Genomic DNA, 113626 nt, shown 5'->3' on the forward strand with positions numbered 1-113626 from the left:
TGAAACAGAAAGTTGTATCTGAAGGGCATAAATAGTGTGTTCAAATACCATGATTGTATTATTCTGTGAAACTACCCATAATCTATAGGAATGATTAATTTAAAATTATTCCCACTCCCTCTTCAATTAGATCCTAAATGAGGATATTGAATTCTTAGAAAAGCACTTGGAATTTTCCCCTTCCTCCTTAAATGAACTGGGAATTCTGATGACTAAAGCTAACAACTCTCTAAATGTCTTTAATATTTAAAAATCATTAACAATTTCTAAGTTGTGTCTGGAATGAATTTGTTCCTACTGTTGAAATGCAATTAAAGACATACTGAGAACAAGTAACAAGATTGTTTTTCCAATGGAGACTCCAATTTTCTTATTCTTATTAATGCTTTATTGAGACATTTCATTTTACAAATCAGTCTATAAGAATAGAATATATTTTAAATATTTACATAAAAGCAATGAAAGTAATTCAGAACTTCCATCTAACTAGTATTAAATATGCCCATGAACCTAGAAGAATAGTTTTTCACAGTACTGCTGATAGAGCTGCCAAGATTTTCAAATAATGCTGAAAGTTGTATCAGCTTTTCAAGAAATAGAGCTGAAATAGAAACCAAGGAACAGAATCCCACTCACATTTTATGTACTGAGCAGGCATAATGAAAAACAAATGATGGAAATATGATTAAGGAGCAGTCCAGGTAATTTTTTTCACACACTTCATTACAGAGAACATTAACATTTCATACTTTTTATATACAAAATAATAACATATATGTATCTAATCCCAGAACATCTGGTGACTACTTATAAGCAGTAAACAAAGATCATCAATTAGTCATAGATTGCTATTAGTGAATTCGTTGTAGGAGATGATCAAACTAAGTTTGAAGGAGAGGTCAAATGTATCATAAGTCATGAGTCCATTCATGCCTGGAGATCTAAATCCAGCCCATTTTGAATTCCCATGATTCTTATTCCTGTGGCCAATTTGCTTTGCCAGTTAGTAGATCAGATTCTTGTAGAGAAGTTAACCTTGCAATACACCTTTATGTCCATTTGAACTGCCTGGATCTCCTGATTTCCTTGGCATTTGACATTAGGCTTCCTTTCATTGCATGTTTTTTTTTTGTCTACAATAATCTGTGTCTGGAGCCAGCAAAAAGAGGTGTTTTTTTTTTTTTAAGGAAAACCACTCTTGGTGCCATTATCATAGAATCATAGGCAATCTTCTAGCATAGTTCCCTGCCCAGGGCAGAAATCTTTGAACTATTCCAAAGAAATGGCTCTCCAACTTTTGCTTGAAAATCTCCAATGATGAACCACTCAAGACTCCAGGAGGCAAGCTGTCCTATTTTTTCACTGCTTGAATCCCAGCTTTGGTTGAATCAACAATGATTTCCTTTGTATCATGACCTCACTGGATAAGTGAGATCATGATGCTTATGATGTCTCCTGTCTCTTATAATCCTCAGCATAAAAATACAAATATAAATGCCTGGGAAAAAGTTGTACCAAGAAACTTATTTCATTGATTGTACATTTATCTAATTGCAACTAATGGGATGAAATTGACATTTTCCTGCTCTAGTGAAGTTAAAACCTTAAAATTATTTTATCCTGAAGGTCTTAAATGGTTAGTAGTTAAATAGGAGGCAATGTGATGATTCTATAGTTCCACTGTAGCAACCATAAGAAGCTTTGCAGATAGCTATTATTATTACTTTTTTTTTTTTCAAAAATGGGCGGCTTCCAAAATGAAGTACTTCCTTCTACATTCCGGAAGATTGATTTCAGTTGGACTTACTTCTACTACCGAATTACATGCTTAGTTATAGTTTAATTCATTGTAAACAAAACCTTTGAGTTTGCTCTCGGGGTTTGCGGTTTTAGCTGGCACTGAATCTTTTTCAAGTAGCTGCCTTTGGTGAATTATTATAGTCAGACTCTACTTCTATCCAGATACAAAACGTAAGTTTTAATACATTCATCTGTACAGGTATAATGATTAAAAATATATGTGGCATTTATTATGCTTCTTCTAAAAGAGTGTATCACCTAAACACCAAGAATGTGTTTGATAAGAGACAGATGTGGCATACTAATTTCAAAGCTAAGAAAAAATTGAGAAAAGTTGTAACTAGTACTATAACTCTTTCTCTCTTTCCCTCTGTCTCTGTCTCTCTCTCTTGTCACTCTCTCTCTCTGTCTCTCCCTCTCTTCTCTCTCTCTGTCTCTCTCTGTCTCTCTTTTCTCTCTCTGTCTCCCTCCCTCTCTCTCCCCCTCTCTCTCTCTCGTACATATCTTGCAAACAGAGATGCACATACTTAGAAGTATGGCACATTTGACCTCTGGAAATTGTTTAGTTATTATGATGTTTCAAATCCGTTTTTTCTCCTGATTGAAGATCCTGGAAAGCAATGCATAATAATAATAATGCTTTTTTTTCTTTTTAATGGATGTATGTGAAGGAATGATGGTTTCTTAAAAAGGAATGAAGTCTGACCAGTTTTAGGGGATTTTTTCCTTTTGGTATCAAACCAAAAGTATTTATTCAAGCAATCTATCCATAAAGCGACACCATCTATTGTGTAATCTAATGAACAATAAACAAAACAATAACCTCTTGAATTGCCAGCAGCCAATAATAAAAGCCTGCCAATCATGTGCTTTCAAGTCTTGGAAAATCTTAAACTTGATTCTTGGCTTTCTCTTAAAGGTTATCTAAAGTCAGTTATTTATGTCTGTCACTCATTTAGTATCCTCTGTTCAATAATTATTGGAATAATTTGAAATAAGAAATTAAGCTTTTGCAAATGGTAATTATTACCTTTACAGTTCTTCCTAGCCCAGACAATTTATTTTTCATTTTAGGATATCTATCATTATATTATTCCAAGTTTGCAAATAATTATTCTTAAATGAATCTTTGTTTTATTTTGTTAAATAAATTATCTGATATTTAATCTATGTTTAGAATAAATAAATATGAATTAGGTCCATTTATCACAAAGGGTTGTAACTTTTCAATAGGAGGTTCATATTCCCTAATATTTTGGGGAAGAGAATTAAAAATAATAACATATTTTACAGAAGCTGGCCTATATCTGAAACATTTTAAGAAAATTCTCATGCTGGGCCTGTCTAAAAATTCTGAAAGGTAGAAGCACATTCCTTTCTCACACTTGTTTTTCTTTTCTTTGTGCATTTTGGATGAAAATGGTATAAGTTGCAGATATATCCACAGGCAGGAATCCAGTTATGTAAATGTAGTATGTCAAGGGAAAAATAGTTTGTACTTTGTGTTATTTTTGTTGTTATTGCTGTCTTCACAATCGGTGCTAGTCACAAAAACAGCACTAAACACTGGTTCACAATAGAAGTGAAACATACATTAGCAGAAGCAGAAAACCTTGATTTCTTCTGAAGCAAATACCTCATCCTTCACCTTGTCCTCAGTTCCCATGTTTGATCAAGCTATATCCATTTTATTTTGTTCCTAACAAAGCAAATGGAAGCTGGAAAATTCCAGCAATACATCTCTTCCACATCACACAGCCAAAAATTATTTGCTTAATGCATTCCAGGAAAGTTAATCCATGAGATTGTAACTGAAAGCTGTCAGTCATGAATCTCTCCCCTCCCTTACCCCTCTTCCTTCTTCCACCCCTTCTGGTCTTCTCTGATATAAAAAATGGATAAAGGGATAAATTTTTGTCAGCATCTTGTCCAGTGGTGAAATTCATTTTTTCGCCTACCGTTTCTGTGGACGTGGCTTGGTGGGTGTGGTGTGGCTTGGTGGACATGCTTGGTGGGGGTGTCAGGAGAAGGATACTGCAAAATCTCCATTCACACCCCACTCTGGGGACAGCCAGAGGTGGCATTTGCCGGTTCTCCGAACGACTCAAAATTTCCATTACCGATTCTCCAAACTACTCAAAATTTCTACTACCAGTCCTCCAGAATCTGTCACAACCTGCTGGATTCTACCCCTGATCCTGTCTGTCCAGATATCCTAATTCCTAAAAAGGAAAAAGAAACCATTGGACATACAGATGGTATCAGTTTGTTTACATAATAAATTAATGTATTAAAGCTAAACCTATACGCCTGTCAATCAGTTCTGCCTTGTGGCATATGACTCATTGTCCCTCCTGCCATCTGCATTTACTTTCCCATCTATTCCAGTCCATGAAAGTGTTTCCGATATTCACCTTCTCAATGGCTAAGAAGATGTGGAACAGGGAAGAGACTTGAGCAGCTACTTGTTCAGCTCTTCAGATTCAATCTGTGCAAACAGAAACATCATTTGAAAGACTGTACTCCTTCAACTGTGGTACTGCCATTCTCCAGTAAAAAGAGAACTGGGAAATTGCACACAGTAACATAAAATGCACACAAGCATAGTTATATTAGCAAATAAAACTTGCAAACATGCTTTATACAGGGCAAATTTGCTTGCAAGAAAATGGGCCTACTAGGCAAACGTGAATATAATACATGGGTATGTAAGCAAAAATAGACAACACTGATGTGGCAAAAGGACAAATATATATTCTACTAAAAATTCTCATTGCCATGTCCTTTAACTGTGTGAAACAGCAACATTTTTTAAACCAAGATACTTCAAATAGAATGTGTCCAAAATCCAGAACCCATGGTTCCCGAGGGCATAAACTTTGGGAGCATTGTGGCTGCTTCAGTGCTACTGGCTACAGTAGCTGTGTGCTGTTGTGTTCATGTGATCTTCTTCTTCAACATTCCATGAAGTTTCCCAGCCAGTCTCACAATCCCTCACTTCTTCCCCCACCCACCCAGCAGCACTCACTCACCTGCCTATTAGAAAGAGAAGGGAAGGAAAGGAAGGAAGAAAGAATAAAGGAACAAAGGAAGGATGGGATGGAGAAACAGAGAGGAAATAACTCCTATGTACCCTTCTGGCCTCTGCTACATTCCTGCATGCCTTCCCTGACCAGTGTGACTCCTCTTGTGTGCTCCCAATGCACCCTCAGAGGGCTTCGAGGGGAGGAGCTGCCGCCGTCGGGAGCTTAAAAAAGCTCCTGCCAGGACTCTGGTTCGTATATCTTATAAGATCTATAGATATCTCCCCTTTCTGGCAGAAAGGGGCAGGGAGGAGGTCAGTCGTTAGGATCTCTTTGTAATTCATAGCTTTTTTTTTGCTGTGAATGGAGAAGAGATTCAACATTAGCTGAGCCTTTACTCCGGCCAGTTTTCCGCGCTGCCTTTTTTGCAGCCTAGGCAGATTGCCTCCCCCCCCCAGGACAAAGCTAAGCTATTTAAAAGCCAATCCGGGCGGGGACCATTCCCGAGGAATTTCTTCTATTACTATTTAAAATACCAGCTTCAATTTCGCAAAAGGCTCCCTTTCTTTTTTAGCTGCGTCACAAGATGGCGATCTCGTAGCTTTTGTGTTTGATCTGACGGAGCTAGTTGACCCTACCCTCCTGAAGGTTTCTCCGTACTAATTGCTAAAAGATTAACTGAGGGGAGCACAGACTTTGATTTTTGGCTCGCTTGATTGCTTGTCTTTTATTTTTATTCTGGAATGGCTCCCAAATCTAAACAGAAGCGCTTCTTTAATAACATATCTCCAAAAACTGCTATGAAGGCGCTACCCTTGTCTCCTACACCCTCCACGGGAGATTTGCTAACACAAGAATTCCTTCTCAAAACGCTTAATGATTTCAGACAGGAGATTAATCAACTGATATCGGATTTATGTGATCAATTTGATGCTAAAATTGCTCAGGCAAAGCAGGATATGATCGGTGTAATGACAGTCATGACAGATTATATTGCTGAAACAGAGGACAAATTGGAACTTTTGGAAGAAACTAACCTTAATCTGATATCAAAAATTCAAACGTTAGAACAGGAAATTGAATCTGCCCAAAAAGAACTTGTCATGATAAATTATAACAAGACTGCCTTTGCGATACGAGTTAGAGGACTGCGTGAAAATCAACAGGAGAATTTGAAACAGACATTCTTTGAGGCTTTCAGTCGCTTGGTGGGAAGTCCGGGACTTAACTTTGATTGGCAGATTCAAAGAATTTACCGCCAGAATTCCTGGGTAGCAAAACAGCGACAGCTTCCGAGGGACATAATAATATACTTTACTACAAGGGAATCTAGAAATGAGATAATACAGAGGCTCTACGGAAAGAGGTTGAGAATTGGTGGGGAAGACTTGATTGTTTTTAAAGAGATACCATTTCAAATATTAAGAACAAGAAGACAGTACGCTTTCTTAACCGAAGAACTCAGAAACTCTCAGATTTCATACAAATGGGAAGTCCCAGCTGGTATTACAGTTACATTTGGCAACCAAAAACATCGCATTAACTCCGTTTGTGAAGCCCGAAAATTTTACTACGAGACCCTGAAGGCGGGACTTCCTGATTCATCCGGATCTGGGGAGAGACAAGGAGAAGGAGAAGACAAACAGCGAGACACGTGGCTACAAGGCGGAGGGTGTTGTTTTTCTCTTCCGGAAGGGCAGAAGACTAAGGAATAAAGACTAAGCGATGTTTGTAAAGTTTTATGATTTCCGTCTGGGATAAAATGGAAAAGTGGCATATCGATGATGAGACATGGAGACTGAAAGAAGCGTTGCTGATTGTGGACACATATTGTACAGAAGTTTTGTCTGAACTCTAACTCAAATTGTGTATGAACTATTTTCTTAGGCGAGGAGAGCGGAAATTGTGATCTTTTTGAGTTGCGGTTTGGGACGAACGGAGTTGGGAGGTGCGTGGGAGAGGGAAGGGCAGCGAAAGTTTAATTAGATTACCTGGGGCTAGAACGCAAGCTGATGTTTGTTTGAGTTGCTATTTCAATATAAGGTCAAGAAAGATTGGTCGGAGAATCTTCAGGAAAGTGGAGTAAACATGGGAGGAGCAATGAATGTGGATAAAATATATATGTGGATATGGATAAAGGCAGGGTGGAAGGTAAAAAATTTACATGTGGAGGTGGGTAAGGATAGAAAGGGAGGTGTTGGAAATGAAAAATGAAAGAAGTATTTGAGTTTAATGGTGTTATAGAAAGGTTTGGATATTTGGATAAAAAAGAGATAAATTAAAGGTCTGAATAGATAGACAAAGCAAGGAGACTTTTAGTTGGGGAATTCTAATTGATCAACTTACCTGGCTCTAATACAGTTTGAAACCCTGCAAGTAGCAAAATAATCGAAATTTGGAATGAGTCACATTGTTTAAGATTTACAGATAATGGGAAGCTGTGTTAACGTAGTGGGTTTATTGACCCTTTTTGTTTCTTTCTTCTTTTTGTGTGTGAGTGTGGGTGTTTTTTTTTTGTTTTGTTTATTTCTTATTTTCTACTATTTTTCCTTTTTCTTTTTGGCTTTACTTTTATCTTATTTTTTTAATTTTAAAGTTAGCTGGCCTTATTATACTCAAATGCTTGTTAAAGAATTATGCCGGGTATGGGACCTGCGAAGCCGTAAGGGGGTTGGGGAGGGGGGATTATAGGGGGGAGGGGGGAGGGTGGAATTACAGTTTCAATCCTTAGAACAATAAGAATTCACTTGTGTACTGTGGCTCGTTTTTCTTTTTTTTTTCTTTTTTTCTTTTTCTACTTTTATTGTAAAAAACAAATTGAATTGTATGGATACACCAAAGTGAGGAGAAGAGGGAAAGAGAAGGGAGAAGTAAAGAGGGAGTGAGAGGGAATGTAAGGAGGGTGAAATGGAGGGAGGGGGAGACGTCTGAGGGGGTAGGGAAGTAGAAGAGGGGAATGCTGGAGGGGTGAAAGGAAAGTTGGAGGGGGAGAAGAGAGGGTGTATGGGGGAATGAAGTGTTATGTTGGGTTTTTTTTTTTTCTTCCTTTTTTCTTTTTTTTATGCACAGTATATAAGTGATTGTATAAAATGAAAATGAAAATGAAATAAAAATATGTTTTACCAATGCACCCTCAGACACACTTCCCAACCAAATCCACTCTTCCACACCTGGCATACTCCCGTGCAACCCTCATGCATTCTTCTTAACCCATACTGTTACCTCACCCCCACCCCATAGGCCTATCATGCTCTCAGGGTCTGACTCTGCTCCAGGTATTCCCTTGCTCCCCCACCCAGCAATTCCTCCTGGGATCTCTGCGCCTCATGGGTGTGTGAGTCACGATCAAGCAGCAAGATGCTGAATTCACTAGCAAGGTTTGAACACAGCTGTGAATCCTCAGCAGGGAGTGTGTTTAAGTTCCCACAGGAACAATTGGCCTCTTGCTAGAAGCAAGCGTGGAATCGGGTTTCTTCATTGCGACACTTGGAATCTAGTTATTTACAACCCCGGCTTGTTGACTAACAACAACCTCATCTCTCCCTTGACCTGGCATCGTAAATCTTTAGCTTGACTTTGGACTGCTCCATTTGGAAATGTGCCTTGATCAGCTAGTCTTATCTATGATTAATGACTGTTTCCTGCCACTTGTTGTTGGGATTTGCAGAAGCAAGTTTCCCGTTAATGCCATGAATGCCTAGGAACTGGCTTCTGAAGGGCTGCTGAAAGAAGCCAGGATGAGGAAGCAGCCTATTTGACTGACGCAGCATCTCTTACACACACCTGTGACCCATACTCAGCCTTCTTGAGCTACATGGTCCCCCTGCATACCTGACCCTAACCACAAAACCTTCTTTGGCACCATTCCTGAGATTTGCAACCACCTGCCTGGTCTCCCCAACCCATATGGCATTCCTACCACACATCTATAGACCCTCCCCAACCCACATGGCAATCTCATGCACCCCATATAACATTCCTGATGTGCATCCCCTTGCTCCCTCCCCTCCCCAGTAGCAGCCACTTACCTGCCTAATCGCCTTATACTTGAAGTGTCCTGCTGGCTCCCCCATTGACTTGCTCCCTGTGAACTTCCAACAAGCAAAATAAATGGGGAAGGACAGAAGGAAGCTAGGAAGGAAGGAAGGAAAGAAGGAAAGAAGGAGCAGTGGGTTTTACATTTTGTTACCACCGGTTCGCCCCGCATGTGCCCACTTAGGCACACACGCATGCACCTGGCCTTCCACACATGCACTTTGCTCATGCATGCACCTTTCACACATGCGCTCATCCTAAAAACTTGCCTAAATAGGACAGCATAGAGGCAGGGGCGGGGGGCAGGCTCACCCACTATTTCCACTATTGCTTCAGGTGAACTAGTCCAAACCAGCTGAATACCACCTCAGGAAGGAAAGAAGGAAGTTAGGAAGGAAGGAAGGAACATTTCTAATGCTTCCTTTTAGCTTCCCACAAGGAAACTCAATGGGAAAGCTAGCAGGAAATTATTTTTGCCCCTCTGTGGTCATTCTGGTTCTCTGTTTATGTAAGGAAATATCTCTGAAACAGGGTACAGGTTGACTTGAATTTAAACCGAGAAGCTGGAATACTAAAGTCCCCCTTTGATGGTTTCCTTTCAGAAATTAGAGTTCTTTGATAACTCCTTTGCGGCTAAAAATGCTTTCAGTGCTTTGGGTTGTCCTGATGCCTGTGCTCAATGAGTCAGCAGTTTTACTAAGATTTCATTCCACAGTTATCACAGCTGGACGCAGCTTTAGACTTGCTCCTTGGAATGCATGTTGCAGTACATTAGTTTTTGAGCTGCCACAGTATTAAAACAGATATCACAACTGTTCTAACTGCACTTTGTTTGTCTGCACTTATAGGTTTCATTGACTTCTTCAGGCTGGTAGTCATGAAGAAAGCATATAATTGGCTGTTCCTCATCTTGCTGCTGGCTGCAATTGGGAATAGCGCAGGGTGCTACTGTGACCATTATCCCTGGACTGCCTGGTCTGGCTGTTCAAGGACTTGTAATTATGGGACTCAAAATAGATATAGGTAAGTGGGAAATATGGTGATCACAGAACTGATACATTATTATCATTCAATCATCTTAAAAGGATATAAAAGGCCTCTGATTCTTCCCTAGTTGGTTGCCTTCAAAGTTGGATCAAAGCTCCTTTTTTCAGTTGGGAATGATGGGTGTTGCAATAAGGCACATCCAAGGAGAAGCCTGTTGTTAAGTTCCCCCCAAACATAGGTGATTCTTCAAAGCTCAATTATTTATTGTTTCACATCTATAGCCAGAATCTTGTCAAACTGCACCTAGTAAATATTAAACATCAAATGCTTTCCACTGCTTTGAAGCTCTGGACCGTCTAACTGCACCCTAAAATGTAGCCATGCTTTGTCCTTTTCAGCATGTACATTCCATGGATCTTAATTTCCTTGGTTTAACAGATCCTTCTGGTCACAACAAAGCTTTTTTTTTTAATTCTAGGCAAATCAAAGTGGATGATTATTACCAAAAAAACTTCTGTGCACAAATTTGCACCACCCAGGAATCCAGAGCCTGTAACCAGCAGGCATGTCCAATCAACTGCCGGCTTGGAGACTTTGGTTCCTGGTCAGAATGTGATCCGTGTGTTAAAAAACAAGTAAGTAAAATCTAAGTTGCAAAAGATATAAATAGATGTAGAGAGTAAGGAGGTTGATCTTGAGGGAGATCAGGGATGGGATTCTACCGGTTAGAATTGGTTCGGGTCAGTGGTGGGTTTCAAAAATTGTTCGAACCTATTCTGTGGGTGTGGCCTCCTTTGTGGGAATGGCTTGCCGCCCATGTGACCGGATGGGAGTGGCTTGCCGCCCATGTGACCGGATATGAAGATGCCGACGACACTTGTCAGAACCACCTTAAATTACCTCACACACAGCACTGGCATGCATAAGAGTATGATGTAAACTTGTTTTTTAAAAGGCATCTTTGGTTTGCGTTAAAACAACTTCAACACACGCAATGTTCTGATTGCACCACAAACACAGTAGTCATCCTTACCTTTCATGGAGGCACTGAGTTTTATAAATATGAGCATGATAGTGTAGAATAATCATATCCAAGGACCAGTGGTGGATTTCAAAAAAATTTGGAACCTCTTCTGTAGGCCTGCTTTCCGGGTCCACTGGTGGAACCTCTTCTAACCGGTTCGGTAGATTTGACGAACCGGTTCTACTGAATAGGTGCAAACTGATAAGAACCCACCTCTGGTTTGGGTGAACCGCTAGCTCAGAAGATCACGAGCAAGTGGCCCTGTGCTTTATCTACCTTTATCTTCTCAACTGAATCACGCGGCAGAGTGGATTGCTGCACCTTAGCTGTTTTCCTTCCCAAGCAGTTATCTGGAAGATAAGCAAGCAAAGCGAGCAAGCACATGCAAAGCGCATGCTCAGCAAACCAGTTGTTGAACTGGTAGGATCCCACCCCTGAGGGAGATACGCAGGAATCATTGCTTAGGCAAAAGGAGCTCAATATTAAGTTCAGAAGAGTGAGCTAACATTTGAAGTTCAGGCGGAAGCCTTCCTAATTCAGTGGAGTGTAAGAAGGAGGAGAAGAAGGGAGTATAGCCCAATCAGATTTGCAATATTCTGTCATTTTATTCAACTTTGATAAAGATAGTTTCAGTATTTGTTGACTAGGAGTTGGTTTGTAGGCTACTTGGCAAGCAAATGCCCAACTCATTTCAAGACCATAATGTCAGGAATGTTTTGCAGGTCCATCTCCCAAGAGCTCCCAAAACTCTGAAGAGGGCTTCTTCAGACAATTAAAGAAATCTCAAAGGAGTATTGTTCCCATTACTCTTTATTTACATTAGTAGTAGTAGAGCATTTATTGTCATCGTACAAAATAAATACAATGAAATTGGTTAGGTAATTCAGGTAACAATATACACTTGAAAGTAACTGCTAATTTCATAGATAAGAACATAGTACAAATATTAAACAATAGACTCTCCAAAGTTAACAGTGGTAGATCCAATAGAGCACGGGTGTCAAACTCACCACGTCATATTGCCATCACATGGCATTTTGCAATGTTTTTCCCATTTGCAGAGCTGGGTTGGGCATGGCCTGCATGTGATGCATCTTGCCTATGGGCCGCCAGTTTGACACTCCTGCAAGAGATGAACAGATGCTGCTAGTAGGGCCATTGTTGTGTTTTCTTGATCCAGTTCAGTCTTGCAAGTACCCATGATCTTAGGAACTAGGAATTAACTGGTTGCAGATGTGGACTGGGCACAAGGAACTATTTTATTCTCATCCCCAAAATGTAAATAACCCTAGTTATCTCCATAATCCAATCCAGAACAGCAAGTAATCTATTTTCCCAATGAAATACTCAGATTTTGCAGATGGGTTTGGGAAGGAAGAGGAACATAGACCAAATGTCTATTTGACATGTAGCCATCTGAGATCTGAGATGGCTACTTCTCAAACAGACATCGGGTGTAGTTCCTTCTTCCTTCCCAATCACCTTTCCAAATCACCATCATCTGAACTAACATTTTGGTCTCCAGGAGAGATGGGATGGTCAGGGCAGTTCATGACTATAAGCTCCTTAACCAGTTAAAGTTAGGTGCCCCCATGATCTTTTATCCAAGTACTAATCAAGTCCAATCCTGTATGATTTATTTATTTTGAGGTCAACCAAGGTGTATGTTGCTATCAACTGCTTCATTTCCTTCTGTAAAAGTACTTGGAGAAAACACTCTATGCCTCACTTATTTATTATCCTTCTGTTTTTCAGTTTCGTACCAGATCCTTTACTCAACTAGCTCAGTTTAAAGGTCAACCATGCAATGAACCTTTGGTGGAGTCACGGCCGTGTTTTCCCACAAAACTTTGCAACATGGAGGAAACAAACTGTGGCAACAAATTTCATTGTGAAAACGGTAACTCGATAGTCTATTCCTTTTATGATTTTTTTCCCCATGAACAGTTTTATTGCCAAGTGAGAAAATACTGTTTTATCAACAAAACAAAGTCTGACACCGACCCCCACCCCCTTCTCCCCGCCTGAATGTCACAAACTAGTGAAACAACTCTCAGGAACTCTTTCATAATTTTAAGTGCATTCTGAAGAATGATTCGGGCTGATAGGATAATAGTTACCATCAAGATAAACAGTATGTAAAGCTGCTCTGAGAGATTTAATAGCAGCAAATAAAAGATTCTGAGCTTAGCAGGACTCCTTTTCCCTCCCAAAGAGTTTCTTTTTTTTTTTTAGTTCAAAAGTTTTATTTTCTTTTAAAACAAACATTTCATCATTCCTCAATCAGTAAGACATCGGAGTACAATTTTTTGTGTGTGTCAAAATAGTTCTAGTTTACCACCAAATTCTTGTCTAACCTAATGTATACCCCTCCCTCCCTCCACCCTCCACCCAACCCCCTCCTCCTTCCCCCCCGACTTCCCAGAACCCGTACACGGTATGGATTTTTAACAAACACAGTCTAAAATCTATTGAGAAAAAAGAAATAAAGAAATTAATGACATCTCTACATTGATCTTACCTTCTTCTTGCTGAGCTAACTTTAAACAATTTAAATCATTTCTGATCTTAAGCATAGGCTAACTGGAATTTCTTGGTCCCGTATTTATTTTGTATATAGTCAATCCATTTTTTCCAGTCTCGTTTATATCTCTAATTTGAATTATCTTTAAGATATGCCGATATTTTAGCCATCTCGGCTAAGTTTGTAACTTTCAATGTCCATTCTTGAATTGTAGGGAAGTCTTCCTTCTTCCAGTATTGCGCCACCAACAGTCTTGCTGCCGTTATTAGGTGCAGAATCAAGTTAATCTCTACCACTGTAAAGTCAGTACATATACCTAGTAAGAATAACTGAAGACTAAACTTTATCCTTCTTTTAAAGATATTTTGCATAATCCACCATATTTTTATCCAAAATGCCTTAACCTTTTGGCAGGTCCACCATATATGAAAATATGTAGCATCGAGAGAACATTTAGGCTGTACATTCGGATACATAGAAGCCAACTTTTTAGGATCTAAATGCCATCTATAGAACATCTTATAAAAATTTTCTCTCAGGTTTTGAGCTTATGTAAATTTCACATTTGTTACCCATATTCTTTCCCATGTATCCAACATTATCGGTTCTTCAATATTTTGAGCCCACTTTATACAATCATACAATCTTTAACTAATTCTGTTTCCGAATCTATCTGTATTAATACATTATATATCCTCTTTATATGCATTAAGCTTTGATCTCTTATTTGTTTAAACAAATTATCTTCAGCTTGGATAAAACCAATTTTTTAATCTATTTTCCACCTGGCCTGTAATTGCCCATACTGAAACCATGTTTGAACTACCTTCTCCTCTTTTAATACCTCTAAAGATTTTAGTTGTAGTACCCCCCTTTCCAAAATGAGAAGCTGTCTATAGGTAGTTCTATCCTGTTTTTGTGCTATGTTCATATTTTCAATTGCATGTCTAGGAATTGCCTACATGGGTATCTTGTAATTTAATTTATATTTGTATTTTTTCCAGACCCGCAGTAAAGCATTTCTTAAAATATGACATTTAAACTTATTATCCAATTTTTTGTTGAATAACAGGTAAGCACGCCAACCATATACCAGATCGTGTCCCTCGATATTCAGTATTCTATCATTAGTTAAATGAGTCCAATCACTAATTACAGATAGCGCCACTGCATCATAATATAGTTTTAGGTTAGGTAATTTCAAGCCTCCCCTCTCACGTACATCTTGCATTATTTTCATCTTTACCCTCGGCTTCTTTCCTGCCCATACAAATTTGTTGATACCCTTCTGCCATTCTAAAAGATTCGCATCTTTTTTAAGTATAGGTAACATTTGGAAGAGAAATAAAATTTTTGGTAAAATGTTCATTTTCACTACCGCTATCCTGCCCAGCAAAGATAAGTGCAATTTCTCCCATTTTTTCATCTCTATCTGTATACTATGCCAAAGTGGTTCATAATTATGCTTATATAATTTCCTGTTTGAGGTTAAAATATTGACTCCAAGATATTTTACTTTTTTGACTACCTCACATCCTAGCATCCCTCCTAGTTCTTCCTTTTGTTTAGTATTCATATTTATAGCTAATATTTTGGTTTTTCCTAAATTTATTTTAAAACCAGATACTTGACCATATTGATTAATCATATTCATTAAAACCATACTGGATTCCTGCGGTTGTTCCAATATTATGACCAAGCCATCCGCAAAAGCGCGCACTCTGTATTCTTGCTGCCTAATCTTGATCCCTTTTAGACCATCCAAGCCCCGTATTTTATTCAACAATACTTCCAAAGTTATAATAAACAATAGCGGGGACAAAGGACAGCCCTGTCTTGTACCTTTTCCAATTTGAAAAGAGTCTGTTAAACTTCCATTGACTATGATTTGTGCTGTTTGCTGTTGGTATATTGCTTTAATTGACTGTAAAAAATTATCTCCTATTTGCATTTTTTGCAATATCTTCAACAGAAATTGCCAGTTAACTCGATCAAAGGCCTTCTCAGCATCCAAAAATATAAACGCAGCAGGGATCTGGTTGTTCTTTCCCAAATATTCTAATGCATTAATAATTAATCTGACATTACTTTTCATCTGTCTCCCCTGTATAAAACCTGTTTGGTCGGTGTGTATCAATTGTTGAATAACCAGCATTAACCTATTTGCTAGTATTTTAGTAAAAATTTTATAATCTACATTAAGTAATGAGATAGGTCTATAATTTTTTGGTTGGGTAGTATCTTGATCTTCTTTGGGTATCAAAGATATAAACGCTGTCTTCCAAGATGGAGGCACTTTACCTTCCGTTTGAATCTTATTAAATAATTCTCTAAGAGGTTCTACCATTTCTAACTGTAAATTTTTATAGTAAACCGCTGTCAAACCGTCTGTACCTGGTGCGTTCCCTAACTTTAATTGCTTAATTACCTGCAAAATTTCCCCCGAGGTTATTGGCTGATTCAATTTTTGCCTGTGCTCTTCTCTAACTGAGGGTATTTTCTCTTTATCTAAATATTTCTCTATATCTAGACCATTAATTTTATCCCCTTTATACAATTCTGTAAAAAATTCCCGAAATGCCTTTTGAATCTCTTCCTGTTGAAACACCTCCTTCCCTCTGTAAATCAGTTTAGATATATTTCGAGTTTTCCTCTTTTTCCTAATCTGATAAGCTAACCATCTGCCAGGTTTGTTTGCGTTACAAAAGGTATTGTGTTTTGCATATAATAAATTAGTGGCTACTTGGTCAGAGATCAACATGTCAAATTGAGATTTTAATATGGTGATAGCTTCCTTAACCTTTGTGTCGCCTGGATTCATTGTTAACTCCAACTCTTTTCTCTTAATTTCCTCTCCCAATTCTGTTCGTTTTAGCCCTTGTTTATATCTATGTGTTTTATTTATATTCATCAGCACTCCTCTCATATACGCTTTGCTTGCATCCCATATGAATTCCATAGATGTACCCTTATTCATATTCAAAACAAAATATTCAGATAACAATTTTTTACAATCATTAATATACTTTTCATATCTAAATAAGTTTTCATTCAATCTCCAAGACCTTCTTGCCTGCACTACCCTTCCCAATTCCATCCAAACTGGGTTATGATCCGAAAGGACCCTAGCCGCAATCTTTGTCTTCTTGACCCTAGAAAGCAAATCATTAGTGATTAGTATAAAATCAATCCTTGAAAGGGATTGATGTCTATCAGAGAAGAAAGTGAAATCATATTCCTCTGCATTTCTTTCTCGCCAAATATCTCTCAATTCAAAGTTGTCCATCATGTCAAAAAAAAGGTTTGGGTAGCTTTGCTCGCATCTTAGTATTTGGGCGAGAAGTCTTCTTATCTCTCTTAGTGTCTATCACACCATTCCAATCACCCAATAGTATACAGGACCTATAATCCCACTGTACTAATTTGGCATGAAGATTTGTATAGAATCTGTTTTGCTGTTGATTAGGAGCATACATTCCCAAAAGTAATGTCTTTTTCCCTTCTAGGATTAGGTCTAACGTGCTATATCTTCCGAAGAGATCTGCTTCAATTAATTCAGCTTTCATGTCTTTTCTTAAGTATACAACTATACCATTCTTCTTTTCCATAGCAGAAGCTACAAAATGTTGACCAAGTTTTGAGTTAATCAGATATTTTTGATCAGTTGATTTGATATGAGTTTCTTGCAAACAAATTATGTCATTCTTAAACTGTTTGAGATAGTGAAGTATTTTCTTTCTCTTCTGTGGAGAATTCAATCCATTGACATTCCATGTTAAGATCTTAGTTGTCATCTTTGGTTGGCTGAAGCTTTTTTAGAGCTTCCTGTATGGCCTATTTAACCTTAGGCCTAGCTCCTCCCACTGCTTCTAGACTTGTTACTGTAGCTCCTTGATCGATGGCTGGTGATTGTATTCTTTTTATGATTTTGATGCATTGAAAAGACAAATAATATCAATACAAATAATACGCTTTTTAAAAAGATAATAAAAGTGTAGTTTATTTTAAAAGACACATTCAAGAAAATGAAAGACCTTATGTTAGCAGTTCAACAACAATTGTGATGAAAAAATATAATGAAAATTGAATCAGAAAACCTGTCAAGAAAGTAAATGCTGGTTATACAAAGAACAAGAGAAGACTGTTGAACATTTGGTATGCGGCTACAATAGGATTATTCAGAGTATTTGGAACTACTAACCATAGTGATTTGTTGGACCTTACTAAGAATTACAACTTACAAACAGCAGTTGCTGGATACAGAAGGTTCAATGGAAAGAACTAGAAAAAATAAATGTAAAGATTTTCAAATATAGCTGGAGTGAATGGTGAAAATGAAAGCAATAATGTGCTAGTTGGTACATTTATATATCTATAGGTCTGGAAAAGTATTTAAGGCACAATTCCATAGAAATGGAGAGAATCTCAACTTATCAATTACAAAAAGTCTCATTATTTGGATCAGCACATACGTATATGGTAATATCTTACCATGTCACCATAATTTTATCAGATACAGTCAGAAGTATCTTATAGACTAAGTGTAAATAGTAACAACAATAATAATTAATAGTAATAACAATATCATTGTTATTCATCTATCATCTAATCATCTATCAGAAACCATCTCTGCAATTTAAAAATGTTGCTTAGTACATTAACATCATGTATCAGTTTTGGTGGCTTGGAAGACCCTGTATCCTACATATGCTGCTAAGCCAGAATGTCTGGGCACAGCTACCTCAGGCTGGAGTCTGGAAGAAGTAGGAAGCCCTCCAGATATAGAGAAGCTTTCAATAGAGAAGGAACTTTTATTAGTCATAGCTGAGGGCAATAGAGTATTCTTCGACATTCTTGTTAAATTTTGGGTCTCCTCCCATGAAGTATGATGTGTTTTTGTGGCACCCTACCCCCCACAAACATTCTATGTATTTTCAGTGATAGTTGTGGAATTATCCCAATTTTACTCGATCTCTGAATCTAACCAATAATAACAAAAAGGCTACATATGCAGAATATTTATTTCCTGTATAATAATGTGAGCCTTTGTGGAAGCATTCCTTGCTTATAGAGTCATTTGTCTGCTTTTCTTGAAAAAATATGTCTTTTAATTCCTCCTCCTCCTCCTCCTCCTCCTCCTCCTCCTCCTCCTCCTCCTCCTCCTTCTGTTGGCAAAAGGTCGCTGCATTAGCCAGAAGTTAAAGTGCAATGGAGAAAATGATTGTGAGGACAATTCAGATGAAAGGAACTGTCCACGTGTGCGACCCGTGTGTGCAAGAAAACATGAGAGCATTCCTGGTGTGGACCTAATGGGCTACGGGTAAGCCATGCTTGAAGTGCTCAAGAAAAAGAGGAATAAGAAGCAATAATTCAAAGGAATTAAAGGCATAAGCTATGAAAAAGAAAAGGAAACACAACTACGTAGTTTAAATGAAGACCCTTCATTATACGGCTCCATGCTTTCCTGACCTTGCAAATCATGCGGGGTTCCTCCATATCCATACATGGCTGCAAATGTTACAATTTATTCCATAGTTATACATTAAGATGCTCAATTTCATTTAGAACCAGTTATCTGAGAACGGAAGAAGAGTGATCGCAGACAGACAATTAGGAAAGAACTTAGACAGATAAGAACATGGCAAAAAGGAGGATCTAGTCTAGCTTTTTTTTTATAGGGACGCAGTGGCTCAGTGACTAAGACACTGAGTTTGTTGATCAGAAAGGTTGGCAGTTTGACAGTTCGAATCCCTAGCAACGAGTGAGCTCCCATTACTTGTTCCAGCTTCTGTCCACCTAGCAGTTCGAAAGCATGTAAAAATGCAAGTAGAAAAATAGGAACTACCTTTGGTGAGAAGGTAACAGCGTTCCATGTGCCTTTGGCATTTAGTCAAGCTGGCCACATGACCACTGAGATGTCTTCGGACAGCGCTGGTTCTTTGGCTTTGAAATGGAGATGAGCACCGCCCCCTAGAGTAGAGAACAACGAGCACATATGTGCAAGGGGATCCTTATCTTTACCTTTAGTCTAGCTTTATCAAACTTGATGCCCTTTAGACTACAACTCCTATCAACCTTGGACAATGGGGCAAGTATGGTTAGGTATGATAGGAGTTGTAATCCAAGTATCTGATGTCACCAGTAATCATATAAGTTATTGATGAATTTAATGAATCGGCTTTTGGCCTGTTTGCTCTGTTACCATATAAGGATGTGGGTTTTATTTTTAAATTCTTCAGCAAAACACCAGCTTCAGCAGAAATCCCTCCCCTACTATGAATAATTAAGGAACGAATCCAGGGTGCTTTCCATGACTGGATGCAAAATTTCTATTGTTTTCCCTTAGATATCATATTCTGGCAGGAACACGTCGAGGTAATGTTCTCCATAATTCTTTTAATGGAGGCACCTGTAGACTTGTGAAGACCAGTGACTTGAGGAAAACATATCGTCTTCCTGCAAACGTAGAGTCTGTTTTCTTCCAGGTAAGTATCCAAAGATATTAAGCATGTTGGCTGTAATCGTAACCCTTACTGGGATTAAAGGGTATGGCTAGCTGATGAGAGCTAAATAGCTTGAAATAGATCTATACTAGTCTCCCTTTATTTATTTATCAGCACAAATATAACAAAGGCAACAGTAAAAATATTGGGTTTCTGTCGTGATGGACTCTTGTGACGAGCCGATTGACAGATGATGGAAGTAGTTAGCTTCCTCCCATAATTGGGGCTTACCAGGGGTTGTGACACTATATATATATATATATATATATATATATATATATATATATATATATATATATATATATATATATATATATATATATATATATTATACACACATACACATACATACACAAATGCTTTACAATATCAAGCAGGTAATGAAAAGTGTCAGCTCTTTGAAGGAGGCCAGATCAAGAAACTGACAATTATGTTTATTGCTAAATTATTGTTGTGGTCGGTCAAAATCCGTCACTGCTCTTTTCAAGGACAAAAAGGTCAAGATGGAGCTGTTCTTGTGTCTCCTCACACTTCATAATTTCTCAGAGTTGGGCAACCTTCAACATCTGAATGGCTTCCCTTCAGATACTGTGGGTGTCCCATCGCTGGAGGCTTTCAAGAAGTAGCTGGACAGTCTGAAATGGTATCCTGCTTGAGCAGTGGGTTGGACTAGATGACCTCCAAGGTCCCGTCCAACTCTGTTATTCTATGTTCTAACCATCCCACATTTCTCACCTCTTCCTTAAGACCAAAGCTAAAGTTCTCCACAAAAGACACTTTAAAAAAATGCAGTTGTGGGAATTAGAAATTCCAGATATGGGGACTTAGTATCCACTTCAGTCATTGCCCCTTAAGAAATAGGATTCAGTCCTTTCTCAAACCAGGTTTCTGCAATTACATCTCTCCATAGGTAGTGAATGAAGAAGGTGAGGTGGCTTCGGAATACTACAATGACTTAATTCCCTTTGAAAGCCATACTTCTGATAGTGGCTCTTCCACTAGCTCAAGCAAAAGACGATCTGGGATCCCAGTCCTGTTCTCCAAGAAGACAAAAATCCGCGTCACATCCTCTTACTCCTTCAAGGAAGCAATACAAGCTTCAAAGAAAAAGGTACCGCTGTTTGCATTCTAGCTTTCGACTCCATCTGCAGAAGCTGATAAATGAGAGATCAGGAAAAGTCACTTGTTCGTTAGCCTGCTCACACAGAAAACATTTCTGTATTGAATTGCCTTCTGCACTGGGCGTGAGTGGCAAATGTTATTGCATGCCTGAAATGTCAATGTCGATTGTTTTTAAATTGCAAAAAAAGGCTGTTGAGTTCACGTGGCAAGGTGCGGGGGAGAAGAACCATTATTTTTCTTGCCCAAGTTATTCATTTCTGCTTTAAAAATGAATGTAAACTGTTTCAAAAGGAGAAATGTTTCTGTTTTCTAGTGGACAGCATCTGGCTTCTCAAATGCAGGACCTCTTTGGATTCGTAGCCAAATAAGACAGATCTCCTTTTGTACAGTGATTCCCAATGCCCACTAGAGGCTGATCATCATATAGCACGTGTATCAAACTCACCGTCTCACACTGATGTCATGTGATGTATCGTGACATTTTTGCCTTTGTGGAGCCAGGGTGGGCGTGGCTGGTGCATCTGGCCTAAGGGCCACCAGTTTGACACCTTTGATAGACATTTCAGTGGAAAAACACAGCACTCGTAAAATTTAAAGATGCAATTGTCCTGAAATCAGGATATGAGTCGGTAGTTGTGTGGCCAAAAATGACTGCCCCATGTATTTCCTGGAAAACTGCAGGAAAATAATTATCCACAAAGAACTTATCCAAATCAGAAGCAGTGCCTTTGATGAAGCAAGATGCAGGTGGTCCTCGACTTATGACTTTCAAATGAGGCACCTGTATACAGGTAGTCTTCAAATTGCCATCACAATTGAACCCAAAATTTCTGTTGCTAAGCAAGACAATTATTAAGTGACTTTTGCTCCATTTTGCAGCATCCCCATGGTCATGTGATTAAAATACGGATGCTTGGCAACCAGTGGTGGGTTTCAAATTTTTTTAGAACCTCTTCTGTAGGTGTGGCCTGCTTTGTGGGAGGGACTTGCCAGGCATGTGACTGGGTGAAGTGGCTTGCCGGCCATGTGACCGGGTGGGAGTGGCTTGGCAGTCATGTGACCGGGTGGGCATGGCCAATTTGTAAAATGTGGTGAAACTCACTTAACAATGCTCTTGCTTAGCAACCAAAATGTTGGCTCAGAAACTCTAGCATTTGAAGCACGCAAGTCTTAAAGCTGTCAAGTTACAAGACCCTTGCACCCCTAACCCTTTAGAAAAAAAAACCCCAGGGGTGTTCAAACTTGACAGCTTTAAGACTTGTGGACTTCAACTCCCAGAATTCCTCCTCTCGCTCTTCATCTTGAAGATGTGCGGACAGGCGGTGGGGAGGTAGCTGGAACTAGTTCTAAACGGCACTGTAGATTTGTGGAACTTCTTCTATAGAAGAGATTAGAACTGGCAGGAACCCACCCCTGTTGGCAACTGACCCATAGTTATGACAGTTGCAGTGTCCCAGGGTCGTGTGTGATCACCTTTTGCGATCTTCCGACAAGCAACGTCAAGGGGGAAGACAGATTCACTTCACAACCGTGTCATTAACTTAACAACTGCAGTGATTCATTTAACAACTACGGCAAGAAAGGTTATAAAATGGCAAAAAACTCACATAACAACTGCCCTGCTTAGTAACAGAAATCTTGGATTCAACTGTAGTTGTGAGTTGAGGTCTATCTATATTGTTATCTCAGGGAGGTTCGTTTAGCAACTATGGCAAGAAACGTCATAAAATGGGCCAAAATTCCCTTAACAACTGTCTTGCTTAACAACATAAAATTGGGGCTCAATTGTGGTTGTAAGTCAAGGACAACGTGTATATAGATGCCTCATTTGAAATGAAGGGGCTTGATAGAATCCTTTGATTAAAATTTTCGTCTTCCTTCCCATAAAGTCTCTCCATGCTGGACATGGTGCAGCATTTCTTCCTTTGCCTTAATATTTATGTATGTGCAAATGCAGTATGAATCCTCAGTGACTAAAAGCATATTCATATGACTTTCCAGAATGTTTATTTTAAACAAATATGCTTACTGGCATTTGTTCCATTCAAAGGCTATATTCCTTTTTCCAAGGAAGGCAAATGCAAGCATGAGTTCTAATACCCTTTTCAATTATGAGAACTGCTTTTATTACTGCAGAGGTTATTAACAACAATAATAACATCCATATTTCATGCAGGAGAGTGGCTAAGAATTACAAATTGAATAAGTATTAATAAAACCTATGCAAGTTATATGAGAGGACTGGATGTCCATGAACAAATATTATTTAAAACTTTAGGATTAAAAAAAAAAGATTAAAATCTACCATTCAACGAAGCAGAGAATTTAAAAGGGAGCTGATAATTTTTCTCTAGCTTGGAGTGCCATTTTATTTATTTATTTATTTAATCAATTAATTAATTAATTAATTAATTTCATACCGAAAGGCTTCAAGTAGTATAGCAATGATGTCACAGGTCGAAGTACAGCTAATATGTAAACATCTTTTTTTGGTTTCTGGGGATTTTCAGGATAGCTTAAAACATAATAGCCCATGATGCCATCCTGATGTATCTGTTTTAGAACTTAATTGAACAAATTAAAAAAAAATATTTTATTTCCCCAGACATAGTGTGTGCATATGTTTGTATTAGAGATAGTATTCTATCGGTTCGGACGGGTTCACCTGAATTAGTAGGGGAAATTGCGGCTGGCCCCGCCCACACGCCCCGGCTCCACGGCATCCCATTTAGGCCCCTTTTTTTCACCAAAAGTACGCACTCACATTTGCGAACCTGTACGGAAGGTAAGTGAATATCACCCCTGGTTTGTGTGCATGCGCGCAGGTGTGCATGTGCGCATGCATTTAAGGGCCACAGAAATGGATCTGTATCTGTATCTACCTAGATACAAATTGCTGACTTAAAGTTTCTCATTAACAAACTCATTTTAAAAAAATATGGGTGAGGGTATTTATTTGGTTGGCTTTAACAGGTGATAAACAGATTCTAATTGGGGTTTGATAAAACCATAATCATTACCGATCATTGCACATCATGGATCTAGGAAAAGACATTTTAATTATCAACCGAAATCCACGTTTTCTCTTCTTCATTTTTAGGAGTCCAGATTTATTAGGATCCATAAAGTCATAGCGGTATCCAACTTCACCATGAAGGAATCAGGCTTGCAGCCATCTAAGGTGTTCTTAGAGGCACTTAATAGCTTGCCCCTGGAGTACAACTATCCCCTTTACAGCCGGATATTTGATGATTTTGGCACACATTACTATTCCTCTGGGTCATTGGGAGGCAGATATGACCTCCTTTATCAGTACAGTGCTGAAGAGCTGAGAAATTCAGGTATATGATCCTTAGCAAAAGAAGATGGGGACCTATTACTGGGCCAGTATGTACGTAATGTAACTAAGTTGGGAATGGAAAAGTTGTCTTATCCTTTCACTGTGCAGCACTGCAATTCATCCTTTTCTTTCTATGGATCATTTTAGTGAATAGGGGGTTGGACTAGAAGACTTCTAAGGTCCCTTCCAACTCTGTTATTCTGAGAGGATTAAAAGAGAAGGGAACCAAAGTCTGAAAAACACATCCAGTTTTGGAGAACACAAGGCATAGAAAAATGGAAGGCATGTGAAAGGATAACATCTGTGAGGGGTCCTTGGTGGTCTCTGATCTTGCTTGTTTTCTTGCAGACATTTCATTATAGCTGACCAGCTGCTGTTAGGCTGTAAACTAAGATGATGAAATGTGGATGAGTCAGCAGGGTTACTGCCACTTTAAGAAGTTGTATATATAAGGGAGGCCATGTGAGGGCATCTCTCTCTCTCTCTCTCCTCGTATATCTCTCTCCTTGTGTGTGTGTGTGTGTGTGTGTGTGTGTGTGTGTGTGTGTTGTACATAAACCACTGTTTAAAGACAAAACCTCTGTGTACTGTATTTTGCTCCTGGGTTGTTTCAAAATAGTAGTCACGCTGTGCGCACTCTGACAGGTTATGGGCCCAGTACAGAGAGAAGGTCAGAGTTACTAGAGAGACCAGAGAGAAGAGAAATCCAATGTGAGTTTGCACCAGAACCAGTGGAGTTGTGCAATGTGGTTTGATAGTGGTTAGTGGGTTGTGAAAGAAAGCAGGCAAAATGTCCTCTGTTGGCATAATGGGAAGAGGTTTCTTGGTGTCTCGGCTGAATGAGACAAACTATTTCTCCTCGAGTGTAAAGATGGAGATGTACCTACGAAGGGAGGAGCTGTGGACAATAGTTACTGATCCACCAGCAGTCCTGGATGATGGGGATCCTGACACATTACATGGACTAGATACAGAGGTGGGTTGCTCCTGGTTTGGCTGAACTGGTAGTGGCCTCGGCAGCAGGCTTTGCCCACCCGCCCAGATGCTTCTGTGCATGCGCAGAAGCGGTGCGCACGCACACATGAACCGGTAGCACTGAGATTTGCAACCCACCTCTGACTAGATAGTATCATCAGTGCTAGTTACTTGGTTGGATACGTTTTTAAGATCTTTATTACGGTCAAAGACCAGCAATATATATTTGTTTTAACACTATATTAAAAATACTAACATTAAAATATAATTAAAAGTATTTACATTAAAAGTGGATAATAACATTATGGTCCAAAGATTGTTAAAGGTATGTCCAGATAAATGGTACAAGGTGGTACTATACTGTAGCCAATTTTTTTCTTATCGACATTGCAGCAGCACAGAACTTTGCCACTGCATACGTGGTAACTGGGTTAGTGTCCTGGAGGAGAAAGCCTAGATAAAAATTGTCTGCCTTCCCTGGCAATCTCTCTAATAAGGGGAGAATACATGCAGACCTACAAGCTCTGTATAGCTCGCAGTGTAATAGTACATGTGAATTATCTTCCACTTCTCCTTTACCACATATACAAACACGTTCAGCTATAGGTGTTCTCTTATACCTGCCCTGGAGAAGTGCTGAAGGAAGAATGTTAAATCTGGCTCTGAAGAAAGCTATTCTTTGTTTTGGAGAGATCAGGTCATTTAGATATCTTGCCGATTCCCACACACCCTGTTTGATTCTGTCCCTCCTGTGGAAAGGCAACCTATCGCTTGGTTGGATAATAAAACAGCTGCAAGAAACCAGACCACCAAGGGGCCCTCATTTCAACCCTGAGCTACAAATAGTCTCCTTTATTGATAACATCTGTGTTGTTGGAAGCTTCCTCTGTGAGAAAGACCACTTGAAAAGGCAGATTTACATGACTGCCTCACAGAGTGATCCTACTGTGATAGAGAAATGCCCCAGTCTTAGAGACCATGAAGACTCCAAACCCAACTGATGAACAGAAATAAGCAGAAAGAAATGCCTCCATTTCTTGGTTAATTTATTGTCTTTTACTATATTAAAATAATCATTGCATCCAGATGAACAGCAAATGGCACGGGAAGCTTCTTATTAATGTACCACTAAGAATAACAAGATTCATCCTACTTTTTCATCATTAAAAATATACACTGCGTAAGAGTAAAATACATTAAAACAAATGTGCACCATTTGTAGCAATTGACAAGCAACTAATTAAACCCAAAATAATAATTCTATTAAAAGTTGCTTAGAAGATGTAAGGTTCCAGCAGTTTTCCCCAAGCCACTGAAATGCCAAAGAGAGTGAGACTCAAGACGAGGCTTTAAAAGAGTATCAGCTTTTATTTATGGCCATAGCAAAAGCTGGGTGACAAAACTATATCCAAAACATATAAGCAAATGCATGTAAGGAATAGCCATACCCTGGAAGAGTGGCTCAAAGTATTATATACATATTAGGCAGATAGAAACAAAGTTTACCCAGGCAAAGATTCGTTAACTACGTGATCTTTAAAGTGTTCTTTTGTTCAAGCTCCGGTCTCTGTCTACCTTATCTGTGGAGTATTCCTATAGCCTTGTATAGAGGGGGGCAGCCCCCCTTTGCCAAGTTGTTTTTTGGGCAGAATGCTTTAAGAATTTATGAGCCAGGAAAACTCCCTAGTTTGGTTCTTTTATCTATGGGGCCTCATATTCCCGTGTAACAATTTCTTCTACTAGCTTTCAAAAATGTGCCTAGCTTTGAAGCCAAGAATAGAAGTGAGATGCAGCAATGAGAAAACATTTGCAGTCCAGTATTAAGGTTACAATTTGCTAGGCTACAAAAGAAACTAATTTCTGACAGTATAGAATAATATAAGTAGAAGCAAATATAGATTCATATTGATTCATATACTCCTTCAAAGACATATACAAGATATGGGAAATTGGAACAATGATATCCAACCAAACCAGAAAAGTAAAACCACCTCAAATTAAGAAAAAGATGCATGTACATATATAATTAAGACGAATATGTCCTTTGAGTCTATAGCTCTTCCTATTGTAAATGGAATGGCCATTTTAATTTTTCAGCCTCGCTTCCTTATATGTCAAATGCATATAATTTAGATAAATTGCGGGGGAGGAGGAAGAAAGCAGGAATACTCATTTTTTTAAATGCTAAAATATTCTGGAAATAACTTACATTTCTTAAGGTTTAACACAGACAGAATCACAAGAGTGCGTTCGGACAGAAACAACCAGGCGTATCGCGTGGAAAAAAAAGAAGAAAGTGAGAATAAGCTGTACAAGCAACAGAATGGCTGCTCGTCATGAAGGTAAAAACATAGGGTCGCACAGTTACAATTTCAGTCCAAGAGCTTCCAATGATAAATTAAAAGAATCTTAATACCACTAGGATTTACTCAAACATTCCCGTGCCTCCATTAATTTCCTGTTATCCTTCAGGAGGAGATATCTAAAACTAGCAATAGCAATAGCATTTATATATCACTTCATAGTGCTTTACAGCCAGGGGTAGGCAAGCCCTAGTTGGCCTCCTGCACCAAGATGGTTGTGGGGTTGCCCTTCCTGAGTTCCGGAGGCTTTTCTTGAGGGTGAAAACGGCCTCCCCAGGCTTCCCCAGGCTTCGGAGGCTCCCTAGAGGCCAGAAACGAGCCCATTTACAGCCTTCTGGAACTTCCAAGAGTCCCATTTTTCTCTTCTCTGGGCTCTGGAGGTTTGCCTTGAGCCTCCTGGAGGGCGAAAATAGCCTCCTCCGGGCTTCATGGGCTCCCTTGAGGCCTGTTTTTTGCCCTCCCTGGGCTGCAGATGTTTTCGTCAAGCCCCCAGGGGGGCAAAAACAGTCTCTCTCAGGCTCCGGAGGCTTCCTGGAGGCCAGAAAAGGGCCCATTTGTAATGTAAAATGAAAAAGCTCTATTCCAGGATCTGCAAACATTATGTAAATTTTAATGAATTCCTATGGGAGTCTATAACATGAGATTTCCTAAAGATAGAAACTCAGCTTCTAGTGCTCATACCCTGCTTCTCTTTTCAGAAATTTGACCAGATGCATTCAAAATGCTTGAGGGCTAGAAACTTCTTGTGAAAAGGGAGGGAAGGATGTTTATTTGGGGGCCATCTGTTAAACTCTGCAAAGGAGGGTATCTAATACATACAGCACTTTATTAATAGTTCTTAGTGACGCCAAAGCTGTTGTTTCAAGGTGTTGGTGTGGCTGTCGAAGAAGCTTGATGGCATAATACATCCTGCCTTTTTTGGTGCCTTTATGGGATAAATCCACTCAAAAAATGCACAAAGGACATAGTTAGGTGAAGACGATTTACTTTAATTCTTCTTGGTTTCCAAGAGTGACTTTGACAAAATATATTTTTTATTTTAAAAAAAAAACACACATATACACAATAACAAAGGCATACTCTACATTTATACATCACACCGGAACTTCGCATTCCTTCTTTTAGCAATTATCAATGGGTGTATCTTTACATACACTATTTACCTCTCAATACATTTCTACTCAATTTCACATTTTTAACCCTCTTATTTCCTTCTCTTTTACTTACCAATCTGTATTTGGCTATTTACATCAAACAAACTTTCTTCTTCTTCTTCTTCTTCTTCTTCTTCTTCTTCTTCTTCTTCTTCTTCTTCTTCTTCTTCTTCTTCTTCTTCTTCTTCTTCTTCTTCTTCTTCTTCTTCTTCTTCTTCTAGTATGACAGTTCTCTTAGCTTTGTAGCTCTTATTTTTCTTGAACTGTTATTACTATTTTCTGTTTCTATCCTCCAATCACCTATACCATTTTTCCAGTGATGGGTTGCCGATCCCATTGCAACCGGTGCAGTGCAACGGGGCCAGGCGTCCACCACTTGCATGCGTGCAGCATGCCCGCAGCGCATGCATGCATACTTACCGCCCACGACGTTCCGCGAGGCTGTAGTTGCTTGCCGGAGTTTCGTGCAGGAGCCGTACGCTCCGTGCGCGTAAGCCCCGATCAGCTCAAACACGGGTAAGAAGGGCAGGCAGGTGGATTGGCTCTCCAGAGCACCATACTGGAACAGTACCTGGTGCTCCCAGCAGGCACTGGTACACCTATACTAGGGCATACTGGTTGTATTCCACTACTGCATTTTTCCCAAACTAAGTAATACCCCGTCTCTTCCTTTCCTTAATTTCTTTGGTTAGCTTGTCCAACTCAGTGCATTCTATAATTTTTTGTATTATTTCATCCACATTTGGTATCGTTTTATTTTTCCATCTCTACCCAAATGCTATTCTAGCCGCTGTGATAATATGTAAAATTAAATATAAGGTCCCTTTGTTATATTTTGACACATAGATGGCATAATACATCCTGCCTTTTATGGTGCACCAATGAATAAATCCACTCAAAAATGCACAAAGGACAAAGTTAGGTGAAGATGCTTTAACTTTAATTCTTCCTGGTTTCTAAGAGTGGCTTTGACAAATATTTTCTGTTTCGACTTCTGTTGGTTGCTACAGAATCACCTGCTTATGTTGCTGCTACAATCATAGGCATTAATTCTGTCCTCCCAGGTTCATTTCTGCAATCCTCAGAGAAGTCCATATCCTTCACCAAAGGTGGAAGATCCCAGTTTGCTGCGGCTCTTGCCTGGGAAGGGAAAGGAGCTTTTCCTGAGGACACCATCTTTACCAATTGGCTGGAATCGATGAAGGACAATCCAACTGTGATTGACTTTGAGGTAGCGATAAAGGAGAATCTTTGTGGCTCAGGGTTGAAATGGGGGGTCCTGCTGCTCTCTGGAGCTTGGTTGTTTTCTTACAGATGTTTCATTACCCAAACTAGGCAGCAATAGCACTTATACTTATATCCCGCTTTACAGTGCTTTACAACCCTCTCTAAGCGATTTACAGTCAGCATATTTCCCCCAACAGCCTGGGTCCTCATTTTACCAACCTGGGAAGGATGGAGGTTGGGTTAACCTTGATCCGGTCAGAATCGAACTCCTGGAGTGAGCAGTGAATTAGCCTGCAGTACTGCATTATAACCAGCTGTCTCTCAGATTAGCCTTCCATTTGTTTATGAATGGAAGCCTTGAATCTTCTAAGAAAAGTGGCAACATGAAAAGCATTTGTTAGCCATCTGTGAATATCAGGAATACAAAGCGAGATATTACTAATCAGACTGCAATAACAGTGTAGGTAGTCCTTGTAGGGGCCACGGTGGTAAAGTGATTAGACTACAGTACCGTAGGATACTTCTGCAGACTGCGGGCTGCCTGCAATTTGGCAGATCAAATCTCACCAGAATCAAGGTTGACTCAGCCTTCCATCCTTCCAAGGTGAACAAAATGAGGACCCAGACTGTTGGGGGCAATAGGCTGACTTTGTAAAACCACTTAGAGAGGGCTGTAAAGCACTTGAAGTGGTATATAAGTCTAAGTGCTAGTGCTATTGACATAGACCAGACCAGAATAGAGTCTGCCCATTATGACCATATGTCTTAATGGTAACAAAAGGGTCAGCCCCAAACCAGCTTTGTACCATTTACCTTTGTGCAGAAAACAGGATTGGCAGTGTCTGAAAATAAACCTGCTTGTATGCAGCAGTCATTAAGTGAATACCACTGTCATTAAGCTAAGCGATGTTTTGCATTGGGCATAATTTTGCTGAAAACCAGAAGTGCCGATTTTCAGCAAAATTGTTATAAACACAGTCACGTGACTCTGGGACACTGCAAATGGCCATAAATGCTGCCATCTTTCTGAGTGCCCAAATTCAGTCATATGATTTGGAAGGGCCTGACTGTTGCATCCTCAGAACTGGATTATAAGTCCCCTTTTTCGGTTTGGTTGGTCAAGTAGGTGCTAAGCGGCTGGTCATAACTGCAATGAACAGCCTAGTAGAGTTTCGCCATTCAAGATCTCCCATTGCATTTCCACATCCATCCCTCTACCAGAACAGCCAAGGAGTATTATATAGTCCTTGAGCATGCTCAACATTATTTGGGCTGTTTTGGAGACCTCACAGTTTTTTTCAGGTGATGGTCACCTTTTCGGCACCGAGTGCCAAAACTGGAGCGGCGCGCATGCGCGCTCACACGCACCAGGGCATCAGAACCTGGAAGAGAGCAGTTGGCTGGTGCACATGCATGTGGAGGCCAACTGTTCTTTGGGTTCCACCCTGAGCATGCGTGCTGGAGAGCTGTTCTTCAGATTTCCGGTGCTCTGGCACGCACGAAGATCATCTGGCCAGTGCACATGCCAATGCTGAAAACCAGAAGAACAGCTGGTGATGGCATGCATGCCCATCTCGACACACGTGCCATAGGTTTTGTCATCACGGTCCTACACATTTCTGCATTTCCAGCAGCTGTGGTTTTTCCTCACATTCCTTAACACTTCTGTCTGAGATCATAGAGGTTGGTTCCTACCTCTGAAGACAAAAAATCTAGGAAAATGACTATAGATTTCTAGTTCCTTTAAAAGGTTTTTTTTGGGGGGGGAATGCAGTTCCCTGGTCACAGACCTGCTGTTTTATAGATATAATAGAAAAGAAGAAATTGATGGAAAGTCAATAGGAGAACAAGGAATTTCAGGCATCAATTTCCCATAAAGTTTTACAAAATGGAACCAATGAGAGATTTAAAGCTTCTAGCCTTTCCTCGCTGTCAGTAGATATAGAATTACATTTCTTTGACTGCAATTGCTGTCAGGGAAACCAAGAGAAACACAGGGGAGGGAAAATGTAAATAGATTCATTGCATTGCAACCTTTGATAGCTAGGTGGTCTTCTGCTATGATGTGGGTCAACAGCTAGGACATTTATTGTTCCCCTCCCCATTAAGTTCATTCACCATTTAAATAAAGGACACAAATACCATGCTTTAGAAATCAAGACAACCCTGACCTCATGAGGTTAATAATTAGCTAACATTTCAGGTGATTGCAAGGTGGGGAATCCCCAGAACTTAAAAAGCTTGCCAACTTCTGTGATATGATATAATCTCAGAAAACAGGACATGCAAATGTATTCTTTGGAAATGTTAGCATTAGACATTGAACCAGGAAGTTATTTCGACAAATCTTTTAATTTGAATATCTAATAGAGCCACAATACATTTGGAAGTGATGTATCCTGTAACCTATGTGCCTGCTGGACATAATACTGTTGGAGGGTATACCAAGTACAGATTATGTATTCTAATTATCTGTAGGATGATAGGTTTTTTAAAAAATAAATAAATAAAATGGTATTCATGGTGTAAACAAATGGTTCAACTCTATTTTTCCTTTCATTTCAAGTAGTAGCAGGCTTATTTTCATCACCGATACTCTTATTTCCTGCACAAAGGCCAATTGTGGAAAGCTGATTTCTGGCCTATCCAATGGTGGTTTGCAGGCGGTACGCCCGGTATGGGTGTACCGGAGCCTGCCTGGAGCACCGGATACCGTTCCGTTCCAGTGCTCCGGAGGCCCACCCACCCGCCCGAGCTCCTTACCAGGCTTTTAAATCTTCGGTGTTTCCATGCACGACGCCACAGGGCCCGTTCCAACCATACCAGTTGGAACGGGATCCGGATCCCACAACTGGGCCTATCCCAGGTGGCAACAATTTGACACTTGTTAAAGACATGTTGGACTAAAACTTCTAGAATGACCACCCAGCCCACTCAACTATGTCATGTTCAATTATAGTCAAATATGGTTGCTTCCAGGGGTGGGCTGCAACCGGTTTTAACAACTAATTTGGTGATCGCGCGCTTTGCGTGCGCACTAGTGGTGGGTTTCCTACCACTTCGGGCCAGTTCGGCTGAACCAGTACTAGTTTGGCAGCTTGGGTCACTAGAACCGGCAGCGACCCAGGCCTGCCACGCCCCCAAACTGGTTCTCTGGGCAGCTCCATAGATGCTGCCATCTTGTTTTTTGCTTCTGCGCATGTGCAGAACAATTTTTATTGTACTGTGCATGGGTGCACGGCACGCATAAAGCACATGCAGGTGTGAAGCCCCATGAGCAAACCAGCAGTAGTGACAGCTGGAACCCACCCCTGGTGTGTACGCATGCTATGTGTGCATGCCTAATGCGCTTGAACACAGCGTTCAAAATACAGCATTTGAAGCTTAGCTGCTTACTTTCTAAGGCAGCCCAGGTAGGTAGACAGCAGAGGCACAGAAATCAGCTGTGCTATGCGAATCAGCTGTGCCAGAAAGAAGGAAATTAGGACAGGATAGGGTAGGGGCAGGTGGGCAGGGCCAGCTGATCGTCGGAACTACCTGTTCACCCAAACAATCCGAACTGGCAGCAACCCACCACTGGTTTTTTCCTTTTACCAAATAGTCAACAAAATCTTTGGCCTTAGCAAGAGGAATGCCAGTTATCTGTCTTCACCATCAACTGGATTGTGTTTCAAGGTCCAGGCTAGAAGAAGCTTTAATCATTGACTGGGCAATTCTAGGAGTTGAAGTCCACATATCTTCAAGTTGCCAAGATTGAGAACACTGGTATAAAGAGCATCGGGCTCTGAGACTCATTTTGATATTAATATAAAAGAAGTAAACAATCTTTGGTGGCTGGAATTGCAAATCCAGAGTAAGGAAAGGGCATCAACTGCATAGGATTGATTAAAGTGAAAGGGAAGTCATGGCACACATGCCCCATTTAGGTATTTTCATGATGAGGTCTGACTCAAGTATTGGAGCATGATGTCATCATGCAAGAGTCCCTTTCCTTCTTGCAAATCCCCTTTAATTGTTCAGACTTTGCCTGTGAAAAGATGCTTGCAGAGTAAAACTGTGGTAGAATGGAATATTCATGGCTCTGTTGATGTCCCCCTCTTCTGTTTATTAGCTGACTTCCATTCTGGAGCTGGTGAAGAACATCCCCTGTGCAGCAACTAAGCGTAGCAATCTCAGAAGAGCTCTTTCTGAGTATGCAGCACAGTTTGACCCGTGCCAATGTGCTCCATGCCAAACAATGGCAAGGCAGTGCTGTCTGGAACAGAATGCTTGTGTGTGTGCCGGGCTGGGACTTACGGCGATAACTGTGAAATACGGACACCAGATTATCATTCAGGTATGTGAGTTAATAGAGTAAGAATGCAAACTATTTCATTACCTAGAGCTTTCTTAACCTTCGAGATTTCGGCATGAAATGTGTCTCCAGGCTGCTTCAACTTTTTGTAAACTGTTTCCCGCTCTCCCCTTCCTGTAATTCCTCCTGCTCATATATTAGCCCCAGGTAAATTAGCAAGGATGAAACCGAATGGAGATAATTAGGAATAAATAGGCTGGAACTATTTTCTTTTAAGCAAGCTAAAGAGAACAAACTCTCCTTTTCTTCAACAGGGAATGAACAGTTTGGCAAACATTAAGCTGCTTCAGAGTATGCATTCCCTCCCTTGCATTAAGCTGTTAAATCCCCCTTTCTTCAACTATTTTCATCTTTCTTTTTTCTTTCTTCTTTCTTCTTTCTTTCTTCTTTCTTTCTTCTTTCTTTCTTATCTTTCTTTCTTTCTTTCTTTATTTCTTCCTTCCTTCCTTCCTTCTTTCCACTGCCTTATATGGAATATCACCATCCACAAAAAACTATAAGGTAAAGGTAAATGTTCCCTTGCACATATGTGTTAGTCATTACCGACTCTAGGGGGTGGTGGGAAATTTAGTAAATATAGAAAATATAGTAAGAGCCGCTGCTAAAGAATCAAGATCACGACTTAAGCTTTGATCTCCTACTGTGCATCATACTCATACTCTGATCACTGCCCCCTTGGTTTTTTTTAAAAATCTTTCCAGAGAATGCAACTCCACTGTATGTTCCTACTCCAGACACACACAGAAATATCAATACCTCCCCTGGTTTCCTGAAAATAAGACCTATCCTGAAAATAAGTCTCTATATTTTTATGTGTGTGCCTAATATAAGCCCTACCCCCAAAATAAGCCTACCTTAGAGCCTGGCCATCCAGCCACCCATTCCATCTTGTTGCTCACAGTGCTGCAGCCATGAGGTAAGATGGGGGTAGAGCTGCCCCATGCACCGACTTACCTCAGGGCCCCCGCAGCCAGACCATCCTTGCCCCTGACACCTGCCTCATGGCAGCAGCACCAACAGCCAGGAGCACCACGAGCCCACGTAGTCACCAGCCCACTTCTTTTGCTTGCTCACAGCTGCAACGGAGCAGGGGGCCAAATGGCATGCTGGTGCGCGGCTGGGAGATGAGGCAGGTGTCAGGGCATGGATGGCCTGGCTGTGGGGACCCTGAGGTAAGCTGGTCCAGGGCACATGGGGCAGCTCCACCCCTACCTCGCCTTGTGGCCATGGCATCAGCACATGGCTTGACCTCCTGCTCCATTCCGTCGCAAGTAAATAGAACCCGCACATGGGGAAAAAAAGACATCACCAAAAATAAGCCCTAGTGGTTGTTTTGGGGGCCAAAAGAAAATAAGACCCGATCTTATTTTTGGGGAAACACGGTAGGAAAGATGGCATCCCCCTTGATATCTCAGAAAAGGGCACAAAAACGGGACATAGAGAAGAATTCTAACCTGTGTGAAAATGAGATAGAAAAAGCGAAACCTCTTTTGCAGGGAAGAAAACTTTCATGAATCCAGAGAGCAGATTTTAGCAACATATTTTATATTTTGCCTTATCTGAGGTAGCCCTGTTGGTGGTTTCAAGTGCAGTGATGATACGATTCGCTTCATCAAAGTGCTTTGCGTCTCTCTCAGTGATGTCTTCTGCTCCATGTAGGGGAGGTGCCTTGCTTTGTTCCTTAGATGCTGGGAGGAATGTTGCTCTTGAAGCCCCTTCAAAGTGCTTTGCTTGAAACATCATCACTTGCTCATTTTAGCCCCGGGCAAATGCAAGACAAGGGCTGTGGCTGACATCGAGACAAGCATTGGAAAACAGAGCACAGATAACAAGGCATTCAACATGCTGGGAAACGCAAGGGAAGTTAAGCCAATGTAACTGAACAGCAGGCAGAAGTGGGCTATGGGTGAATGATCTAAGGATGAAGATTTGTAACTGCCTGTTTCCATCAGTCCATCCTCATGAGATAATTTGTGTTTGCCTTGGACCAACAGAGATTTCGACTGGCACACCTACCCACGGTCTAACAAACTCCTTCCTGTCAAAGAGTAGCTTGTACCCATGGAGTTTTCAAGGCCCCCTGGCTAATCCATGTTAGCCAACAGCTAGATAGGGTGGAGAGGATTTTCAGAGGGCCTGGCCCGTCTCGGATACAATTCCATGGTATCCAGCAAACACATTGGTCGACAATTGGTCATTTTTTGAATCCGTATTTTTAATAACGTAATTTTTTTTATTAAAGCTTTTAAAAAGATAAAACCTAATACAAACTAATAGAAATTATATTGGGTTGTTTTTTTTGTATTATAAAGTGAAGAAGAGAAAAAGCAAGCAAGGGAAGAGAGAAACGAAAAGGGGAAGAAAAATACAAAAAAGAAGGGAAAAAAATACAAAGCAGGGGTTTCTGATATCCTTCATAGCAGTTATACGTACAATTATACTTTGACCTCTGACTTTAAAGTTACAGCATTGAAAGTCAGAATTAGCCATGGGATGAATGAGACTGTTCCCAAGTCATTTGTTAGGCTAATGGACGACTTCATCTAATGCACACTGTCTCTTCCTCTATTTCTCTACCTCATTTTGCAGAAAACCATCTGCACTGTTACTCTAGGGCCGTTATGGAGAACCTATGGCACGCATGCCCGAAGTGATACATGGAGCCATGTTTCCTAGCATCTGCAGTGTCACCCGTTTCTATTCCAGATTTTTGGCGTGCATGCACACGTGACAATCAGCTGGCCTTCGTGCATTCGGCAGTGCCGAAAACTGGAAGAGCTTGGTCTTCTGTTTTCCGGCACAAGCATGTGTGCTGGCCAGCTGATCGTCGTGTGTGCGTGCATGCCAGTAACCGGAAGTCTAGCTGGCTGGCGTGCATAAACCTGCGGGAATCCGGAAGTGCATTTTCTTCCAGGTCCCAGATGTGGGCGTGGTCAGGCTCCCTTCTCGGCACTCGGTGCTGAAAAGGTTCACCATCACTGCTCTCGGGATATGTCTAATGGGAGATTTCCAAACCTAATCTTGCTTTCGGACCACCAATTCCCTAGATATTATGAGAAGACTCTTAATCCAGATGTTTTGTGAATCCTTTTCTTGTATTCCAGTTGCGGTTGATGGTAATTGGAATTGCTGGGGTTCATGGAGTCCCTGTGATGGTTCCCATAAGAGGCGGAGAAGCCGCACCTGTAACAATCCCTCCCCCCAAAGTGGAGGGAAGCCATGTGAAGGTGAACAAGGGGAAGAGGAAGCATGCTATTTTTTCCATATTTGTTGACAGGTAAGACTATAATAGTCATAGGGTTTTAGAAAAAGGCTGTAGCTTTTTCTTTGCAGATGCAATGTCTTGGATTTAATTCTTTGCAATTTCGGATAAATCTGAGAAAAGAACAGTACTTAGTCACTGCCAGTCAGTTCTTTTCCTTCACAGGGGAAAACAATTAAAGGAAGCTAAAAAGAAAGCTATCAAAGCTGTCTCTGAATTCAATTCCCATTCTTGTTACCAGCTCAAAGCAAAAAGCCTTGTAGCAACTCCAGAAATCTTTGATGAACTTCCAAGCCAGACTAGTCAACCAGTTACCCTCCAATGATCACAGGAATCCAGTGTTTTTCATTATAGCCGTGCTGGTTAGGGAAATGCAGTTCATATGTGTTGCTTCCTCCTACTTTGAGCCCTTTTTTTTAAAATTTGTTTTTATTTTTAAACATAAAAAACAACATAAAAAATTCTCATCCATTACATACAGCATGTCGTTTGGTTACAAGTGTTTTTGCATCCCTATTCTCAATTACATTTACAATCACAGATTTTTCATCTAATATAACTAGGTACCTCATTTTCATTGTACAGTGTATATTTAATTACAATTAATATATTTTTCCCAATAAACCTAATTCCCTTACATTCTTAATTGTCTGTTTAATAACAATATACCTTTATATAATCACATACCCGATATGAAAAAAATTACCAACCATTTATATTTGTATATCACTGTTTTCAATTATATATAATATCAACTATCGAGTATGCTTATGTTCATTATTGTCCTTGTACATCATACATTCAAACAAAGATGTAATTCCTTCATTTTTCAACAAGGTATTCTAAATAGTCACTTCATATATATACCAATTTTTAATTACTTCCTTATTAAGATTATTTATCAACAAGATATCTTTATAATATATACTTAAAGTTATACATTATATCATATATGATATAATGTACTACTTTGAGCACTTTTGAGGAAGATACCAAAATGTACCAAAATGTCTAGGTCAGCGGTGGCTCAGTGGCTAAGATGCTGAGCTTATTGATCAGAAAGGTTGGCAGTTCGGTGCCAAATTTTCTGATCCCTAGTGCCACCTAACGGAGTGATCTCCCATTACTTGTCCCAGCTTGTGCCAACCTAGGCAGTTTGAAGGCACGTAAAAAATGCAAGCAGAAAATAGGAACCATCTTTGGTGGGAAGGTAACAGTGTTCCGTGTGGCTTCAGTGTTTAATCATGCCAGCCACATGACCTTGGAGACATCTTCTTAAGCGCTGGCTCTTCGGCTTTGAAACAGAGATGAGCACTGCCCTCTAGAGTCGGGAACAACTAGCACATATGGTGCAAGGGGAACCTTTACCTTTACCTTACCAAAATGTCTTGGCACATATCAATTGTACAGTGCATTTAGAGTTTTGACCCTCTTTCTTCCTTTTATTGATTACTCGTTCTTTCCTTCTCGCTTCTGAGACAGAACAGCCAGGATAACGATGTAAAAGACTACGCTCTGTTCACTGCGAGGATCCTGTGATATGCAGGATTCTTGATAACCATCTTAGATCCCGGAATGTCTCCCAGCAGAATTCACTGCTACTTTAGCTAAAATGTCATGTAGTTCAAAATAAAGTTAATTGTTCCAATATCCTATGGCTGATTTTGAAAGACCCCACATAAGTTCAGAGTGCAGTAATTTAGAGCAATGATTTACAGCAGTCTACAATGGTTACCTTTTTTCTGTCAGGAGTTCTGGGACAAGTATGTGGGGGCTATATTGTGGAAGCATAAAAGGCTCAGTGGCCACTTTCTGAGCGATTTGTCCACTCCTTTCTCTAATTTCTCCACTCCTTTCTCATTGTCATTTAGCACTATAGTTTGCCCCAAATCAGCAGTTAATTGGGAAATGATCTGTCACAGTGGGTCTAAGTATTTCTTCCACCCTCTGGTTTAGGTTGGCCTTTAATTCCACTTCCCACAACACCAAGATTGTTGTGGCCACCAGTGGCCCGCAGAGCTGGTGGCAGACTCAGACAGTGAGGAGGTTGGGGAGGAACATAGGCCAGTCCTGGAGTGGGGAAGGCTTCGATGAGGGCTCTGTGTCAGAGGCAGAGATGGGACCAGGGCCGTCTGACAGTTATCAGCTACCTTCAGAGTTGGAGATCAGTGGGACAGAAGAACAGCTGGAGCCTGTTCCCGATGTGCACATGCGCAGAGCTGCCAGAAGAAGGGGACAGTTAAGGAACAAGGGCTGACTCTGGAGTAAAGGCACAGGTGGATGGTGAATGGCCCCTCTCAAAGGGAATAAAGAGTGAAAGGGGAGTGGAGTTTGCAGGAGACAATTAGGTTTGATTAATTAGTGTGAAGATTTGTTCATGACTCTCAGAGACTCCTTGCCATTATTTTCTTGTACAGCACTGTATTTGGAAGATATCAGTCTGGCAGTTCTCCAACCCTGATAAGGTCCGTGGCTGTAAATTCACCCTTGAAAGACTGTTTGCCGGAACTTTGCTGGATGTGAACGAGAGAAATTCACATTAGTTTAATAAAAAGGGGTTTTGTCAGGACAAGGAGTCTGCTTTGTGATATTGTGAAGCCTAGGTCAGAACAAAGATAAGCTAGACCTTTGCTTTTAATTGGCATAGAACTTCTCAGCATTCTAGGCAGATTCAGCAGATTCTTCCTACTTTGGGGCCCGAGCTATGCATGCCACACAGACAACTCCGTGCTCCCTAAATCACCCCTCTGCTTGAAATGTGGCACAACATTGTGTCCAACAGTTGGTGCTGAAGCCAAACTGGGTGCAGAATGGAGCCATCCTGTCTTTGCCTTCAGGCAAAGCCTAGTATAGTTACCTGTTCTGACCCCACGGCCTGTGAATACACCAGAACACAGGCTTGGCTGTTTGCCACTGTGCAATTACTGAGATAACGAATCCTTTGGCTGAGGGCCCAGATAACTCACGTTCAATACAGTAGTTCTGCAGCAACTCAGATAATTCAAACGAAGCAACTCAGATAATCAAAACGAACTGATATGGCTAGAATACATGGATAGATTTTATTAACCACTTATTCGAATGGTTGTTTCCTGCAAATGTCCCCACCCAATGCCTCACCTATAATCTCTCTTGGGAGGGGCCAATCACCAACCGCCTGTGCTTAATCATCTTCTATGAGTCTGCCTACAGAGTTGCTGCTTCCGTTTCTCAGCCCTTCTCAATCTAGCATCAGGGACAAACTGCCATATTTCCTCCCCATTCCTCCATGCCTCAGGCGCCTCCTGATGGCCAACCAGCCTCTCTGGTCCCTGCTCTGAGTCTGAACCCTGCCCAGGGTCCGCCACATCTTCCATGGCAGACTCATATGGTTCCTCGCTATCCGAGTCCAGCAGCAGCTCAACCGGATCCTGCTGGGCCACAACACTTACCTATGGTACTGGTCTCAAGAATTTGCCTATCACCGGTCACCCAATACCTTAATAGAAATCTAATATCTAAACATGGGTCTTTGCATATTCCCACCATAAACTGTCCCTCTCCTTCAGAATCTGAAAAGATGGCTGTTTAGTGATTTCTCATTCCATTGTTGTTGTTGTTTTCCTTTTAGGGGAGCTGTATGTGTAAATGATGATGAAGCGACAAGGGAGGGGGACATTGCAGTTGAGAGACCTGAATCAGGATGCCTCAAACCAGATCCACCAGAACATGGATTTATCAGGGTAGGTGTTTTATAACTTCTCAGCCAGCAACATCTGTGAAAGGCGAATCTGTTAAAATCAGCAAGATGGCAGATGGAGCATTGGGATGCTAACTCATCCTTTTTGAATATTCATGCAATGTTGATATACATACAGAAAGGGCAGATTGTGTAACATTTAGACATTTAAACATTTTATTAAGATTTATAGGCCGCCCTTTCCCTGAGGGGACTCAGGAGGCTTACAATCACAGGGGAGGGGGTGCAATATCAGAAGACAAACAATGTGCGAACAGAAGAAAATAATAAAACACAACTTTCATTCAACAGTCAACACTCGGGCGGGTAGATTGGGAACCTATCCCAGGCCTGATGGGAGAGCCAGGTCTTGAGGGCTGCGCGGAAGGTCTGGATGGTGGTGAGGGTACGGATCTCGACGGGGAGGTCGTTCCACAGGGTCGGAGCTGCAACAGAAAAGGCTCTCCTCCGTGTAATCGCCAGTCGACATTGACTGGGCGGATGGGATTCGGAGGAGGCCCAGTCTGTGCGATCTAATCGGTCGGAGGGAGGTAATCGGCAGAAGGCGGTCTCTCAAGTACCCAGATCCACTACCATGGAGTGCTTTAAAGGTGGTCATCAGTACCCTGAAGCGCACCTGGAGATCGACAGGTAGCCAGTGCAGGTCGCGGAGGATGGGTGTAACGTGGGCAAACCGCGGTGCGCCCACTATCACTCGTGCGGCTGCATTCTGGACTAACTGCAGTCGCCGGATGCACTTCAAGGGCAACCCCATGTAGAGCCCATTGCAGTATTCCAGCCTAGAGATCACAAGGGCTCGAGTGACTGTTGCGAGAGCCTCCCGGTTTAGGTAGGGCCGCAACTGGCGGACCAGGCGAACCTGGGCAAATGCCCCCCTGGTCACAGCTGACAACTGGTGGTCAAAAGTCAGCTGTGGGTCCAGGAGGACTCCTAGGTTGCGGACCCTATCTGAGGGGTATAAAATTTGACCCCCCACCCTAAGTGTTGGAACATTGGCCAAATTGTTGGGAGGGAAACAACAGCCACTCGGTCTTGTCCGGGTTGAGTACCAGTTTGTTAGCGCTCATCCAGTTCTTAACGGCCTCAAGACCCTGGTTCATCACGTCCACGCTTCATTGAGTTGGCACGGGGCGGACAGATACAGTTGCGTATCATCCGCATATTGATGGTATTTTATCCCGTGCCTCCGAATGATCTCGCCCAGCGGTTTCATGTATATGTTAAATAGTAGGGGGGATAAGACCGAACCCTGCGGCACCCCGCATGTTAGGGGCCTCAGGGACGATCTCTGCCCCCCCGACCAACACCGACTGCGACCTGTCCGAGAGGTAGGAGGAGAACCACTGCAAAACAGTGCCTCCCACCCCCACCTCCCGCAGTCGTCGCAGAAGGATACCATGGTCGATGGTATCGAAAGCCGCTGAGAGGTCAAGGAGAACCAGGATGGACGCATAGCCTCCATCTCTGGCCCTCCAGAGATCATCGGTCAATGTGACCAAAGCGGTTTCTGTGCTGTAACCAGGTCTGAAGCCGGACTGGAAGGGGTCGAGGATAACTAGCTTCCTCCAAGGCCCGTTGAAGCTGGAAGGCCACCACCTCTCCACAACCTTTCCATAAAGGGGAGGTTGGAGACAGGACGAAAGTTGTTTAAAATGGCTGGATCCAAGGATGGTTTCTTCAGGAGGGGTCTCACCACCGCCGTTTTAAGTGCGGCGGGGAAGTGCCCCTCCCGAAGGGAGGCGGTTCACGACCGCCTGGATCCAGCCATGTGTCACCTCACTGCTGTTGGCAACCAGCCAGGAGGGACACGGGTCCAGAATACAGGTGGAGGCACTTACAGCTCGAATGGCCTTGTCCACATCCCCAGAGGGCAACATCCTGGAACTCAACCCAGAGATGATTTGCCAAGTAATCCTCCTGTGTCTCGGCTGGGTCTACTGCTGTGGAGTCCAAGTCCGACCGAACCGAGCCACTTTGTCCGCCAAGAACTGAGCATAGTCCTCAGCCCTACCCTGCAAGGGGTCTCCCGCATCCCTCCTATTAAGGAGGGAGCGGGTGATCCTAACAGGGCGGCTGGGCATGACTCGCCGGACGCTACCAAGGCGGAGATGTGTGTTCTTTTGGCAGCTCTTAGTGTCCGGACGTAGTCCTTGGTGCAGGTAGTCAGAAGTGCTCGGTTCGCCTCGGACTTATCGGACCTCCACAGGTGCTCTAGGCGTCTCCTCCGGCATTTCTTCTCTCGGAGCTCCTCGGTGAACCAAGGAGGTCTCCGGGATCCGCTGACCCAGAGGGGCCGTAGTGGCGCAATCCGATCAAGAGACTCCGATGCCGCCGAGTACCAGGCGGCAACCAGAGTCTCCACCGAACTGTGGGCGAGAGTGTCAGGAATGACCCCAAGCTCCGTCTGGAACCTCAACGGGTCCATAAGTCGCCTGGGGCGGAACCACCTGGTCGGTTCCTCCTCCCTACGGTGGGGGTTTGGTCTCCGGAAGTCAAGCCTCAGTAGGCAGTGGTCTGACCACGACAGGGGTATGATCTCATTACCCCTCAGACCAAGATCACACATCCACTGCTCCGAGAGGAATACGAGGTCGAGCATGTGACCCGCTGCATGAGTTGGGCCCCGAATTACCTGGGTCAAGCCCATGGCTGTCATGGAAGCCATGAACTCCTGCGCCCCATCAGAGCGTTCACCGAGCGATGGCAAATTAAAGTCCCCCAGAACTATAAGCCTGGGGAACTCAACTGCCAGCTCGGCTACTGACTCGAGGAGCGAGGGGAGGGATGCTGCAACACAGTTGGGAGGCAGGTACATTAGCAGCAAACCCACTTGACCCTTGAGGTCCAACTTTATCAGCAGGGACTCACACCCGACAAGCTCCCAAGCAGGGACCCTACGAGGTAACAGAGACTCCCGGATAACAATAGCCACACTGCCACCCCTTCCCTGGGCTCTCGGCTGATGAAGCACCTGAAATCCCTCTGGGCACATCTCTACAAGGGGGACTCCTCCTTCTGTGCCCAGCCAGGTTTCAGTAATACATGCCAGGTCTGCCCTCTCGTCAACAATTAAGTCCCGGACGAGGGGAGCTTTGTGTACAACAGACCTGGCATTTAGCGACAACAGCCTGAGACCAGGGTCCTGACTACTCGCGCCATCTGGTCTTGGAGTGGGACTCATAGGGCTGGAAGGAGGGATCTCTGTAATGTAGCGAACCCTCCTTCCCCGGTAATGGCTAGCCCTAAAGTCCCCGCCATGTCTGCCCCTCCCTGTAATGACCGTAATGCTCTGACCCACTCCCGTAGCAGTAGTCCCCCCAACCACCCCACTGACCCCCGCCTTCCCCGGCAGGCCCTCCGAGTCAAACATTCTCATTTATCCACCCTAGCAGTTCCCACGTAATATTTAAAAAACATATAAAAATACAATAGTAATAGAATAATAAAAGTGGGCCATTCATTCAATTCCAGCCAACTCCCATACACTCACCATACTATTTTAAAATTGCGCAATTATAATGTGTAGTAATGTGGAAAGGGTGGAGGGAGCGGTGATCCGCTCCTCTCCCTTCTTATGTCCTGGGGAGACGTCCTTGGCCACCAAGTCAAAAGTGCGTGATATATAAGGTGGCCGTATACAAGCAGGATTGGGTATAAAAATCCAAAATTCATGGGCGGCAACCATGCAGTCTTACCCTTCCAGTGAAGGTTAGCGGGCTGTATATTTAAAAGTCTCCTTCCTGAGGGTGGATAAGGGCCCCAATCTAGGGGGCCAAAGTTCGAGGCTGACTTGTGCCACTCTAGCAGATGGGGGGGGGGAAGTACTGGTGTTTTCGGAGCTCAGTCCTCGCCACTGCAGCCGCCATCCTCTATTGCTCCCACGCCAGCTCAGCCACAGTCCTACTCCTCCTAATGGTTAAGCAAAGCCCAGGAGCAAAGTCCGGAGGAGGCTACAATGACACAGGGCTCAGTTCAAGGATCATCCTCTTCCTTGCCCGAGTAAGCACACCAGTCAGCCTAGGATGGCCAGTTCTTTCCTATGGGCCGCAGGAGCAGGCAGCAGATAGTAGATAGTGGGATAGGTAACAGATAGCGAGGTGAGCAGAGATAGATCCGAGGGGGGGCGTCTGGGGCGGCAGCAAACACAATCATTCAGTCCGTCGCTCCGCGGTCTCAATGCAGCCTCCGACAACCCCCTTTCTTTAAGATGAAAAGTTAGGTTGAAAATTAACCCCTCTAAGTTCACTAGTCACCAGGGCTCACAGTCACAGTCACTCGGCTCCAGCAAGTTCGAGCAGGCTGGCCAGGGAGGAAGCGTCCGAGGTGTAAATGCTGTGAATCAGCTGTTTGGCGCCGCCATCTTTCCTCCACGCTTTCCTTCTAGTTTCAGCAGCTGCCGTTCCCCTATTCAGGGGACGACTGACAGGACCAGGGACCAGCAGATAAATGGTTAGGGGGGCTCACCAGGCAGCACCAGGGGCTCTCAGGGATCCAAAGGTGGTAAAAGACGATGCCGAACGTCCGTGCGCCGCCGTTGCCGTCGTCCTCACGCAGCTGGGTGATTCGGGGCTGCTGTTGTGAGGATAACGCTGAGCCTCCGGGGGGTGATATGCCGGCTTTCTTCAGGTCCTTTGGGTTCCGCAGATCTTAGGCTCTCCCAGGGACTCTTTCCAAAAATTTTGCGGTCCGTTTGGAAGGCTTCCCGGTGCTTTTTCGCCAAGTTTGCACGGAGCGAAAAAGCCCGGTCGCCATTCCAAACCCGCACATGCGCTGATGATTCTCTGTCTGCCATCTTGCTGATTTTAACACTCCCCCTTGGACGTTCCTGTTCTCAGTTGTTGTTTTCTTATGTTTCTTAGACATACAGTAGATACTTATTAAAAAATCCAAAAGATTAAGCAAATGTTCTAGCAAGGGATTAAGTCTTAAACACATACCCTGGAACATCTGGTGTGTAATCTGGAGATCTTCCTGGACTCATGAAAAGAACCATGTCAAAGTCATGTCAAAGTATTTTGTTGTGATATCAAGAAGGACCTTTGCACAAATAGCAATAGCAATAGCAATAGCAATAGCAATAGCAGTAGACTTATATACCGCTTCATAGGCCTTTCAGGCCTCTCTAAGCGGTTTACAGAGAGTCAGCATATTGCCCCCAACAATCTGGGTCCTCATTTTACCCACCTCGGAAGGATGGAAGGCTGAGTCAACCCTGAGCCGGTGAGATTTGAACCGCTGACCTGCTGATCTAGCAGTAGCCTGCAGTGCTGCATTTAACCACTGCGCCACCTTGGCTCTTAATAAATACATACTGCACTGTTCCTAGATTAGAAGGCACTGTTTATAATCATGTATTCATTAAAGGTAAAGGTTCCCCTATACATACGTGCTAGTTGTTCCTGACTCTAGAGGTGCTCATCGTTTCAAAGCTGAAGAGCCAGTGCTGTCTGAAGATGTCTCCTTGGTCATGTGGCCGGCATGACTAAACGCCAAAGGCGCACGGAACGCTGTTACCTTCCCACCAAAGGTGGTTCCTATTTTTCTACTTGCATTTTACATGCTTTCAAATTGCTAGGTTGGCAGAAGTTGGGACAAGTAATGGGAGCTTACTCCATTACGCGACAATAGGGATTCGAACTGCCGACCTTTAGGATCGAAAAATTCACCATCTTAGCCACTGAGCCACCACGTCCCTCTATGTACGCTTCAGTAATTTCCCAATAGAACTATTGCAATACACTGTATATGGGCTGCCTTTGAAGACCATTTGGAAACTTCAACTGGTCCATAGTGCAGTAACAAATGCAGTATTAGATGCACCACACTACAGCTATGTAACAACACTGCTATATGAGCTGCACTGACTCCCAATGGGCTTCATGGTGCAATTCAAGGTGCAAGCTTTAAAGCCCTAAATGGCATAGGACCAGATTAGTGGTGGAATTGCCTATTTCCGATGGCTTCTGTCCATCCCATCAGAACTAGCAGGGTGAACTTTTTCCACGTCTTCTTGGTAAATTAGTATCACCTGGTAGTTCCTAGAAATCATACATTATGGGACATTTATATGGCCTGACTGTTGGCTTTTCAGATGGCTATCACGATCCAGCTTTACCCCAAGCATTAGTATACAGTATATTAATGGACGTGGTGGTTCAGTGGCTAAGACACTGAACTTGTCAATCAGAAAGGTTGGCAGTTCAGTGGTTCAAATCCCTAGCATCATAAAACAGAGTGAGCTCCTGTTACTTGTCCCAGTTTCTGCCAACCTAGCAGTTCAAAAGCAGGTAAAAATGCAAGTAGAAAAATAGGAACCATCTTTGGTGGGAAAGTAATAGCATTCCGTGCACATTCGGCATTTAGTCATGCCGGCCACATGACCACGGAGACTTGTCTTTAGACAGCGCTGGCTCTTCGGCTTTGAAATGGAGATGAGCACTGCCCTCTAGAGTCAGGAATGACTAGCACATATGTGCGAGTGGAATCTTTACCGTTATCTTTTATATTAATGGAACCGGTTGTGTTTCATTTTGTTATTGTTATTGGCAACAAAATATTTTATAATGACCTTGACATGATTTTTCTTCATTGATCTCATTGTGTATCAAGTTTGATTTTATGTTTACCACCCAAAGTTCCATTGGCTAGATAGAAGTCCATATAAATTTGTTAAATGAATGAAAATAGAACTTAATAGAACCATCATGTTCAAGCCAGCTTCTCTTCCAGAGCCAGGCATTTGATTTAAAATGGCCTTGTTGCTGAAGTCCCTGTTAGCTATGATGCTATACTTGGGTTTACGTCACAGCCATTTTTGCTGTTTTAAGGAAAAGTGCAAGATAATATTAAGATTCATTGTAACTTAAGTAATTATTTATTAAGCAACTATCATCAGAGGGATCAAATTCAGCCACAAAGCTCAGTGGAATAACCTTAGTCCAGCTATTCATTCTTGCAGTCTTACTGAATTTGAGAGTTGTTGTGGAGATATGACAATGCAAAAAACAAACAAACAACTAACTGCAGATTTTAATAATTCTGAGACAACTTCTGCTAATGGGTAGAATAAAGTTTGTCTAAATAGTTTTGAATGGATGAACTGCTCAAACAAAGTTGCATGAAAAACTTGGATGCTTCTACTTGAATATAAGGAACTGTTTTTATTTCATAGCAAGTCTTTTTGCTCAGCATATGAAAAGTTTCTTCTGGTTAATTTCAGAATGAGAAGAACCATTATGACGTTGGGGAAAATGCTGAAATTGTGTGCTTCAGTGGATACACTCTTACTGGATATCCATTCTTTCACTGCCAGCCTGATCAAATTTGGTTGCAACGTCCTGTCGAATGCCAATGTAAGAACCATTAAGAGATTTAAGCTACTAATAAGAGTAAGGCTATGTAAACATCCAATAGAGGTTTTCTATTGGATGTTTAGTCCAAGATCCAATTTCATGTGAAAAAATTCAACTTGATGTTATGGAGATGTATCCAGAGCATTTCCATCATGAATAAGATAGCAACCAGTGTGAGCAAATCAACATGCCCACTTTATGTGTTCTAAGTGAGGCGAGGCACATAATATCATGTGCAAAATGCTGAAGCTGAACTGAGTACAGAAAATCCAGATTTTGGAGAAGTTGGCCACTCTTAAAGTAGAACTGTGGAAAGGGATGGGGGAAGTTGCTTTGAAGTCTTACACATCATTGGTACTAATTTTCAACAGTGTTGTCGTAGATAGATCAGTGATTTGACTTAGTATGTCCATTGGAAGGGGCTATAGTTCAAAGATCTGCTTTGTGTGCAGGAAGTCCCAACTTTACTCCTGGCATCTCCAGGTAAAGCTGAGAAGGACTATAGTTTTATTCCATGAGAGCTGTCACCAGTTAATATCAATAATTAGGGATAGGTGGACTAACATATTGACTTTGGTACACAGCTTCTTTTGTTCCTAATTTTATAAACAGAACTTCTATTCCGAAGAGAGCCAAATATACAAAGGATGTTATGTTAAATGTCTTGTTGCAAACAGTACATCCCTCCCTGAACTATTTAAGGCTTGGCACATCTGCTTCATTGGCTTTTGTTAGGTAAGCTCCCCGTTGGGAGAGCGAGTACGTTCAGCGAAGCATTGTGAGAGTTGGAGAACACACAAACCAGCATACAGAGACACTGCAGTTTAAATAGGCTTTTACTTTCGTGGAAATAGAGGTATCAGAGTCCATCAAACAGTCCAAGTCATACACGGATAAGACAGTAAGTCATCAATGTCTTTCAATTAAGGGATAATCCAAATAACATAGTCCAGTATCATATAATCAGTTCAGTACTCAGAGTTTGCTAAAAGTTGCAAAACTTACAATAGCTCACAACACTTTCTAACAGCCAGCTTCCAAATCAGATCAGATCAGCCCAGCATCTAACAAACAGAGAGCTAACAGTCATTCTGGCTCCCTCTTATGGCCCATTGAGGAAAACAGCAACCAATCACATTTTACAGTATGATTTAAAGAAACAGGTAGAGCATTGTTACATGATTTATATATTGCCAACCCAACTGTTAGATTATATTCCTAACAGCTTTCCTTGGTCATTTCTGCATATGAGCAAGTAGGCCACTTTGTTTCCCCTGGAATCCTAGCAGAAATGTTATCTCTGTAGCCACATGGATATGATGAAGAAATGAGAGCTGAATTGAGCAGCTTTGCTCTTCCAATAGCTCAGTCCAGTGTTTCTCAACTTTGGCAACTTTATGATATGTGGACTTCAACTCCCAAAAATTTCCAGCTAGCCATGCTGACTTGGGAATTCTGGGAATTGAAGTCCACATTTCTTCAAGTTGCCAGGGTTGAAAAACACTAGCTTAATCCAAAACTAGCCAACCACTTCATAGTCCAGTCCTTGTGATTAGTTCATGGTTCAGTTCAAACCCAGAAAATTGGTTTAACTGGATAATCTCGGTTAGATTAAAATGAGTAAATATACTGTTTGAATCAGAGGTGGTATTCAGAAGGTTCTGACCAGTTCTGGAGAATCGGAAGCGGAAATTTCGAGTAGTTCAGAGAACCAGTAAATACCACCTCTGACTGACCCCACTCCCATCTATTCTCTGCCTCCTGAGTCCCAGCTGATCGGGAGGAAATGGGGATTTTGCAGTAAGCTTCCCCTGAAGTGGGGAGGGAATGGAGATTTTACAGTATCCTTTCCTGCCATGCCCACCAAGCCACACCCACAGAACCAGTAGTAAAAAAATTTGAATCCCACCACTGGTGTGAATTAGTGTTTCAGTTTTCAGATTGGAGTTTTAAATAGTTAATTGTTTACATTTTTGACATAAAGCCATTAAAATTATTGAACTCTGTATTTAATTTTCAGCTCTTCTCTCATAGAATGGTAATCTCATTTTCCTCCCTCTCTTCCTTTTTTCCTGAGTATCTGCATGTCGCAGACCAGCAGCCTCAGATGTTGTCTCCATTTCCCCTTTTAAAAGTGAATATAACATTGGGGAAACAATCCGCCTAAGTTGTGCACCAACCTTTACGTTAACTGGCCATTCAGAGTACACCTGTGTAAGTGGCCCATCCTGGCGTCCTGCTGTAGTGAGACTGCTTACCTGTGAGAAAGGTTAGTAAATCGTTTATGTGACAGAGAGATTCACCTGTTTAATGTGGGGTTTGGAGCAGTGGGTTCAAATTCTCACTCAGGCATGCCACTTGGTGTGATATCCCTTTCGTGGCTGTTGAATGAATACCGTATTTTTCAGAGTATTAGACGCACCCTTTTCCCTCAAAAAAGGGCTGAAAATCTAGATGTGTCTTATACACTGAATATAGCATTTTTGCCTCCCCAAACCACACCCCCTTCACCCAAATGGCCATGCATAGCCTTTAGGAGGCTTCCAGAATGCTCATGGGGGCTGTGGAGGGCTGTTTTTTTGCTCAGTTTTGCTCCCCCCAGCCTCCAGAAGCACTCTATAAGCCTCCTAAAGGCTATGCATGCCCCTTTTTGACAAAAAATGGGCACATTTTTGAAAAAAAAAAGAAGGCCTTTTTTGCTTGTTTTTGCCCGAGGTTTTCCATAATTACGCTGGAACATACACACAAACACACACACGTGTGTGTGTGTGTGTGTGTGTGTGTTTGTGTGTTCATTCCAGCATAACTATGGAACACCTCGAGTAATTTCAACCAAACGTTGAACAGATGACTTACTCTCTAGAAATAAATACTGTGGGGATAAGACACCGCAAATACCCTTCATGGTGTGTGGTCTGTTAAGATACAGCCTGTTGTGCCTTAAATGGTGTCTACTGTACTGCCATAAAATGGCTTCTATTGTACAGTGCAGTGGAGTTGCCATGGCAATGGCTTCATAGTACTCCACAAGTGAGCTCCCTCTGGTAAGGGGGAAAATCCAACATTGGAAATTATGTTTGGTCCTGACATTTTACCCTATAAATAAATACCTGGGCAAAACCAAATTATCAACTAGTGATAACATAAAATACAAAGAAATATTGATAAATAAAGCAAAGTGATTATCCAAAAGAGATTTGAGGGGAATAAACTTCTCTTACAAACGCCTGTGAAACCTGAAAAGATTTAGTATAATATATATAGTATGCATACATCAAAACATAAATACCTTCAAGAGATTAAAAAAGTAACCAGCACACTTAATAAGCCTGAGGCATTTCTGGCTGTCTGTACTCAGGATGGCTCAGATGCTCTTCATTAGCTTGATTTTATACCCTACCATGCAAAACCTGGCTACCTTTTGAGTTATTTCAGGGCTGAGGATGGAAAGGAGAAATTGCTTATATTGATTGGTGAACCCTGCTTTGCTGTTCAGAAATGGAGTGATTAGAGCATTTTGGGGTTCTGTATAAAGGTGTCAATACAGAAGAACTTTCCACTCCAGAGCAATTGTATTTAGCAAATTTAATCTGAATTCAGGTGTCTATGTTAAATAATGCTTCGTTTTTGCTCTGGCCACTCCTACTTTGGGGGATGTCACCCATGGATGCTACTCAAAACTAAATATGAGCTTTGACTCCAAACAATTGTACATTGTGGTTTAACTCAATCCTGAAAAAGTCTCTCAAACCTTTATATGGTATATCTAATAGTATTCCTATGTGATAATGCTTCTTTTTTTTTTTTTTTGCATTCTTTATTCTCTTGCAGATGTTCATCTACATTCTCAAAGCAACTGCAAACCAGGAGAAAAGCAACTTGACTCCCAATGTGTGTGTATGGACCCTAGAGAAGACTGCAGGTAAATTATACAGAGAAAAGGGTTTCCCATGCCAGATGTTAAGACTTGTATCATCTTAAGAAAAGTTCCTGCTCCAACCTGTATCCAACTCCAAGATACTTCCCTTAAGTTTTTCTTCTTAATGGATCTTAGCTAAGAGCAAGTTCTTTCTTGGGAGAGAACTCTAACATTGTATAAAATTATCCATTTACATCCTGGTGTAGGCTTTCACAGACAGCATCAGTTAAGCCATGTTGGGCTTCAGGCAGTGGTGGGATCCAAATAATGTAACAACTGATTCTCTGCCCTAATGACCAGCTTGGTAGGCGGGGCTCGGTGATCATGTGATTGGGTGGGTGTCGCCAACTCAATGTCACTCACATTGATGGGCACTTTGCCTTAGCTGTTACAATGTAATCAGGGTTGATCAGAGAGGCAGTTTCTGTAAGTAGGGCAATAAAGATTAGGCTAGAAACAACACCAGAATGTTTCCTTCCAGCTTTCCTTACAAGATTAGCCCTGAAAAGTGGGGGAAAAACAAAATGAGATTTATTCCAACAACCAGTTCTTCGAACTGCTTAGAAAGTTAACATCCGGAACTGTCTGAATTTCACTGGCTTCAGGACTTTGTGACCCTGATCTAAAAAACATATTTCCTGACATTTCACCAGCAACTGTGATTGACCTCTTCAGAAACTCACTGGGCTCCTGCCTTTATAGCCAGGTGTTCCAATTGGTCAACAATATATTGCTCAGTATCAGACCACTTTGCATCTGAAGATGCCAGCCACAGTTGCCATGGAAACCTCAGGAAATCTGTTTGCTAGGCCACAGTCACTAAATTCTGAAGCCCAACCCTGCCCATTATCCACTTGTCTCTGTCCTTTGCTGAGGAAGGCTCCACACTTCACACTGGATTCACATGGGCAGGATCCAGATGTTTCATGTATTCCCTTTGATAAGGGTTGATACATTCCCCCCATATGGTATGTTCTCAGGCTTCCTCTGTCTCCTCCAAGCTCCCTCATCTCACAAAATGCCACAATCGCATCCACTCCCCCCTCCTGAGAAGTTGCGTATTGTTACACAACATCTTGCACAATGTCAACATGCCCTTATATTTGGTGATGCAGCTAGGATTGGAATGTACCATATTTTTGGAGTATAAGACGCACCGGAGTATAAGATGCACCAAGGTTTTGAAGAGGCAAATTGAAAAAAACAAGTTTTTGCACTCTGCAGACCTCCCAAAAATGGCTTGTTTTTCACAAAAATGGGCCCGGCCCATTTTTTTCCAAAAAAGGCAGGAGGCTTGTAAAGTGTTCCTGGGGGGTGCCCCCCCCCAAAGAATGAGCAAGAAATGGCCAATTTTTCTTAAAAACGGGCCCGTTTTTTGTCACAAAAAGGGCATGCATAGCTTTTAGGAGCTTTGCAGAGTGCTCCGGGGGGGGGCAAAATTGAGCAAAAAACAGTCCTTTTTCACTCATTTCTGCCCTCCTCAGCCCCCAGGGCTCCTAAAGGCTATGCACGGCCATTTTGGTGAAGGGGGTGGGGTTTCAGGAGGTAAAAAATGCTGTATTCAGTGTATAAGATGCACCCAGATTTTCAGCCTCTTTTTTGAGGGAAAAAGGTGAGTCTTATACTACGAAACATACAGTATATGTAAGTAAAACAGAGAAAGAGACTGGAGTTCACTTGTGAATATGTTGTTGCTAACCTATTTTATACCTTTTGTTTTGCCACCTTTTACAAATTTCTTCTCTAAACAGAATCTGGAAGTTAATGTCCATCTGATAATGAATAATGATAATCACTTCAGATTTTTTTTAAAATAATAACTTGGCTAACTTCCCAAACAGATGTTCCAAATGTGATAAACAATAATGAAAAAATGCTTCTTTATTAATCGTTTGCTTCATCCCTCTCTTAATCTTATGTTTACTTTGGCTTTGCAATTTCGGTCATTTGGCAGACACTTTTCTGAAGATGTCTGTGTCCTAGATGCCACTTCTGAACAAGCACTTACAAAGCCCAGCTGTCCATATTTGTCTGAAAAATGCCTGGATCAGCACTCCTTCCATTTCTTGCATTCTGGCCCCTGCCGGAGTGGGACCGATGTGAATTGGGCTAAGGAAAGGCTCAGAATTGCCACGGACAGCATAAAGAGAGAAGCTTGTGGCTATGATACATGTTACGACTGGGAGCAGTGCTCAGGTACGCATGGATGCACTAAGTTGTTGTTGTTCCTGGACCACATTTATGAAATCAGCTTAGTGGCAATTGATATGGTTAGGTAAAGGTAAAGGTTCCCCTCACACATACATGCTAGTCATTCCCGACTCTAGGGGGCGGTGCTCATCTCTGTTTCTAAGCCGAAAAGCCAGCGCTGTCTGAAGACATCTCTGTGGTCATGTGGCTGGCATGACTAAATGCCAAAGGCACACGGAATGCTGTTACCTTCCCACCAACTTGCATTTTCCCACTTCTTGCATACCTTCCCACTTCTACTTGCATTTTTACATGCTTTCGAACTGCTAGGTTGGCAGAAGCTGGGACAAGGAACGGGAGCTCACTCCGTTACACATTGCTAGGGATTTGAACCACGGAACTGCTGACCTTTCTGATCAACAAGCTCAGCGTCTTAGCCACTGAGCCACCGTGTCCCCTTTGATATGGTTAGGCACCCATTTAGGCCTCAAAATAATTTCAGGAAGTGGTCTGACTTCATCTGGCAATAATTTAGAGATGGTCAAATTCAATCTGGGGTCAGATCCTGATAGAAATCCAAAGCTTTGACCTCCCATTGACTGTGGTGAAATCAAAATATTCCTTCTCTTTTTCTTCTAGCATAACCCAGTTACAAAAAATGGTTAGAGCCACAATTTAACAAGATAAATGAATACAAACACAATAAACAGAATGCAATATCCTACCAGGATACTGAACAAAGGGATCACAGTTTAAGTGAAGAGAAGGCAAAAATTTACCAAAAGGGGTGGCAAGTTAGGGCAAAGGTTGGTTTGAAAGGGTAAGAAATTTGGAAGAGACCCAAAGGAGAAATGATTTCCCCCTCTTTCATTATGTCTCTCCATCATGGTACTTTTCCCACTCTCAATATGGTCTAGATAAGGAGCATCTCCAATATTACTCCTGGATTGTCAAGATTTGTTAGTTTATTTTATTGTTATTGTACAACTCATGCAACAAAATTAAATGCCATATTCAGTGTACATTATAATTATAAAAATAAAACACAAACACACATCCTTCACATTCAATACAATTGAATTGAAAACCAATATTGTATTAATATTGCACTATACAGTAGAATTCAATATAGTTACTGCCCTAGGACGGTTCCACCACAAAACCGCGGTCGACTAAAGCGCGCTCGACGAAACCGCATACCTGACGTCATCACAGCACGACGAAAAAAGCACGCTGTGAGTGCTAAAGCTAAAATTAACCCCTAAACCTAAACCTAACCCCCCGAAACCTAACCCTAAACCTAACCCTAAACCTAACCCTAAACCTAACCCTTAACCTAACCCTAAACCTAACCCTAAACCTAACCCTTAACCTAACGCTAAACCTAACGCTAACCCTTAACCTAACCCTAAACCTAACCCTAACGCTTAACCTAACCCTAACCCTAACCCTAACCCTAACCCTAAATCTAACCCTAACCCTAACCCTAACCCTAACCCTAACCCTAACCCTAACCCTAACCCTAACCCTAACCCTAACCCTAACCCTAACCCTAACCCTAACCCTAACCCTAACCCTAACCCTAACCCTAACCCTTACTTTAACTTGAATCAGCTTGCTTTCAAAGCGCTTTTTAAAGCGCCCTTTTTTCTCCGCGGTCGCTGTTGTCGCGCTGCTGATGACGTCAGCGACGCGCTTTAATCGGGCGCGCTTTAGTGGACCGCGGTTTTGTCGTGCCACTCCCTAGGACAGATAGCTTTTCAGCCTATTTGTCCTTCCTTTTATTACCCTGTACCGTCTGCCAGATGGTAATAGTTCAAGAAAAAAAAAGTGTGCCCAGGATGAGATGGATCTTTAAGAATGTTTTGAACTTTCTTTAGGCAGCGGGAGCTATAAAGCTCTTCCAAAGAGGGGAGAGGGCAACCAATGATCCTCTGGGCAATGATGTTAACCCTCTGGAGCACTGTCTTACCTGTCATTGTTCAATTGGCAAACCATACACAGATGCAGTAAGTTAGAATACTCTCTATGGTGCAGCGGTAGAAGGTCTCCAGCAGTTTTTCATTCAGTTGTTGTTTCCTGAGAAGCCTCAGGTAGTATATTCTCTGCTGGGCCTTTTTGACCAGTGCTGCAAAGTGAGTGCCCCAGGTCAGGTTCTTTTTTATGATAACACCCAGAAACCTAAAACTGGCCACTTGCTCCACTAGGTCTCCATTGTTAAGCAAAGGCTGGATGTCTGATCTAGTCCACTATAAGCTCCTTGGTCTGATATTAAAGCATATTTGGTAGCTGAGATCCGGACCCTCACCACTCTCCTGGCCTTCCGTAAAGCGACCAAGACCTGGATGTTCCGGCAGGCCTGGGGCTGTTGATTAATTTCCAGCCCCACCTGATGGAATGAATGTTGTATTAATTTTTAACATTGTATTTTTAAATATTTTAAATGTTTTTACTTTGTTGTGAGCCGCCCAGAGTTCCAAGGGAGTAGACGGCATACAAATTTTATTAAAGTTCAAATTATTAAAGAAAGCTGAACCAACTGATTTCTGGTTTAGCCACAAAGTAGAGCAAACTGGAAATATTCCAATTTACCTTTTGAGACGGAAGTGCTTGGAGGCAAGTGGTTTTTTTCCTCATTGGCGGGGAAATGTTTGTTAAAAAAATGTGTATAACATTCTATATTCCTTTCTCCCCAAAGAATTTTTCCCCACCCCTAAAAGGAAATGCAATGAAACTGCAAATTGAGATGCAGAAAAAAAAGACCTAATTACCATAATAAAAATTCATGCATGAAAGCTCAACTGGTGACTTTGGATATACTGGCAAGTACACTGTCCTTTCAAGATAGAAGAAAGACTAATGACCCAACAGGCAGGGTTATAGGCTATGAAAAATTTTCATTTCTAACATTCCCAAGCAGCAGATACAATGTTCTGCAGATCAGACCATAAGGTTTTCAGGATGGTCTGCAGCCCAAAAGGGATCATTTTTCCAATTCTTACAGGCATCCTTGGAAATCCCTTTTCTTTCCCACAAAACAACCATCCTGTACAAACTGCTACAACTGCCTCCAAGCACTTCCAACTAGCTGTATATATGAGTAGTCCTCAATTTACAATTGAAACCAGAATCTCTGTGGCTAAACAAGGCAGTTGTTAAGTGAATCACTCCTGATTTCATGACCTTTTTTTTGCCACGGTTGCTTAGAGAATCACTGCTGTTATTAAGTGAATTGTGTGGTCATTAAGTGAATTGGTTTCCCCTGTTGACTTTGCTTGTCAGAAGTCACCTGGGGAGGCTGCAAATAGCAGTCACCTGACTCCCCCCCCCCCCGGCCATTAAACAGGCCGATATTATTTTTACCATAATGTAAACGTTGTGTTGATGGATTGATACAGCTCTGAATATCATGTGACTAGAACTAAAAGCCATTTTCTTTCTCTTATAGAGCCACATGGTAAATGTGTTTGCTTGCTGCCTAACCAGTGCCCGCGTGGCGGGCAGCCCATTTCCTGCGTCCAAATGAGGACAAGAAAGATAACAGCAAACCTTTGCATGCTGGGAGCATTGAAGTGCTCCAATACGGACATTGTAATTTTACATGAAGGGAGCTGTCCAAACTAAAAGATGTCAGTTTTCCATTCCTGGACATCAATAGCATGAATGGCTGTTTTTTTTTGCTCTGGCCTTCCCAGATTGCTTTAATTCCAGCATCCGAGCATCTCGTTTCAGCCTTTCTTATTCGTGCCATCACCACACATCGGAAGTTCATGACAATTCCTCTTTTCTCCAACTGAGTAACTGAGCATGGATCACGTGCACAGCATACAAAGAGTTAGCAGTGCTTTGTTTCCACTGTTACAACCACCTTCTTGGCTCCTTTCATGGGATGGAATTCAGTTTTGAATAGCAAATGTCAGGAGTAAATGCCCGGTGTCCATTCCAATAATATGAGCTCTCTAAGATGGACCCTAAATTAAGAGGTGAGGTGGCGCAGTGGTTAGAGTGCTGTACTGCAGCCACATTTGCTGACTGTTATCTGCAGTTCAGCGGTTCAAATCTCACCTGCTCAGGGTTGACTCAGCCTTCCATCCTTCCGAGGTGGGTAAAATGAGGACCCAGACTGTGGGGGTGATACGCTGACTCTGTAAACCGCTTAGAGAGTGCTGAAAGCCCTATGAAGCGGTATATAAGCCTAACTAAAAATAAATAAATAAATAGCAGCTCTCCCTTCAACATGGCCGCAGCTTCTTCTTTACATTCTGACAAGCATTTTTGCACTGCTTTAAAACTCCTCCTTATCTCTTGAGCCAGCCAGCAATTCCAATGCATTAAAAAAAGGTAACAGGCATTTTTCTGCTTCCTTCCTGGTTTTTCCCACACCCCACCTGTTCTGTGGCCAGAAAGCCAAACAGTTCAAAAACAAACACAGTTCTCTTAGATCAGCTAAGGTGTGACAGTGGCATCTGAATATCTGCATTCCAACAAATTCAATCCCTTCAATCCACCATTTTTATTTATTTTTTAATCTGAAAGGAGAGGTGGAAAGCCCTTGACAAGCCAACAACCACTGATCTAAAATAGATTTCCCTCAACTATGTGTCCTCCAGATGTATAGAAAAAGCAAGTTCCTGAATTCCTTACCAATTTCAACATCAGTACAGATAATATTAGGGCAGATAGCCCAAATGCTGTGGCTGCTAATTTCTCTTCCTTACCAGGATACTTCTCGATTGAATACTATTATGTTGGTAACAAGAATTATTGGTAGTTGTAGTACAGTCAGGGTTGATAGACTGCTCTTTAGAAGGCCAGAGAACTGAAGATGAAACTCAAATACTTTGGCCACCCAATGAGAAGGAAGGACTCACTGGAGAAGAGCCTAATGCTGGGAAAGATTGAGGGCAAAAGAAGAAGGGGATGACTGGCTGGCTGGAGTCACCGAAGCAGTCAGTGTGAGCTTAAATGGATTCCAGAGAATGGCAGAGGACAGGAAGGCCTGGAGGAATGGTGTCCATGGGATCGCAACGGATCGGACACGACTTTGCAACTAACAAGTACTGATGCACCTGCAAACTTTCTCTGGCTTGAATTATCCTAATGTCTAATTTGAGGGAAGTTCTTAAATATCATGTTGGGAAATAATATTTTAATAAGACACAAATTTACTCTGAAATCACTGAGCTCAGTGAAACCTATTCTTTACTAAGCACATATACAATTGCAACCAAACTCTGTTATTTTTTAAAAGAGGTCATAACTAAGTTGTTATTTAACTCCTATGCTCAGGACAATCTATAGACTTTATTCTGAACAAAAAAAATTCGGCTCGATAATAATTACTCAGCATTAATCCACTGTAACCTTGGAACTGGCTTGGCTTAAATTTCCCAACTTTTTATTCTGTTAACACTTAACCAATACAAATAAATGGCTGCTGCAAACAGCCAACCACTTTTATTGTTTTTATGAGTCATCTCTTCAAAATAAGCATTGATATTTATTAAGAGTGGCATGTTTTATTGGAAGTGAAAGTAATCTATGCCCACAGTACTATTTCCATTGCTTTATTATGAGCTCGCCTTCCCATGAATGTTTTTAATCCAATAGGGTAAGTCTCACTTCTTTTACAATAATTTCTTATTATATGGGGCTATTTTGTGCACTACTGTATTTTAAAATCATTTTTAAAAGAATTGCTTTCCTGGATCAGCCCACCATTTTGTCTCTAGGTATGTAGCAATCTAAGAGTGACCTTTGATATATTTCTAGGGTGCATCCAAGTGTGGTGTAACCCTAATCTTTTCCTTTTTTTAATCCCAGCATTTTAATTTCTGTCCCTTAAAGGAAGAGTTTCTATTTCAGTGTCATTTACTGTATAGGCAATCCTTGTTTAACAACCCTAAATGAGACCAGCAAATCCATTACTAAGTAAGGTGATTGTTAAATGAAATATCACCCGATTGCCATGCTTAGAGAATCACCTCCAGTTATTTAGTGAGTTATTACCATGTTTCCCTGAAAATAAGTCAGGGTTTTATTTTCTTTTGACCCCCCCAAAATAAGCACTTGGCTTATTTTCAGGGAGGTCTTATTATTTTTGAGGTGCAGGGGGTGGTGAGTGTGGTCACTTCATGGCTGCTGCTGTGTTGCAATATTTTCAGGGAGGGCTTATTTTCATGGGAGGGCTTATTTTAGCGCATGTACTCAAAAGCCCGATTGGGCTTATTATTTGGGGAAGTCTTATTTTCAGGGAAACAGGTTACGCACTGTGATTTGCAATCTTCTAATATCTTCTTCATGGGTTTTGCTTGTCAGCAGCTAGCTGGAAAGGTTGCAAATGGAAAACAGATGATTGAGGAATCCTAAATGCAAAATAGTTCCCAAGTGCCTGAATCATGATCGTGTGATTGCAGAGATGTTGCAAGGGTACTAACTGCAAGGACTGGTTGCAAGTCACTTTTTTTTCCAGCACCATTGTAACTCTGAATGGTCATTAAATGAATGGTTGTTAAGGAAGGACTACCTGTACTAGTAAACTCTGGTAGGGAGTGCCAATAGAAAAGACAAAAACATGATATTAGCACGCTTGGGAAAACCCTGAGATTTTCAAATATATGTCTGTGGGTAATGCAATATATGTATTTTCTTCCATCGAAAGAAGTGACACTTGGTCGTGAATGAAATGGTTGGAAAACATACTTTTGTTTCAAAAATCAGGGTGCAACATTTAATTGCAGATTTTACTAGTAATCGCTATAATTCAGTGTAATAATTATGCTTTTTAAAATTATGAATGGCTAAGAGCTACCCATTTTGGCTCTTACTGGAACTCCCATGAATGGAACTATCCTTTCGATTTAAGCTGTCTCCAGCATATAATTTGTGTATTTTTATTGCTGCTGCTGTTCTTTAATGTGTCTTGAGCTTCATTTGGAGGTCAAACATACATTTTCATTGCTTATAACATTGATTTTGGTAGTATTTTGATCCTGCTGAGTATCCATATACTCTGAGAAGCCAAACTCCATGTTCAGAGGTAACAGAAACATGTAGAAGAAGCCATCTTATTCTGTGACGCCTGTTCTTCCGAAGACAAAATCTATATCCCTTACACAGCATCGCTGTTTTATCTCCTTCTGTTCTGTCATAAAGTGTCAAGATTTATGTTTACTGTCTGGTTTATTAAAAGATGGGAGGTTTTAGCTGCATGTCAAGCTACACACTGGGTAACGTATAGTCAGGACAGAATGTCAGCTATAAACGTATTGTTCTAGAAAAGGTGTATGTTCTAGTACAATTAACGTATCTAGCTATTCATGGAATGGTAGAACTGAATGCTTTCTGAAGTATTTATGCAACTGGGTAAACACAAGCTATATACACATATTGTATATAGAAACACAGGTGCACTTATTTCACCTCCATTTACCATCCTGGCATATCATTTAAGACAAATATTGACAGATTGGAACACATCCAAAGGAGGCTAGCAGAATAATGGAAAGCTGGAATGAAGCCCTGCAAGAAATGATTGAATGCTTTCGATATAGAGTATTTAACCAGGGAATAAAATCATGAAAAGATAAGGTGATTGTTATGTTCCAGCATTTGAAAAGCTGCCATACAGTTGATAAGACAGAATTGTTTTCAACTGTGCCAGGAAACAAAATTAAAACATAAAATATGCTTTAATTAGAGATTAAAATTTCAATGAAACATTAGGAGAGACATGGAAACAACTTGGAAGTCTCAAACAGTGGTGGGATCTTCTTTATTAGAGATGTTTAAGAACATACGTTCATTTGTTGAATGGTCATCTGCAGAGATCTGGTCCTTTGCTGCACTCAAGAAGGTCCTGGAGATACTGCCAAATTCCTTCCAAATACATCGAACTGCAATTTTGCGATTCTGTGATTGGTCACCAAATACTGTGTTTTAGTATTTGGTACTAAATTTAGTATTTAGTATTTAAATATTATCTCATATTTTTCAGTATCTTTTGCAACATTACTCTCTGTGCCCATCACAAATTAAATGGGGCATTTCAACATGTTTGGGATGCCCAGCTGAAGACTGGATATTTGGAAACAAGGGTGCCAAGAGTTACTCAGTTGCAAAAAAAGACTTCAGAAATCATTTGTTTTTTACCATTCTATGGGTAATTTGATGATCTGATTGTTCTACCCAAACTGCTCAGCTTATTTTTGGGAGAACAGTCAATGCAATTTTACAATGGAATAAACTTGGGAATATTGGGGAATCTTCTTTCCTAGTTATTTTCCAGAGGAGGCTGGGTCAGTTTCTGTTTAGGATGCTTCAGGGCTAGTTCTCACACCCAAACTGTTTCCTGATGAGAGCAGTATAAAAGATGGCTTGCATGTATATACAGTCTATCACAGATATTGCTCCCGGGGAGAAAGGCTATGGCAAATCTAGAGAGCATTCCTAAAAAGCAGAAACATCACCCTGCCAACAAAAGTGCATATAGTCAAGGCCATGGTTTTTCCAGTTGCAATGTATGGCTGTGAAAGTTGGACCATAAGAAAGGCTGAGTGGAAAAGAATTGAGGCCTTTGAACTATGATGCTGGAGAAGACTCCTGCGAGTCCCTTGGACTGTAAAGCAATCAAACTGGTCAGTCCTAGAGATCATCAAACTTGATTGTTCTTTAGAAGGCCAAATCCTGAAGATGAAACTCAAATACTTTGGCCACCTAATGAAAGGAAGGACTCACTGGAGAAGAGCCTAATGTTGGGAAAGATTGAGGGCAAAAGAAGAATGGGATGACAGAGAATGAAGTGGCTGGATGGAGTCACCAAAGCAGTAGGCGTAAGCTTAAATGCCCTCCAGAGGATGGTAGAGGACAGGAAGGCCTAGAGGAACGTTGCCATGCGTCGGACACGACTTCGCAACTAACAATAACAACAATAACAACAGATATAGTCTTGTCTGTTGACTCATTGGTGGGAAGCTGTAAGGAAGTTGGGATGGAACTGAACACAGAGATAATATATATAGCTCTTGCTTATGTGATCCTGCCAAGTTGAGAAAGGCTTAAAGGAATCAAAACTAGGATCTTGGACCACATCTCATACCCATGAATTTAATTTTGATTCCAGATATGAATTGTAACCAACAACTCAGAGATGTTTGCAGTGAGAAAAAGTCAAGATGACAATTACAATAAGCACACATAAAAAATGGGCACAGCTTGGACTGCACCTTTGCAGATGTCATTTGACCTTATCATTACATGGATACTTCTGTGGGATCTACAATTAAATGTTGCCCTGTGAAATCTTCTCTTTCCGGTTTAAAAAATGAACAGTCTTGACAATGAGACATTCTGAACTTTCTGCTATTTACATTTCTTTCTACAGTGCCCTTTTCCCAGCTATTCTATTTTCATTTCTCATTCAGGCAACCATCTTGTTGTTAAGACCTGCCAATGAATGTATTTATTGATCAGACTTTTATCTCACCTTTATTACTTTTATAAGTCACTCAAAGAGCAGAGAACATACTTAATATTCCTCCCTCTTCCTGTTTTTCCACAACAAAACCCTATAGGGGGATTGGACTGAGAGAAAATGACTGGCCAAAGTCACTAAACTCCAGTCTCCCGGTTTTTAGGCCAGCATCTTAAACACTAGACCAAACTGGATTCTTTGAGGTTGTAAAATAGCAATAGCAATAGCAGTTAGACTTATATACTGCTTCATAGGGCTTTCAGCCCTCTCTAAGCGGTTTACAGAGTCAGCATATTGCCCCCAACAATCCGGGTCCTCATTTTACCCACCTCGGAAGGATGGAAGGCTGAGTCAACCATGAGCCGGTGAGATTTGAACAGCCGAACTGCAGAACTGCAGTCAGCTGAAGTAGCCTGCAGTGCTACATTTAACCACTGTGCCACCTTGGCTCTAAAACTGACATGATCTATCCAAAATCAGAAAGATAAGATTATTCATTTGTGCAGTTTAAGATGTATGAATATCCACTTCTATAATTCTCCCATCAGCCACGTTTATTGTGGAATTCTGGGACTTGAATTCCACATGTCTTAAAGCTGCCAAGGTGGGGAAATTAGATATTCTGTAAATGAGCTGCCAGTCATGTAATAAAAACATCACTTTAATAAATTGTTCCCTTACTGCAGTTAACTTCATCTCTCCCGTTTCATGTGCTCTTGAATAGTTTTTACAATTTTTAATGATTGTTTTTATATGTGCTTATTGGTTTTCTTTTTAATTAAGTGCTGACTGCTGCCTAGAGTCACTCTTTTTTAGATGGTAGCTATGCAAATATGATAATTAATAATAAAAAATATTATTATTATAGAAATGAAGTCCAGATATTTAATGGCATACAATTATTTTCAAATCCATAATGTGAAGTGTGATTGATTTGGGATCTTTATATATTGTTGTAAATTATTATAATGTAATATATTATATATTTCTAAGGACACATCCTTTGTAGCTTGATATTTTTTAGCCATGAAAAGAGACATCTTCATATGTGTTATCCTTCTGAGCCTTGTAGTTGAAAAAAGTTTTGGATGTTTCTGTGATCATTATCCATGGAGTTCTTGGTCCACATGTTCAAAAACTTGCAATTTTGGGACACAAAGCCGAACCAGGTTGGTACAAAAACAAGGAGATTTTTTTTCCCCTGTAAAAATAGGAGCCATCATTTCCACTTGATTAAGAAGACATTTAAACTTGTGTTCTAAGGATATTATAGACAAACATATAAATGTTCTTGTTTTCCCATGATAACCAAAGGAAGAGGAAGTAGGGGGAAATGTTGGAAGATTGAAAAGTGTTCCAATATCTAAGGGGTGGTGTGTTTGCGTATGTGTGAGTGTCAACCTTTTCTCTAAAGTACCTAAAGGAGAACAAGAAGCAATGGATAGAAACTAATCAAGAAGAGAACCAACCTAGACAAAGGGGAAAAATCCTGACAGAACAGGAAATTCATCAGTGGAACAGCTTGCCTCTAGAAATTATGGGAAATTGTGGAGGTTTTTAAGAACTGATTGGACAGTCATTTGTCTGAGATGGTATAGGGCCGTGATGGGACATGGAGCCATTTCTTAGGGCACGCGAGGCATTGCCCTGTCAGCTCCAGCGCAGTTCGGGAACAAACTTCAAGTTTGCATGTTTGGCCGGAGGCTTCAGGACAGGGTCTAGGACTTTTTGTCTCCTAGTCTTGGTTGCCCCTGATTCTCCACAGCCGTTTCTTCTGAGGAGGTGGAAGGAAGGAATTCTTTAGAGGACGAGAAAGGACAATTAATATAAATCCAATGGAAGGAGAGAGGCTTAGAAGATTTTGCCAAAATGCCTTCCCCCCCCCGCTCCCCCCATATTGCCTCCTCCCCCCCATCAATACAGGGCTCCCCCCTCCCATCAATACAGGGCTTGGTGCTCCTTCTTCACAGCCCACAGCTATGGGTGCCTGCAAAGCCAGGCTGGAAAGAAGGAGAAAAGAGGGGGGACTCTCCAAGGGTGAGCAAATAAAAAGACATGCCGAAACATCTGCAGCTGCTGTGGCTGCCAAACAGGATGCCCCCATCTCTTTGCTCCCTGGCATGCTTGGTTGAGGTTCCCCAATCTCTCTCCCCCCCTCTCTCTCTTTCTCTTTCTCTCTCTCTCTCTCCACCCCCCATCCCCACCCCACCAATGGCTCAGCATGAAAAACTGGGAGGAACTGTGCAGAGGAAAAGGAGGAGGAAGGAAATGGGGGAGAAAGAGAAACAGAGAAAAAAAGAAATGCAACAGAGAAGATACTGAGCCCCGGTGGGCTTGCTTTTAAGAAAATGATTTGGGGGCTTGGACTTGGTGGTGGGGCAGAGCGGGGATGAGAAGGAAGGTTCAATAGATCCAAGGATTAAATGAAACAGCAGAGAGAGTTGTGGGTGGTGGTGGTGGTGGTGGTAGAGGACGTCAATTCCCGTAGGCTGTGGGTCACAGTGTTTGCGCATGGAAGGCAGGAAAGCGCCCAGCTCTCAGCTGGTTGAGCTTCTACTTTTCCTCCTCTATGTTTTTTATGGCTTTGGGGAGGGAGTCATTAGGTTCTCATGTGTCCCCCACCCCCAATCGCCTGCCCAACAAAGAGAAGTTCTGAAAGTGCCAGCAAAGGTGGCGAGGAGAGTAAAGTAAGATCCTGTGTTAGAAGATCCCGAATGAAGTTAGAAAGGCTGGGTCCCAAACCAAGGTGGCTTAACTGGAATGGGGGGAATAGGGGGTAGCGCTTCCCCAAGGACCCGCTCTCCTTTCCCCTCCTGGGATCACCCCCTTTCCCCCCAAAAGCAGAGGGACTCAGTATTTAGATGGAGCAACTCCCAAACTCCCCACTTTGTGTGTCACTCTTTCTCTGCCCCCCCTCTCTCTTTCTCCCCCATTTCTTCCCCCCTTTCCTTTCTCCTCCTTTTCCTCTGCACGGTTCCTCCCAGTTCTTCATGCTGAGCCATGGGGGGGGGGGGGACAGAGAGAGAGGGAGAGATGGATTGTGGGGAGCAAAGAAATGGGGGTGTCCCATTTTGAGAAGCCTCCCATCACAAAACAGCTCTGAGAATGGGAAAGTCCTCCCTTCGCAAAACAGGGCTGAGAAGGGGAAAAAGAAGGTTCCTCTCTCTCAATGCTGTTTTGAGATGCAAGGCATTTCCTCCCCCTTTGGGATGTGAGGCCAAAAGGGGGGACATTGTGCGCGCATCCGCAGGGTGAGCACAGGGGTGGGGGTCATGTGCGTATGCACGGGGGATGTGGAGGGGATGGGTTGTGTGAGAGAAGCATTGCATTATGGGTGTGGGCACGCAAGCATGCACGACAGCACACATGTGTGTGCTTTTGGCACCCGAGGAGGTTAGCCATAACTGCTATAGGGTCTTCTGCTTGAGCAGGTGTTGGACAAAAGACATCTAAGGTCCTTTCCAACCAGTATTCTTGTCTGTTAAAGGAAAGGCTTATATTAATCAAAACCTGAGCCAATGCTTGGTTTGAGATCTTCCAAACTCACTTTTCTGCCTCTCTTCCTTTTGAGAGAGCAGTAGGAATAGATAGCATGAAGCTCTTCGTGTGATAAGATTCCTCTCTGGTTTGGGATCCATCCTCACAACAATGAGCTTTATACCTACATGTGGCTATTTGCCATGCCTGCTAACCCTTGTGATGCTTGCTAAATGCTAAATGGATGACTAGATGGAGTACATCTCTGCAGCATAGACAAAAGTAGCATCTCCCCATCTTCATTTTCTTTCATTGTCATAAGATTCGGGATGAACGTACAATATCTTCATCTTGCAGGGCAATAGTGCGAGATGATTATTATAATAAGAATTTTTGTGACCAACTGTGCCAATGGGCTGAATCTCGGGCTTGTAGCCAGCAAGCATGTCCCATCAACTGCCAGCTTGGTGACTGGGAAGAGTGGTCAGAGTGTGACCCATGTGTTAAAAAACAGGTAATTTGATCATGAGATGTACAGGGGTGAGAAACTTTTAGCAGGCAGTTCTCTGCCCAGTTGCCGGGTGGGCATGGACATGGTGGGTGTGGCCTTGTCAGCCTCCTGCATCACAGCATTGGTGTGTGTGTGTGTGTTTCCCCTCTCCAGGCTCCAGAGGCTTTCGTTGAGTCTTTGGAAGGGCGAAAACGGCCTCCCCAGGCTCCAGAGGCACTGGAGGCCAGAAATGGACCCATTTCTGGAGTTCTGGGGGGGGGCAGTTTTTTGCACTCCCCAAGCCTCTGCGCACACCCTGCACTTATCTGCATCTAAAACAGGCCCCATGGGGACTCCTGGGAGGGGTGGGGTGGACGGGGCCAGCCAGGAGTGGGATTTGAGGGTTCTCCAAACTGCACAGAATCTAAGCTAGAGGTTGTCCCGAACCCCTGCGACCCCGCAGCAGGCCACCCCTGAATGAGAAGGAGCATAGTTGCCTCTGTTTTCAGCATGCATTCAGAAATATGGATGCAGAGGGACCATAGTTTTTTAAGATACACAAAACTCCAAGTCCTAGTTCTATCTCCTGCATCAAGTACCAGGTTCTACCTTCGTATGATCTGCTAGCAGAAAAAAAAAAGTCTCTCTGCAGCTGAAATTTTAGATGAGGTAAGCAACTGTGAAACCCCCATTAAGAAAATTTGTTTTTCTTGTTTGCTTCCCATTTTGCCTTTTAGTTCCGTGTCAAGTCTCTGCTACAACCATCTCAATTTGGAGGTCAGGATTCTTGTGGGCCAATGGTGGATGACCGGCCCTGTTTTCCAGAAAAATTATGCAACGTAGAGGAAGTGAACTGTGGAAATAAGTTTCAATGTGATAACGGTAATCCCTGTTTGATTATCTTTACGGTCAACTACAATAAACATTCAATTTAACCAGGGGAGCCTGAGGGGAGGAAGTAAAAAGTAAAAGCAACAAAAGAAAAAAACACCAAGATGATGGTCTCAACCATGCAGTTGAAACGCCATTCTCTTTTACTGGTGGGAAGGATTGTGTTGTTGTGGCTGCCACTATCTTGGCTCTTCTGGATTTAACGGATTTTGGTTAGCTGATTTAAGACACATTAGGAATAACACTTAGACTTATATATCACTTCACAGTGCTTTGCAGCCCTCTCTAAGTGGTTTACAGAGTCAGCATATTGCCCCCCAGCAATCTGGGTTCTCATTTTACCCATCTCGCAAGGATGGAAGGCTGAGTCAACCTTGAGCCTGGTGAGATTCGAACTGCCAAATTGCAGGCAGCCGACAGTCAGCAGAAGTATCCTGCAGTACTGCATTCTAACTACTGCACCACCATGGCTCTCAGACAAATATGAAAATATGTATCATGCATAAAATATATATCCATAATATATGCTAAGCGTGGCACGACATAACCGCGAACGTCAAAAGCGCGCCGACTACACCGTGGCGCTAAAACCGCGATGTCAAAAGCGCGCCGACAACAGCGCGCCGACAACAGCACGCTGACAGAAGCACGATTTAACTTAAGGTAAGGTTTAGGGTTAGGTTTAGGGTTAGGTTTAGGGTAGGTTTAGGGTAGGTTTAGCGTTAGGTTTAGCGTTAGGTTTAGGGTTATTTTTAGGGTTATGTTACAGCGCGTTTCTGTCGGCGCGCTGTTGTTGCGCGGTTTTGACGGTGCGGTTTTGTCACCGCACTTTAGTCACACGCGCTTTAGTCTACCGCGGTTTTGTGGTGGAACCTATGCTAAGTCCCATTCCCATTTCACACAAGTTTAAAATATGTAAAACGAATAAAATAAATATGTATAATACCCAGGGATGGGTTTCAAAATTTTTTACTACCAGTTTGGTGGGCGTGGGTAGGTGGGGGGGGATGTGACTGAGTGGACGTGGCCAACTTGACATCACTCACGTACATGCACACTTAGTCACATGCCCCCCCCCCCATCCACGCCCACCGAACTGATGAAAGTTTCTGTTTTGCCAGTTGGGAGGCTGACAAAGAAGCTCCGCTTTCCCCACCGCCACTGCTTCTACAGCGCCAAATGGTCCGTGCCCCCCACCTACACACGACCCAGGCTGCCAAACCACTACCAGTTTCGCTGAAGCGGTCTGAACTGGTAGGAACCCACCTCTGATAACATCCCATTCATTTTTAATGGAAATTATTCTTAAATGGGCATCCCTTTCCCTATAATAGTCCATTAAAAGAAAGGTTTCCTGTTAATCATTCTTTAAATTCTGAACTTGAAACTAATAAAATATGGTTCCAACCTCAGGATGTTGAGATACGATTCCTCTTAGGTGGTATCAAAAGCAGTTACATGTTTTCCCCAAGCAACCCAAAGGACTCATTTGCCAACTTGTCCTTTCTGTGCTCATTTAGATTTAGATTATATATATATAATATATAATAGAAATATAATAGAAATATATATATATATTTCTATTAGATTTTTACAACCCCCGGTATGCCCAAATATGGGAGGAAGATCACTACTTCCATTCTCTGTCCTTTGGCTTGTCACAAGAGACCATCCAGGCAGAAACCCAATATTTTTACTGTTGCCTTTTTGTTACATTTTGTTGTATTTGTGCTGATAAATAAATAAAGGGAGACTAGTATAGATCTATTTCAAGCTATTTAGCTCTCATCAGCTAGCCATACCCTTACTGGTTCAAATCCCAGTAAGGGTATGGCTAGCTGATGACAGCTAAATAGCTTGAAATAGATCTATAGTAGTCTCTATTTATTTATCAGCACAAATACAACAATATATATATATATATATTTATCTCACCTTTATTATTACTTAAGGCAATAAACAAATCTAATATTCTTTCCTCCTTATATTTTCCCCATAATAACAACCCCATGTAGTTGGACCAACTGGTCCAATGTTACCCAGCCAACTTTAATGCATAATTTTCTAGCCTGATGCCCTAACCACTACAGCAAATTGGCTCCTTCCCCATTTACCCGGGGCAATGGTGTTTCCTAATAATGTTTATAATGCTCTCCTTTCCCTGTTTTCCAAAGCCAGCAGTTTTTGAATTCCAGTTTTGGGACGATTATGAGTTATGACTGCCATATCCGAGTTCCAAAATTTGTGTCATCCACTAGACCAGGGGTCAGCAACCTTAAACACTCAAGGAGCCACAAAGGTCCTAACCGGAAGTCCCTCATTCAATTCTGGAGCAGACCAGAAGTCCAATTTCCTCACCATAGAGTCTCCTCCTTGCATCTTTTTTCCTCTTCCTGTCCTAACCAAAAGCCCTATCAATTGTGGAACTGACTGGAAAACCCGCCCAGTCTCTTCCTGGTGCGCCCTGATTTCCCCCCCCCCAACTAGAAGTTTCTCTCAAAATTGTTGTGCTGACTGGCGACAGGAAGCCACAGTAGAGGGATGAAAGAGCCCCATGTGGCTCCAGAGCCGCAGGTTGCTGACCCTTGCACTAGACAGCACCAAAGAGCCAATGTCTTCTGCCTCTTTGCTGCCATCTAGTGGTCTCCTGACCCAGCTAAGGCAATGCTACCTTAAGATTAAGGTGGGGAACTCACCATACCTGCCTACTTTGAGCAATGCCATAAAGTCAATGTTAGATTCTGTGTCTGAAACTAACAAAGCCACCTTGATTTTTCCAAAACAGGACGCTGTATTGCCAGGAAGCTAGAATGTAATGGAGAAAATGACTGTGGAGACAATTCAGATGAACAAAATTGTAGGAGAATAAAGGCTGTCTGCACGTCGCCATATCAAAGCATACCCAGCGTGCACCGCATGGGCTTCGGGTAATATACATGAAGAGCTCTTCTCATCATTGAAACAATGACATCTAGTAGTCCCCAAGCTAGCAGAAAACTGTCCCACCCTTACATGCTTCTCCCATCGTTCATCCTTATATAACAATATTGCTAGATGGTGGTGTTTTTTTATTTAAAGGGTTAAAGATATATTGTGGCAGTGTTTTTCAACCACTGTGCCGCGGCACACTAGTGTGCCGTGACATAGTGTAAGGTGTGCCGTGGGAAAAACACTTTATATATAGTCAATATAGGCACAGAGTTAAATTTTTTTAACATTTTCTAATGGTGGTGTGCCTCGTGATTTTTTTCATGAAAAAAGTGTGCCTTTGCACAAAAAAGGTTGAAAAACACTGTATTATGGAGTGATGGATTTCCTGGATAAGCAAATTCTTGCCTGAATCATCAGTAAGATGGTAACGACAAGGGAACCCATAGAAAATTATGGTTCCATTTATCAAGATGATGGCAGTGATTACAACTGATGCACATCAAAAGGGTGTGGGGCAGTGGTGGGTTCCTGCCGGTCCTGACCGGTACAGCCATACCGGCAGTGGCCTGGAGCAGCTGAGAGTCTACCGGTACGGTGGCTGGCTCATTTGGCACACCCGCCCATGCTCTACAGCTATATTTAATGCCAAAAGGCACACTGCATATGCACGCACAGCCTGCAGAGCTGGCACGCACTCTGACAAGCAGCTGGGTGTTGCAGGGGCGGTGGATGGTGCATGCATGTGCAGCACACATCAGACTTCTGCATGGACAGACCACGATCAGCGTATCAGTAGCAACGGTAAGAGGAACCCACCACTGGTGTGGGGCACTGGTTGCTTGGTTGCAGCCATCACCTTGACTCTCAATCCCTCCAGAATGTTCTCTTCCCTGCCAATCTGAACATTGTAAGTCCAAATAAACCTAGATACTAGAAGTGTTTCAGAATACCTGCTTTCTATTCACTTTAAGAAAATAAAATGTACTTTGTAAATTTGATAGGATAGGTAGTTGAGTTGAGTTGAGTTGAGTTGAGTTTATTATATTTCTATGCCGCCCTATTCCCCGAAGGGACTCAGGGTGGCTCACAACCAAGTCAAGGGGGAGGGGGTACAAATAAGAAAAAAGAACGCGAACAAAACAATACCACAATTTAAACATTCAACAACCATACCATTCGAGGAGGGGACAAAAACTCATTAGCCCCAGGCCTGTCGGAACAGCCAGGTTTTAAGGGCTTTGCGGAAGGCCTGGAGGGTGGTGAGGGTCCGAATCTCCATGGGGAGCTCGTTCCAAAGGGCCGGAGCAGCCACAGAGAAGGCCCTCCTCCAGGTGGTCGCCAGTTGGCATTGGCCAGTGGATGGAATTCGGAGGAGGCCTAATCTGTGGGATCTAATCGGTCTGTTGGAGGTAATTGGCAGTAGGCGATCTCTCAAGTACCCAGGTCCAATACCATGAAGGGCTTTATAAGTGACGACTAGCGCCTTGAAGCATATCCAAAGACCAATAGGCAGCCAGTGCAGCTTGCGGAGGATAGATGTGACATGGGTGTACCGAGGTACACCCACAATCGCTCATGCGGCTGCATTCTGGACAAGCTGAAGTCTCTGAATGCTCTTCAAGGGCTGCCCCATGTAGAGCACGTTGCAGTAGTCCAGTCTTGAGGTAGCTGGGTGCCCATTATGGGAGCTGTCTGGGAGCACATGTGGGCTTCTTTCTTTCTTTCTTTCTTTCTTTCTTTCTTTCTTTCTTTCTTTCTTTCTTTCTTTCTCCATCCAATTTATATGGATGCCTCTCTCAACTATATACCCTGGGTGGTGAACTGAATTAAAATAATAAAAATAATAATTATTATAAATATTACAAAAATTAGAGTGAAAAGCAGCCGAACAAAATAAAACCCAGATCAGTAACACAGCCAAGAAGCAGTAGCCCTAAACACACTCAGGGCCAGGGCCAGGGCCAGGCACAGAACTACATTTTAGGGCCTTACAAAAAGCCATCGTCAGGATCATTCTGATCTCTGAAGGGGGAACATTCTACAAAGTGGACCAGTGGTGGGTTTCTATTATTTTTACTACCGGTTCGCTCATAGACGCATGCACGCAATGCTTCTGCGCATGTGCCGAAGGGTCCGGGCAGGTGGACGGAGCCTCCCGCCTCTGCTACTACTGATTCACCCGATCCAGGCTAAACCAGCAGCAACCCACCACTGAGGTGGCTACAACAGAAAAGGCACATCTTCTAGGCTCTGCCAATGACTATTCTTTGGCTGATGGGACTCAGAGCATGCCCAGACTGCTTAACTGGATCCAATGGGTAGAAACAACTGAGGAAAGAAGGTCCAAAGGCATGAAGAGCTTTAAAGGTGAAAACCAGCGCCTTGAATTGCACCAAAAATAAAACCACTGACAATCAATGCAGCTCATGGAGTTTTGGTGTCATATGCATCTCATATTATTATCCATGCCACCACATTCTGCTCCAGTTGAAGTTTTGGAATGCATTTCAAGGGCAGCCTCACACAGGGCACATTGCAGTAACCCAGATGACAAGTCAGAATTGCTTATCATTGTATCTGACCATCTTTCTTTTGTTACAATGATGATTCTAGGTATCATATCCTGGCTGGAGAAACCCGTGGAGAAGTCCTTGATTATTCATTCAATAACGGTAGCTGTGTTGTGCTGAAAAGTGAAGACCAAAGAACTAGATATCGTCTACCTGCTAACCTCTACAACATCACTTTTGAGGTGATTAAAAAAATAAGACTGGGCACTATATTAGCTATTGAACAACTTCAGTGTATGCTCATCAACTTTCCTCCTAGATTTATCTCTCCGTTTAGCTACCCACCTAAGAATTGGAAGATGTATTCCAAAGGAGCAGGATGGGGAGCAGTCTAACCATGGGATGAATGATTTCACAAAGGTTCTCCTCCTTTGTTCTTGGAACAAAAGGATCCTATCTAATAACAGTCCTTGGTAGCTCTGTAACATGCCTCTCCTACTGGGAATGTTCATTTTTGTTGTATTAAAGCAGTAGAAAAGAACCTGTTTAACACTGAACAGAACAATCAGGTGCTGAGTGGAATATCACTAGTAGGAGCAGTGATTAGAGTCAGTGGCATATTAAGGCTCACTAATGCCCTAAGCACTGACAAATCTTGGTGCCCTCCTTCTTTATACATACTGAACAAATCTTCATTGGATTTTTTTTCTCAACTTTGTGGTGCCCACTTGGGCCTGGTGTCCTAACCACATGCTTAGTCTGCTTAATGGTTAATACAAACTGGTTAGAATGCAGTACTGCAGGTTACTTCTGCTGTTCACCAGCTGCCAGCAGTTTGGCAGTTCAAATCTCACCAGGCCCAAGGTTGACTCAGCCTTCCATCCTTCCAAGGTGGGTAAAATGAGGACCCAGATTGCTGGGGGGCAATATGTTGACTCTGTAAACCACTTAGAGAGGGCTGGAAAGCACTGTGAAGTGATATATAAGTCTAAGTGTTATTCCTAATGTGTCTTAAATCAGCTAATCAAAATCCGTTAAATCCAGAAGAGTCAAGATAGTGGCAGCCACAACAACACAATCCTTCCCACCAGTAAAAGAGAATGGCGTTTCAACTGCATGGTTGAGACCATCATCTTGGTGTTATTGCCATCTCAGTATGCAATTGAAGAGACCAAGGCATGGAGAAAAATAGCCAGCCCAGCACAATTTTGTCTCAATAGCACAAACACCATTCCTTGCCTACTTCATGACTCAAACTTGACTCCTCCATGCTTACTTGCAATGTTGTGAGACATGTTCAAGTGAGAAAGAGATTGCAACAGTAACAGATGGTTTGTTGTTTGCAGTTCCATTACCCTTGTCCCCACTTTGAACACCCAAACCAAGGTTTCAAATGTGCTTGTTGCTGAAGCAAATGGGATCCCCATGGGATTTTGTTAATGCATGGACTACTGAACTTGGCTCAATCTCTGTCTCTCCCAGCATTCATATAACACTGTAGACATTTTTGCATATAAATGTTTTTTTTTAAAAAATATTCTTTTCAAACAATTATTTTTTTTTTAAAAAAGTAAATTTTTATTTTTAATGGCTTTTCATTCTGCTGCCTCCCCTCCCAAAACACCTCTATAATTATACAAATCTCTGTTGATAGGTGAAAACTCAAGAAGATGATGTGATAACCACGTCCTACACCAGCTTAACACCCTTGGTCCGTTCTTATGATAAAGCCTCCTCTTCTAGACATGTTCATTGGGATACTAGTGGGATCCCCTATTTTTGGGGCTCAATATCAACCACAACATCAACCTCATCTTATGCGTTCAAGCAAGCTATGAAAGCATCCCAAAAAATGGTAAGAAGCTGCATCCTAGGAAGTCAGCGCCTTCTATATTATAGGCAGTCCTCACTCAGTGACCACAATTGGGATTGGCAGCTCGGTCATTAAGCAAAGCTAAATAAAACCACATCGGTACTTATGGTATGATTTCAGCTTCCCTTTAAAAACCTGTTATAAATGTGAGGACTGAACATTTCTCATCACTCTTGTAACTATGAATGAAGGTAAAAGAGGCAGTTGCTAAATGAAGAGAACTAGTATTGCAGGGGTCCTCAACCCCCGGGCCACAGCCCAGTACCAGCCAATGGTCCATTCGGAACCAGGCTGTGCGACTGGCTGGCTGGCTGACGCACAGATATGTGTAGCTTAATTGCATGAACGGGGGCACCGGTTCCCCTCTCTCCCCCACTCACTGGGCTGCCAAGCTGTAAAGGTTGGGACCACTGTTGGGTAGTCTTTTATTGATACTATGATGTTCTGCTATAATCATTTGGAAGTAGTGGTATTTGGGGTGGGGTGGGGTCAAAATTAGCAAAATGGTAGACAGAGCATTGCAATATATGCGTACAGAAGAAAGCAATGCTTAATCTACTATCTTGAAAACCCAACCCCCTTCAACAGGTTTCATTGCCTGAAAGAGAATTAAAACAAATATTCTGCACAAACCTTTTGACAATTTCATCCTCAAAATTTCAGTAAAGACCTCTTAATGTTGACTTAGTTCCCTGTTGCACTTTCAGTTGATTCAGCTGCTTTCCTTTTTTAAAAATGCAGCCAGCACCAATGGAAGTTTCCTCCAAGAGAGATGTTGGTTTATATGTACACATCGTTATTTTGCTTAAAACTTAAGGTCCCATTTGATGATGGTGTGCACAACTTGATCTTTCCTATTGTGAAATTACTTCCAATAGCCAATTACTTTTATCTGATTAATTGTATGCTATCAAGTCATTTTTGACTCCCAGTGACCACAGATATAGAATTTCTCCATGATAATCTAGCCCCAACCTAGTATTTCAGATCTTCCATTGGTGTGTTCATCACCAATTATTTGGACTTTTTAATGTATTTATTCTCAACTCTCAGCATCAGCCATGTTTATTTGGTTTCTTGGGTAGAACACGATGGGTAGGACATGACTTTGCAACTAACAACAACCTGTATTTCCATTCCATTCCATTTATTAGACTTGTATGCCGCCCTATTCCTGGAGGGACTCAGGGCAGCGAACAGACATAGGGAAGGGGGGATACAAAAACAACGGAACAAGACAGAATACAAAGACAAGTTAAAACCACACAACAATCAGCAATTTGAGTAGGGCTGGAAACTCATCAGCCCCAGGCCTGCCGGAACAGCCAGGTCTTAACGGCTTTGCGGAAAGCCTGAAGGGTGGTGAGGGTCCGAATCTCCACGGGGAGATCGTTCCAAAGGGCCGGAGCAGCCACAGAAAAGCCCCCCCCCCAGGGAGTTCCCAGTCGACATTGGCTACCTGATGGTATCCGGAGGAAGCCTAATCTGTGGGATCTAATTGGTCGAAGGGAGGTAATTGGCAGGAGGTGGTCTCTCAAGTACCCAGGTCCGATACCATGTAGGGCTCTAGCACCTTGAAACGCATCCGGAGTCTAATAGGCAGCCAGTGCAGCTCGCGGAGGATAGGTGTAATGTGGATGTACCGGGGTGCACCCACAATCGCTCGCGCGGCTGCATTCTGGACAAGCTGAAGTCTCCAAATGCTCTTCAAGGGCTGCCCTATTTATTTATGTAATTTATTTATATAACACATATGGCCACCTATCTCATACAAATTGCTCTGAATTACCCACAAGGCTTAAAAATCTAAAAAGGTTGCAGAGAAAAAGAGAATACAAGAGGCAATAGCACAATAAAATCTCTGTTTTGTTATGTTTCCTAAGTCTTCCAAATATATTAGGATCCATAAAGTGTTCGCAGTTTCAAATTTCATGGCGAAGAAGCAAGATCTGCAACTCTCTAACGTGTTCTTAAACTCTCTGAAAAAATTGCCTCTGGAGTACAACTATGCTCTATACAGCCAGATTTTTGATAACTTTGGGACACATTATTACACATCTGGTATATTGGGAGCCAAATATGACCTTCTGTACCAGTTTAGTGAGGAAGAAATAAAAAATTCAGGTAAGTGGGTCCATAGGATGTGGGTGTCAGGGTTCCAAATAGTATCCAAAATTAAATCAGAGTCCAAGGCAAAGTATTGCTCAAAGTTCCAATTTATTAAGATGTTGGCACATCTGGGAAAACCTGAATCGGAGGCTTCCAGGTTTTCCCACCAAGTTGAAAGTTCAAGATCTTGCCTCCACACCCACAAATCCATCATATGGTTCAATCTCCCACTGCCATGCTGGCAGTTCCACCCATCCAGTTCCGGTCAGGTGCAGAGGTGCAAATACAAAGGGTGACCTTGGCTTTCTATAAAGAATTTTGTTATGACTACATATCATCTAACTCCATACAATCCCCCTTCCCATTTTCCCACAATAGAAACCGCATAGTAGAATAATAGAAAGTGTGGCAGGCCTGAGATCCACAAGCAATTATGGCTGCAGGCCTAACAGTGAGTGCTAAAGATACTGTGTAAACTATTTATCTTTTGTTTCTACAGAAACAAAACTTGGATTGAATTCTTCTCTTTGTTAATGAAAATTGGAGCGCCTAATGAGAAAGGTTCCCAGGTGTTTCATTTCCCAAGCCTGTTTAAAAAAACTAAATCAAAAATTTCAATTTAATGTGTCCATGTGGCAATGGGAGAATGAGAAAAGGGGTAGGAACCACCTATGTATAAAATCCCCTAGATTTTTAGTATACCAATAAAAAGCCTTTAAACTTTACTTTACTTTATTGTCATTGTACGTATATACACAGTATGCACATACAATGAAATTCATATAACACCCAGAGAGCAGGCCCAACACACATAACAATCCCCAAACACACCCCCACCCACCAAAGATTCCCCACCCCTAAACCACCCAAGCATCCACACAACAGACCAAGTAATGCTGTCCAACAGCCCACTGATGGTGGCCCTTTAGTTCATTGTTGAGTGCAATAATAGCTTTGGGATAAATGCTACTCAGAAGACGTGTGGTCCTAGTTTTAATTGTTCTGTATCTTCTGCCAAAAGGCAACAGTCTAAAAAGATTATAAGCAGGATGGGAAGAGTCTCTGAGAATGTTATGCAACTTCCTCAAACAGCGAGATGCGAAGATGTCATCCAGGGCTGGTAGCTGAAGCCTGGTGATATTCTGGGCAGTTTTAAGGATTAGAGCTTTTTTGTCCGCTGCAGAGCTGCTCCTATATCATGCAAGAATGCCGTATGTCAGGGCACTCTCAATAGTATGACGGAAGTAGATGCTGGGATAGATTTATCTTCCTTAGCATTCTCAGGAAGTACAGCCTCTTCTGTGCCTTCTTCACAAGCATTTTAGCATTCATGGCCCATGAGAGGTCCTCTGAGATATAAATGCCCAGAAATTTAAAGCTACCAACCCTCTCCACCTCCTCGCCATTTATGTACAATGGTAAATGTACATCTTTCTTCCTCCTGAAGTCAATTATAAGTTCTTTAGTTTTTTTGGTGTTAAGTGTAAGATTATTTTCTTTACACCACAATGTCAGTCCTTGTACTTCCTTCCTATAAGCAGATTCATTGTTCTTATTAATGAGCCCCACCACCATTGTGTCATCCGCAAAAACATCATTCACATTAAAAAAAAATTAAAAAAGTCTTTCAGGGGTCTATACATAGAATAAAAAAGTCAAGATGGCAGCCACAATGATGCAGTCAAAGCTTTATCTCTAAGGGACATTAAAATTATGGCAGGACTTCAATTACACAGTCATAGATACCATCTTGACTTTTTTATTACTCCCTCCCCTTCCTTAGATGCCCCTGTATATTTTGCAACTTGAAGGTGGAAAAATGGTAGGTTGGCCAGGCAACATCATTTTTAAAGATTCGGTACTATAAAGCCCGACAACTTTGATAATTTGAGAAATTTTATTTTCTGTTTTTACTATTGAATTATACCTAGGTTTAACCACAGAACAAATGGAAAACTGTGTACTAACAGAGACACAGAAATATGTTTTCTTCTTTAAGTCAACTGAACATAGCGGGTATTGCAGCGGAAATAAACTTACAGAACGCCATGAAGGTAAACAATATTTTCAATCAATCAATCAATTCACTATGGGTTCCCAAAGTTTAAGGCACTTCTTTTCCCACTTAAAACATACAACACACCCACAGACACACAGACACACACACACAAACATTAAATTGTCTATATCAGGGGTGTCAAACTCAATTGTACTGAGGGATGCATCAGGGCTATGCTTGACCTTGGGGGGCTGGGTGGGTGTGGCTGCCTGGGTGGGTGTGGCTGCCTGGGTGGGCATGGCTGCCTGGGTGGGCATGGCTGCCTGGGTGGGCGTGGCCAGATTGATGCTACTCCCCAAACTGCTGGCATGTTTTATCTTGTGTTGGGTAGACTGGGCTGAAGCCATGTGGGCCGGCCCCTTACATTTTCCAAGGTGGCCCCGCTGGCCAGATCCAACCACACCGCGAGCTGGATCCATCCCGTGTGCCTTGTGTTCATCCCCTCTGGTCTATATCTTTTAATTATTCAGACTTTAGTGGCTTCTAATAAAGGTCCATTATCCAGTGTAAGCAACCAGAACCACTCCATCAATAGTCTCAAGTAGGTCCTTTATTGCTGACCACCTATATTACAAGAAACTTGCAAGGCTGCTTCTCCTTGGGAAATGGTAGATAAAGACCTCAGATTTTCCTCCCCTGAACCAACTGCAACCTGGAATGTCTCCCTCCCTCTCCTTCAGCCAGTGAATCCACCACCTCCATGCAGTGAAATATATAACTCCACTCTGTAACTCATCCATTTTAGGTTCCATGTTGAAATCATCTGAACGGTCCATTTCCCTGGTTCAGGGTGGGCAGGCACGGTATGCTGCAGCTCTAGCCTGGGAACGAAAAGGCTCTTTGCCAGGACACGAGATATTTAATGAGTGGCTGGAATCAGCCAAGAACAATCCAATTGTGATTGATTTTGAGGTAAGTGACAAAAGACGAGAGGACAACAGAATGTCCTACTGCAAGGGCCAAAGCTCCCATGTACAAAAGAGAGATTAGGCCTCCCACAGATTAGGCCTCCTCCGAATTCCATCCGCCGGCCAATGCCGGCTGGCGACCACCCGGAGGAGAGCCTTCTCTGTGGCTGCTCCGACCCTCTAGAACGAGCTCCCCGTGGAGATTCGAACCCTCACCACCCTCCAGGCCTTCTGCAAAGCCCTTAAAACCTGGCTGTTCCGACAGGCCTGGGGCTAAAGAGTTTTTGCCCCCCTTCTCAAATGATATGGTTGTTGTGTGTTTTTAAATTTTGTATTGTTATGCCTTGTCTTTTTTATCCCCCTGTCTGTACCCCCTTCTCTGATTGAATTGTGGGCCACCCGGAGTCCTCTTCGGGGAAAAGGGCGGCATATAAATGAAATAAATCCAAATCCAAATCCAAATCCAAAAGAAGAAAAAGAGGATGCTACATATTTTGAATGAATGCCACACTATTTAAAATGGTCAGATCTTTTGATATCCTCTTTTATTTTATTTGTGGAGGTGGTAATGATTAAACTGTACACCTCTTCTGATGTTACAAGGGAGGCGGTGGCTCAGTGGCTAAGAGGCTGAGCTTAGCCATCAGAAAGGTCGGCCGTTCAGTGATTCAAATCCCTAGTGCCTTGTAAAGGAGTGAGCTCCTGTTACTCGTCCCAGCTTCTGCCAACCTAGTAGTTCAAAAGCATGTAAAAATACAAGTGGAAAAATAGGAACCGCCTTTGGTGGGAAGGTAACAGCGTTCTGTGCACCTTCGACATTTAGTAATGCCAGCCACATGACAACGGAGACGTCTTTGGACAGCACTGGCTCTTCCGCTTTGAAACGGAGATGAGCACCGCCCCCTAGAGTCGGGAACGACTAGTACATATGTGTGAGAGGAACCTTTACCTTTTACCTGATGTTATGCTTTTGTGCCTGCAGAAGGCAACAGTCATTTCCAGATAGAAAGCCTAAACTGTTTTTTTTAAGAAATAAAGAAATATATTTTAAGAAATATGCTGGGACAACTTTTGAAAAATTGAATATAATTCTTTCTTAGGTTTCCCCCATTGTGGATTTGGTGAAGAATTTCCCATGCTCCGCAACAAAACGTTTTAATCTCAGGGAGGCCTTTTCTGAATATATGAGGAAATATGACCCCTGTCTCTGTGCCCCGTGCCCCAATAATGCTCAACCAGTTTTATCAGAAACTGGATGCCTCTGTGTATGTAAGTCTGGAACATATGGAAGCAACTGTGAGCTGCGAGCACCTGACTACAAATCAGGTATTTTTTTTACAACAGCTCCGTCTTATAATTGCCCATGAAGATAACAAGGTTTGCACAAAAATAATGGTACCTTATATTGAAGTCTCAGCTTTTGCTACAGTATAAATAAGGCAGCTAAAAGAGCTGGTAAGTTATATTTAATTTTGTGCAAAAACTAAAATTAGCGAAATTATTCCCTACTCTTGTCCTACAAATAAAAATGTGGGCAAAATATTATGGTATATGTTGTTATGTATCATAGAATGATATTTTATTTTACATAGCAGTTTTACATCAAAGAGAAAAGGCATATGAATTCATTTCCATGCTCAAAACACACGACAGATGCAATAGACAATCTTTAAAGGGTTAAAGGTTCAATATAGCCTTTTGACTATACAATGAAATTCTAGTGGCTTGGTAACATTACTAAACTAACCTTAGGGACTTTTGTTCTTTTTTTCTCTTTCATCACTGGAGATAACATGTTGTTAGTTGCAAAGCTGTGTCTGACCCATTGCGATCCCGTGGACAACGTTCCTCCAGGCCTTCCTGTCCTCTACTATTAACTGGAGTCTATTTAAGCTCACGCCTACTGCTTCGGTGACTCCATCCAGCCACCTCATTCTCTGTCGTCCCCTTCTTCTTTTGCCCTCAATCGTTCCCAGCATTAGGCTCTTCTCCAGAGATAGCATAGTTGTAGTTTACGCCAGGAAGTCGGAAAAACATTCCAGAAAAAGGCAATTGGAAACAATTTCTTTACTGTTGCAAAGAAAACAGCATGAGGACATACATAAATAATTGAGAGTCATGTTTTTTTGGGGGGAGGTCTTTACTTTAGTAACTTACCTAACTTGTTTGCATTGAAAATGTCTTAAGACAACTACACTGCCGCGAGTTACAGAAAAATACAATTTCTCCATTTATTTATTTCTCCAATTGGGGAAAATCTTTAAAAATATCATAGGAAATGCATTCACATTTAAATAAATAAATAAATACATACATACATACATACATACATACATACATACATACATACATACATACATTAATTTCTTAGAAAAATGAAATAGCAGAACAGAATGCTGCACAGAATTTAAAATTACATTTTTTTTAAAAACTAATGAGCAACTCAGACACAGTATAATAGTAGTTAAGTTAAAGTAGGATGCAATGTGTTTGAAAATTATAAAAAAAATTCTTTGCAATGATGCACATTAACACCACACTGGCTACTGTGTTGGGATTCCATCACATTGCACACTGTAAGTATTGCAGTCCAAATTATTGAGGCAGGCTAGGTGGTAGCAGCAACTGAGATTCAAGAAACTGGGGAAAGCTGAAATATGGATAGACTCTTTTGCTCATATCAAGACTTTATGGCTAAAGCTGCAAAAGGATTGTATTGTTTTGCACTCCAGATGCAGTAGACGGCTACTGGAGTTGCTGGTCACCGTGGAGTGCTTGTGACGCATCTTTTAAGAGGCAAAGAACTCGTCTGTGCAACAATCCTGAGCCCATGAATGGAGGAAAACCTTGTAAAGGTGACGCTGAAGATGAGGAACGGTGTTTTATTTCAATGTTTAAAAGACAGTAAGACATGTACTATTACAAAATACCGGGGGCATTCTCAGGAAGCCAAGCTTTTGTTAAAGTAACAAAATATATAGATAGATATTTAATTCTTTAATTCTTTAATTCTTTAATTCTTTAATTCTTTAATTCTTTAATTCTTTAATTCTTTAATTCTTTAATTCTTTAATTCTTTAATTCTTTAATTCTTTAATTCTTTAATTCTTTAATTCTTTAATTCTTTAATTAATTCTTTATTCAAGTGTGATTGGACAAAAGGAATTTGTCTTTGGTGAATATGCTCTCAGTGTACATAAAGAAAAAATAAAATACATTCATCAAGAATCGTAAGATACAACGCTTAGTGAAAGTCATAGGTTACTAATAAGCAATCAAATTATACTAGAAAAAAATAAAACAGTATAAATTTTAAAGATACAAGCAACATGACTATAGTCATGAGTAGGAAGAGATAGGTACTAGGAAGGAGGAGAAGAATAATAGTAATACAGTCTTAGTAAATAGTTTGACAGTGGTGAGGGAATTATTTGTTTAGCAGAGTGATGACATTCGTGAAAAAACTGTTCTTGTGCCTAGTTGTTCTGGTGTGCAGTGCCCTATAGCCTCGTTTTGAGGGTAGAAGTTGAAACAATTTATGTCCAGGATGTGAGGGGTCTGTAGATATTTTCACAACCCTCTTTTGGATTTGTGCAGTATACAGGTCTTCGATGGAAGGCAAGTTGGCAGCAATTGTTTTTTCTGCAGTTCTAATTATCCATTGAAGTCTGTGTCTGTCTTGTTGGGTTGCAGAGCCAAACCAGACAGTTATAGCGGTGCAGATGACAGACTCAGTAGAACAGAATCAGCATCTTGATACCACATGCAAGTTCCCTCCATTTTGATGCATGTTTTAATCTTTCTCCACCCTTTTGGTTCATGGCCAAGGGTTTCAGGACCCACAAAGTGTCAGCATCACCCTTCCTGCAGAATCCCAGTTATCTTATCTTTGTTATAGTTTCACCCTAGGCTGCCGATGTTCCTATATCACCAAATGGTGGCCTTGTCTCAGACTTATGTTGCTGTTTAACAGGGGAGTTTTAGAAAGTTAACCCATATTGTCTTTACTGATTACATTTTTGTGGTTAAGTTGCAACAGGAAGAATTCTATAGCTTATTGTTACATTTAACACTTTTATAAAAGAATAACTTATTATTTATTTCCTTCAATGTGGATGCATAAAGGAGTTTTGCTTGGAATTAAGGAATTTCAAATTTCCAAGAACCCTCTAAATCTGAAAGAAGTAGGTAGAGCAAATCAGAAAGCTATAAACATTTCTGCTAGATGTTGGGTGGGGGTTGCCAAATGTAAAATGAATATAACAGAATTGGATATTTGTCTTTGGCCTATCAGATTATTTGCAGTCCACTGATTATCTATGACTTTTTGCTTTATGTGTATCTTTTTAACGAATTCCTAAATGGACGGTGTTTCAATTTCAGGGGTGCTACTTGTGTAAATGATGATGACTATACTGAAGAAGGCCAGATAATACCTAAATGTGACACGGGATGTTTCACTCCAGAAGCACCAGAAAATGGATTCATCAGGGTTAGCAGCATTTAATGGACTAGAAAAGACTTTGACAGTTGTCTAAATGGATCCCAATCTTTCATCAAATAGCACTAATGCTAAAGTGCCTTTTTAGGCTCTTGAGATGAGGTGCTCCTAAAAATGAATTTGCGAGATGCTATCACAATGCCATCCTTTACATGTCAGAATTCTCAGAGAGGAATTTGAGGAGTCGAATTTCTAGAGACTGCTATATTGGAAAAGATGAATGTACTATTCATACTTCTGTTCCAGAGATAAATCTCTAACGTTAACAGACATTAAGGAATTGATCAACAGGTCTGAGAAATGAATTGCAGTAAATAGATGGATTTGCAGACATTTGATTTATGCCATATACTTACAAGACCACTTGAAAAAGATTCACATGATTAATATAACGGGGAGCCCTTAGGGTTGCCATCCAAAATTGAATTTAAAATGAGATTATTCCAAAATATCTCAAAGTTTGTAGTGATTCTCAGTCATCCAAGTCATGGTTATCCCAAAGGTGCTTTTTCAGGAGGCAACTGGACTTCCTTGTTTTTTCTTTGAAGACATTTTGCTTCAAAATATCTCCTATTAAAGATATAAAATAATTTTGCCTCAAACTCCATTGGGAACAAATGTGAACGCACCATTCCCATTTTCAACAAGGCGAAGTCTTGCATCCTCCATTGGTTTTAAAGAAAGTTTGTCTTAAAAATAGAAGCTACTATAAATCTGGGCAGGAGTTTTAGTGATTCATAATTACATTTTGAATACTTTTAACCAATCTTAAGCAGTCCATTACATCCCTTGTCTCATGCCACACTCATAAAGTTATCCGTTTTGACATACACCATCAAATGTTCACCTGCATATTAATTTTTTCTTTAATACCAGGAGTATTTTTAAAAACCTACTGCCATTATTCTAAACTGGTTTCCTTTTTTTTAAAGACCATTCTCTTTAGCCATACTCTGTTTTGTTATGTTTATTTTACAACTTCTTTAATTCCTGATACTTTTGTTATGAAGAGCCGAGGTGGCGCAGTGGTTAGGGTGCAGTACTGCAGGCCACTTCAGCTGACTGTTATCTGCAGTTCAGCAGTTCTAATCTCACCGGCTCAAGGTTGACTCAGCCTTCCATCCTTCCGAGGTGGGTGAAATGAGGACCCAGACTGTGGGGGCAATATGCTGACTCTATAAACCGCTTAGAGAGGGCTGAAAGCCTATGAAGCGGTATATAAGTCTAACTGCTATTGCTATTGCTATTGCTATTGTTGCTACCATGAGAACTCAAATTATTGTATATCTCAGTACTGTTTCAGAGTCTAAAACTTATATTTGGAGCCGAGGTGGTGCAGTGGTTAAATGCAGCACTGCAGGCTACTTCAGCTGACTAACTGCTATTGCTATATTTCATGTAATGAATATTCCACTTATTGCACTGCACTTTTACTTCGTAGAATGAAAAACCGTGTTATGATGTTGGAGAACAAGCAGAAGTGATTTGCTTCAGTGGCCATTTTCGCTCAGGATATCCATTCCTTCGCTGCCTTGCAGACAAAACATGGGCACAACAACAGAACGTTGAGTGCCAAAGTAAGAAACAAAATACATTGGATAAAAAGGAAATCAATCAAATGCCTTATGATTAATAATATATTCCTTCAAGGGAGAAAGGAGAAAACCTAAGTTTGGATCTTTAAATTCAGTCAGGTCAGATGGATTAAAGGACCACTTTTCCCCACAAACTTGCTCTAACCATAACTAAATATTGATCCAGTTCTCAGTTTCAACTGCCCTGATCCAAATGGCTTGATGGTGTTTTCTTAGTATGCCGTGCAGACTAAAATGCTTCATCCAGTCCAATATTAAGCATTTTAATGTGCAAATATCTTCAGTTTCTTTGCAAGGAAGATCAATGCTTGGTATGTCCCAATAGAAGGATAGAAAAAAAGTTGTATTTTACTCCAAAGAGACAACGGCCTGTATCAGTCTAGTTTTACTCCTGATAATCCTATTGTTGCTTAGGAAACAGCTACATGTTACCCTTAGAATGAGCCAACTTAATGCAATGGCCAGGACATCTTTATTTGACCAGAAAGACTTTGATTCAAATTCCTACTCATGAATTAAAATGACTTAATTCTAATCAATCATATAAGATTGTCTGAAAAAAGTATGCAGGTCTGAGCTCCTTAAGGAAAGTAAAGAATATGTAATTTTACCGGAAAGATGGGGTTAAATATAATTAATAGTTTTATTACCATAATTATTTGTAATCTCATCTTTCCTGTAAGGTGAAGAAAAACAAGAAAGAATTCATATGCTGGTGGCTGTTCATATTTCATCAGGGAAAGGCATATAGTCGTATGGATTTAAATAGACCTCTGTTTTTTCTCAGCATCTGGAAAAAGTAAAATCAAGTTTCTGGCTATTTTACACATAGGGAAACATGGTGCTAAAGCAGTGTTTCTCAACCTTGGCAGTTTTAAAATGTGTGGACTCCAACTTCCAGAATCTCTCAGGAAGAATTTTCCCAGCCCAGTTCAGCTGACATGTTCAGGGTGGGAACATCTGACCAGTGGTGGGATTCAATTTTTTTTTACTACCAGTTATGTGGGCATGGCTTGGTGGACATGGCAGGGGGAAGGATACTGTAAAATCTCAATTCCCTCCCCACTCCAGAGGAGGTTTACTACAAAATCCCCATTTCCTCCCAATCAGCTGGGACTTGGGAAGCCATAATAGATGGGGGTGAGGCCAAGGCCAATCAAAGGTGGTATTTACCGGTTCTCTAAAATTTCCGCTACCGATTCTCCAGAACTAGTCAGAACCTAATACCACCTCTGCATATGACCCATATTTTTAGAAGAAAAAAAGTAGTATGTGATTATTAAGGACAGTTACTGTTTAAACATCTCTTTAATTTCTCTAAATAGTTTTGTTTTGGTTTGTTTAAGACCATATTTGGAGATTTTTAAAATCCTAGTTTTATTCTGATGCTTGATTTATGTGCTTAAGTTATATTTTTATATTGCATAGATTTATATTGTAGGAAGTTATCACCCAGTCCTCTCCCAGAAAAATGAAATATCCTAGGAAATACTGAAAAGGCAGAATATTTCTCTGCATATGAAAAGAAAGAAACATGTTTTAAAAGACAGAATAGCTGCCTGTAGCTTCCTGTCCATCCCCACTTGGTCAATGTGCCATTAAGAAGGCCAAAGTAGTCCACTTTACATAATAAAGAGCTCTCCCCTTCAGTTCCAGGGAGATGGGATTAAGGCATGATAATATTGGCCCTTTACCCAACTCACCACATGGCATCTGAGAACTCAACCAAACCTGGATTCAAAACACAGCCTAGAGAGTTGCCCCTGCATGGCCCCTTGGGAGTCTGACAACCAATCAGAACACAAGCTCAAAATCAAAGGCCAAAGAGGGGATAAAACCAGGGACTCAGCATCTCAGCCCTTCCTTCTCTTTTTCTCCACCAACATTGAAGCATGTGATCACCTTTTCTGTTCAGGACTCAAGCCATGTGGTCCTGTCCACCAACAAACCATCTTTCCAAGCAGCCTCCATGTCTCCAGTGTCTTTTTCCCCACTTGGAGCAGAACCCAGAAGGACATTACTTTCAACAATATATTTGAGTATATTGCATGATCATGTTTTGTTACTTATAAAAATATGTAAATCATAATATATTTTTTCTTAAATTCCAGGGTTGGCTTGTGACAGACCATCAGTTTCAGATGTTGTCCATGTGACCCCATTTAAAATTCAGTATGATGTTGGGGACCAGATCCACCTGACCTGTCCTAGAGGGTACAGTTTTACAGGCCTAGAGACTTATGTATGTGGGGACCGAATGTCCTGGATACCTGCTATTCTGAACTCACTTGAATGCAAGAAAAGTATGTTTCATTTTTGCAGTAAATTGTTCATTAGTGTTATTTTTCTTTTTCTTTGTTTGCTATTCTCTGTTGAATATTTAGTGATGAGAATATTTGTACATCAAAAAATATAGAATATACTTTGGGAATTACTAATAAACCTAGAATGTGGTGTAAATCTGAAATGATATCTTACTTAGTCCATCGAAACAGTGATAAGTGTGGAAAATTATGCAAAAGGAGTGTGAATTCAGTTTTGCTATTGGAAGCCTTATTTAAAGCATGTGCTCAGAAGTGCTTTGTCTTTTAATGCTGCTAGATATATTCCCAATTCTTTATTTTCCAGCTGATTCCAGAGACTGGATCTTATCTTTTAATTTAAAAAAATTAAGTTGACCCTGGAAATCTAAAATATGTCTACTGCTGGTCCAAATTAAGAAAACCAAAACTGGGAAACAGTAACCTGAATGCAGACTGCCATCCAACAGCCTATTCTACTCTCTATAGGGAATTAAGGATTTCTATTAGTAACACAGTGGCTCAATGGCTAAGATACTGAGCTTGTCGATCAGAATGTAGACAGTTCAGCGGTTCGAATCCCTATTGCCACGTAACGGAGTGAGCTCCCATTACTTGTCCTGGCTTCTGCCAACCTAGCAGTTCAAAAATACATAAAAAATGCAAGTAGAAAAATTCCACTTTGGTGGGAAGGTAACAGCGTTCCATGAGCCTTCAGCGTTTAGTCATGCCAGCCACATGACCATGGAGATGTCTTCAGACAGTGCTGGCTCTTTGGTTTAGAAACAGAGATGAACACCGCCCCCTAGAACCAGAGATGAGTAGCACGTATGTGCGGGGGAATCATTACCTTATGGGGGATTTGAACTTTTTTAGATAAATTTGAGCAGGTGGCTACAGAAGGATTCTTGGTGAGATGAACATTAACCATAAGCAATGTTTAGTTGGTATTTTATTTTTTCTCAAAATGAACAAAGACTTCAATAATTATTCTAAATCTTCAAAAGATTTGACATAACCAATTTCGTTGTGTTTATTTTGTACAATGACAATAAAGGCTATACTACTACAGCTCACTCTTTCTAGAGAAGCTTGTTGTCCGACCCTTTTTGGAATGACCATGTGATTGCCATGAATGACATTCAGTCTAAAAATAGTGGAAGGGGAGATATCTCTCTGCAAAAGAGAACCCAGTCTTATTGTAAGCATAGCAAGATTTTAGAAGGTTAAACAAAATTTGAGGAGATTCCTTGGCTGCCTCATAGTAAGTCCTATGCCAGAGGTCTTCAAACTTGGCAACTTTAAGACTTGTGGACTTCAACTTCCAGAATTCTCCAGCCAGCTATGGAGAGTAGACTGAAGCAGATTTTTGAGGCATGTACAATGCTAGCCTTCCATGTCCAATTAATGTGTGTCTTGGGTTGAGTATGATGCTCTGTTCAAAGCATCATAAACAGTCCTTTCTTGACTAAGCATGATCCCAGTTGAAATATCTAAATTATACTGCTTTTTCAGATTATACTAGGATGCTAAAACTCACAACCTGCTTGTCAACTTATTTGAAATCTGACTCTTTCCCCCTTTCTCTTTATTCCTTCTTTAGTTGATCCACTTCAGGTCAAAGATAATTGCAGTCTTGGGAAAAAAGAGGTGGATTCCCATTGTGTCTGCATATCCCCGGAAGAAGACTGCAAGTAAGTATAGGTGTGAAATATTGTACATCAACTAGATTTGAGATTTTATAATCTGCCTATAGTTTGGCAGCCTTCTTAATTTTGCTGGCAGCTGGTTTTCCTTCAGCAGGGAAAGCATCCCTGTTTTGTAGGTATAGGTGGAGAGCAAAATTAGAAAAATTATTACGTCTCTGGGGGACTATAAATATAGTCTCCAATGGATTCCAAAGAAAAACAATTACCAACCTAATCCAAAGGGAGACTCCCCCAAAAACCAAGACACAGAACAGGACAACGGCATCACCCCCCTCTCTTACATCAAAGGCACCACAGATAAAATCAGCAAAATTCTCCACAAACACAATATCAAGACAGCGTTCAACACTGACCAAAAAATAGCCAACATCTTAAGAAACCCCAAAGACAAAATCCAGCTAGAAAACCAAGGAGTCTACGAAATACCATGCAAAATCTCCCCTGCAACATACATAGGACAAACGAACAGGAGAATAAATGCACGCATCACAGAACACAAGAGCGCAGTAAGAAAAAAAGAAAAAACTTCCTCCCTTTTCCAGCACCTTAAAGCTACAGGACATGAAATTAATTTTGAAGGAACCAGGTTAATCTCCAAAACTGAACACTTCAACAAGAGAATAATTATGAAAGCTATTGAAATAGAGAAACACCCCCACAACATGAATAAACGTGATGATACCTCCTGCCTGCCAGACATCTGGAAACCAGCCCTAGTCAACGAACGAGCCCCACCCACCACCCAGGCCATTACAACATGAAGCAACAACGGACACATAGCCAGCACTAATCAGCACCAATCTACCAATCATGATACAATCACACAACCAATCATTCCACTTACTGAAACAAAGCCAGCACTCCACACACCCCCACCAAGATTTAGAGAAAGACGGCAGCTCCGACCACGCTTTAAGCCGAAAACACCATCCTGAAGATGGCGAGTGAGACCTTGCTGAAACATTGCTAAGACAATCTCAATCTTACATGGGAAAAGACCTGAATACAACAAGACCAGCATACCTACACCCGCGAAAATCTACGAAAACATATCTGAACTAAATAATTCGGCTCAGTGATTTCTGAAAGGTTTGCAAAGGTAAAGTGAAACTCAATACCTCCTGAATACCAATAATAAAATGGAGGAGTTACGTCAGGATGTCATCTGATTCTAAGGGTCATTATGTCCCAGTGTATATATCTGGGTTGTTGAAAAGAGGTAAGCTACATATTGAAGCATTTGCAAGGTGTTCAGGTTCAAGGCTGAAAGCTATTTTGCAAATTTTTCAACTCACCCACACTCTGCAAATCTCTGAGCTACTAAATGTTTGGCAGAATTTCAGAACAAAGTCTCGAAAGGAAAAACTTAAAATAGACATATTTTAACCTAGAAAGTATTACACAGTACAGATAAACATGACAAAAACTCCAGATGGGGGCATTTCCAAAGCAGAGATTACCAGTACTCTTTTTGAGAAAACTCAAAATATTGTTCTGGAGTCAATGGTGGGATCTGGCAGGCACTAATGCCGGTTCACTTGATGTGCACTGCATGTGCATGCACAATGCAATAAAAATTGTTCTGCGCATGCGCAAAAGCAAAAAACAAGATGGTGGCACCTATGGTTCAGGGGCATGGCAGGCCTGGGTTGCTGCCAGTTCCTGCCACCCAGGCCACCAAACCACTACTGGTTCGGCTGAAGTGGTCTGAACCGGTAGAAACTCACCACTATCTGAAGTTTGGTTTTCTCCTGGTAGTAATTGTGGTCCCTGACCTTTGTACAAATGGTTTTTAAAATTAATCATATGTTAAGTCCTTGTTAATATCTGGCTGGTATTCAGGGGAGAACAAATTATAAGAACTCCTTAAGCACATTCTAAAGAAATGAAATCAGCTGGTTCACAAGAACATTATTACCATAATAAAACAAGCAAACTAAAACATTAATTTGATTATAATGCTCTCAGGTTCAAAAACATATTGTAGTTCAGACAATTTGTTTTTTGCCTCCTTAAAACTCAGTGGTTGCTGGTGAATGGAGACGAATGGTCCTATAAAAGTTAACTATTGTTCCAATGTTCCAAGGGGCTACCTACTCTGATATAGATTTTATAGCTTTGCCTATTGGGACAATAGAGTAGGTAAAATGCTAATTTCTTTTTAATGAACCAGTTAATGGTGTCAAAATCAACATCAGAGACATTGTAGAGGAGAGACAAATTGAAGCTTGGTAATTGTATAGGCTTAGTTGCATAATATGCTAAAATCTTGAATATTGGAGATCATTGATACATTGGCCAATAAAATATTTGAATATTGACTGTTCAGGCAATGAATTATATTGTAGAAATATGGAAGTCGGGAAAACTAATGGCATATTATTTCTCCAAATATATCATTTATATTTCCTGGCTTTCCAGCACCGGCTCAGAAGGTATTTGTGTATTGGATGTACAATCTGAACAAGCTGTTACAAATCCTAGCTGTCGTTTTCTGGCCGAGAAGTGCAGGAATGATGAACAAGTCCATTTTATCCATAATGGACCTTGCAATGATGACACCAGGTTGACATGGGCTATTCAGAGAGCAAATCTTTCAGCAAATTCAAGAAAGAAAGAGCCTTGTGGATACGATGTATGCTATGATTGGGAAAGATGTTCAGGTAGGTTTCTTGAACACTTCAATCTTTGATTTGTAAGGTTGCTTTTCATTTTTTAATTAATAAAAAGTAAATGCATGAAAATTTGTACATAATTTTGGTTATGGAGATATATAAATAATGCATGTTACTATTTTTTCATTAAGTTTCAGTTAATCAAATACTCATTGTTCACATAAGTCAACTTCTATGATACAATGGGATGTCCCTTGCTTCTTCTTCCTCCCTATCTGCTTTGCTCCTCCTCTTCTCTCCAAGTCTACTCTGGGAAGAGACATCCTATAGCCATGATGGTGAACCTATGGCACGCGTGCCACAGGTGACACACAGAAATTTATTTGCCAGCACACCAGCCCTCAGCTCTGGCACGCATGCGCGTGCCAGACAGTTGGTTTTCAGCATTCCAGAGGGCCGGGGAAGGCCATTTTTGCCCTCCCCAGACTTCAGAAAGCCTCTGGAGCCTGGAGAGGGCAAAAGAGAGGCTACATGGGCCAACCAAAGTTAGTTCCCGAACTTCCGGTTGGCCCTTTGGGCCATTTTTCACCCTCCCCAGGCTTCAGGAAAGCCTCCGGAGCCTGGGGAGGGCAAAAACTCCCCACACACACACACAGGGAGTATGTGCATGCGTGGGGGGTTATTATTCATGCATAGGTGGGTGGGGCACATTCCATTGTGGGTCTGGGCATACACACGCGCATGATAGTATGCACGTGCACAGTTTTGGCACACCTTTACAAAAGGGTTAGCCATCACTCTCCTATAGTCTGACTTCCCACATGGTGGATCAGATAAAGGACCACTTAAAAGCTTCACAAAAAGGGAGAATTTTACAAGTACCAACCTTCCTATGGAGAAAACGTCTAGAACAAATATAGAACAAATGTACAGTATGTGCTCCCAGCCATCTTTACAATGCATAATTTGTCCTCGTACGGTAGCCTCTGGCAAGTGTTCCAGAAGCTGCATTCTACAGCTTTTGAAATGTTTTTGATGTATGCAGGGTTGCCTTAGTCTTGTACCTTGTTTCTTCCTTTCTCCTAGTGAATTGACAAAATATTACAACAATGCTCTGAATAAGGTATCACTTTTAGGTTGTCTTTGTTGGAAACTTGTATTAATGCATCATAGTAGGGTCATATATTTTTTTCATTTCATGCAGTCCTGAAGCTGATGAGATGATGGATGAGAGAAAGCTTGATCTTTCTGTGTAGTGATGCAATTGACATACCTGTTTTTTAAAAATACGCTCCTTAGTATTGCTGAAACACAATACAGGTCTGGAATAAGGAGTCCTTTGGTGACTTATTTAGGATTTTGGTGGTCACAAATGTCAGCCAACGGAAGACATTTGCTGAAGACCATTGACTGCAGTCCTCTGCATATTTATGGGAGAATCGACACACATTAACTCCAAAAAGCTTTAGTGACAAGAAGGAAAAATGGGTGGAATTATGTTGCTGTCCTCTGAGGCGTCTTAAAGCATATTATTTAACAATCCCCTTAGATACATCCTTTAGTTATTTAGCTTTGTTTAGAAAAGATTGAAAAAATGTGTGGTTGTGAAATATTCCGGAAAATGATGCCCAGATCACTGTACGTTATGCAACTTGTTTTTCACTGTGCGGTAGGATGATAGGAATTGTGAGCTTTCCTGTAAATTGTCTTGGCAGAGATTCCTACAGAAAAAGATTTGGCTTGTCTTGTTAAAAAAAAAAAGAGGCTTGTCTGGTTAAAACTAAAATTTCCACCTCCTTTGCTCTTGCTTTAAAACTCACTATTTAAAAACAGAATCTATTTTATATCTGCTCCTAAAGAACGGTTGATAACGTTGTTTCAAATTATATTGAGACAGGGAAACAAAGAAATTGCAATTTTAAGCCTTAAAATATCTAGTAAGAAGGTTTAGATCAGGGGTGTCAAACTTACATCGTCCCGGCAGTGTCATGTGATGTATTGGGATTTCCCCCCCCTTTCGCTAAACCAGATGTCGGCGTGGCCACCATGAGTCACATCTGGCTCACGGGCCAGGAGTTTGACAGCCCTGGTGTAGATGAAGTTGCTGGTGATGAAATAAAATGAAAACTCTCCAGTTCTATCACATCTTCATCACTCTGAACAGAAACACATACACACTGAAAAGTCCAATCTTATCTAAATTGTATGATATAGCCCAGTGTTGGCGAACCTTTTCAGCATTGAGTGCCAAAACGGGAGCACATGTACATGCGCACATGGAAGAAACCAGCAATGCAACTGCCCAGTGCACATGCACATGCTAGGAAGATGATCTTCCCGTTTCCTGCATGCACATGCGCACCAGCCACCTGGTCTTCCGGGTTTCTGGCATGCATGCGTGCATGAAGACTAACTGGCCAGCGAGCATTCACGTTCCAGAAACTGGAAGATCATCATCCCGGTGTGCCCATGCACACTGAGCATCTACTCTTCCAATTTCCAGTGCCCCCACATACGTGAAGACCAATGGCCGGCACGCCAGAACCCAGAAGAACAATGGGTGATGGCTCTACGTGCCACTTCCAGCACGCATGCCATAGATTTGCCATCACGGTTATAGCCTTACCTACTAATCATCCATCTGCTGAGGATCCCTTTTGCCACTCCTGAAGAACTGAATGTGCATATTCAGTTATTGCTGAGTTGATTTATAATCAGGCAGAAAAACCCAAATTCCTAGCAACTTCAATTGCAAGGGTAGTTTTTATAAAACTTAGGAAGCTGTCATTGTGGATCAAGAATCAATTCTTGTTAAGAAAAATTTATTTCAGCCTCGTGATGGTTACTGCAAAATAGATCTTGTAAGCATTTAGATATAATGCATACCAAATGAAAACACACACACACACACACACACACACACACACACACACACAGAGTACAGGTAATCCTCAATGTATGACCATAATCGAACCCAACATTTTTGTTGCCCAAATGAGACAGATGTTAAGTGAATTTTGCCCCATTTTATTACATTTCTTGCCACAGTTGTTAAGTGAATCACAGTAGTCATTAAGTGAGTAACACAGTTGTTAAGTGAATCTGGCTTCTCCGTTGACTTTGCTTGTCGGAAGGTTGCAAAAGATAATTCTGGATACTGCAACCATCATAAATATGAATCAGTCACCAAGCATCTGAATTTTGATTACATGATCAAGTGAATAATGCTGTAACAGTTGTAAGTGTGACAAATGGTCCTGAGTCACTTTTTTCAGTGCCATTGTAACTTTGATCAATCACTAGAGCTGTTGTAAGTTGAGGACAGCCTGTAAAACCAAATGATGAGATGATCCCACATTTTTATCTATTTACAGAAGAAAGGTTGCAGTGTACCTGTCTGCTTCCAAATCAGTGTCCAAAGGGTGAAGAACAGGTCTATTGCATTCAATACGGAACTAGAAACCAAAGGAGGACATCAACCCTCTGTGTACTTGGAGCCATGAGATGTGCCAGTGCGAGAGTAACGCTGTTGCATCCTGGAAAATGTGTGCCATAAAATGAGGTGGCAAACAAATATCCGATGTCCTCAGCCCTATTTCAATCACAGTTCAAAATAAATTCATTGAATTAAAATGTTGGTTTAAGAACTGAATTTTGTTTATATCTCCTACTAATTGTTTCAGTTGAATCTATATAAAATTGATGAATCTCAGCACCTTGGGAGTTTTGAGAACAAGTGGTTAGCATATTCATAATATAGCTACCATAAGAGTAGTGGTGGGATTCAGCCAGTTCGCGCCTATTCGGGAGAACTGATTGTTAATTTTCAGTTCGGAGAACTGGTTGTTGGAAGAAATCTCATTTTGTTTTTTTCCACTTTACAGGGCAAATGTCAGCGTTCCAAGTATCGTGTAGAATTAAATCAGAGTCCAAGTCTAATCCTGTAAGGAAGGCAGGAAGGAAACATTCTGGTGTTGTTTCTAGCCTAAACTTTATTGCCTTGACAGAAGCTGCCTCTCCAGTTAACCCTTATTACATTGTAATACCTAAGGTGAAGCGCCCATCAACATGAGTGACGTTGAGTTGGCAACGCCCACTCAGTCACATGACCACCGTGCCCCCCTCCCACAGCTGGTCATTGGGGTAGAGAACTGATTGTTAAATTATTTGAATCCCACCACTGCCTAAGAGGTAACTTAGGCACTGATATTGTATAATGATGGGCATGGACATCACAAAACATTTTGAAGTCAAACTAGTCTCCTTAAACAAATTTGTATCCTAGAGATTTGCTATTTCCATATAAGCTGTACATGAAATGTTGAGTAGTTCATTCCAAAAGCAGGTAAGAATAAGAGCCATATCCTCTTCCTAATGCTGCAATTATAGGAGCCCTATAACCTGAAATGGCTTTTTTCAGATATGTTAGAAATGAGTAATACTGGCGTCGTGGGAGCAAAACAGAGATAAAAGTATTTGAGAAATCAGCTGACTTTCAGGAAGAAGATATCTGTAATGTGCCTGAACTTGTGAAATCGTGAGATTAATACAATAGTAACTGTTATCATTTTTTTTTAATAATAGTAATGGATCGTGCTATTCCTTGTATGCTGAATTCAGGTTCCTCAATGATATTGATAATTTGAATTTGTCTAGTAAATAAAAATCCACAGTCTTTGTGTTATCATAAGCTATGAGGGCTGGAGATAGTTAGCAGCATCTAGAATTAGCAACAGATTGAGTAAATCCATAATAGAGGTCTCCAAATCTGGCAACTTTAAGACTTATGCACTTCAACTCCCAGAATTCCTCAGCTAGCCCTTATGGGCTGGCTGGGGAATTCTGGGAGTTGAAGTCCACAAGTCTTAAAGTTGCCAAATTTGAGATCTCTAGTCTATAGGAAGATATGGAGTAGATAACATAGAGGCCAAGGGAAAATTTAGAAGCACTGCTCTATGAGACTCTGTGGTGATAAGTTTATTTATTTTATTTTATTTTATTTATTTTGTTTGTCAAACATGTACAAGATAACAGATACATGAACAAAAACATGAACAAAGGAAGTAGATGCAGATAAATGTGGAGAGTAAGACAGGGACGGTAGGCATGCTAGTGCTCAATTTACCTTGAGTTTGTATCAATTGTTTGCCTGTGTATTATTGTGGGTGAAGCTGAAGTAGTCATTTGCAGGTAGGGTGTTGTAGCAGCAGACAATTTTATGTACTATGCTTAAGTCCGACTGCAGGCGGCACAGTTCCAGGTTGTCCAAAATTTTGACCCTGGTGGCATAAGGGATTTTATTGTGAGCAGAGGAGTGGAGTACTCTTCTCATGAAATACCACTGGACCAGCTCAATCGTGTTAATGTCTGATATACAGTGTAGGTTCCAGGCAGATAAGCTGTATTCGAGAATTGGTCCGGCAAAGGTTTGGTTGTGAGTAGGCACACAATATACAGCATCATATGTATTATTTTTATCTGGTACACACAACACATTTCTCTTAACTGCCAGAGAAAAAGGGAGAAATAAAAGGCCAACTGAGCGCACTTTCAAAACGCCCAATAAGCCCGTCCCACTCGTGCCAGCAGAAAAGGCCTGCTATGGATCCCATGTGCTAAGGAATTGAAGCAGGTGGGGTCAAGGGAAGAGCCTTTTCCACTGTAAGAATTGCCCCCTCATTTTTGGCCTTCTGGAAGGGTATTAAAACCTGGATTAGCTAGTTGGCCCGGGGCTCCAAGGGGCACACTCACTGCTGGAGGCGGCTGACAGGATAAGAAGACCTCATCTCTGTCCCATCCATCTCTTAGTTCTCTTACTTGTAATTTTAGTACAGTTCTTAATAAGATATTAATCTGGGTCGTTTTAATTTTTTAATATTTGAATTGTTTTTATTTGTTTTAGAACTTGTAAGCCAGCCAGAGACTTGTAGGGGGGAATGGGTGGAATAAAAATGTAAATAAATAAATAAATAATAAAAATTGAATACCCTGATGTTATATATGTTGATGGTAGCAAGAGTACTTTATGCACAAAAATGGAAGGACACTTCAATCACCATAATGGACAAAAGTTGATGGCGTTTAGCAGAGATGGCTAAATTGACTGCTTTGATAAAAGAAGAAAAATACACAAGTGCTTTTGTTTCCACTTGGAAACCAGTTCTGAATAATAATAATAATAATAATTAGACATCGCAATACCAGGTGATAGCAGGGTCGCCGAGAAGGAACATGAAAAAATAGCAAAATACCAGGATTTAAAAATCGGAATTCAGCGACTATGGCACAAACCAGCAGTGGTAATTCCAGTGGTAATTGGCACACTGGGTGCTATTCTAAAAGCACTGGAATTACATTTAAAACAGTTACAAATTGACAAAATCACCATCAGTCAAATGCAAAAAGCCGCACTGCTTGAATCTGCATACATATTATGAAAATACATTACGACGTCCTAGGCCCCTGAGTGGGGCCCGACGAGTAACCAATGCCAAATCCGGCGAAACAACTGGCCCCTGTGATAAAATTGTATAATAATAATAATAATTATTATTATTATTATTATTATTATTATTATTATTATTATTATTATTATACAATTGTATCACAGCGGCCAGTTGTTTCGCCGGATTTGGCATTGGTTACTAGTCGGGCCCCACCCAGGGGCCTAGGACGTCGTAACGTATTTTCTTAATATGCGTGCAGATCCAAGCAGTGCGGCTTTTTGCATTTGACTGATGGTGATTTTGTCAATTTTTAACTGTTTTAAATGTAATTCCAGTGCTTTTGGAATAGCACCCAGTGTGCCAATTACCACTGGAATTACCACTGCTGGTTTGTGCCATAGTCGTTGAATTTCGATTTTTAAGTCCTGGTATCTTGCGATTTTTTCATGTTCCTTCTCGGCGACCCTGCTATCACCTGGTATTGCGATGTCTATGATTGTGACCTTATTTTTCTCAACCAGTGTGATGTCTGGTGTATTATGCGCCAGTATTTTGTCGGTTTGTATACGGAAATCCCACAAGATCTTGACCATCTGATTTTCGGTGACTTTTTCAGGCTGATGTTCCCACCAGTTTGTTGCTGTTTTAATATTATAATTTTTGCACAAATTCCAATGGATCATTTGTGCTACTGAATTGTGCCGCAATTTATAATCAGTCTGCGCGATTTTTTTACAGCAGCTGAGTATGTGATCAACAGTTTCATCAGCTTCTTTGCAAAGTCTGCATTTGGCATCATCAGAGGATTTTTCAATTTTGGCCTTAATGGCATTTGTGCGGATAGCTTGTTCTTGCGCAGCCAGGATTAGTGACTCTGTTTCTTTCTTTAATGTACTTGTTTTTAACCATAACCAAGTTTGTTCACTGTCCACTTTATCTTTTATTTTTTCCAGAAATTGACCATGCAGTGCTTTGTTCTGCCAACTCTCCATTCTTGATTTTATTCATTATAAATAATAATAATAATAATAATAATAATTATTATTATTATTATTACAAAATCACCATCAGTCAAATGCAAAAAGCCGCACTGCTTGGATCTGCATGCATATTACGAAAATACGTTACGACGTCCTAGGCCCCTGGGTGGGGCCTGACGAGTAACCAATGCCAAATCCGGCGAAACAACTGACCGCTGTGATACAATTGTATAATAATAATAATAATAATAATAATAATAATAATAATAATAATGATGATGATGATGATGATGATGATGATGATGATAAGGCCCAACAGATGAAACAAGAATACAGAAAAAATGTGATAATCTTTGAGTTGGCAGTAGGGAATGAGATCTACGGAATGGTTAATATCAAGCGAGGAATTTTCCAGGGTGATTCACTTTCACCTCTTCTCGTCATCATCGCAATGATCCCACTATCAGTAATCTTTAAAAAAATGAAATTAGGCTACCAAACAGCTAAAGAAGCTGAAAAAATTTCGCATTTACTATATATGGATGATTTGAAACTCTATGGAAAGTCAGAAATAGAAATCCAATCATTGACAAATACAGTCCGAGTATTCAGCACCGATATTTCAATGCAGTTTGGCATGGAAAAATGCATCACTGTATCCATAAAAAGAGGCAAAATCACTCCATGTGAGGGAATTGAAATGCCCAATGGCCAACTAATTAAATGCAACGAAAACGAAGCCTACAAATACTTAGGCATTCTGCAGTTGGATAATATCAAGCATGGAGAAGTAAAAACTATTGTCAGGCGAGAGTACACCAACAGAGTTAGGAAAATTTTGAAATCTAAATTGAATGGTGGAAATACAATCAAGGACATAAATACCTGGGCAATACCAGTTATATTGGTATAGTTAACTGGACACAAGCTGATTTGGACATTTTGGACCGAAAAAAACAGGAAACTAATGACAATGCACTACAGTTTACATCCACGTGGTGATACTGATAGATTGTACCTGCCCCGAAAATCAGGTGGCAGAGGATTATTACAAGTGAAGCAAACAGTTGAAGAAGAAAAACATGCACTGGCTGATTATTTAAAAGAAAGTCAAGAACATCTATTAATTGAGGTAAAGAACAAAAAACTACTGAAGACCCAACAGACGAAACAAGAATACAGGAAAGATGTGATAAAATCAAGAATGGAGAGTTGGCAGAACAAAGCACTGCATGGCCAATTTCTGGAAAAAATAAAAGATAAAGTGGACAGTGAACAAACTTGGTTATGGTTAACAACAGGTACATTAAAGAAAGAAACAGAGTCACTAATCCTGGCTGCGCAAGAACAAGCTATCCGCACAAATGCCATTAAGGCCAAAATTGAAAAATCCTCTGATGATGCCAAATGCAGACTTTGCAAAGAAGCTGATGAAACTGTTGATCACATACTCAGCTGCTGTAAAAAAATTGCGCAGACTGATTATAAATTGCGGCACAATTCAGTAGCACAAATGATCCATTGGAATTTGTGCAAAAATTATAATATTAAAACAGCAACAAACTGGTGGGAACATCAGCCTGAAAAAGTCACCGAAAATCAGATGGTCAAGATCGTGTGGGATTTTCGCATACAAACAGACAAAATACTGGTGCAAAGTACACCAGACATCACACTGGTTGAGAAAAATAAGGTCACAATCATAGACATCGCAATGCCAGGTGATAGCAGGATCGCCGAAAAGGAACATGAAAAAATAGCAAAATACCAGGACTTAAAAATTGAAATTCAACGACTATGGCACAAACCAGCAGTGGTAATTCCAGTGGTAATTGGCACACTGGGTGCTATTCCAAAAGCACTGGAATTACATTTAAAACAGTTAAAAATTGACAAAATCACCATCAGTCAAATGCAAAAAGCCGCACTGCTTGGATCTGCACGCATATTACGAAAATACGTTACGACGTCCTAGGCCCCTGGGTGGGGCCCGACTAGTAACCAATGCCAAATCCAGCGAAACAACTGGCCGCTGTGATACAATTGTATAATAATAATAATAATAATAATAATAATAATAATAATTTGAATTCACATCACCTGTATGCATTAAATCCAATTTTTCTATCTGTGGACATACAGTACACAGATTTTTATTATTACTCCTCTGGTTCTGCATATTTATGTCTCTTTCAAAGAGAGTTACCCCCCCCCCCAATCCAGTTCATTGAATCTCTTCTTCCTATCTATATTTCTGGAGCAATTCTATCTCTAGTTAATTTCACAAACCAATTTCCAGTGAACCAGATCTTAATCTCTTCTAGTCACTTTCAATCTGTTTCTTAACATCTTCAAAAAACAACAACCCAAAAAAACCCCTCTTCCCTGGCTTGATTTCCCTTCCTTGTAAGAGGAGTGTGACAGCATTGCAGAAATAAAATTGATAGTACTGCACCTTTTGTTTGTACCAGACCCTATTGAACAGAGAAGCTGTATTTGCCTTTAAAAAAAAATCTGTGATAAAAAGAGGTAGAAGAAAAATTGCATAAGGATTGGTGAAAGGGAACATCATGTGCTTCGGAGAGTGAATTAGTCAGTTCCCTGATGGAATATAACAGCTATATACATCCAATAAATTCAGTAGAAAATAACATCTAGGATATGCATTATTCAAGTAGAAGTGGTGATTTAAAAGTACAGGCAGCTCTGTATTTTGGTTACTGTAGAGGAAGTGCAACAGTATTGGTATGAATCATTTCAAGCAAGAAATAGTCAGTGTTGGGAGTATACTCTTAGTGTTGGGTAGGCTATATATATATATTTGTTATATTTGTGCTGATAAATAATATATATATTATCCCTTTATTTATTTATCAGCATAAATATTATTTATTTATATATATATATATATATATATATATATATATATATATATATATATATATATATATATATATATATATATATATATATATATATATATATATAAAACAACAAATGGTCGTTGTTGCTTTAAATGAGTGGATGTACTTAACAGCTGTAATTAACTTTACTATAAGAAGGAGTCCAGAGAACTCACTCTCTCTGCTTGCCCTATGCTTGATGACTTGATGACTGGAATGTGAACTGCAACTGTAAGCTATTGTTTGTTCTTTGAATTGTGTTTGGACTAATAGCTACTATCTACTATCACTGCTTGTGAAGCAATTATCAGTAGTAAAGCTACTTGTTTTTACAAGCAGTGTCTGAAACTCTATTCGTGTGTTTCTACTAGCAACATTCTTTCTCTCTAGCTGTACATTCTGCTGAAGCCGAGGTGGCGCAGTGGTTAAATGCAGCACTGCAGGCTACTTCAGCTGACTTCAGTTCTGCAGTTCGGCTGTTCAAATCTCACCAGCTCAGGGTTGACTCAGCCTTCCATCCTTCCGAGGTGGGTAAAATGAGGACCCGGATTGTTGGGGGCAATTTGCTGACTCTGTAAACCGCTTAGAGAGGGTTGACTTAGAGGTGGTTATGAGGGAGACTTGGCAATTATCTGCACATGAGGTGCCTCCTTTTGGTTAGACGGGTGTTGCTCACCCTAAGTGGCTTTAAGGTGTGTGGACTTCAAGAATTTAAATATTAGAGGAGATGATAAGTTGCTAAAATTGTTTGGACTTGTCATGATGAAGGGGGCAGTAGTTTCTTTCTTTTTCTTTTCTTCTTTCTCTATATTTTCATCTCCCTCCTCCCTTTCTGTTTCCGCATTTTTATTTTTAAAATTTTTCTTCATTTGCATTCATTTCTTACCTTAGTATTTTTTTAAAACTTTAACAGAAAATATTACTTAACAAGAAAGTTTGAGAGACACTAGGCTTGGCTGATATTTGTAGAGCTTTTATCCCTTCTGCCTCAGTTGAATCTGCTTTCTTTTTTTGACCCTGATCTGTACTATCCAACTTCTTCCTGACTCACTCTGCCTCTATAATGGAGTGCACAAGTACCCTTTACCTGTAGACAGAGATAGATAATTCAGCCTTTTCTCCCATCATGTTATTTCCTAAAGAAAGGCTCTTGATTTTCTTTCGCCTTAAAAATACATCCGTTAAAAAGAAAGTTATACACCTAACTTTAATGTTCTTTTCCCTCTTCATTCTTTCAGGTTTACAAAGTTATCTGCTGACCTGGGTGGTTTGGATTGATGTACCCTTTGTCAGGCTTCATCTGACTTTTTGGATATTTTGGAACTAACACCAGGATTGAGCAGTTACAGGGGGCTAGAAGGGTAGCACTTTATGATCCAGCAAGTTGTGGCCTCAATCCAGGAGAAGTCACTTTTTCCCAGCAGCAGAAATAACTGCAAGCAGGAGCAGGAAAGAGTCTTTTGAGGAGAAAGAAATGTAAGAAGGAATCAGTAGCAGCCTCTGGAGGAGTGTTGACCTTATCAGGAGGGAAACTTACTTCTCTTGATCAGTTGCACATAAGTCCATGGGAGTTTCAATCACCCTATATCTGTCATGGCGAAACTATGGCACACGTGCCACAGGTGGTACACAGCACCCTCTCTGCGGGCATGTGAGCCGTTGCCCCAACTCAGCCCCACCGCGCATGTGCATGCGCCTCCCGCTGACCAGATGATTTTTGGATCTCTGCCACGCATGCACGGGGCGGGGCGCATGCAGGAGAGGCTTGCACATGCGTGGGTGGGTGGTGGTGGGGTCACATGCGCATGCAAAGGGGCAGAGGGGACATGGGGGTGGCTCCCCCCCATGGCCTGTTTTTGGTCTCAGGAAGCTACAGGGAGGGCTTTTAGGCACAAAATGGAGCATGGAGGGTGCACCCTCCCCCCATGGCCCATTTTGCTCCCAGGAGGCTGCAGGGAGCACACGCCTTCAGCACACAATGACAAAAAGGTTAGCCATCACTATATTAGAGGAATTAGTTTTAGAATTGGGGTTGACTGCAGTTTTGGCAATGACAGATTTCTGGGACTCATCTTGGTTCATCGTCTCCTATGAAACTTCCTGGGGATTATTGCAGTACCAGCTCACATTTGCTAAAAGGCCTTCATCATTAGTCCAACAAGTCATTGTCACTATGCTAGACATAATCTGATATTGGATTGACAGAATCTCCGTTCCTTTCTATCTTAGTACTTAGTTAACAACTATCCAAGACTTTCCCAAGGCTGTACTATGGGATGGAAAGATGAGGAATTGAATAGGAGAAGCCTATGGAGAAAAAAGATGGGAAGAACATAAAACTCAGGCTGGGAAACATTTTTTTTCCTTGAATAAGGTTACTAGTTATTAACTGCAAAATTCCAAATGCCCAATAGATGACAACAATGAATTGTTTTTCTCTTATCTCTTTGCTGCTGCTTACTGGTTACATGGACTTTTGCAGTTCACAAAGTTTTTGTTTTTGTTGAACAAGGGTGTCAAACTCAATTTCATTGAGGATCACATCAGGTTTATGTTTGACCTCAGGAGGGGTGGGGGCATGGCCAGGATGGGCATGGCCAGCTTGATGTCACTAGTGTCGGGGGTGCTGTGGGGCCTGAGCTGTCACCCTCCTGCAACCCTCTGCCAGTGAAAGTGGATCTCAGAAGGGCTGTGCACAGCCCTTATGAGCTCAATTTTTGCTGGCAGAGCCACCACGGGCCAGTCATCTACTGTTTCCAGGATGGCTCCACAGGCCACATCTAAGCACTCCATGGGCTGGATCAATGGAAGGTTCGTACTGGTTGGACTGGTAGTAGTTTGGTGATCTGGGTCACTGAAACTAGCAGTGACCCAGGCCTGCGATACCCCAACATTGGTTCTCCCGGTGGCACCATTGGTGCCACCATCTTGTTTTTTGCTTCTGCGCATGTGCAGAGCAATTTTTATTGCTCTGCGCATGCTCACACAGCGTGCATCAAGCATGCCTGCCCAGCGTGCCCATGAGCAAACGGGCAGCCGTGACTGCTGTAACCCACCCCTGGGCTGGATCCAGACTGTGGATCTTGAGTTTGATAACTCTGTTGTAGAGAATAGGGAAGACAACTCTGACAGAAATCTACAATAATTGCTACTATTGCAAACAATAACCATTACCTAGCCTGAAGCATTTTTTTAATCTAGAGAGACAAGATGAGGCAGCTGTTGCCTTGATTCACTGGAGTATAGGAACAAAGAGAAAGTACAGATCAATCAGACTTGCAAGATTCTGTTATTATAGCAATCTCAGGAGAAACAATTTTAGCCTTTCTGCTAAAATTTCTGATTTATTTTTTTTGTGGTCTACATAGTGGGGTCAACAATTTTAAAGTTCTCCACAGATTCACTTGGCCAAACAGTTGAAATTTGTTTTAAATTCTATTCAGATAAAAAAAACATGGAACGCTCAGATTAAGTTTTGTTTCATCAAACTGTGGCCAATTCAATTCAAAACAAGTTATGGAATTTTGAGGATACATTTTGCATTTTGTGCACTTCCTTAATTGCCATGTACAGATGGGCAGTCTAAAAGATTCTAAAAATCCTAAAAGATTCGTATAAGTATAGGCCAGACTCAAATACTTTCATTTCTGGACAAGATAAGTGGCCTTGTAGCTGCAAATCATCTGGATGATATTAGACCCCAATTTGGGTGGAATACAGATGGGATTGCTTAGGTCATGTTAGTGAACAACTTGCACTAGAAAATGGAGGTAGTACAGGCCTTGACTTAGCATGAAGGAATGTAGACCTGGCCTTAGGCAAGGAATAAGTGAAAGGTTAAGACTTTCAGTTCAGATTACTCACTCCTGAGAAAGAGAAAAGCCTGAGAAATAAACTCAAATAACTCTGCCTTGAATCTGTTGGGTATAACATAGAGCAGGAAGAAATTAAGACAGGTTTTTAAGATCCTGCTATTCTGCCCTATAAAAATAAAGAGCATTGTGGGATGTGGTGTCTGCTACCAGTTTAGGTGGCTTGAAAAAGGATTGGGCCAATTAATGGACGTTTTTGGCATCAATATGTCAGAGTTTGTTGCAAAAATCAAATCCAGAAAGTACACACAGATAACTGATTCAGCAGGATTCATTAACATCTTTATATATAATATATGAAGTAAATATACAATAGCAACAGCTGGTTCACAGGCAGAGGAGAGAACAGTTTACTTTCAGTTCAGGGAGAAGACTAGTTTCAGTTTCAATTCTCAGCACAGCACTTGCAACTTTTAGTACTAAGTATTAAATGCCCAGGCTCCAAACCATCTGGCATCGTATTCAGTCACCAAATAATTCCCATTGGCTGACCCAGTTGCCATGGCTATACATTGGTTGACCTTGTTACCATGTCCTATTCCAGCCTGTCCCCAATAGCTGACCTGTTGTTAGGTCCTATTCCATGAATATTCTGACACAATATCTATTAGCCTTGATGTCACTGCGACTGTCTCTGAAGGCCATACACTGGGAGAATGTTTGTCTTCTATGGCCACTGTGAGAACTGTTGTTCTAGATAAGTTAAGGATCATATCTGGTAGAGCATTGTTACATTCTTTTCTTATTATTGGAATCTCTACTGTGTTTATTTCTTGCTTCCCTCAAATGGTTCACACTTTGGATACCACTGACCATGACATTATTTAGCATTTTCTTTTACAATTTTTCAGGAATTATACCATTTACATCCAGAAGGAGACAACTACTGTTCTTATTTTCCTTTTTTTAAAATAAATTTTTATTTTAAACACATAAACACATCAACAAAAACAAACACATGACTTAAGACAACATAGGAACAAGAAGTTCCATCATATATCATACAGCAGTTCTGTATCGGTTTCTTTGCAGTTAGTGTTTTCCCTTCTATACCTTTCTATCTTACATTCATTGTCTCCTTATTCGTTATCCATTTTTATGTACAATTCTATATTTATTTATGCTTAGCTATTTATAACCAAATATTGTTTATCTATATTGTGCTATATATTCTTACTATTGCTTATTCTATTACTTACAATTTTAGGTGTACATTCACATGGTTATTCTTTTTCTTTGCCATTCTTATACTATTGTTATTCCATTTAAAAGATTATAAGGTACAGTTTGGATTGTTTTGTTTACCATCCCTAGCGCCTGTTATGACACCACCTTATTTTCTCTTTCTTTTCTTTTCTCTCTCCCTTCCTTCTCTACTTCCTTGCTTACTCCTCTCCTTCCCCTACTGTTCTTATTTTCCTAAAGGGTTTCGTCTCCTCTCTCAAGTTACTCATCCTCTAGATGAAACTGCCGAGAAAGATCATTCCGAGTTTTGAAGTGATATATCAGTGTGGATGGAACTTATCTGTACTGTTCCTTATCATCTAGTTCCAAGGAAATAATAGATACTCTTGAAAATTGTTTACATTCCATAACAGACTAGATGGGAGAAAACAAGCTAAAATTAATTAAAATGAATTCAGCCATTTTGGGTGTAGTTGAATGCATCCTCAAAAAGAAAGTCAGTAGCCTTTTCTCCTTAAGTAAAGAGAGTTAATATGCTAATGCTTAAAGTGTTCGTGTAAGTTTCTGGAGACCCAGATTCAAGTTTACCCTACAGTCATGGAAGTATATTGAGTGACTTTGGTCCAATTACTCTCTCTAAGTCCAATCTATTTCATAAGGCTGTTCTTGTGGGGAAAATGCATATGAGGATGCAATAGTCACCCCTTTGAGGTAGTCCAGACCAGTGGTGGGATTCAATTTTTTTTACTACCAGTTCTGTGGGCGTGGCTTGGTGAGCGTGGCAAGGGAAGGATGCTGTAAAATCTCCAATCCCTCCTCACTCCAGGGGAAGGTTACTGCAAAATCCCTATTCCCTCCCGATCAGCTGGGACTCGGGAGGCAGAGAGTAGATGGAGACAGGGCTAGTCAGGGGTGGTATTTACCGGTTCTCTGAACTGCTCAAAATTTCTGCTACTGGTTCTCCAGAACTGGTCAGAACCTGCTGAATACCACCTCTAGACCAGACTAAAAACATAAATCATAAGTAACAACACTGTCTTTATTGCAAGGTTATATTAACAGAATCCTACAAGTCTGAATGTATTTCTCTTCTTCTTTATTTTGACTTTCCAGAAAATTAGGGAGCGTCTCTTTTGAAATGTTTCTCTTACCCCTTTTCTTTTTGTGGGCTGAGATACTTTTTGCATGATGGTTGTCTAGGCTGTGGCTTCCCTGGCTCCCAACGTCATTCCCACATACCATTACACTTATAAACACTTATTTGAGCATCTAGAGGAAAGGTAGGATATAATTCTAATCAATAAATAATTGAATACATGGATGCATTATTCATCCTGGAATCTTTATTACTAATCTTAAATATTCTGGAGCCGATTATGCTTTTTTGCAGCATTTGTTGGCATTACTTGAATTTTGTTCCCTTGGTAAAAGTGCAAAGTGAGCGTCCTGGATTTATCATTGTGCCTATTTCACAAGCCCAGTAGACTTTCCCAAATGCTGAGTTGATAAGCAATCCAAGTGAAGGAAAAGTGCCAAACCTCTTGATTAATGACCAAACTCTGAGTTATGGATTAACCTGAAAGCCCAATAATACAGATTTACTTTTTACTGACAAGTTACCTCAGCAATAGCGATGGGATTGATTTTCACATGAACATACTTAGAATTGTAGCCGTAAAGCTAGGCATTCTGTCTCTTGCTGAGATATTAATAAAATGAACTTATGATGGAAAGTTACAGAAATTTTTGCTGCAGATCAAACTAGGTTCAGAGAAGCAGGTCTAGCAAGTGTGTCTTATATAACCCAACAGACAATGTAGACAGACATAACAGGAACAAAATACATTACTCTGGAAGCAACAGTATAAGATTATCTTCATATGATCACTCTGGTTCACTGACAAAAGGGCGAACGACAAAACCGCGCCCGACTAAACCGCGGTGACAAAACCACGAGTTCTAAAACGCTCCGACGAATGAGTGCTGAATCGCGCTGACAATAGCGCAGCGACAAAAGCGCGCTGTAAAACTAAACCTAACCCTAACCCTAAACCTAACCCTAACCCTAAACCTAACTCTAACCCTAACCCTAACCCTAACCCTAACCCTAACCCTAACCCTAACCCTAACCCTAACCCTAACCCTAACCCTAACCCTAACCCTAACCCTAACCCTTACCTTAACTTAAATCGGCTTTCTGTTGCCGCACTTTTGTAAAGCGCCCTTCTGTCGCCGCGCTGTTGTCACCGCGCTGTTGTTGGCGCGGTGATGACATTGCGGTTTTAGCAACGCGGTTTTGTCGTGCGCGCTTTTGTCGGGTCACGGATCACTCTACAGTACTCAGGCATTTTGAGCCCTGAGCCATTAAAGTGGTGGGTGTATTATATATACAGTACTTCCAAAGTTTAAGCTACACTTGCCTTTGTCCAATTATTTCTCTGAATTCCTGAGAGCTTTGAAGGTGCACAAAGGGCAAGACTATGCATACTTAACTAATTTGTGCTGGTGTGTTCTACGCACTTCTTTTCAGAAAAATCAAGAAATGATGGAAGAAATGGGGGAGGAAGAGGAAACATCACAGACAGCACTACCCTTTATGTCGTGTCAAAACTTTCATGTTTCATGGGGAAGGTCTTTCGGTTGTCTGAGAGTACAGATGAAGTTTTTAATAAGAAAAGGAGAGCTTCCAGACTCTTCTCTGCTTCAGAGATGTGTGAAACTCACCCAGAGTTTTGTTATTTTTCCCCCCACCAAAATGATTTAAAAGATGTTTCTGCTATGGGGAAAGGAGTGTGTACTAAGAGCAAAAATGGGAGTAATTTGGCTCTCAGAGAGAGGTCTCCCATTCTCAACCCTACCTTTCAGAGCAAAAGAAATGGGTGTTGTGGCCTGCCAGCAGAGCTGGCAGCAGAGTCAGACAGTGAGGAAGTTGGGGAGGAGCATGGGCCAGTCCTGGAGGCTGGGGAAGGCTTGGACAAGGGCTCTGTATCGGAGGCAGAGACAAGGCTGAGGCCATCTGGCAGTGATCAGGTGCCTTCAGAGCTAGACAGCAGTGAGGCAGTGGAATAGCTAGAGCCTATTCCCAGCATGCGCATGCGTAGAGCTGCCAGAAGAAAAGAACAACTCAGAAATCAGGATAGAGTTGGGAGTAAAGCCACAGGTGGAAGGAAGGTAATTGGCCACTCCTGTAGGAAATAAAAGAGGAGCGAAAAGAGAATGAGCTTTTGCAGGAAACAATTTGTTCATTCAGGTCGTTAGATTCGTTTCAGGAGTGTGAAGGTCTGCCCGTGAATCTCAGAGACCCAGTGCCCAGACTTTCCTTGCACAGCACCACATTTGGAAAATATGTACATGGCAGCTTTCCAAGATAGATAAGGTCTTTAGTCTATAAATATTCCTTTGAAAGACTGTTTGCAAAGGACTTGCTGAATGTGAATGAGAGGAATTCACATTTGTTTAATAAAACGGGTTTTGTCAGGACCAGGACTCTGCCTCGTGCTTTTTGGGGAAGCCAGATCAGAACAATGGGTTGGATAGATTGGCCATACCTCATCTGTACATTATTGGATCGCTGGAAGTCTCTCGTGGCCCTCAGGTTAAGGATGATAAGGTTCATCTCTCAACTCTTAAGATTTCATCCCTCTTGCCTTTAAGTCATGAGAGGTCTTTTTAGTTGGATTTTGGGGAGAGAGAATGTATAGCACATAGATGGAAGATTGCCCGCCATTATAATCCTCTATTGCAGGGGTGCCAAACTCACATACGTCATGTGTGGCGTATCAGGACTTTTCCCCCTTGGCTAAACAGAACGTGGGCATGGCCAGCATGTGACACATCCGGTCTGCAGGCTGGGAATTTGACAGTCTATTGGCTTTCATTTAAGTTCATATTAAGTTCATTTAGCTCT

At 41.2% G+C, this 113626-nt stretch overlaps 2 protein-coding genes across 2 annotated transcripts; both read left to right on the forward strand.

Annotated features, from left to right (window-relative positions):
* Window positions 1-1823: 1823 nt before the first annotated feature.
* Window positions 1824-58815, forward strand: LOC116506725 (complement component C6-like). The gene is made up of 18 exons (XM_032214610.1): window positions 1824-1971; window positions 9707-9881; window positions 10324-10480; window positions 12625-12769; window positions 18572-18713; window positions 19740-19878; window positions 20807-21007; window positions 24119-24359; window positions 27553-27675; window positions 29915-30081; window positions 34189-34413; window positions 37536-37708; window positions 41304-41415; window positions 48652-48784; window positions 50862-51053; window positions 52616-52706; window positions 54658-54899; window positions 58342-58815. The coding sequence occupies exons 2-18, from the start codon at window positions 9736-9738 to the stop codon at window positions 58515-58517; spliced, it is 2805 nt and encodes a 934-aa protein (XP_032070501.1). The 5' UTR covers window positions 1824-1971; window positions 9707-9735; the 3' UTR covers window positions 58518-58815.
* A 1059-nt stretch (window positions 58816-59874) lies between these two features.
* Window positions 59875-97985, forward strand: LOC116506626 (complement component C6-like). The gene is made up of 18 exons (XM_032214452.1): window positions 59875-60504; window positions 65375-65534; window positions 68200-68356; window positions 69070-69214; window positions 72009-72150; window positions 74768-74906; window positions 76319-76519; window positions 78421-78661; window positions 80578-80700; window positions 81451-81617; window positions 82714-82939; window positions 84346-84517; window positions 85997-86105; window positions 87556-87691; window positions 89821-90012; window positions 91613-91703; window positions 94140-94381; window positions 97708-97985. The coding sequence occupies exons 2-18, from the start codon at window positions 65392-65394 to the stop codon at window positions 97887-97889; spliced, it is 2808 nt and encodes a 935-aa protein (XP_032070343.1). The 5' UTR covers window positions 59875-60504; window positions 65375-65391; the 3' UTR covers window positions 97890-97985.
* The last annotated feature ends 15641 nt before the right edge of the window (window positions 97986-113626 follow it).

This window comes from Thamnophis elegans, chromosome 3 (assembly GCF_009769535.1).
Source record: "Thamnophis elegans isolate rThaEle1 chromosome 3, rThaEle1.pri, whole genome shotgun sequence".
Classification (NCBI taxonomy): Eukaryota; Metazoa; Chordata; class Lepidosauria; order Squamata; family Colubridae; genus Thamnophis; species Thamnophis elegans.

What these genes read in the sequence shown, in the direction of transcription:
- LOC116506725 (XM_032214610.1), top strand. Translation starts at nt 9,736, where the DNA reads ATGAAGAAAGCATATAATTGGCTGTTCCTCATCTTGCTGCTGGCTGCA. An exon ending in CAACTGTGATTGACTTTGAG is followed by an intron (nt 30,082 to 34,188) that starts GTAGCGATAAAG and finishes TCTGTTTATTAG; the next exon opens with CTGACTTCCATTCTGGAGCT. An exon ending in CAGAACATGGATTTATCAGG is followed by an intron (nt 41,416 to 48,651) that starts GTAGGTGTTTTA and finishes GGTTAATTTCAG; the next exon opens with AATGAGAAGAACCATTATGA.
- LOC116506626 (XM_032214452.1), top strand. Translation starts at nt 65,392, where the DNA reads ATGAAAAGAGACATCTTCATATGTGTTATCCTTCTGAGCCTTGTAGTT. An exon ending in GTGCACCGCATGGGCTTCGG is followed by an intron (nt 72,151 to 74,767) that starts GTAATATACATG and finishes TGATGATTCTAG; the next exon opens with GTATCATATCCTGGCTGGAG. An exon ending in TCCCCGGAAGAAGACTGCAA is followed by an intron (nt 91,704 to 94,139) that starts GTAAGTATAGGT and finishes CTGGCTTTCCAG; the next exon opens with CACCGGCTCAGAAGGTATTT.